The 140,904-nt window shown below is 36.3% G+C and overlaps 1 protein-coding gene across 3 annotated transcripts; it reads right to left on the reverse strand.

Annotated features, from left to right (window-relative positions):
* Positions 1–1,396: 1,396 nt before the first annotated feature.
* Positions 1,397–58,714, reverse strand: CD99 (CD99 molecule (Xg blood group)). 3 transcript variants are annotated; one of them, XM_072614485.1, is made up of 10 exons: positions 58,177–58,714; positions 36,294–36,323; positions 34,823–34,870; positions 30,377–30,421; positions 27,392–27,448; positions 21,949–21,993; positions 19,178–19,213; positions 17,750–17,863; positions 7,389–7,445; positions 1,397–3,698 (listed from the first exon to the last, which is right to left on the reverse strand). In XM_072614485.1, the coding sequence occupies exons 1-10, from the start codon at positions 58,247–58,249 to the stop codon at positions 3,673–3,675; spliced, it is 531 nt and encodes a 176-aa protein (XP_072470586.1). In that variant the 5' UTR covers positions 58,250–58,714; the 3' UTR covers positions 1,397–3,672. The 3 variants fall into 3 exon arrangements, with proteins under 3 accessions (XP_072470586.1, XP_072470588.1, XP_072470587.1); XM_072614487.1 differs by lacking the exons at positions 1,397–3,698; positions 7,389–7,445 and adding exons at positions 11,294–14,069; positions 15,351–15,389; XM_072614486.1 differs by lacking the exons at positions 1,397–3,698; positions 7,389–7,445 and adding an exon at positions 11,294–14,069.
* Positions 58,715–140,904: the final 82,190 nt, after the last annotated feature.

A 140,904-nucleotide genomic window follows, 5' to 3' on the forward strand; every position in this document is an offset into this window, starting at 1 on the left:
AGTTACACTGAAATGAAAAGTATGTTTATAAGTATCATACAAATGCTGTGTGATTATTATGAGACAAATCAATGACAACCACTAATTCATGAAATACGATTTTATGAATGGTTTTATTAAAAAACAAGACAATGCATAGATATGACGGTTTCACAACTGGGAAAAGATGTAATTAAGTTAAAGCCTTGCAGAAATTTGATTTTTTTGCTATCATTCATCCGTAGATAGGTAACACTTTTGTTAGCTAAATGCTGAGGCAAACTGATGCAGAGGATGTTACTTAATGTTAAGACACTGAATTTCAATAAGTTTGATGGTAACAAGTACCTGATAGTACTAAATAACAAATAATCTCATTTGTTTTCCCTGTCTCCCACATTAAAAAATTATGAAGTTGTATAGAATGTGGAAGGAATGATTCAAATGCAAAAAACACACCCTAGAATAATTCTCATCATGAATGCCTTGAAAATGAACTCCCTTCACCTACCCATTCAGTAGCAATTACTCAAAACCAGGCCTAGTGGAAGTGTGTGGGTGATACCAGTCATGTCTTGGTCATAGACAAGCACCTTGGATGGGAGCGTGATTGTAAAAAAGCCAAATATAGCAAGTGACCTAGTAATTGCAAATGTTTATGAATTTAGCAGGAATAATGAATGGGAGGGATCTAGAACCAAGATCCACTTATCCACTGGCTTCACTCTACAGGAGATGATTTTAAATGAAAACAATTCCAAAGATTTAAAACCAAAAAGGAAATCCTAGCTTCACATCCTCTCATAATAGAAAAAGGTTAACTGATTTATCCAACATTATGTAATTAGTAATTAGCAAAGCCAAGAAACATACTTAGGCCTTCTGACTCCATATCCAAGACTCTTTCTACTAAACCATATCACTTCTGACATGTAGGTGGCACAGTAGACAGGACACTGGGCTTGGAATCAGAAAAACTCACTTCCTGATGTGAATTTCTGCCTCAGACACTGATTAGCTGTGTGACGCAGGGCAAGTCACTGAATCCTATTTGTCTCAGTTTCCTCATCTGTAAAATGAATTGCAGAAGGAGATCGCAAACTACTTCAGTATTTTCTCCAAGAAAGCCCCAAATGGGGTCATAAAGAGTCAAACATGACTGAAGTGACTGCACAATAAAGATTACTACCTATAGGTCTGATTGTAATATATTTATATTCACACGAGAAGGATGCATGTGAATTTTATTGGTGATATATGACATGACAGAGCATAAATAACATGAGCTACCAGTGGTTACATTAAATGTAACACATTAGAATCATACTTCATCTGGATGGCATTGTAAGACTATCCCATTATATGGACCCTACCAGAAATATGGTGAAAATAGCAATAATACGCTGAAAAATCCTAATTTTTTTTCCAAATGTAGAAAAGTTTATTGACCTTCACAATTAAAAAAAATAGACCATTAAAATCCTCTGAAACTTTTCATCAGTCATCCTAAAATACATTTAAAACCTTGTTCTGTATGAATAATCCTAGACTGCTACATTTTAAAGTTCATGGGTTTATATTTAGCAAAGGGGAAAAAACCTGAAAATTTCAATTTATTCCAATTTACTGTTAGGTTCAAAGGGGGTTACTGTATGACATTAAGCATATATAAACAGCTTCATCCAATATGCAGCCATTTACATAAAATGACTAACTCATTTTGTAAACTGCATTAATTCATCAAACAATTGTATCTAGGACACACTTTACAATAATTATACACCTAAATAGCATTGCATTCTTATGATCTGGCCCAATTACATTAAGAGAAAAAAGAGAAAAGAGGAGAGAGAAAAAAGGAAAAGAAAGAGGACAATGAAAAGAATAGAGAGAAGGCGGGGAAATAACCTTAAGCACTAAGGATACAAAGAAAGGTAAAACAAAACAAAACAAAAAACAGCCCTCGGCTCAAGGAGAATTTTAACAGGAGAGACAAGATCTAAATAACTAGGTATGTGGAAGATATGTGAGAGGAAGGGGGTGGGGGAGAGAACCAGGAAGGCTTTCCTGCAGAGGATGTAATTTGAGCTCAGTCCTGAAGGAAGCCAAAAAAAAAAAAAAACCAAAACTCCAAACCAGAAAATCCTAAGATTGAAGAAGGTAGACATTTCAGGCATAGGGGAAGGAGGGAGACAGTTCAAAGGCAAAGACGTGGGAGATGGAGTGTTGTATATGGAACAATAATGTTGGACAACACAGGTAGATCATAGAGTGACTGGAGGAGAGTAAAATATAAAAAAACAGAAAGACATGAAGGGAACAGTTTATCAAGAGATTTAAATGCAAAATGGGATTTTATATTTGATCCTGGAGGTAACAAGGAGCCACTAGAATCTATTTTGTGTATGCATATGTGTGTGTGTGTGTGTGTGTGTGTGTGAGAGAGAGAGAGAGAGAGAGAGAGAGAGAAAGACAGACAGACAGACAGACAGAGACAGAGACAGAGACAGAGACAGAAAGATATAGAGAGCCAGAGAGACAGAAATGGTCAGACCTGCTTGTTAGGAAAATCACTTTGGCAGCTGAGCAAAATACAGATTAAAATGGAGACACAAGACAGAGCAGTTAGAAGGCTATTCCAATAGTCTAGGTGAGAGATGATGAAAGCCTGAATTGGAATGGTGGTTATGTGAGTGAGGAGAATATAAATGTGAAGTGGAAAAAAAAGTGGCACTGGTTTGGTTATACATGAAAAATGGGAGAAAGCCATATAGAATGGCAGAGAAACTGCAAGCCTGGATGACTAGGAGGGTGGTAGTATATTCAAAAGTAATAAGAAAAATTTGGAAAGGGGAAATTTGGGGAGGAAAGATAATGAGTTCTGTTTTGGACATACTTAGTTTGAAATGGTCATGAGACATTCAGTTCAAGATGTCCAAAAGACAATTGGTGAATCTGGGATTATGGACTAGGACTGGATACATCCATGTGGAAATCATCAACACAGAAAATATTGAACTCATGGGAGCCAATGAGATCACTAAGGTCCTTATTTTTCTCAAACACCAAAAAAAAGTGAAGTTCAGCATACTAACTTCTGCAATTGTTTTAAATCATCTTCAAAGTTACCCAACTATAGATCATTAAAACTCTTCAAAGTTACCAAACTATAGATAATTAAAACAAAATGGCACATTTTCCTATTTAAGTATTACTTTGATAGCAAAAGATTTAAGAAAATTAATTCTGAAGGAATGAATGTCTTAGAGATGTATCTCACAAATTTATCACTTACTTAGTGATATGTTTAATTGCTACTACGTAATTTTAAAATAATCATGAATGTATGGCAATGGATAGAAGGTAACCATTTTCTGATTTCCTTATTTCTTTATGGAGAGTTGAAAATCATTAAAAACTTAATGGAGTTAAATATAATAAAGGCCACCATATTGGACAAAGGGTTCAATTTCACTTTGAAGAATATTCCTTACTCTTAAAATGGAGACTTTTAAATGATAGTTAATTAGTCACATGTTGTACAGGACAAACCACTTTCCAAGTGGTTTTTAATACCCTATTCACAAACAACCCAGTGAAATTAATTTTCATGTTCTCTAAGGTATTTTGTTTCAGGCAGGTAAGCAGTCTAATCCAATTGTGTTTCTCTTTGTTTTCTCACTCAGAATACGACTATTTCTGTAGAAGGGTTCGTTGCACTAAAAAAAAAAGAAAAGAAATATTTTTATTGGTATCTCCCAAAATGCACAATACACATAACAACTTCACTACATTAATTTTTAAATTCTTTCTTAAAAAATGAAAAGCCTTGATAAATGAATCAAATAGGCAAAAGCAGAAAATGAAAACCAAATGGTCACAAAGACAAGTTTGGCTAATGTCAATATAAGATGAAGTCACACTTCTAGTGTAGAATGGAATGGCAGAGTAGAACATGGATCTTAGGCACTGGAGATGAAAGTCAAAAATTAAATAGTCTCTATGCTTGTGTCATTTTCTTTTTTTCAAGTCTTAAAAGCTTGAATTTTCAGACAGGTAATTGAATTACATCTTAATTCGAGCTACTGCTATTACACTATATTCAACCTCAATCAAGACTGCAAATAAAAATTAAAATGATGTAGTGAATTACCCTTACAATAGAAGAGAATATTAGAGGTTGTCTGTACCTTGAAAATCAAAGAGTCTGGTCTCTACATCCCACTATTTTAAAAATATATAGATGGAAACTTGGGGATTCTAAGTAACTTGTCCAAGGTGAAAGAGCTGGATTTGAACCTAGATATTTTCACTCCTAGTTCAGTCCTGAATGCATTCTTTTATAACGTTGCCACAAATGAGTGCCTGACAAAGGGGAAGTATATTATTTCCCTATAACTCAAAGTAAAAATGAAAATATGGAGCCAAGAAAATCCTCTGTGTGCCAAAAACCATATATAGAAACGATTTCATTGTTTGGTCATTTTTTAGTTGGGTCCGACTCTTTTGTGAACTCATTTGTGGTTTTCTTGACAAAGATACTGGAGTTTTTGCCATTTCCTTCTCCAGCTCATTTTATAGATGAGGAAACTGAGACAAACAGAGTTCAATGACTTGCCCAAGGTCACACAGCTAGCAAATGTCTGAAGATAGATATGAACTTAGGAAGATGAGTCTTCCTGAGTCCAGGGCTGGCATTCTATCTATTGCAGATCATCAACAAAAAAGATAATGGGATCAACTTTAGGAGAAAAAATTCAGGACTTTAAAAAAGTATAAAAGACTTCTATAAAAGGTAGCAGAAGTAAAATTAAAAAGTGACTCATAAGGTAATTACTAGGTAAATTAGAGGTAATCTCAAAGGGAAGGCACTAGCATTGGGGGAGTCCAGGAAAGACATTTTGTATAATTTGAGCTGTCCTGAGGGAAGTATGCTTCCTGATGACAAATACTTAAAACTTTATATATTAAACTGATTTTTTTTTTTTTTGCAAATGGGTCAATTTTAGTATATGAGTTTTAAAACATACATGCTAAAGGCATAGTCATTAATCTTTTTTTTTTATTATAGAGTGCTTTTGTTAGAGAAAAATAGCATGAATGCTTAAATGGAACCTCCATATTTTTAATGAAAGAAAAATGTTAAGCATGAATGAATCTTTATGCACAGTTATACTAAGATGATTAAGGTAGACAGTGACACTTCAGTGTTTTATTTTGTCAAAAATCCACCGAAACTACAGAATATTTCTAAAATAATCTATTTTTGTCTCTTACTGAAACATGCAATGAAATGGGAGCTAAGCAGAGCAGTAGATAGAGCTCCAGGCCTGGAGTCAGGATGAGCTTAGATGTCTAAGTTCAAGTCCTGCCTCAGACACTTACTAGCTGTGTGACCTTGGACAAGTTTGCTCTAGTCTCCTCAACTATAAAATAGGGATAATAATAGCACTGACCTTCAGGGTTGTTGTGAAGATCAAATGAAGTAAGATATGTAAGGCAATTACCATAACATCTGGCAAGTAGTAGATGCTATATAAATGCTAGCTATTACTATCATTACTACTACAACTGCTGTTGCACTTCTCCTCCTCCTACGTCTACCACAACTGCTGCTACAACTATTACTACTGCTATGACAACTTATTAGCAAATTTAGAGCTCTGCACTTAATGTTACAAAAAACTAAGTCATCCAATATCCCAGTGATCAGTTCTCCTATCTGAATCAACTTGTCTCAGAAGCTCCTGTACTTCACTCTCCCCAGAACCTCACCTAGAGGTTCACGGCTGCTAAGAAGTCTTTTTGAACAACTTGATCATTATTGATTAGAAAAATACAAATTAAATCAACCCTGAGATATTATCTTATGCCTATCAGATAGGTGAAAATGTTGGAAGAGGAAAGCAACAAATATTGGAGCGGATATGGAAAAATTGGGACATTAATTCACTGTTAGTGGATCTGCACACTGATCCAACTATTTTGGAGAGCAATCTGGAATTATGCCCAAAGAGTTATTATATTCTGTATACCCTTTGACCTAGCAATACCACTAATTGGTCTACTTCCAAAGATGATGAGGGAAAAAAGGAAAGGAACTTATACGTTCTAAAATATGTATAGCAGCTTTCTTTATGGTGACAAACAAATGGAAATTGTAGGGATGCTCATTATTTGTGTGGCTGAACAAATTGTGGTATATAATTATTATGGAATACTACTGTGCTATAAGAAATGATGAACTTGATGATCTTAAATAGACAGACTTGCATTAAAAAATCGGAGTAAGATGAGCAAAACCAAGAATGTTGTAGCAGCAACATTGTTCTAAGAGCAACTTTGAGTGACTAAGTCTTTTTGACCATTATAGATACCCCAATTAACTACAAAGGACCTTGGAAAGGAAGACATTAAAACAAAAGTATGCATAGAATGATTTATATACATACTTGTGTCTAATGGTAGCTGTCTCTAGTGTAGGGGAAAATGGAAAAAATTATATGAAAACTTTATTATATATTTAAAAGGAAGAGTAAGTTGTACATAATAGACTCACAGTTTCATGTGCAATTGTCTTTTTTTATTCTATTGTGTTAAGGAAATGCTTGCTTTATTTCATAAATTAAAAATAAATAAAATTTTAATAAGAAAAAGCAAAAAGAAAGACTTTGAGAATTATCAGTTCCTTGTAATCAGAGATTGTTTTATTCTTTGCACTTGTGTCCCCAATGCCTAGCCCGGTGCCTATCACACAGCAGGAACTTACTAATGCTTATTGATTGTTTATTGTTTGATTAATGGATATCTTCATAAGAAAATGGCAAATAGAATGCATTTTAGAGGAGCAATCAGTCCATTTGGTAAATTATCTTTTCCAGGATTATTTTTTTAAACTAAATTACACATAAGACCTGAATTCAAAAAATGTGCGTTGACATGAGCTCGCAGTCTCAAGTAGTAGAAAAAGCAATCACTTGGGCTTCGAAGGAACTGCTTTAAATCTCAGCTCTGTTATCACTTGTTTGACCTTGAGTAAATTACTTTACTCAGCCTTTCTGTAAAAAGAGAGAATGATGCTATATGGGCTCTAAGATACCTCTGCTTCTCCAAAATGTATGATTCCTACTTGCAAATAATGTGCAAGTTTCAGAAAGTATAAAGATGAAAAATGATAGTCCCTAACTTCAAGGAGTTTGCAATCTAGTAACGGCATGAGATATATTAGAATTATTTTAAATTACATAAAAGCATAGGAATGGTAAAAAGAAGAGTAGAAAGAAATATATTGAAACTATTTTCTTATCAGAAGACTCAAGATACAGATAATTTCCCAAATGGTGAGCTTTAAAAAGAATAAAAGATTATAGAATACTCAGCAAATTCTCCAAATTTGTCTTTTTTCTTACCAGGTGGTTCTGTGTTGGCTCCATGATGACTTTCCATATTAACATTCTCTGGGTCTTCTGAAAGAATGAACATATGAGGCAGTCAATCAAACTAGTCTCAAAACTCTCTCTCAACCTGAATGTTTGTTTTAGTGCTAATAAAAAAGGTTTCTTTTTGTTATTTGTGAATTTATTTTTAAAGTCTTTTTTTGGTTAAACGAAGTTTAATTTCTTTTCCCACAGGTAAAACTGCTCTGAATGCATATCAACAATTGAAACTACTCAGCAGGTAGAACAAGCTGGATTAATAGTCTAAGTCATATATATACATACATACATATATGTGTATCTATGTATATATGTGTGTATGTATATATACATACATGTATACATATATATATATATGCAGGCATTGTTTCCAAGTATACATAAGGGAGACTAATAAGAGAAGCCAGGCTATTTTGGCATTTGAAGATTTCTGGACTCACACTTTTAGACAGGAATAATGTGAAACACAGAAAACAAAGATCTACTGTACACAAAAGACAATGTTCTCTATAAGCTAAACCAGTTATATGCCTATAATTTGACCTACAGATTCTTTTACTGGTTCAAAAAGAAACCAGTCTAGTCCTTGACTGAATTACAGCAAATTCTTAAGCAGTATCATCCGAACTAAAAAAATTATATTGTCATGGTAGCATGACATAGTGGATAGAACTGGGCTTTGGAGCTAATGTCAACCTGGAAAAACTCAAATCAACTAGGCAATCAGTAAATAAAGTCTAGCATTTAATCAGGGTTGAGGAATTGCAATTTGAGATGACATTTAGATAAGGATGCTCTGGGAGGAAGAGGCATAAGGGAATTCTTATAAGGCATTGTCAGGAAAAAGCAGGAGGGCATAGAGTCTGGATACACAGAACAGCTAAACTGCAGAAAGTAGACAAAGAAAGAAATGTCCTTGGGTTAGCGTTGCCAAGTGTTCCTTGAACAGGGGTGGTGGGAAACTGCTGGACTATGTGCTAGTTTTCTTGGGAACCGTGAGAAGCTGCTAATCATACCAGAGTTTGACACTAGGAAGAATATATGTACTGGTTGTGTGACCCTGGACAGGTCATTTAACGTCTCAAAATCCCCACACAATTCTCTAAGTCGATAGTTTCAGAGAAAGTACCAACCTGTATTTGTGAAGAGAGTGTACTTACTTGGGAGTTCCTTATATCAGTGAAATCATAAGACCAGTCCAGGTCCCTGTCCATATTGTATTTTACATGTACAGACTTCCTTTTTTCAAGAAGCTTATATTACCTGTATAAAGGAACCTATCTTGATGTATTTTTATTACTATATGCACCTAAAATAGCTACCCAATCACATGTCCAGATTGTCTTCACTCCCTATATTCCAGGCTTTACCAGATAACAATTAGGTGAAAATTCAGGAGGGGAACATTCTTGGTATCCATAGGAATAGGGCCTGGGAAATTAGTTCTGGTTTCCCTTTCTTTCCTATTTAAAGTATAGTCTCACCTTCAAACAGAGCTGCTATGGTGGGAAAATATAGGGATATATCCCTTCTCCACCAGGAGTTTTGTTAAATCAAAATCATGAAGAAGTTAAGATGCATATAGAAAAGGTCCCCAAATCTATTTGTTTTACAATTAAATGTACAATTTTCAAAAACTTTGAAGTCATAGGGAAATATATATGTGGATAATTATATATACATACCTAGATACATTAAGTCAATAACAAAATTCTTTCAGAGAAAACTTCAATTGATTATAAACCAGTAGAACTAAATATTTAATGGTTAAAATAATTTAGTAATCCCTCTGCCACAAGATTAAACATTTCCAGGGCATTAATGCAACTCAACCAAAATACAGAGATTATTTATGAAAGAATCATAGACAGAGCTGGAAGACAGACTTTAGTGGCCATGTAAATCCAACCCCTTCATTTCACAGAGGGCTAAACTAAGGTCCAAAGTCCTATAAATTATATGTGTGTCTTTGTGTGTCTGCATGTGTGTATGTATATATATGTATGTATACATACATATATACACACACAGAGACAGACACACATATCACACACACACACACACACACACACACACACACACACACATACACAGCCCTCTGAAATTCCTAGGGAAATTTATGAGGATTACATGTTGAATAGCAGCCTTTATAGAGCCAGACTCCTGCCACTAAAGATAATAAAGGAATAATGGTCACTTCTATCGTGGTTTAATGTTTACCAAGTACTTTCCTTCTGACAAATTTCTGAGACTCATTGTATTATCATCCCCCAATATACAGATGAAGAAATCAATTCAGAGGAGTTATGTGTTTCATTAACTCACCCAGTAATCACTGGAGCTGGGATTTGAATTCAGGTCTCCTGACTTTAAATCTGGTACATTCCACATTACCTTTCACAAACATGTACCACGTGTCCCTAAAATGATGTTTTTTGGGGGTTGAGGCTATTGGGGTCAAGTGACTTGCCTAGGGTCAGACAACTAGTAAGTATTAAGGCCAAATTTGAAGTCAGGTCCTTCTGACTTCAGGGCCAGTGCTCTATCCACTGCACCACCTAGCTGCCCCTAAATTAATTTTTAAAAAAAATCTGTAGGACTCAATACATTTAAATGGGTGAAGGGCTGCAAAAAAAAAAAATGGAAAATGTGGAGGTGAAAGAGGAGAAATATGGAGATTTTCCTTCTGATGATGTATTTGAAGATATAAAGTCCTACAAATTAAATAGAAAATTTAGAGAGAGTGGGCAAGGAAATGAACTAAAAACACTTTCAGAAAAACTCTTGAAGTTTTTCCATTCTAGAGAACAGACTGAGCCACATCCGACAAATGGTAAAAAGCTTTCAATTAAGTTTCTTCCTGATATTAAAAAAAACTCTTTAATACCATAATTCCGCCAATTACTGCAAACCATGGAACTCCAGAATGATAATGACGATGGCTGACATTATATAGCGCTTTAAAGCTTGCAAAGTGCTTTACAAATATTATCTCATTTGATCCTCATGACAATCCAAGGAGGGAGGAACTAGTATTATCTCCATTTTACAGAAGAGGAAACGGAGGCAGACTGTCCTAGAGCTACAGTGCTAGTAAATATCGGAGACAATAACTGACCCAGATATTCCTAAACTAGGTCTCACATTCTACCCACTGTGCCACCTACTGAATCTCAGAATAATCAAAATTGATGACGATTCAAACGGCGAAGGAGAAATGAATGCTAAGCATATTATTCATGACAATTCTACTTATAAGGCGGTAAAAAGAATATGATCAATAAATGTTATCAAACAAGGAGGTGGGCAGACCTATACAGTAAACAAGGGATACAAGCACCCCATTCTGAAAGTTTCAGCAGTACCCAAAAACCTAGAGAGAGGTCTCCAGACTCATGAGCATATGTTTCAGAGAGGCTTTATGGGAAAAAAGTACAAACGGGACACAAAATGAGACAGTGTGAATGAGCTGAAGTGTGTGTGTGTGTGTGTGAAGGAAGTGTTAGTACCAATAAGATCAAAAACACACTGAAGTTTGAAGCATGTAATGATCAAAAATTAGTGTGATGGCATGAAAAGGCATAGGATAGAGCCAAGTGACTTGGCTCCCACTTAGTGGTTGGTAAACTACTTAGGAATTCATCAGTGGTCCAAGGGGTTCATGTTAATGATTCTTTAGTGGAGCCTTATGCAGTATATTGTAAAGAATATTATGAATAGTAATTTAAGTTACCCTGGGGTTTCACAACACATTTTTGTGTGGGAGGGGAGGGAGGAAAGGGGTTTATGGAAAAGTATGTATTGGGAACCATTATACCACATGCATCCAAAAAAACCTAATCTGCAACTTATAGTACGGTTTAACAGTACTCAAAATATGGAAGACAATATAAAATCTTTATTTCATTGCTAATTTGTTAAATGAAAATGCAAGTCAAACTTTTTATTAGCTATATAAGAAAAAAGTTTAACAAGTTCATCGTCAGTAATAAAATTATTTAAAGGAAAATTTCAATTGATTATAAGCTAGTAGAATTAAACATTTAGTGATTAAAATACTTTAGTAACCTTTCACAAGATTAAACGTTCATGGAATATCAATGCACCTCTTAACTAAAATACAAAGATAATTCATGGGATCATGAATGTAGAGCTGGAAGACAGACTTTAGGGGTCATCTAATTCAACTTTCATTTTAAAGAGGGCCAAACTAACGTCCAAAGGGGTAAACCATTAAGTGCAATTCTGTATGCTCACAGACAATGAAAGACTTCAATGCAAACTACTACAAAATTCCAAAAGAAAAATTACATACACAGATGCAAAGCTCAAATAGATTTGTTAAAAAAAAAAAAGGGCAGGAAGTCATTTTTTTTTTTTTTGTTGGCCATGGTGGTTAGCAGCTTTTCAAAAAGCATAAAACTACAGGGCATATAAACAGGAAATTGATTTCTAAGTCTGTGCAGATGTTGGCAACATAGTCCATATCTGAAAGAATTAACCATTATTCAAACATAAGCATGTGGTCTGAACCCAAGACTAGATTAACTGGCCTATAACAAAACTACATCATAGAAAATCCATTTATATTTAAAGGAAAGCTATTAACTCAATTTTAATCCACAAATCATCAGATGAACAGAAATTGTACACTTCTGATTGCTACTATCTATCCTTGTTTTAATCTAGCCTTACAAAAAAAAATCTACAGCAAATAGAATTTAGTTAAAAATATTAAAATTCATGAATTATAACTTTAGGGAAAATGAGAGCATACAGCATTCTAATAGTGCTAATTTTGAAGTGACCAGGGCACAGACAGAATAATGTTATTAAAAGAGGTCTGAAATTAGAGAATATGTTAGAAAAGAATGAGAACTAATTCTGGAATTATAGGAGAATTTTAAAAAACAGCACCTGGAATTTACATAGTGCCTTAAAGTTTCCAAAGCACTTTACCTAACCATTCCTTTCAATCTGTTATCTGACATGACTCTAAGCTGCTGAAAACTGTGTGGAGTTCAAAAATGGCCAACAAAATTAGTATGTGAAATCATCATACTATACAATCTGATTCAAGATCTGTACTGGCACAATAAATGATCTGAGGCACCATTTATCCCTATCTGCTTCACCTTTCCATTGCAATAACCAAAAAATAAAAAAAGACTGTAAGTCACAAACTTTTTAAGTGCTGATTTTTTGAATTTTTTAAAATATAGGCTTGAATATGAAGTACAATAAATCAGTTGAAATTTTTTTTTTTGCATAACTTGTATGTTGGACTTGCCTTTGATTTACCCAGTTAGGATAAATGTTGACCAGCACAACACATTTTGAGAAATCTTAACTTAGGACTTTCAGAAAGAAATTCAAATTCCTGCTAATGATTTGGTTTTGTCAGAAATGAGAAGTCTACCAGGCATATTACTAAATTGTTGCTACAGTGCAAAGATGAAAAAGGGTACAGACAGAATTCTACTCAGGTAACTGTTGCTCACAAACTAATACTGCAAAAAGGTGAAGATCTACATTCAAAGAACACCTTCCCTATTTTCTCTCAGCCTTCATCATAACAAGATATATCTCAGTCCACATCATTATCAAATAATATGCAACTCCAGGGCACCTTCATCTCACCAGGAAAGATAATTATACTTGACTTTGCAGAATATAAAATTTGACAGATGACCTTCATTATCCTTGGAAAAGTAATTCATTCTATGGTATCATTTTGTTTGCTTATTAGGAAGAATTTAAGGAATAGAGGAGAAACCAAGAACAGTGATCGTTTAAGAAAGCTGATAAGAGAAATGTACTCAGATGTCACTAAACATAGACATCAAGCGAAGATCTGGAAAGAAAGTTCTAAGATATTAATGTAATCTGACAAATCCTTTGAAAGACATCCCCATTATAGGTCATGAAATTTGTTACTAAACAAATTAAATGTTCTTCGGAGAACTGGTAAGATCACAGACATAAAATTCACTTCAAGAAGAACAAACCATGTCCAAGAAAAAATTTTAAAACTCACAGTGATAACTGAAGTATAAAGAACTGAAAAAAAGTAGAAAACAACTGGATGAAAGGATCATTCCTTTCAATCATTTTTTTTTTAATGTCTAAGATGCTAAGAAGGAGGGGATAGCTCAGTCTACTAGTCCTGTAGCCAAATTTATTGTCAGTAGTGGGTTTGGTGGAGGTGAAGAGGACTTCACCATGTTTTCTAGGAGTCAGGCTCTTGGCCCCATAAAAGTACAGAGTGTACTGATTTAAAAAATAATCATCATCAAGATGATTTATAAACTAAAAGATGATGGAAAGTAGATTTCTGTCCTCATTCCACAAGTCAGAGGTAAGATCAAACTCTCAGGTTCTTCTTGATCTATTGAACTTCCTATCTGTTGCAGAGAAGAAAAAAATGTATAGATTTCTTAGGAGAATTCTACATTACTTAAGAAATCTACTAGGGGATGAAGGCAATGTCCTTGCAATGCTTATTCTGGTTTTGTGGGATGAGAGGCTTTTCATGGCTAAATAGGGGAGAAGAAAGAGGCCTCTGAGTCTTATTTGAAAAATAATTGTATCTGCTTGATCTTGTAGTCATAACTTGAAAGTTGTTCTTTTCTCATTCCTAGATCTTCTGCTCATCTGAAATGGAAGATTAAAAAAAGAAAAAAAAATTCAAAACTTCTGATATGGTTGCTAAGATTTTCACTTTTTCACAATTCAACAGAAATAGAGCCCATAGCTTAAAAAATTATAATTTGGGGCTTCAAAATGCAGAAAAAATATACATACAGATTATTGTCTAGATGGCATAAAGATAGCTAGAAAATATATAGCAAGAATCAGAAGCTTTTTAGTAAAAACCAACATACACATGCACACAGCAAGAAAAAAAAAAAAGAAAGAAAAAGCCAGCAGCTTTACAGCTAGCAATAGACCTCTGAAATTAGAGTGAGGAACCTTCTGTGGAAACCAAATGGATGACAGGAAGGTCACCAATGAATAGCAAAAATTGGTCATTCCAGACAGTGGGAAAGCAACACCAATGCCAAGTGACAGTAACTTAAACACTTTACAAAAGTCAAGACATGTCAGTATAATCTCAATCAGTCACTAAAAACGAACATTGATGATTTCAGCTACACAGATGCCATTACAGAGATAGCAAACAAAGATAAAAAGGGCAGTATAAAAATATTAGTAGCTAAAACATGCAAAACACATATTCTCTAACCCTATTAAAACTGTACAAGTAACTGATCTTCCAAATTCATTTTAACACATTAGCACAAAGTAATAATTTTTATAAGCTATCAGAGGAAAGTTTGGCACGTTTATATGTGCCCACTGTCATCTTGTGTTGGAAATTATACTACTTCCCCTATGGACTTTTCCTGAGCTATACTTCTTTATTATAAATTTAATCAATTAATACAAAGTTTCATATTCTGTAAGTTATTTTAATATAAACTCTAACAATTCACCTCCTGAATTTATGTGACCATAATGGTGGCAGAGACTAAAACAGCCTGGATAGGAAAATTCTTCTGAAACCATAGAACCATAGATATCGAGGTGGATGCCATCACAGAGGCCACCTAATTCAAATGCCTTCATTTTTCAGATGAAGAAACTGAGACTCAAAGAAGTAATGAGACTTGCCAAAGACCATAAAGGTAGCAAATGTAACCATTCTATCTCCAAGAACTAGAACACAAATCTCCCTTCCCCCACCATAAGAAAAAAAAACAACTATTCAGTAAGGTACTAGTTCTAGGCATCTTAAAATCAGCAGCTCTCAATACCAGGGACAGCGAAAAAGCTAATACTGATTAATTCTATGCATTAGATACCTAGTATATGCAAAGTACTTTGCAAACCTTAAAGCACTATACAAACGTTAGCTATTGTTAATATTATTACCAGTTATTTTTCCTTCATGTTTAAGATGAAATTAGGTTCCTAAGGAAAGATGGATAATAAATATATTTTGTATTACAGATATTAAAACTGAACTAGATTTCATGAGTAATGAAATTCAGACAATATTTTCAATTAAATGCTTTTCAATTTTCACCTTAAAAGGGCAATTTCTAACATTATTATAATAGTTAGCATTTATATTGCATTTTATGGTTTGTAAAACGCTATGTGTGTATGTGTATTTATATGTGTATGTATGTATGTGTATATATGTATGTATTTTTGTGTGTATGTGTATATAGAATATACACGTGTGTATATAGAACATACACATACATATATACATATACATGCACGCACACACACACACACACACACACACATATATATATCTTCATTTCATCTTCACAAAAGTCCTGGAAGTTTAAAGATATTATTATCTTGATTTTACAGATAAGGAAACTGAAGATGGGAGCCTGACTTGCCCAGATCGACACACCTGATTAAGGATCTGAGACAAAATTTGAATTAACGACTTCCTGACTACAAGTCCTTGTATTCTATCTACTACACTACCTAGATAGCCCATCCTTCTTTATGGATAACTCACTGGTAGTTTCTTTTTTAAGGCTTTAGTTAATACAACTAAAAGCATCATTTTTTTTCTCTTTTCAGTCAAACAAGTGGCTCTCCATCAGAACTTCCCCTTCATTCGCCTTCTCCCTGCCCCAGTACAGATGCTACATGAGTTATATAGCTGTATTCCTTTCAATCTCCTCTCCCCACCAAGAAATTCTTTTTTCCAGAGGCTGAAGAAAAAAAACCAAAACTTTATTTCAATTCCAAACAATCTTGTTTCTAATTAAGCATACCCCACTTAGAATCTTAGACACTTTCACAAATTTCTTTGTATTAGAGAATTTCATTAAATGTTCCTACAGTCTTTCAGAGGTTAATATATTACATATGAAAGATAAATATTTTTTTCCTATTTCAGAAACAAATTTTGGATGCTCTGTAATTTTTTTTTCCAAACTAAAGATAGAAAGACATCTACATGTAGTACTGTCCTTTAGTATTGTCTGGAAGTCTTTAAAAAATTAGGGTTTGCGTATGTGTTGTGTGAAGAGGGGAGAACTACTTGAAGAGTTTCTGAGTTATCAATAAAACTTCATGCATTGTCTATAATGAGCCATCAAATTTTCTTATACTAGCAGAATATGCTCAGTGACACAGTTCACTAAAGGGGGAAAAATGACTTCTAGAAAGTAGATACATTTACATTAATCGAATTCCTAATGAACCCAAGCTATCAGCTTACAAAGTTGGGAAGCCTGTTTGCAGTGGAAAATACACAAGACTAGTTTCAGTTTAAACTCAACTACTTAAAATGATCTTTGTGACTCTGAGCAAGTCACTTGACCTCTGAGGTTTGATTTGTTCATCTGTAAAACATGGGGACTCAGATGATCTCCCAATGTTAATATGATGCTGTGTCCACTGTGAGGCAAAGTGATAGATACTTGTTCCAAGAAAGATTATCACCCTAAGGGCACTTGATTTTGAGGCTAAAGAAAGAACTTGTCAGCCTGACTGGCTTTGAAAAACAGCTTAGATGAGTCATACATTAATTGGCTTTACAGGAAATAAAAAGATACTCTGATCCAAAAAAACATTAAAAATGAATCTATAGAAGGACAGAAATTAATTTCATCTCTTTTCTGCAAGAGGGAAGAATACATGAGCATGGAGTATGTCAAAGGAAACAGCTCCCACCAAAGAAAGAACAGAGCCATTTCCTGAATGTGTCAGTCAGTACCTTCATTTGAATACAAGTACCTTAGATGAGTGGTGGTTATTAGGTAGCCCAAAGGACCACCTGAAATTAGTGTTCTTTCATTGCCTTTGAGAAAACAGCACAGAAATTCGAGAAAAGATCTGGGGGAGGCACAGTGCCATTTAGTAAGCTATGATTTCAACTGTACTTTTACATTTTCTCCACAGTGCCCAGCAAATAGTAGGTACTTAAATGCTGGTTGATATTAAAAATAGCTGACATTTTTATAGCACTTTAAGGTTTTCAGAGCATTTTTACATGTTATCTCATTCAATTCTCACAGGAGCCCTGTGATGTGGCTTTTTATGCCCTTTTTATGGGAATGAAGATTAAGAAACTGAGGCTGAAAGAAGTTAAGTTGGTTAAGTGACTTGCCCACAGGTCATAGAGGTAATGAGCAACTGAAGTAAGATTCAAACTCTGGATTCCTGATACCAAGTCCAATCCTCTATGCACTATGCCACCTAGCTGCCATTGGTCAACATTTTTATAGGACAGAAAACAGCCAAGGAAAAGTTTCTTATTTGCAATCAAAACAGTAATATCTAATAATAAACCTTACCATTTCCTTTAAAGCAGAGTTTCTTTTTCTGGTAAGCAATAAAACTGGACACAGCTCCTACTAGTGCTACAACTGCAGCGCTTACAATTCCAGATATTACTCCAGGGGAATCAGCTACAAAAAGAAAAGGAAAAAAATCAACTTATGAAATTCTATTATGAGTTCAAGATTGACCAGAGGAAATAAAGGAAATCTTGATAGACCCAAGTAGGCTGCTACATATTTCCAATGATGACTTGTATACAAGAAATGCCCAAAAGAATGTCATCAAGGAAATATACAATGAGAAAAGGAGAACAGTCAGTCATGGGATAACAAATAATTTAAATGCAGTCCTGCTATCCATGAAATGTAAAAAGAACTAGAGAAAGAACTCCAGCATGTTAGATTCTCAGTGAAACATCTATGGAAAAAGAAACATTAACAAATATTTAGGATGAAGAGGTATACATAGATTATGATCTGTATCAATAATGGGGAGACCTATATTGCCTAGTTTCATTTAAACATTATAACCCATTTTGCAATGAGGATCACTGACTCAGCAGGAGAAAATTTGTCAAGAGACATGTACAAAGAAAAAGCCATTGTTTGAGACAAAAATAAAAAAAAACTTGACTTTATTTTAATTAAGACCATTAAATTTTATACAATGAATTGTAGCTTTAAAAACATTCCAGTCCAAACCATGAATAGTTTAGGAAAGGGGAAAACAAACAGAAGAGAAGTCAAAAAAGGAAATTTAGAAACAACAGAAAGGGCAGGAAGAGAAAGATAGAAACAATAAAAGGAGACAAAAATAGAAAGAAAAAGACAGAAAGAAGACAAAAGAAAAGAGAAAGACAAAAGAAAATAGTGGGAAAATGAAAAAAGAAACAGCAGTCACAGAGGTGATAGGAGGCATTAGTATAAATTATAATACTTTTGTCACACCATTCCATTCATCAAAGCTGCACACATCCTGAGTTTTTCTTTCGTGTGACATCTTAATTAGTTTTCCAGGCATTTTTTAATAGTCTTTTCTCCATTAAAAGCTTGTCCATTTTTATTTTATAATATCAAAGTTTTTAAAATAAAACCACTTTTACATGGGATTCCTAAGATTTTATACTTGTCTAAATAAGTTATGTAAATTTTATAAATTAAATTTTGAGCCCAAACAGGCAAATTTGGACTTTATTTCAGGAGAAACTTATTAACGACTGCAGCTATCCAATGTGCAATGGGATGCCTTGAGAGATGTTGGAGGTCTTAAGTCAAAGGCTGGTTGAACACATCGGGACACACCACAATGTAATGTACTGTTTTATGAAAGGTAGAAAGTAACAAATATTCTCAGGGAGCCTATAAAGTTTGTATCATTTTGCCTGCTTTGTCACAATGTAAGAAGGTATGAACCCACAGATACTCAAAAATAAGCATACATACCAGGTGCATCATCATCATTTCTTCTCTCATCAGAACCTATATAACATTAAAATGCACATTAAAACATGTATATTTTATGTACTTTTGGCAAAAAAATTGAGAAGAAAAAAACTTGTGCAAGATGTTAATCACCTCATAGAAAGTTTAAAATTAGCATATACTTGTAGCCTATCTTCTCCACAAGATGAATGAGTAAATGAAACTATATATCAATGAACAGAATACTAACATACATTTACCAGTCCTTTATAAAGCACTTTCCTTAAAATAGCCCTGGGAAATAGGTGGTACAAATATTATGCCCATTTTAACAATGAAAAAAAATAGGCTCAGAGTTTAAGTGACTTAAACTTAATTACATAGTTAGTTATCTCTAACAGAACTTTGAAAGATTACCTATACAAAATTTGAGAGTTTTAATCTTTAAATTTTTAAAATATTTATTTACCTTAATTTATGAATTTCCATTTTTTATCTTTTGAGTATTACACAGCTTACCTAATAAATTTCTATATTTTTTTCCTCTATGGAAAAACTAATGTGCGTAACTGGATTGGTTATGTGTGTGCATGTGAATACACATATATACACACAAACAAATGTGTTCCAAATTTTCTCCCTTCCTCCAGACTCTCCTCTACCCCTTGAGAAAGCAAGAAATATACTCATTATACATATGAAATCATGCAAAACATCTCCACATGAGCTATGTTGTGGGGGAAATAAAAGAAAGTAGGGAAAACTGTACTTCAATCTGCACTCAGAGATCAGCAGTTCTCTCTCTGGATGTGGACAGAATTTTTCATAATGAGCCTTTCAGAATTGTCATGAATTAATTAATTGTCATTGTATTATTCAGAGTAGCTAAGTTTTTTGCAGGTGATTATCATTACAGTATATTTCTATGTACAATGTTCTCCTAATTCTGTTCACTTAATGCTGCATTAGTTTATGTCTTCTCAGTTTTTTTCTGAAACCATCCCTTTCACTATTTCTTACAGCACATTATTCCACCACAATCATATACTGCAAATTGTTCAGTCATTCCACAATTGAGGGTTATTTCCTTTAATCTTATGGGTATAGAGTATACCTCAAAGTTGTTTGGATGTGACTTAGAAGTTTTTATATGACTACTGATAGCTTTGATTTCTTTTTCTGAAAACAGCTCATATCCATTTTTCAATTGAGAAATGGCTCTTATTTTTTTAAAATAACTTTTGCTTAGTTCACTATACACTTGAGAAATGAAACCTTTTTCAAAGAAAACTGCTATGAAAATGTCTCCCCAGTTTCCTGTTTTCCTTCTAATTTTAACTGAACTGATTTTGTTTATGCAAAAACTTTTTAATTTAATGTAATTAAAATTATCCATTTTACCTTTCATGATCTTTTCTATCTCCTATTTGGTCATAAACTCTTCCCTTTTCCAGAGGTCTGACAGGCAATTTTTTTTCCACGTTCCCCTAATTTGCTTAAAATATCACTCTTTACGTCTAAATTATATATACATTTTGACCTTATCTTGGTATATCTTGGTATATCATCTGTGTGAGATGTTAGTTTATGCCTAGTTCCTGCCAGACTGCTTTCCAGTTTTCCCAGTAGTTTTGTTGAACAGTGAGTTCATGTACCAACAGCTGGGATATTTGGGTTTATCAAACATTAAGTTACTGTGATGATTCACTTCTGTATATTGTGTATCTAATCCATTCTATTGATCTAATCTAATCTACTGATCAACCATATTTCTTATCCATTGCCAGATTGTTTTATGATGATTGCTTTGTATAGCTTGAGTTCAGTCACTGTTAAGACATCTTCCTCTACCTTTTTTTAAAAAAAATTCCCTTGATATTCTTGACTTTTTGTTCTTTCAGATAAATTTTATTATTTTTTTCTAGTTCTATAAAACAATTCTTTGTAGTTTGATAAATTTGGCACTGAATGGGTACATTAATTTAAGCAGTATTATCATTTTTATTAAAATGGCTCAGCCTACCCATGAATACCTAATATTTCTCCTGTTATTTAAATATGACTTTATTTGTTTGAAAAATATTTTATAACCATGTTTATATAATGTCCGTGTGCGTGTTGGTGGACTCCTAACTATTCCATACTGTTTGAAGTTATTTTAAATGGAATTTCTCTTTCTATATCTTCCTGTTGGGTTTTGTTGGTAATTTGTAGAAATGCTGATGATTTATGTGAGTTTATTTTATATCCTGCAATTTTGCTAAAATTTTTAATTGCTGTAACTAGGTTTTTAGTTAATTCTTTAGGGTTCTCTAAGTATGCCATCATATCATTTGTAAAAGAAGATACAATTTTGTTTCCTTGTTGTCTATTCTTATTCCTTCTATTTCTTTTTTCTTTCATCCTATTGTTTGTTCCTGAGGAGAACCCATCCATTTTAAATGTACAATCTTATTCATGGAGATCACACCCTGTTAAACAGTCACTAACCACTGGTGATAGTTACAGGTGAGAATGACAAAGAAGGAAGACAGCGTTAAGCACCTACAAGGTTAGCCTTTCATTCTCAAATCTATTTTACTAGCAAATGTCTGAGCTCTACATGAAGAACAAACTATGAATTACATGTTACCCTCCAAATATCAGACAATATAGCCACACTGAAGGTCAAGAATTATTATTTGTAATTTCCCCACAATGCTTTGCAAAACAAAGAGGTGCTTAGTAAATGCTGACTGACAAAATTTTTAAAAGTCACAAGGAAACATTAAAATAAATAATATTCACGATACCTCCTGAGGGAAAATGCCCATTGAGATCATCATCTGTAATGCTGCCTATAAAGAGGGAAAAATTAGAATCACCAAATTAGATATTTTGTGAACCTGTGCATTATTCTATGTCCTGTAATTCATATAGCCATAAAAGAAAAGTAAGTCTGCAGTAACCCACGTTTTAATTCTTCATTACCCTCTGATAGATATGTCTGTATAAAAAGTCAAAGATCAGCTTAAAAGAAACTCACCTAATAAAGGCTAAGCCACATTAGCGTGTCATGCCAAGGGAGAGACTAGCAGCCCACTGGGAATGATAGACAGGTAGCTAGGCCCAAGCAAGCTGTAGTTAGGTCTGCAGGGGAAGTCAGATCAAAGTTAGTACTAGTGGAATCAATCTCAAAATAATGACATTTTAGTGGTAAATTCAGGATAGGCCATGAGGTTAGAGCCAGATGAATAAATGAAAAGTCAAAGAAACAGAGTATGAAGGAATCAAGCATAAAAGAGAACTTAGGAGAAAGACAGGGGATTCCGAATAAGGAAGGCAGAAAGCATACAGGTCTAGGAGGAGACTGTGCACAGCCCTTGCATTTGGGTATCTCTTCCCTCCCTCCTAATGTGTTAAACAGAAGCCTCATATCACAACCAGGGGCTGTGAGAAGTTGATTGGCATAATGTAACCCTTCTTGGTTACCTCATATGAAAAATGCCTTTCATACCTCATATGAAAAATTGAGGTTTAGACTAGAAGATTTCCGGCTCTAAATCAAAGATTGCTATCATCTTAACACTAAATGCTACATAACTTTCTTTGGTAACCTACATGTGCCAGTATTAGAGTAGGCTAGAGTAAACAAGCCAGTCCAGAATGAAATCTCCACTTACCTTGGGTGAGGGGTAATATTTGACATATTGTTGGGGTCCATATTAAGAGACACTCCAGACCCCCCCATGAACCTTAAGCTAGAGGGATGGAGACAGCCATACCACATGCCAGTTACAGTACCATATAGATAATCAAAGATTTTTCCATTTCTGGAGTTCTTGCTTTTGACTTCTCTCCACAAGATCCTCCAAGTAAAGGCTCTGATGGGTATTGAATTGTTTTATTTCGTTTTCTATATTGCTTTGATTCTTTGTGTCATCTTAACCTTTTGACTTTTTATCTTGATTCATAATTAAAGGAATCTAGGATTTATGATTTTGTTTTCTAAATTCCTTTCCTCATGTTTATTTTTTTTTATTTCCTTTAGTTGGGCAATATGAAGTCCAGGTTTTCTGCTGTGTTTCTGACACTGATGTAATCTTCCAATGCCTTTCTTCAGATAACTGACAGCTCTTACAATTTTGTTCTGTCATGATGATGTTTAATGCTATCATTGGGGAATTTTCCAGTAACACCAACTTTCCTCCAGTGGTTCTCACCACAGCACTGGCTGCTATATATTCTGTTTCAGTGATTATGATTTCAATCCTTCCTTTTTCCTCTCTACTTCCTGAGAGACCATGAGAACTATTTTCTTTCATTATATACCATTGACTTGATTAGAGTATGCATATACCCCTTCATCTTCTTCCTCCCCTCTCCCTTTTTATGTACCCTCACATTGTACAGTTTAATTCCACATGAAAAAGAAAAAAAACAACATCTAACACTGATTAATGTGTAGGCATGGTGCTCTGAAGTTTAGTTCACAGTGTTTTGGCAATTGTTCCACCATGATCATATCTATTTAAATTTTACTTTCTACCCTTTTAGAAAGAAATCTCTTAATCATCACTTTGTTGTTATTTAAACCCTATAAAAGTTATTCTTTCCAGTTTTTTCCTTTTTTTCCGGGGTAATTGCTTTTTTTGTTTGTTCGTTTGTTTTAATGAATGACTTTCATGGTGGCTGTGTTCCACTTCCCTATATTTCTGTTGTTGAAGTATTTTCAAAGAAAGCAACATGCTCATGTATATGTTTTGTAAGAATGCTACAAATGCCTTTTCCATTGGTGACTAGACTTAGAATTGCATCCTTGATGCATTTGTCCTTTGGAAAGTATTTCATTCTCTTCTATGGTCTGCTGGGTGCAATAATAATCAAGTTATTCAAATGTCCTTTTCTTTACACTAATTCCTCCTTTTTTGTTGGCAGAATTTTTGTTTGGCATTGGAAGTCTTAAATTTAACCATTATGTCTTGAATTATCTTAACACAGTGTCGTTCTCTTCTCTTCTACTCTCCCCCCACCACCCTGAGGTGATCTGTGGATTCACTCGATTGGTCCTTTGTTTTCTCTGTTCAGAAGTTCTGAGCAGTTTTCTCGCATTTTGACATTCAGGTTTCTTGACTTGCCATGACCTTCTAGGAGAGTTACAAGCTTTTAAGTTGTCTCCACTCGTCTTGTCTTTAAGATGACCATTTCACTTGTAAAAATATTATGGATATGTCTGTTTTCATGTTATTGTTCATTTTTCTTCCAGACTGTCCTTCTCTTCTATATATTGGCATTTCCAATCATTTTTTCTCCCTTGTTTCTTTGGAGAGACTCACCACCACGGATTCAAGTTTTTCTATTCTACCAATTACTTTTATGGTTTGGGTCATACCTTCTGCTTTCAGAATTCTAAGTCTCTCTTGAATCATTTCTTTCTTGGAAATCAACCGAGTCCTCTGGATCATCAAGTAGTGATTTATTTCCCTTTGCTTTGCAATATTCATTCAGATATTTTGACTCAATAAGTGCTGGAGGACATCTTCCTTTCTGTTATTAATATTTTCCCTGTTGATTTATCTGTTCATGAACCAGGTTTTCAACTGAGTTTTCTTCCTCTTGAGACCTTTGGTCAATTCAATATTTTTCCCCCTTATATTCTCCTACTGCTCAGTTTCTGACTTCTTTTACTTTTATGGCAGATACCTGCAGACTGGACTAAACTGACTCAGACTCCTCCCACATTGGGGAGTTCAGCAGCTTCAGTCCTGGTCCTGAGTAACTTCGGAAGCAACATAACTGGCCTCTGATGGATGACAGTCTCCTTTCATTAGGGTCTAATTTAGTACCAAACACATGCTGGTGTCCTAACGGTAGTTCTCTGGCTAAGCACTGCTGCAGCATAGATAAAGCAAGCTTCCTCTTTTCCATACCACCACCTCCTCTGTGGGGGAAGAGATGGGGCTGCAGTGAGGGATGGCAGAGGTGAATTCTATTACTTGTTACCATAGAATGGTGGAGTGAGGGCAGAGCTGTCAGGGATATGTTAACAGACTGCAGCAGTAACAGGGGAATTGTTGGGTAGATCCCAGAGCATATATATGCCTGTGAGTCTCATTGTACAGCCAGAGTTGAGCGGGTGCTGAGTGACCATGTTAGGAAGAAAAGATTCAATTTTTCTGCTGTTAATTCATCAGGATGTTGACCATATAAAGGACTTGGAGTTTTTGTTTATGGAGACAGCTGCAATAGCTTTTTCTCTTGCAAATAATTCCTATTTTGGAGAGTTCTGAGAGGTTGCAAAGATCAGTGAAAATAAAATGTCTAGTCACATCTACCCCATTCTTTTGACTCTTATACACTTACATCACACTGAGCTGTGCGTTGTTAGCATCCTGCTAACAGTAGATGGTACCACAAAAGCTTAATTTGCTAATGTTTCAGAGTTTCTGAAAGTTCTTCATAGCTACTGCGATAGCACAGTACCCACAAAGTCCCTGCTATATATCCTTGTAGTTGGCATTCACCTACTTTGCTTTTGTTTCCCCCCCTCTCCTCTCTCTTACTCTAAGAACTGTAATCAAACCATTAATATAGGTGCCCCTAAAACGGTCAAATCAATTGATCATCCTATTGTCCAATTAATCATTCTTGTAATTTCCTAGACCATAAATCCTTTGCCTGGTCACCACTCTCCTACATTTTTTTCTCTCTTCAGGGGCACAGTCTAGACTATGTCACTTTTGTATTTTTCCCCAGCACACAAATTTTCTTAATGATTATTAAACTCTTAACAAATGGTTTTCATTCATAATCACTTTAATAAAATCTAGGTAGCCACTATCTGTGAAATCCTTCATCTAACAGTTCAGTAACAAAAAATAAAATAAAGTTAACCTGGTATGACCTGGGCTTTTTTCATTATCTTTTTTTCGTGAAACTTTTCTCTTAAATTTTACTGATACCTTTTGTTTTTATAGCTTTGGCTATAATTCCTCCCCCCTCTTACCTGCAATAATGTGATACGACAAGTCTTGTCCCAAAGGAAAAAGAGTTATGAAAAAGCAGCCAGGACAGAGGCTACAATTGACCCAACTCTGTAACTTCAACAGTAATAACTTGGCATATTTAGAGATCACTTCTAAATACTTCTAAAAAATGACAAGAGTTATGTAGGTTGATAGCTCCTTATCCTTCTTTTGTTACCATCTCAGCAATAAATCCATCTATAATTTTTTAGTCACTTCACTAAATTTTTCTTCCTAAGATATTCTGAAATTTAATCCCTCAGTGTTTTCAAAACTGTTTTGTTTCATCTCTTCTGTGAGCATCTGGTTCAAACTTCCTGACTTATTCCTCTTCAATTTAATTTCTAAATCTCCACATACAATACTGCTCACTGGAGTATTGAGTCCACATGTGGTGGCTCTACCATAACCAACCATAAAAGATTGCCCTGGAATGAATTTGCCAATGTTTCTATTTTCTATTTGTTTCTCTTTAATGTCTTTCTTTCAGTTTCATGTACTTTTGGCAAGAGATATTGGTGCTTAGGTAGAATTATCATCATGGTGGCCTTTTTTTCTTATGTTACTTATCAACAGGGTAAAATGATCAAATGAACTCTGAAAGGTTGTTTCTATTTTCCTTTGGAGGCATAATAAAACCAACTCTGCCAATAATTTTATTTGGCTCTCAAACGATAGCCTATGAATCATTCTTCTATCTAGCTGTCACTTCTTTACTTCTGCTGGTCTGATTGAAAGCAAAAACGTCAACTCTGATGTGGTCCAGTTCCTGCAGGAACAAATCAACTTAGCGATCATTGGACCAAGTTTTAGAAAATCAACAGCTATGATTACAGACTACGTCAAAACTCTGATTCTCATGCCCTCTGAGAACTCCTGTGATTATGACATTGTAAAGCAGGAGGCCAAATAATCCTAAAGGCCATTTATTATACCTTGTTTTGTGGATTTTATAGCCAAAGAATGTCACCTAATGATCAATGCACTGGTAATGAGACTCTCAGTTCTAAACCAAACTTGTCTTCATATAGCAAATGATCGGTTATCAGAACTGTACTAAAACTTTTCTTAATAAGAGTTTCTGGGAATTCAGGGACACCTATGTTCTATGGCAAGGTATTAGAATGAGATATTTCCAATACTAATCAGAAGTCAGTCATTTTTAACTCCAGATATAAAGACCAGATATTGAAAAGTACTTAGTTTATTCAAAGGGGATGAATTGTCTTACCTGTGTCACCATTATGGCCTGGTTTGGGTTTTGGTGGATTAGGCTTCGCAGGATCATCTGCGGAAAAAAAAAAAGGTGAAAGATCTAGCTTTTCAAATTGTAGAGACAGAGAGAGAGTAATTCATGCTAATAAACTGTTTATTCTTTAATTTCCATAAATGCTACAGTTTGCTTGAATTAATGTGAGGGCATAACTTCATTAACTTACTAAATATAGACCATGTATCTCCCTTTACCTACATCCCATGCTCTCTTGCTCAAAACCAGCTATAACATTTCAAAATATTCTCCACAATTGACCTTACCTCAGTTTACCAAGAACATAATAAGTTATACATCTTAAATGCTTGTAGGCTACCTATTTCCCAGACTTTGGGACAATAAGTTTTCATGGCAATGAACTGACTGTAAGTGTAGTCTAAAAGAATCTTCTTTCTCCCTTTAATATGAAAAGAAATTACAATTAGCAGGAGTAGTAGCAAGTGAGGAGGAATACTGGACTTTTGTTTCCTTATCAATTAAGTCAGCGTTGAATTAGATGACCTCTGAGGTCCCTTCTAGTGTTAGAGATATAATTCTATAATCCTTTCCAATTTTATATAAAACTAACACTTACATTATGAATATTCATTTTCTTTTAAAATTTAAATTTGCTCTTAAAAAACATATTTTGGTGGTAAATAGGATATACATTATATCAATGCTTGCATGGATGTGACATTGTGAACAAATATTAAAAATATTAAATACAACATATTTAGACTTGATAAAAGATCTAAAATGATTACGTAGTTGCTTTATATAATTATTTTAAAAATAATATTTGAAAATCATCTTATAGCTCAAAATTAAATTCCAGCTAATGACAACAATAAATAATTAACAAATTCATGACCTTTGCTTTGTTAAAAGCTTCTATTGTTACGAAGTGTATATTAAATGTTTGTATTTTTCCAACAATGTACGAATTTCACAAACTCTGTGTCTTTTAGCAGGAGACATCTTCAGTAAGCATGTTTACCTGTTTTTGCCTCTCTTGTTAAAGTTGGAAAGTTGTTTAGAAAAACAACAATGTGCAGATGAGAAAAGGCAGTTGGGTGGCACAGGGAACAGAGTGCTGTGCCTGGAGTCAGGAAGACTCATCTTCCTGAGCTCAAATATGGGTTCAGAAACTTTTTAGCTGTGTGACCCTGGACAAGTCACTTAACCCTGTTTGCTCTTTTCTTATCTCTAAAAGAAGCTGGAGAAGGAAATGACAAACCACTCTAGTATCTTTGGCAAGAAAACCCCAGATAGGTCACAAAGAGTTGGACACAACTGTAAAATGACTAAACAACAACATATGTGTGTCATGCATGTGTGTGTATACTTTTTTTAAACTGTACCAAAGACAGGTTTTCTCAAAATCTGTGTTCAATATGTCAAGAGACACAGTAAAAGGTCTATTGATCGTTAAGTTCACAGTACAAAAAAGGAATTTTTTAAAAGTCAATGTTCAAAAGTAGTATGCATAGAATAATTTTATACACGCACATACACATACCTATTTGTGTCTAATGGTAGTCTTTTCTAGGTCAGGGTGGGGGGAGGGTGGGAAAAAAGGAAAAAAAATTTACACAATAATTTTGTTGTATATTTGAAAGGAATACTAAGTTGTGCATAGTAAATTTGCAGTTTCATGTGCAATCGTCTTTTTATTATGGAATGTTATATTGTGGAAAAGCTTGTTTTATTATATAAATATGTATTAATGTAATAAAAAAAATAAAAGGAAAAAACCCCCAATGTTTCTGTCAACTGATGCCACCTGGTGGAAGTGAGACAGTGGTTTCTCCCAAACCACATACTGGAATCAGAAACAAGAGGTGATCTTATTAATACCAATCGATCAATAGTCAGCATAAATTTACTGGCTCAAACATACTGAATAAAAGTAAACCATCAGCGATATTTCAGTAACTATAAGAATTTCATCCTAGGAATATAAATTCTGCTATGATCTTATATTATGGAACATGAGGTTTGCAAAAGTCATTTCAAAAACCTGAGAAAAACCACAGTTCATTATACAAAACAACAAAGTTCTGAATCACTCTCTTGTATCATCATCATATTAACAACCCCTTTAATGAGTACCATGTCCAGATAATGTATTGTTTGTTCATAAGTGTGTAAACATATTCTTTTGCCTTTATGTAAGCATGGACTGAAACCTAAATGAGAAGCCATGTGAGTTAGGCTTGTTTGGTATAAAGAAAAGGTAATCAAATATCTAAAATTTAGATAATTTCCTATTTTGGGCAGTTCTTTTAATGTGTTTCAACTTATAACAGTAGATTTCTATGCCCATCAATTGAGGAATGGCTGAACAAGCTGTGGTATATGAATGTAATGGAATGCTACTGTGCTATAAGAAATGAAGAGCAGGAGGATTTCCGAAAATCTTGGAAAGACTTACATGAACTTATACTGAGTGAAGTGAGCAGAACCAGGAGAATATGGTACATAGTAACAGCAACATTGTGCGATGACCAACTTTGATGAATTTTAAGTCTGCCCAGCAATATCCGATGGTCTAAGACAATTTCAAAAGACTCATGATGGAAAATGATATCCACATCCAGAGAAAGAACCATGGAATCTGAATGCAGATCGAAACATACTATTTTCTTTTTTTCCTTCCTTGTGTTTTTTCCCTTTTGTTCTGATTCTTCTTTCACAATATGACTAATATGAAAATATGTTTTATGTGATTGTACGTGCATAGCCTATATCAGACTACTTGCCTTCTCAGGGAGAGAGGAGAAGGAGTGAGGAAGAAAAAAATTGGAACTCAAAATCTTATAAAAGTGAATGCTGAAAACTATCTTTACATGTAATTGGAAAAATAAAATAGTAGTAAGTGAAGAAAAACGATTTCTTTCTAAATGGTATCTCCCTATCTATAGATCTATATATATATCTGCTAACAGAAATGGTACATACCATCTCCTCCAAATGAAAGAGCATCTTCTAAAGACAAGCCACCATCTACAAAGAAATGAAAGAATAGTTAATACAGAGAATACTATCGATACACATAAATAAATGACAAAATCTATGAGATAACTGGACATGAAAATCATTCATTCCATAATATTTTGTTGAAAATTTCTATTAAACAACACCTGTCTTGGGAATTTTTGATAGAATTTCTAACCTTGTTCCTAGTAACACTTGCCATAAGCAGTAGGAGAAAATAAAGGAATAGTTTATAATTCATTTGCTAAATGCTGAGATAAAGCTGTGTATATATGATCTGATAACATGATTAAACAGTTTGTATTGTTTGTCCTAAAATGTAATTATATTGATTTGGTACATTTCACATATTATGTCTTCATTCAAATTCCAAAACATAATTTTTCGGCATTAGCCTTTTCAGAATTAGCCTTCTCAGTCTTTGTCCCTTCAAATTTCCAATAAGTATATGATAACTTAATTACATATTTTAAACTCCTAGCCTTATGACGAACAGGTTTCATACAAGAGGAAACTGCTTTAGAGGCAATACATCATCATAGAAAGAGTGCTGGATTTGTCATCAGTAAGTATAATTTCCACTGTACACTTTCTAGCTTTAACTAGAACAAAGGACTTAACCTCTCTAAACCTCAGGCTCTTTATTTGTAAAATAGGGACATTAGTAGCTCTTCCCTAACAAATTTGTTATGAGGAGCAAATAAGATCATGCATGTAAAGTGATTTCTAAACCTTAAAATATTATATCTCATTATGTAATTATTATAATATATATTATATGAGATATAATATCTCATTATATAATTATTCTTGTCATTTTTATCATCATCATATTTCCTAGTAAAAATTGATGTTATGAATAAATTGTATGATAATCACCAAGTAGGACAAACTGCTGAGAAAAGCAAGACAGACTGACTGAGACCAAGAATAAGGCACCAGTTTACTGATACCATTTTAATACCACACCATTCCTGCACTATCCAAATCAGGCTGTAAAGTGAGATAGAAACATAAAGATTTTTTTTAAAAGACACTAGGAAGAAATAAATAAATTAGCCATTGTTATTAGAACACACTAGAATATGTTAATATCCAAATGATGGTTGTCCCCATCAAAATATTTTTGATGATCCATTTTGGGGCTATAAGAATTAAGAGCTCAAGGAAAGGCCACAGACAAAGTATGTCTGGATTTCAGCAAGTCATCTGTAGTGAGAGCAGTATCTTAAATGTTCTCCCCATGCAAATTAGGTTAATTTTTCCTTAGAAGCTTTAAAAATCATTAGGGAACCAGTGGCTCAGGCTGCTGAAATCAATTGCTCATCACATGAGCACAAAATAGCTATAAGGAACTCCACGTGTTCTGGGAAGGTGGACCATGAAGGGCAACTCAAAAACCAGGGAAATCCATGTTATCTATCTTTCTCCTACTATTTACTAAGTCAATCTCTTCATGCTGCTTTGTCTATGACCCAAGAATGTTTCATTTCATTACAATTGTAAGCATAAATTACCAAGGATAGGGTCAGTACCAGACAAATTATTTCACAATGTATTTATCTATAAACAGTATTTTTTTAATTACATGTAAAAATAGTTTTCAACGTTCATTTTTTATAAGATTTTGAGTTCCAAATTTTTTTTCCTCCCTCCTTCCCTTTTTACCTCCTCCAAGATGGCAATCTGATATAGGTTACACATGTGCAATCATGTTACACATATTTCTATATTAGTCATGTTCTACAATGTATTTATGAAAAAGATGAACAAAATGTGGGCTGGAAGGTCACAGCCACTGCAGTCAATACTGTGCAGATTTGATATTTCAACTTTAAAATTTTGTTTTAAAATTATATAGAATATGCCTATTGGCTTTTCAGTTTGTATTGGAAGTAAGAGTTTGTAAGGTTAATGTAAGTTTAATGGGGGAAGGGAGGAAGAGATAAAGATCTTCCCCACTCATTAATAGGTCTCAGACACCTCTTGTTCATTTCTAATGAGGCACAGGCTCATCAGAGTCCTGTCCTCTAGCCCTGAAAAGAGTATATGTACTCTAAAGTGAGGTTTTGCTTTGGGGCTTACTTTTTGGAAAAAGTTTCATGTGCCAGATGAGACTCTAGGCAGCTGTTTTAAGAAGGTCCCCTGGCTTTGAAAACCCAGATGTTTGTGCTTCTTTCTCTGATAATGATGTATGCACTGTCTATGGTCAGACAGTTGGAAGCTCTGTCTGTTGGGTCTTTCTTTCTGTAATTTCTGCTTGTAATTTCTGTTTGTATTTTCTCTGAAGTTCAGGGTGCTAACTTTTTCCTCTGTACTAAGTGAATGATATATGTGTTTGATTAACGTGATCATTGACTCTCAAAAATTACTTTCCTTTCTAGAAAAGCATATCTAAGAACCTATACAGCAGGCCCTCCTGTGTATGCCAGGGTCCTTGCTGATACAGAGTTTAACACTTATTTAATTGTGGTTTTGTTATACTATTGAAACGTCAAAAAGGCCATGAAGAAGTTTTTACAAATAATAAATGCTTAATAATTGCTTGATGAATGAATGAATGAATTAGCAGTATTACAGTTGGGTGGATTAATAGCTGGATTAATAGCTTTTTCAACAATTCCAAGGATATTCATGAATATAGTTAATGTACCAACTTCCAGCTAGACTCAGCAACATGTCACTCATGAATGTTTTAAGATCTCAGATTTCTTATTAACACACTCTAAAGAGAACTCTGCTTAACAGTCCACTAATGATCAATCAACAAGAGAGGCAGGAAGAGCCCATCAGTATTTTCCATCAACTTTGAACTAGGTCCAAAACTGGGTAAGAGAAGGAAAGAGGGCTTGGTTACACCTAGGAAAATCATTTCAATGATCCCAAGCTTCCCCATGACACAAAAACCCATGCTTTTAAAATAGTTATTCTCTCAATTATACTCTGTACAAGTCATAGAAAACTGTGATCAGAAATCAAAATGGCAAGTGACTGAGAAGCCAAAGGGGAGTATACTCCATTTAATGACCTGTATAAGTAGCTGTATAAATTACATTATCAAGGAAATGTATGATCCCAAACAGGTGAACTTTAGAATCTGACCTGGTAACCACACCCTGACCATCATACATTTTATTAATGCATGGAATTATTAACTCAGATTCAGTTTCAAAATACAGAATAGTCACAACCAGAAAATATACATATACAGAAGTGTGTTATTCAAAAGTAAAATTTGGACAACAACTTTACTACAAGCTTATATGTTAGGAATGTCTACTTAGTCTAATTCCTAGCAGAGGGAGATGAAAAAAGAGAAGGAAAGGGAATTTTATAAAAAAGACCTCTCTCTCTCTCTCTCTCTCTCTCTCTCTCTCCCTCCCTCCCTCCCTCTCTCTCTCGAATAGTAAGGATTTCAGTGGACTCTCATTTTCTGGTGGGCAGGAGAGATTAGAGGTCTTTATTTATTTTTTCCTTTGGAGGGCGGAAGGCAAGGCAATTGGAATTAAGTGATTTGCCCAAGGTAACACAACTAGTAAATGTCAAGTGTCTTGAGGCCAGATGGGAACTCAGGTCCTCCTGACTTCAGGGTCAGTGCTGTATTCACCTATCTATCTCAAGGTCTTTTTTTAAATCTCCTTTCCTTCTCTTTTTTCATCTCTCTCTGCTAGGAATTAGAAAGTCCGCTTGGGAGTCTGTGAAAGCAAAACCGCAGCTATGCTCCTTTCAGAAATGACTGTCTTATATTTTAAGAATTAGTGTTAATTATTCTATTTTAATTAGCCGGTAGTAATGTTTTTATAGACTTGTGTGTTCTCAACAGAGGAATTTCCCCTTACAGTCTCTGTCTTTCATAGGTCTCCATTTATACTGGGTTTATAACTCATTATTGAGGTAAGCACTTCCCCTGCAGTCTATGGACCTTATCATTCTTATTAAATGCCTTTCTCTGTCTCCAGGAAAATTATGACTTTATTTTGCAGGGTTCATCTTCTAGGTTGGGGGGGAGAACCTTCAGCTTTGAGATTCCCCACCCCTGTTTTGGTTCTCTGATGACAAGTTCCTAAATCCCCAGAAGCCTATTCCCCAACAGATTGAGAGTAGAGCACTCTCAATAACAGCTGGAAATACCTCTTCCAAAGTATCCTTCTTCTAGCAGTTTAAATAAATGCCAAATAATATTTAATAGAACAATTCTCTACAACTCTCCTAAAACTCATTAACTAAAACTGGCAATTTCCTGTGACATTTCAAATATGAATCACTAGCATACAGAATAAGCTGTCTATTATTCATAAATTTTCACCCCAACTTCCTCAATGAAGTTCATTTAAAGAAAATAGGTAGAATCCACTGTATGCTTTAATGATAATCTGCTGTATAATTAATAAAGTTAACATTATTACTCACCAGATTGCGGCTTTTTGGTAGCTGGAACTGGTTTCTTTGTAGGTTTTCCTTCAGGACAAATAAATACAAATCAATTAAAAATTATAAAAATAAATGAACATAAATCAAAAGTTAGGTGTGAAACACTATTACCAGAGAACATTAATTTTGGCAAAATATGTTGTTGAGGGCAGTCTGTTCAGTTGCTCCTAAATACACTGTCAAATCAGTTGTTTGTGGACTGAAATTTTAATATAAACAAAATTTGACTGGGTTCTGATCATGCCCTATTAATTTCAATGATCCATAGGAGTTTAAGACAAAAGAAATGAAACTAAGCAAGGAGATTAGAAAGTTATACATTAAGGGTGAACTTGAAGAAAATAAAAACAAAGCAGGTAGAGAGAAAGGGCAAAGAATGAGAGCATTCTGAGAAAATATTACCAACATGACCTGATTTTTCTTTTTTCCCTATTTCTTTTTTGATTCATTTTATGGAAAGTTTTTGCTTTTTTTCATAATTCTTGGGTAATTGAACTGAGCCTAAATTTGCCTCTTTGCAGCTTCTACATATTGACCTTAGAAACCATGTCCCTAAAGCTCTAAAATTATTCCTACAGACTCAAGTTACTGGATCACTATTCAATCACTGCCAGCTCCCAAGGGAAAGGTCAGGGTATATAGATGGGGAGCAGTACTTGAGGTTAAACCAACTCCCAGCTTCCCATTACTCTTTAAAGAACCTTTTCACAGGACACTAAAATCAGAGTTTTGGTAATAAATTAGAAGAGATTGTGCATTGGTCTCTCGGCTCTTTTAGAATAGAAAATAAGGATAGTCTTAGATTTCCTGGGCATTTGGAAACATACTTCACTCCTGTACGATATAATACCTACTAAGCCCAAGTAAAAGGTCTTTTGCTTAGACCATTTTTTTTTCCAGGTCATGTGGACATAGAAATAAAATCCAAGTGTTCTGAAACCATGGTTTGAGCTGAAAGATAGAAAAGAACTAGAGGATTCTACCTCATCTACCTTAAGTACATAATTTTTTATCTTCCTCCCCCAATTTTAACCCTGCACTACCACCACATAGATACAATACCACAGTCATCTCAGACTTTGGGTGAAAGAGAAAAGGGGCAAAGGAAAGGTTGAGAGATGTAAACAGGAAGAAAAAGTCAAATAGTTTTTATGAATGTAAGGAAATAAGAGCTATCAAAAGCAGAACTTGGAACACTGCCCCTCTTATTTCCTTATACCTTAAATAGTACTTGAGACTAATAACTCCACATAGACACTGTGTATATACACTGGTGAAGTATCACTATGGCAAATTACTAAGAGTCCAGCAATTTATTTTAAGGTCATTCATAACTACAAAGGAGCATGGCATATTACATGAAATCAGGCTTACTTTTCTATAAAGAAGAAACTTGGCTTGTATTAGACAGGGCAAACAGCTACAAATGCAGAGGATATCTGTTACTCACCATCAGAAAGGGCATCAGACAAGTCGAAATCTAGGGAAAAAAACATTCATGTTAGACATATGAATTAGGACAACAATTGTAAATCAGTTAATAGGCATTCACAAAGCATGTACTGTATGCCAGGCACTGTGCTAGGTGCCGATGAGATAAATACAATGAATGAAACACTGACTCTGCTTGAGTGGATTATATGATCTACATTTACACAGAGAGATGCAAACTATATACAAAGAAGATACAAGATGATGGAGTGGGGCAGAGGAAGGTGAAGATGATGGGGTGAAGATAAAGCTCTAGGCAGTACTAGAGAAAAGGTTAGAGGAAACTCAGGATTCTAATGGGTCAACTAGGTGGCTCAGTGAATAGAGCTCCAAGCCTGGAGTCAGCAATACAGGAGTTCAAATTCAGCTTCAGACACTTATTAGCTGTGTGACCCTGGACAAGTCAGATAATCCTAATTGCCTCAATTTCCTCATTTGTAAAATAAACTGGAGAAGGAAATGGCAAAACACTCCGTTATCTTTGCCAAGAAAACCCCAAATGAGGTCACAAAGAGTCAGACACAACTGAAATGACTGAACAATAAGAACGATTCCAAGACCAAAGAAGAAAACTGAATTCAAGTATGCTGGTCAGTTAGCAATTAAGAATGGATTTTTTAAAAAAATTCTTAAGTGATTTAAAATTGCTTCATAAGACCAGTAGTGATGAGAAGTAAATAAGATTCTGCATTTACAACAATACCCTTAGTATAGCTGCATAATAAGCTCCCCACAAACAAATCACAAAAATTAAATTTGTCTCGAGACACTTTCCTGATCTCAACAAAGAACAATAAAAAAACCCTACTACCATTATCCTCTTCACATCGCAGGGGTTAGGGGAATGGCTCCCCCATGACCTGGAAAATCTGCATAAAGTTTTTTGGCTCTTTCTTCAAACCAGAGAACTTTGAATTTTTTCTCTCTTATGGGGTCTTTACAGTACCTTTTGTAAAATTGGAATTAAGTACTTGAATCATAGGCTCTGTGTCATCTGCTGACCTTTGCAAGTCATCTACAGCTTCCACAAAATTCCATTTAATTTCTTATGCCAACCAAAGATATATCAAAATTGCAATGGGGAAAGTCATGATGTGGAAGGGATGACTGTATGCAGATGGGTGTTCCAATCTATGCAGCTCTTCTCATACTCATTCTCAGCACAGAGGGTGGATCTCAAGGTCTTGGAGGAAGTGAAATCGTGGTGGCAGGGAAAAGTCAGTTCATCCTATTCAGAAGCTTGACATAACTACCACTAAACTGTCAGCTGTTCTCAGCTTTGAAGCTCCAGCCTCCATACGTTCCCCTTCCACTCTTCCATGGCTTTATCACAGCTGCCAAATCCCAATCCAAGAAATGCTATGGATGAAAAACTTTCTACAAGGCAGATTTTCAAAAGTGGCTCTTAGCAGTTTCAAGGCTATTTGAGGATTCATCCAAAAAAGGAAAATAACATTCCAAAGGTGTTTTTGGACACTTCTTCTAAACACAGGAAGGCTCTATTAGAAATATAAAATGATGATTATTTACTGTATTCATTCATGACTTTGAAGATCGATGAAGGTGTTCTTCAAGGTCCCAAGCCGCTATAATGTGAAATTTAAAGAGCAAGCTCCTCTAATTACAAATTAGTGACCAGTATGGATTTGTCTGTGAGAAAGGGTTGAGAAACTGCGCAACCCATCCCTTCTTTGCAGTTTGCATAATGGGTGTAGAACATTGTATATAATGTTATATAATGCAAATGATGTCAGGCACAACTGATTTGTCAGTTGTTTTTACTGAAATACTTTTCTTTCTTAATTTTTTTTTAAATTATAACATCATTCACTAACAGGGAGAAGGAAAGGGATATATTTTCTAAATAAATATAACAACAAAAAAGCATCATTGTTTCAAAGAAATAAATAGCTAATATAAATCAACTCCAGTCAATCCTCATTTTTATAGATGAAAAAATGAAGGATCAGAGAGGTTAAGTGACTTGCCTAAGGATGTACGGTAGCACAGCAGATCTAAGACTGGAACCCCACTGACACCCAGGTTATCACTCTTTCCACTTCTTGTGATGGCCACTATTTGGTACAAGATATAACTAAAAAAGATGACTTTAGTGTTCCAGGAAATGTGATTTTGTGAATAAGAGTATTATTTCCACTACTTCCACATTTACTTAACAAGATTAAAAAAAATCTAGTCCAAAATGGAGAATAACTGAGTTACAGGAGGTTTCTTTAAGAAATAACACTCATAAGGGCATAGGCTCACAGACCTAGAGTTAGAAGGGATCTTAGAGGTCATTTGTCCAACCTTCCCATTTTACAGACAAGAAAATGGAGGCCCACAGAGGTTAAGGGACTTGCCCTAGGCCACAGAGATAACAGAGAAGTGGGATTTGAACCCAAGATCTCTGATTAAAGGCTCTTTCCCTAGAACTGCACCATAGCAAAATAAGAATTACAATATAGCACTGTTCAGTTTACAAAACTATTTTCTCGAAACAACCTTGTACAATAGCTAAGTTATGAATGACAGTCAGCATTTTACAGATGAGGAAATTGAGGCTCAGTGTGTTTAAATGACTAGCCATTTGCTCCATCTGTGATTTAAATCCAGATCTCTCCACACTCCATTTATCCACTGTACCAAAGCTATCTCTGTCCCAGAGATGATTGCAAACAAATTAAATGGGAGTAAGCAGTATTGTTATTAATAAACCAATATCAGCATAGTGGTTCAACTCAACAAATAATAAAATTTATTAAGTCTTACTCTGCCTAGAATGGTATGTAAGCAATGGGCAAGGTAAAAAGTTTAAAAAGAAAAATATAATATGATCTCTGACCTCATGGACCTTACAATCTTGTGTGAATAAGACATATACACATATAACTTTGATAATAAAAGTTATACAGGAGGGTATTAGAAAGATATAGATCAGTGCTACATGAGGTCCAAGCAAGGGAAGGTCACTATATTAAGTACCAACTATTTAAAAAAGGCAATTAGGTGGTGCAGTGAATAAAGTACTGAGCTTAGAATTAGGAAGGCTCATCTTCATGAGTTCAAATCTGGCCTCAGACACTTATTAGCTATGTGACCTTGGGCAAGTCACTTGACCCTGTGTGCCTGAGTTTCCTCACCTGTAAAATAAGGTGGAGAAGGAAACGGCAAACGACTTCACTATCTTTGCCGAGAAAACTCCAGATGGGGTTAAGCATCTGAAACAACTGAACGATAGTTCTTTATAAGGCACTTTAATAACTTTGGGGGATATAATGATAAAAAGCAACTGCTTTTTAAATCTCTGCACTCAAGGGTTTGCCATGTAAGAGAATGAAAAAGGAACTCAAATGAGATCACAGATTTAGAGCTAGAACTGGCAGGCATCTCAGAGTTCATCTACTTCAACTTCCTTACTTTACAGAGGAGGGCATGGTAACCCAGAAAAGGTAAATGCGTGATTTGCAGAGCCAAGATTTGAACTGATTCAAAGATCTTTCAAATGTTAAATGTGTATGTGTGTATTTACTTCTTTAGCTGTCTCTTAACTTTGCTTGCCCCAACATAGTCCAGATATAGTCCATTTTCCACTTAGAGAATCAATATGATGAATGTTAGAAAAATGTTCCTTTCTGTTTTACCTTAGATCTTTACATTTCATATTTGATATCTTTTGTTTTCTAAGACCTTTATTTCCAAAGATATCTTTCCCCCTCCCCTACCAAGAAAGCCACCCTAAGTAACAAAGAATGAAAAAGGTAAAAAGCAGTTTAAACCAAGTAATATGGCAACCAAGTCTACAGCACATGCAGTACTCCACACCTATAGATCCCACCTTTATAAAGCAGGGAGAGAAGTACGTGTTCTGAAATCTTCTCCTCGGCCAGGTGTGGTTGTCATAATTATAGTATTCAGTTCTTTTTTCTCCCCTATAGTTATCCTTTCTATTTATACTGTTGAATTATTGTGTATTTAAAATATACCCTTCCTTAGGTGAAGAATTTGGTTGCCAAAAAGGACAGAAAAAAATATTTGTGTAGGGAAAATCGATGAAGTCAACTTATAAAGAAACAGTATGTCATATAAAAGGTTGAGGAAAGACACTAACTGTATTGAGGACCTGTGGGAACTGCCCCTTAGACAAATGTACTGAGGGGACCTGTCTGAGCTCAGGGATTGAAGCATTAATAATTCACTGTTATCTATCAGCTGATTTGTAAGACAGCTGCCTGTTTTACAATTATTATTGGGATAAAACTAGGAGGGCTTGAGGCTGTGTTTGTTTGTGATTTTTCAGTCCCATCCAACTCTTCATGACCCTACTTGGGGTTTTCTTGACAAATATGCTGGAGTGGTTTGCCATTTCCTTCTTCAGCTCATTTTACAGATGAGGAAACTGAGGCAAACAGGGATAAGTGACATCCAGGGTGATATGACTAGTGAATGTCTGAGAGTCAAACGTGAACTCAGGCTTTCCCAACTCCAGGCCTGGCACTCTATCCATTGTGCCACCTAGCTGCCCTACAATCCTAATCCAATGCTTTCTCGTGGCTTAGGTAAGAGAATGGGATTCCAAAAGGCTGTTCCAGCACAGCACAGTCTACCAAGTGGGAAAGACTTCAAAAGCACAGAGACTGTTTGTCTATCATATTGGAATGAAAATCTTTCCAAATTTGGATGAGATCCTCAAGAGGTTGGCCACAGAAACTCATGAAGCACCATCCACTAAGGTTTAGAGGGATTGTGATCTTCTTGCTGTATTTATCCTGACCAAGGATCTTTTGAAAATAGAGTATCTATCTCATTAAGACCTTTACAATTTACAAAGCTTCCCCCACTCCTACACAATAACAAAATGAATAATACTAGTATTATAATAATTTCCTCATTTTCTAGATGGGAAAAACTAAGACTCAGAGAAACTAAATGACCTGTCTAATGCATTTACTAGCTAGTAAATACTGGAGATGGCACTCAAAACCAGGTAACCTGATTCCAATTCCAGTGTTCAACCCATTGCTGCAAACTAGGGCAAAGGCTATACATAAAGTTGAGTTCATCTAAAATAGAGACTCCTTTAGAATTTTTAAAATAATTAATAATCCTAAATAATTTATCATTTAAAATATTTAATAACCGTATTTACATTTACCACATATATCTTTGGTCCCTCTGGTTACCTATGGCCTATGACTGCCTTTTTTTGAAGAGACATCTTGGTTTGTCTTCCTCTTACAAGCCAATATATTGCTGGACCATATTTCAGCCTGCTGTCAGTCAAATCATGTGGTAAATGCAAAACTACTTCAGAATTCATCTAAAATGCTTAGTGAAATAAATATTCTAGATTTTGAAAAAATCAAATCCTAAAGCTAAATATCAATGAATCCTACATTATGCCTTAAAATTCTAGTGTAGCTAATTCTGAACTGACTAGAAAACAGAGAGTCATATGTCTTTGAGATTTATCACTTTTCTTCTGCCTTTCTCCCAGGGTTGGGAATAATTCCTTACCTGCCCTTTTCCTTCAAAGGATTTTCATAATTATTCTATCCACATATTTTTGCCAGTTTACTTCCTTTTCTCTCCTTTTGGTTAAAATTTCCTTGATGACACGAATTATGTCTTTTTTAATATACACTCCATACTTGTACATTGTAGGCACTCAAATGATTGATGAACCTATCCAGATGACATCTTCCCTCAGTAAACTAAACATTTCTGGCTATTAGAAAATAAAAGTATTATAGTGAAACATGCATTATGACAGATTGAAAAAACATTATTTCTTCTAAAAAATTCCAATACTTCATAGGATGGAAGTAGCAGCTAGACTTCTGAGTTCCTTGGCATTGGCAGTCATCTTAAACTCTGCATGTCTAAAACCGAACTCATCCTTTCTCTACCTTTCCTCCCTTCTGAACTTCCCTATTACTGATTGAGGCAACACTACTCTCCAAATCACCCAGGCTTGTGACTTTGCTCTTATCCTTGATTCCTCACTGTGATTCACCCCACATAAGTAATAAATTGCCAAATCTTGGCATATCTACTATCAAAGCATCACACATACATATGAAATATGTATACATATACACAAGTATACATATACACACATACTCATAAGTATATATGCATGCATATATGTATGTGTATACATGTATATATATGTATGTATATACGTATCTGCCTCTATCTCTAATTTATCTCTCTCTCTCTCTCTCTCTCTATCTGTCTATCTCTCTATCTAATCTATCTATCTATCTATCCTCTTCTCTCCACTCGTACAGCCTCAACCTGGCTCAGACCCTCATTACCTTTCAGCTAGACAACTGCAAGAGCTTTCTAATTGGTCCTTCTGCCTTATCTCTCCCCACTCAAATCTATTCTCTATCCAGTTGCCAACATGATTTTTCTCTTTTTTTGTCTTTTAAAAAAATTATTTATTTTCAACATTCACTTCCACAAAATTTTGAATTTCAAATTTTCTCCCCATCTTCCTTCTCCCCCTCCCCCAGGACAGGATATATTCTGATTACCCTTTCTTTCAATATGCCCTCCCTTCTATCATTCCCACCCTTTATCCCCTTCCCTTCTATTTTCCTATAGGGCAAGATAAATTTCTATACCCCATTGCCTATATATCTTATTTCCTAGTTTCATGTAAAAACAGTTTTTAAGCTTCATTTTTAAAGCTTTGAGTTCTACCTTCTCTCCCTTCCCCCTTCCCCATCTACCTTCAATGAGAAGGCAAGCCATTCGATAAAGGTTATACATGTGTAATCATGTTGTGGAAGACTAACTATATTTTCCTCTATCCTGTCCCACCCTCTATTTAGTTTATTCTTTCCTTTGACTTATCTCTCTACCACAGTGTTTGCTTTCAATTACCCCTTCCCCCAATCTGCCATCCCTTCTATTATCCCCCCTCTCTCATCCCCTTCCCCCCTGCTTTCCTGTAGGGTAAGATAAACTTCCAGACCCAATTGAGTGTGTATGTTATTCCCTCCTGGAGTCAAATCTGATGAAAAGAAGGCTCACTTACTTCCTTTCATCTTCCTCTTCTTCACCTCCATTGTAAAAGTTCTTGCCTCTTTTATGTGAGATGATTTACTACATTCTACTTCTCTCTTTCTCTTTCTCCTAGTACATTCCTCTCAACCTTTAATTTTCTTTTTAGATATCATCTCTTCATATTCAGCTTGCCCTCTGCCCCCTGTCTTTCTCTCAACATAATTTTTCTAAAGCACAGGTCTGACCAGGTCACCTAACCCTGATCAGTGGGGTCCAATAGATATTTATTACCTCCAAGATCAAATATAAACTCTTTCATCTGGCATTTAAAGCTCTTTATTGCCCAGCCTCTTTCCACACATCTAGTTTTGTGTATATGAAGCCCATGTTCTAGTCTACTTGCAGTTCCTCAAACACAATGCACCATTTCCTGTCTCAATACCACTTTTCTCTCCACTGTGCTATGCTTCTTTTTTTAGCACTTCATAAATAACCAAATATAATCATTATAATTCAATAGCAGTTACCAGCAGTAGGAGGCTAAGACACAGTCAAACATAATATCATCCTTCTAGTCTGTCAACCACTTTTCCCATACCTCCCTGCTTATGATGCTACAACTTCCCCAGAGGGACCTAAATATTGAATGAGAGCCATCATTTTATCCATCCTGCTGCTGTTTTGACACTTCAGTTTGATTGGGTAAATAAGCAAAAAGAAAACTGACATAAGAAAAAAAAAACAACCCAAACACCGGGGGAAAGTCAGGGAGCTAGGAGAGGTGGGTATGATAGCCTTTCTTGAAAAAGAAATAAGGATTAGAGCTAGAAGGTATTTTAAAAGTCATATAGTCCAGCTCCTTTCATTTTACAGATAAGGAAACTGAGACTCTGTGAGGTTAAATGTTTTGCCCACAATCAGAAAGCCAGCCAATAGCAGAGCTGAATTAGAACACAGGTCGTCTGACTTACATCCAAAATCCTTTCTACTGTACGTTTCCTCAAAGAAGAGCACAGGTATCTATTTTGTAACCATTGCATTGAATATTGGTATTCTGAGAGCCTATGAGGGGTAAAAACATTGGAATGCAGTGCATCAAGTGCATGCAGTTTCTGAGACTTTCTGTGCAAACTTCAGGGGTGTGTGCTTGTGTGCATGGGTATGTGTGTGTAAAGAAGATTCTGACAATGACTCACAAAGGGTGGGGCAGCCTTAAACTAACTACTATGACTCATCCCTGACAAGACATTCTCTGCAGCAGTTTCAGAGGATCTGAAAACTACCACTCAGCCATTTTAAGAATTTCAGTGAGTGAAATTTATGGGACTAAACAACATATTGTTTTCAATTTAAGACATTTGTATTTAATTTCTCATATCTGAAGATAAATCAAAACAGTTTGCCAGTTCAGATTTTAAAATACCCTTTTCTCCCTCCTCCCATCCCAATTACTGCTCATTTAAACTGTATATCCACTACCCAGAAAAAAGAAAGACAACAATCAGTAATTGCACATACTGAAATCCTATAGCCATGTTAAAAATCACCACTAGAAAGATCTTTTTTTCTTTTGTGGGAGGGGAGTAGAAGGGTTCTGAAGATTCCACTATAAAATGTCTTCAAAATAAAGAAAAGCTTCCAAGATTGATACTCCAAACTCATATAATCTAAGTGTGCCATTTATACTTATATATATTCTGAACAAAATATAGTTTGCTAATACTCTGTTTCTGGTTACTTTGAATTACCTGAACCACCTTTATATGGTTCAACAGATTAAAATTGTCCTGAAATTTCTAAGAACTACATTTTCTTACCTTTTAAACTAGCCTGATTATACATTTAATAAAAATTTTTACTCATTAGTTTATTATAATCAAATGGGTGAAAATTACTAAAGGGAAATTACGTACTGGATCTGGGAGAAAAGAATCTGGTCCTAGGTAATGCTTGTATTCTGAGAGCAAGATTATAAATTGAAAAGAAAAGCAGAAGAAGATTTAGTGACATCCCTGAAAATGAGAACAGTTAGATCCAGATCTCATTTTAATTTTACCAGTCCAGGGGGCAAATATTAGGAAATAATGTTTCCACGTATACCAATAGCTGCAAAAACATAAAATAGCACTAAGTCTACAGTCACATCCCAAAAGGCCACAATGTGAGGATGTTACTCCATGACAATCTGTGTTGCCTTTTGTGCCTTTGTGGGTATACACACAAGATGTGTGTATATAGTGCTTTGTAGTTACAGACTCCTTACTTCCAGGAGGTCCATAAAGTAGGTGATACTGATATCACAATCCCCATTTTACAGATAATAGTCACAGCAAACAACAATTTAAGAAATTTGCTGCAGGTTACAAAGCCTTGAAAAAACAAACCTGCGAGGCCAATAATGCAAACATTATTATCACCATTTTACATACAAATAAACAAAGACTGGAAGATGTAAGTGACTCTCTATACTACATGCTTGCAACAGAAGAACCCAGAGTTAAATTCAGATCTTTTGAACAGTCCAGTGTTCAATTTGCTATGAGATGCTGCATCTCATAATTATATCACAAAATCAAAATGTACTTCTAACTATCTCTTTTAATAGGGTTTGTGCTTCCTAGGGAGTAAGGAAATAATTGTATAACCTACAGCATTCAACTTAGAACAAGGATTCTTAGCCTGGAGTCCATAAGAATACTGATTTTGGAGGGCCAGTGAACTAGAATGGGAGAAAAAAAGGTCATTTTTATTTTCACTAATTTCTGTGTTCTGGGTTGGGCTTGCCTCGAGCTATTCCTCCAGTAGTACAGGTTTGGTATTGGAACCAAATGAGACACTCATAGGTCTTTCAACAATTAACTAAAGGAAATTTGCTTAGCCACATCAGGAGAAGGTATTCAACAAGAAAAGGCATTGAGAACCCCTAGAATTGATTCAGCTGAGCAAGGCTCTCATCAGGATCTTACTATCCAAGCATCTGACCTCCTCATGGCTGCTCTCTCCTTAAGTGATAGGAAGTGATGTCAACAGTTTGAATTTTTAATCCCTTGAATCAAGATCAAGTCACAAGAAATGTTTTTTTTATTATTTTTTAAGGAAAAACTACTCTAACTTACATGAGGGGTTGGATTAAGATGGTGCTCATAACTGAAATTTAGCATTTCCCCCAATTATTTAAGAACATTACTCTGAGAGAGGTCCATGGGTTTTACCAGATGTTCATAAAGGTCAATGACACACAAAAGGTTATACTGGATGACTTCTAATGATGTCAATCTTTACTCTGATGTTCTCTAAGCTTTGAATTTAAAAAGTAAACAAGTGAAATGTTTTAGCAGTAAATATTTTTTCATTTATAAAGCAAACTAATCAAATCAAATTAAATGATCCCCCTGTGCATCAATAATTGTTTTTTAAAATCCTTTACCTATCCTACAATTTGTCATCTGTCATTTTTTGTTAAAGTAATGGCAAATGTGCAGGAAAAAAGGAAGATGGGCAAGTAGGACAGCTTTAAAAATAACATGTTAAATGTAATATATATATATACATTTTATATGTATTTAAATTATATATACTACATATGTACGTATATACATGTACATGTGTATATAATGCACATTTTAAAAGTAAATGCTATCAATGGAAGATTATAGTTTCATATATGTAATTCTTTTTCTTTTCTTCTTTATACATAAGAATGTTTTCTTTTTGACATTCATTAAATTTATCATTAAAAATTCATTTAAAAACAGAATGTGAGATTAATTCTTAAGACGTTTTTAACCTAACTGAAACAGTGAGATGGCACAGTGGTTGAAGAGTTGGACCTGGAGTTAGGAAAACCAGAATTAAAATCCAGTCTCAGACACTGTGTGACCCTATCTGCCTCAATTTCCTCATTTGTAAAATGGGAATGACAATAGCACTTACTTCCCAGGGAGGTGCTGAGAATAAAATAATATTTGTAAAGCACATCACAAACCTTGTGCTATGTAAATGCCAGCTATTAATATTATTACCCAGTAATAATAACAACAAAATAACTATTGCTATTACTATTATTACCAAGAAGCTTCATGACTTAGCAGATGGAGAGTTGGCTTCCACTTCAAGTAAACCTGAGTTCAAGTCTTTTGAACTCTCAGGGCTTCAGGAAACTCTCAATAACTAGCAGAATACATTATGGTTATATCACAATTAAGATATTTGTTTGTTTTTTTAATCTGGAGGAAGTACTACAAACAACCTTTAGAACAAGTGGAACAAAAGGCATCCTCTGATGAGAAGAGGGAGTAACAGACACCATCCCACAAGCGACAGAAAAGGAGTCAGATATGGGACACCAGTTCCCAGATGTAATGAGCAGAAAATAAGGCCTGCTGCTGGGAAAGCTCCCTTATTTCCTGGACACGCACATGCACACACACACACACATACACACACCCCACAAGTTTCCTATTTTAAAAAAAATATTCTTAATAATTAGGTGCTAAGGCCAGTTATTTCTTCACACCTGACATCTAAGAATCCAGGTTCCTAAAATGAGGGGAGAAGTGGTGATAATGTTACATACAAATAACTGAGATGCTTTTGCTGGGAGAGGGTGTTGGAGGGATATGGACTGAAAAAGGACTTGAAAGTAACACTCACATCAAACTTTCAAAATATTGCTTTGAAGCAGGGAAAAAATTACCTGTCAGATTTATGGATAAAGGAGGAGTTTATGACAAAACAAAGAAAGAGAGAGAGTCATTGGAGGTAAAATGGATAATTCTGACCACATGAACTTAAAGGGGTTTTGCACAAACAAAATCAATGCACCCAAAATTAGAAAGAAAGAAGGAAACTGGGGGAAATTTTATAGGAAATTTCTCTGATAAAGGTCTCATTTCTCAAATCTATGGAGAACTGAGCAAATTTTATAAAAATAAGTTATTCTCTAGTTAATAAATGGTGAAAGGACATGAATAGACAGTTTTCAGAAGTCAGAACTATCACACCATATTAAAAACGTTCAAAATTACTAAAAATCACTAATAATTAGAGAAATGCAAATGAAAAGAACTCTGAGGTACACCTCAACTATCGGATTAGCTAACATGACAGAAATGGAAAATGAAAATTCTGGAGGGAATACGGAAAAATAGGTACACTGATGTACTCTTGGTACAACTGTGAACTAGTCCACCTATTCTGGAAAAATTTTTGTAACTATGCCCTAAAGGCTATAAAACTGTACATACCCTTTGACCCAGCTACTAGATGTGTATCCCAAAGAGATTTTTAAAAAAAGGAAAAGTACCCATTTATACAAAAAATGTTTACAGAAAGTGTTTTTGTGGTGGCAAAAAAAATTGGAAATGGAAGGGATGCCCATCAAGTGGGGAATGACTGAACAAGATGTGGCATGTGATTATAATGAAATACTACTAGGCTATAAGAAATGGTAAAAGGGATAGTTTCAGAAAACCTTCATATGAATTGATGCAAAGTGAAGTGAACAGAACCAGGAGAACACTGTACACAGTATAATCAATATTGTAATGATGATCAACTGTGACTTAGCTACTCTCATCTATACAATGAACCAAGACAATTCCAAAAGACTTAGGATGGAAAATGTTATCCACCTCCAGAGAGTGATCCAATGAACTCTGAGGGCAGATTGAAGCAGATTTTTTCACTTTCTTTATTCTTGCCCTTTTTTGCAACATATCTGATAAAGAAATAGTTTTCATGACTTCACATATATAATGGGCATCATATTGCTTTCCTTCTTAATGGGTGGAGGTGAAACTGCAGGGAGGGAGAGAATTTGAACTCAAATTTTTAAAATGAATGTTAAGGGGAGGATTATCATATTCTAGCTGGAGAAGATTAGGATTTGTTTAATTGAGCCTATTAATTTTTACAGAGGAGGAAATTGATGCTGCAGAGATGGGAACTGACTTGCCCAAGGTCACAGAAGGATGCTACTTACTATTTTATTGGAACTGAGATTAAGCTGAAATGGAATCAAGTAGAGTCCAAATCTCAAACTTCATTTATTTGAGCCTTAAGAGACCTCATAGATCATCTTTCTCAAATCATAATATTATATAGGGGAAGGAAGGACAGAAGCCCTGGCTTAGTTATCAAAACAGAAATTAGCACCTGGGTCTGGACTCCTAGGACAGCACATTTTCGTTTAGGTTGTTGAAATCAGGCCTCTCCTTGGCAAAACAGTGATTTCGTAGCAGCAGTTCTTTTACTCATGACTCAGAACAAGGATCTGGGTAGAGAGGCTCCCATCTCCCAATCTCAGTTCTTTCAGTTACCTCTTGAGCACAGTCAGTCATCCATTCCCAATCTTACTCCCACCACTGGTCAGCAGGAAAGATTTTGAAGTCAGGAGTGGAAAGGTTTAAGGGACAGAAAATAAAAGGTGCCAATGATGGGGGAGGAAGAGAGAGAGATAAAGAGACATTCCTGAGACACCATGGCCCTCCAGCTCCCAGGTTAGTCTTATCCAAGTGAAGTGACTGCTCTTATCACTCCGACCACCCCTACTGAGAATTCGCAGACCCTGAGGTCACATTTCCTTATAGACAAGAGAGTTCAGCCCTGTTTCCCAAAGGGGAAGGGCTCTCCTATCTTAGCCCACCAAAGGAAAGTTTGGGGTTCCTGGGAGAGCAAAATTCAGGGAAATCAGAGATCCCATAGATATAAGAATACAAAAGCATCTATCCACATGGAAATCCACAGCAAGGGCTATGACCCTGGCTCCCTTGCTCAGGCTCTTATCCCTGCTGCTCTCAGAGGAAGCACTGCCCTCCCATGAACAATGGCTAGTTTCTGGGCAGCCTAGCAGCTACTCATATCCCCTTCACAAAAGTAGGAGCCCTGAGAGGCTCACAGATGGGACTATATAGTCCAGACTTCCTCTCCACCTATAAGGGATAATCTCATGTCCAGCCAGTCAGGGTTCTCCCCACAAAAGGTAACTAGATATAAAGGCCCTACTCCTACTATCTTATTGCTTACTTATCCCCATAGCTGGGCACGATGCCACAAACCAGGGGATGTGTCAGAAGTAGCACTTTAAATTTCCCAGCCTGAAGCAAAGCCCTAGTTCAAGTGTGCCCCATAACTCAAATAGCTCAATTTGAGAGAAGGTTATTTTGGTATACTGCTTTTTTTAAGAAATACAGAAAAAACATAATCCTAAACATTGTTCTGTAATAAAAAAGCCCAAAGTCCCTGAACTTCATAAAGCTATCCATGGCATATTCTGAGTACCACCTCCTTTTTAACAGCAGTAATCTCAATAATGCACTCCTGAAAGAGAGCCCAGAGAAAAATGTTAGTAAGAAAAAAACCAAACATCAGGAGGACAATGATTCAGCTGTCTCACCCTGACTTAAGACCCATCCTCAAATGATAAACAACAGACGTTCTTTTGGAATTCTGATCCTAAACAAGCTTTGATACATTGTCTCCTACACCAAGTACAGTAGGCTATGTCTTACCAAACCTATATCTGTACATTTTCAGGAAGACATATATTCTCTTTGGTCCTATATGACTTTTACTTGCATTAGTTAGGTTTTCTAACTAACCTCAACAGAAGTGTTTTCTTGTCATAATTATTTATCATAATTTATCATAATTTTATTTGTCATAATTAACCAACACACTCCACAGAATTTACCTGGAATATGGAATGCCCTCCATCCTTCCCATACATGATCCTAAAATTTCCTGTCTTTCAAGATGCAGCTCAAGTCTTACCTATTCCAAGAAGTTTTCCCCAGTTAAGCAGAACTTCACTGATCTCTTCCCTGTACTTATGGTCAGGATCACAGAGTTTAGCACTTAATTGTTTTCCAGTTGCTTCCTGAGTCCTACTCCTACTAGGCATTCAACACAAATTTGTCATCCCCACACCTACAATATATTTTTAATTTCAAACAAAAGGATGAATAAACTAAATGTCTGTAATGGAATACAATTGTGCCATAAGAAAAGGATAGATTCAGAGAAACTTAGAAAGATTTATATAAACTGATACAGTGAAGTGAGTAGAACCAGGAGAACGCTATAAAGACAACAACTTTAAAAAAACGTAAGATCTCTAATCAATTCCGTAACCAATCACCGTTCCAGAGAACTGATGAAGATCTAGGCTACCCCCCCACCCCCAGACTGAAAGAGAGATTGTTGATTCAAATGTAAAACAAGACATACTCTGTTTTGGACATGGAAACTGTGGGAATCTGTTTTGCTTGACTATACATCCTTTTTACAAGAGTTTTTGTCCTTTCCTCTCTTCTTTGGGGATGTTATTTATTTGGATTATTATACAGTCCTTCACATTTGATTATTTTGTTCTTTGCACTTCCATTGTTGTATTCATTGTGTAAAATGGGTTTTTTTAATACTTCTTCCTTCACTTTGCTGTAATTCATATGTCTTCTCATGTTTCTTTATATTTCATCTTAATCAGGAAATAAAGGAGAGATTTATACTGTCCTTCACATGCCTTATATCAAGTGTTACATTACAATTTTCTGAGCTATTCTTCATAATAGAATTATTTGGTTAAAAAAATTAAGACCCAAGGATTAGGTACCAACATTGTTTTAAATTCCTTACCACTTCATCTTCCAGGCTTGAAAACAATATTCTACTTAAATTCACAGGATAGACTTTAAATACCATCTATTCCAACTCTTAAGAAATTAAGGGACAGAAAGATAGAAGTCACACAGTATGTTAGACTTATAGGAGAGGTGTAACTGGAACTCAGCTCTCTTGACTGATCAGTTTAATGCACTTTCTACGACAGCATGATATCTCCTACTTCCTAGAGGCAGCTGGTAGCACAATGGAGCAAGTTCTGGGTCTGGAAACAGAAAGACCCGAGTTCAAATCTACCCTCAGACATTTACAAGCTGTGTCATCCTGGGCACATTACTTTACCTCTGTATATTACAGTTACCTCAACTATAAAATGAAGATAGTTTACTATGAGGTTGCTGTGAGCAACAAATGAGATATCTTCAAAACTGCCTAGCACACAGTAGGCACTATAAAAAGCGAAAAAGAACATTGGAATTGGAGCAGGAAAACCTGTATTCAAATGCTGACTTTATCACTTTATCACACTTTATGTGACATTAAAAAGCTATTTAAACTCTGGATCTGTTTCCTTAACTAGAAATAAAAAAAACTGGATTTGATGGATAGGAAGTCTTTTCCAGGCTTAAATCTATGATCCCATGACCAACACAAATGATGTCAGTATTTTTATTCATGTTTATATAGTACTTATCTGACAACGATACCATATTATTCCCATTTTACAGAGAAAAAACTGAGGCTGAGAGGTTAAGTGAACCACATGGATCGTAACTGTCAGAATAAGCACTCAAACCTAGATTTCCTGTTTTCATGTCTAACACTCTTTCCATTATATAGTGGACTCTTAAAAGAAGAAATCTCTTCTAGCGACACATTATCATTATCTTCCTTCTTTACACTCACACAACCACCACCCCGGTTCAGAGTCCTTCCCTCTACTCACTAAGCCACCACCCGAATTCAATCGTTCTTTATTTCCTGCCTAAAATATTGCAATAGCTTCCTAACTGATATCCCAACTTAAGATTCCCTCCTCCAGTTTGGCTTCCACATACATAATTGCCAGTGATAGTCCTAAAGCTCAGGTTTAAGAATGTCTCTCCCCATTAAAAAAAATTCCACAGGCTCCCTATTGCCTCTCGGACAAAATTTGAACTCCTTTGTGTGACATTTCAAGTTCTTCACAATCTGGCATCTGCTTACACATTACTCCTTTTCACAGACTTAATTATCCAACCAAATTTGCCTTTTTGCTGTTCTTCACGTTTGACATCCTCATCTCCATTTCTTTTACATAGGCTATCTGCCATGTCTGGAATACACACCTCAAAATCTCTAGCTTCCTCCAAAACTCCGCTTAAGCCTCATTTACTACATAAGTCCTTCCTTTATCATCCTGGCAGCTAGTTCCTTGGGACTTTGTGTTTATTTTCTATCCACACATATATATGTGTTTGTGCATGCACACGTGTGTATTATATACATATGCATCCAAGTTGTCTCCCATTCCCCTTAGAATTTAAGCTTTTTGAGGGAAGGGACTATTCCCTGTTTACCTTTGTATCTTCATTCTCTGGCATAATGCCACATCAGGTGTTTAATAAATGTTTTTTCATCACTTCAACCAAAAACCTTTTGACTGGTAAATATTTAGTGATTGACGCAATCAAAAGGCTATACTTAATACCTTTTTTCTTAAAGGACAGTGATGATAAATTTGCTCTTTACAAGTAATGAAAATATCACTGTCATTCTAAACTTATATATATATATATATACACACATACGTGTCACTTTAAAATTTGCAAAATGCTTTACATTCATTATTTCATTTGGAATTCACAATAACCTCGGAGACAAATACTGTAAGTATTATTATTTCCATTTTTAAAATGAGGAAACAAGTTCAAAGATTAAGAGACTAGCTCACACTGTCAGAGGCAGTATTAGAATACAAGTCTTCCTAATTCCCAGACCAGCATTCTATCCGTTACAATACACATTATGATAATTTTATTACAATATAATCTTGTTGCAATTGATACACTCTTTGTTTGCACTCTTTCCTACGCATTTTGGCTAACAGTAACACATTCAGACAAATGACTGTTCAAACTACAGCAATAAAAACTGGCATTACCATATACAACATTTGGGTTATATTGGCAAGGAGAATTTTTTCCATCTACAACCAGGTTCTGTCTCAATTTTAGTGACTTATTCTCCAATCTAAATTAGAGCCAGTTAGCTATTTTTAATAAGCATCCCCAAAATTATATGTACTTTGCACTTAGAAGAGATAAGGATTAATCAGTTAATGCTTTAAGACAAAGGTATGTTCAAAAGCTATGCCAAAAGATCATTTCTTTTGAGACTACGTGATTGATGGGAGCTGAGATAGCAGAAATCTTAATCTGAGAGAGGAAAAAGGAAGTTACATTTCCTCAACAGTTATATTCTTATATGATTTGTGCAACCACAAGAATTGATGCATGAGTAATACTGAGTGTTTCTAAGGTATACCCAAACACTGACAAGTCATCCCCAACTGAAACCTCGACACTTCTTTACTATCACAAGGTTAGGAAAAATTGGTTTCAATGAATAATACTGCAGTGTGTTATGTACCATAGTGATTAGAATCTGAAAATCTTCTAATAGGTGATACACACACACACACACACACATGCACACACACACATATGAATCATCCTTGTTTCCTTTAAAACCTCCCTCAAACTTTAATCTTTTATCCAAAAAACTTTTGCAATCCCCTTAATAATAATTAATAATAAATAGTAATATGAGGATAATAATCCTCATATTTAATCAAGAAAATTAGGGAATTATGTATGAATGTCTAACAAAATAATTTGGCAGCTAGTCTCCAGGAACTTCCTCCACTTGCTCACTGAGAGGTGTAACCAAAGGCATAAGATTTACTATTCTAAAAGAATTTAGTAGTAAGAGTCTAGAACATTATTAGGATCATAAACAATGAACTGGAAGGGAATTTGGAGGGAAACCATCCTGCCCAATCTCATTTTACAAATGAGGAAACTGGGACCTAGAGAGTAGGAGTAAATGGCAGAACAGGGATTTGAACTCAGGTCTCAAAGAAAATGCTGGGTACCCTTTCTACCCGGCTACTTTGTTAGGTAGTTATTACACTGCCTACAACTTATAAAGAAATTTAAAGCTGTTCATAATAAAAAATCTCTGTGGCAAAAAGGAACACTTTTCCAAAAGTTTGTGGGATATCACCTTGAAAAATGTATAAAGCGACAAAATACTTTTATAGAAAGAGGAATTGATTTTGTAAGTTAAAAAAAAAAAAGTGTATTCATTTTTGTATCACTGATAAAATCCTGTCGGAGCTTATATAAATTTGAGTAAATTTTCTGGGAAGCACAATATTTAAAAATCTCTTCTTCCTTTTTAAAAATGAAATGGCAATTACTTCTGAGTATTTCTCCAGTTTTACCTGACGTAAGACAGACGCTGTTGGAAGATAATATTAAAAACATGACTGGACTTGATTAAAGTAAGGAAAGCTCACAAGAGGGGCCTCAAAGTTGTTTAATTAGTTTTTACTTAGTTAACAGATGTTCTTACATTGCGTAGACAGTCTGGTCTAGTCCAAATGACACAGCATAGAATTTGGGTCACATGTTTATCACCTATTCAGTGATCGACCCTGGATTGACCACCTAGAATTCCAATTTGCAGAAGTTTTTTTGATTTTGCAACCAGTAGTATGCTGGTAAATGTTTAACTGACTCTCTGTGCAGAGGACACAAGACACTTTTAAGTTTAATCCACATTATTATTTTAGCAATCTTAGGTCTACACAACAATAAACAAAGCTAACAATAATAAATCAAGATAGCAATAAATCAAATACTGATTTCTAGGTTTGCTGACTTCTGAATGCTGGTTTGAGCAGACTCTAGTATGCCATAGGCCACCATTCCCAAACTTAAAAAGACCCATACTTAGAAAGTCTACTGTCCCCACTATTCCCTAAAAAAAAAAAACCCAAAACAACAAAAACTTTGTACTACTGCTGCCATGCAATCTACTGTGGCAAAACTTGGAAATCTTTTTTTTTTTTAGAACCAGAATCCATGAATATCTATGATACTCTACTTATCTTTATTCTGGACCATTTGATTCCACATTCCCTGAATCCAGAACTCAGAACAGTACTATTAGTACCATAATCAAGTTGAATTAGTTGCTAAATAGGCTTTTATGAGATAGTGTCAGACCCTATTCACCATTTTAAGTGTTATGGGAAATGTTTCCTATTTTTAAAAAATTTAGAAAATATTTTGGGGCACAATACTCATTGTAACTTGGGAGTTCCCTGAACCTCAGTCCATCTCTACATTTTTGGAGGAATAAGGCTTCAAAAGATCAAAATATTTTACACCTCTCTTCTTTCTTTAACTCTATCTAAAATATCCAACCACTACTGAAGACAGGCGCAAGTGCAGAAATATTACTTCCTTAAATATCTATGTCATGCTGTGATTTTTTTCTTGTGCCTTAGGAAAGGATTCCGCAATTCAACAGTAACATATGCCACCCGATATATGAAACACAAAGAGAGAAAATGGTGAATACTACACTAGTTTTACTTTGCTGCAATAATCACTTCATTTTAGGACCCAAAGCTGACTAGGAAGGAAACTCAAATAAAAGGTGGGGCAGGAAGCCATGAAAAAAAATTCCTGAAGTTCTTGAGCATCTTACTGTCTTCTCTCCTTTCCCCCCAATCTTCATATTTTATAAACACCCAACCTTCAACTTACAATTTCTATCAAAAATGAAACGCACAAAAAATGAGTACCTCACATTCTGTGAATTGTTTTTAAAATCCTCCCTAAGAACATGGTTCCAAGCATGGACCCCCAATGCTTAAATGCCACGTTGCTGGCACGCCAACAAGAAACTGAAGACTTCTCTGGGTCTTCTCCTAGCTTAACTTCATGCAGCAGGCGCACATACTTGAAAGAAACTTGTAAGCCATCTGGATTTTATAAGCCATAAACACTACTTGGAAGCATAGTACTACTTCCAGAGACACAAAGGAAGAGTTGAAAAGTCATCATTTATTACATCCGTGCATGTCTCTCTATATATGTATATACACACACAGACATATGCACATATACATGTAAGTGGATATATGAATTACATACTACATATCTTTTACATGTTCACATATATTACATAAATACATATGCTACCGCCCCCCCTTTTTTAATTAATATCACCTCTATTATTTCTACTTCTCAAAAAACCAGCCACCAGTTCTACCTGCCCCATTCACATAATTAAAGGACATCTTCGGGAAACCAGAAGTTGAATCATTAATATCACCGAGAAGCTAGTCTGTAATGAATCTTCTTGATGCAAACACGTTTAACCTTTTTCTACTTCACCCTGGGATAAAAATATAGTTCTCCTATTGAAAATAATGGTCTTGTTTACTAAAGAGGTCCATTCTCCTTTTTGGAGGATCAAGCTTTTTTGACGGTGAAAAGGTACCCAGCTCTGACTAACGGCCAGGCTCCAATCCAGTGGCTCGCTACTTCCTTTAATAACTGCATTGGCAACCAACCTGACCAGATCTTTGCCAATTACCTTCCCGTTAAACTGGCTGCCCAGAGATTTTCACCTGGAGGGGAAGTTGGGGCTGGAAAACGGCAAAACTAACTGCAGCACGTACAAAATGCTAGCCAGAGGCGTACAAACTACGTAAGGCAAACAAGTTTTCCCAAAATTCCACCTCCCGCCCCCCCTGTTCTCCTTCCCCCATGCTGACGTTTCCTATTCTGTTTAATAAAGGAGGAAAAACAAACCTAGTTTCTGGTCTCCTCTTTCTGAAGACCGCTCCCCAAACTTAAGGTAGAGCCTCGCTGGTATCGAGATCTGCTACCCCAAATGGGAGGAGGGGTTCTGCTCCCGCTTCTTCCCGCCCCCAAGGGTACTCCACTAGCGGGACCCCCTTCGGCCGGTCTGTCCAAGAACCCCCTCCAGCAGAGCTGCTTTGAGAGATCTCTCCAAGAGAAGTGGGGCTGACTGCCCACCCGGCCCGTCTTGAAATCCTTCCCTCCCCATCCTAAAGAGACACTCCGTGACTCCCACACACCCCAACTCTGGCCAACACTGGGGCACGCAGGGCCTCTCACCTTGAGCTAGAGCCTGAGAGCAGACGAGAAGAAGGAGCAGAAGGGGTATTCCCGGCCAGCGCCCCATGGTCATCCTGGCCCTGAAAGTTCACTCCAGCCCTCGGAAGTTTGGCAGAGCTGCCTGTGGCTTCACAGGCTCTTTTCGTCTGCCTTGGTATCCCGGGACCTGTCCTAGAGGAAGGAAAGAGAGGGCTGATCTTTCTCCTGGAGCAAGCAGGGGTACGAGGGTGGAGTAGGGAGGGGCGGCGGGTGCTGAAAATGATAGAAGCACAGCAGTTAAGTTTCCAGTCTGCCAGCCAAGGGGTGGGGCACTACGCCCGCTCTTTGTACGGCTCCCTCCCTGGTAGGGAGAGGACGCACCCAGCCCTCTGCACCAACCAATCAGGACCCTGCGTGGGGCGAAGAAGAGGGGTGGCTATGACCAGCATTTGGTCCGGATCCCCGAGCCGCGCCCTACAAGGCGCCGCCTCTGCAGCAGCGGGTAACCCCAAACACTCCAGTAAAGGAGCCGCAGCCTTCTCTCTCCCGGCTTTCTTCCCTCCGAGCTTCAGTCCAGGGCGAGAAGCACGCCAGAAGGTTCCGACCGTCCGCTGCTTTGAGGGTTGCAGGCTGGAATGTCTTTAAAGGGACTGGGGGGGTGGGGGGAGTGGGGGAAAAGCAAGTCGGCAAAGAGGGGGTGCCCCCCAAAATGTAGGCGACTGTTTAGGGGTTGGTTGGTTTGGACAGAGATTTAATTCATCAGAAACTCCTTTGTGTACCCAAATACACATAAAACTCTTGCTGGGTGAGATGATCTCGGATGGACTCCGATATGGCCCAGAGCCTAACTTTCTCACACTCTAAAACAAGAAACAAGATGTTCCTAACAGAGCCCTGAGTCACTGGCCTCCTCTCCAAAACGGCACTGGCTGTGGAAATGCGAATGAGATTTTTGTTAGGTTTGTTTTCTACTCTCTCCACCTCCACCACCCCATTCTCTAGAAAGAGATCTTGGATTGAAGTTCCTTACCAGATTGATCGACTAGGATTACACAATTTCTTTTCTAGCTCTTGGACTAGAAAATCCCTAATTTGTTAAGATCATCGATGACAGAATGAACAAAAATCCCATCACCTCTTCCAACCCCTAGACCAGAGGTGGGAAACCTGAGACCTTGACTTCGCATGTGGCAGTCTAGGTCTTCAAGTGGGGTCCAAACTTCATGGAATAAATCCCCTTAATAACAGAATTTGTTCTGTAAAACTGGGACTTAGTCAAATGGCCTCACCCAAAGACCTAGAAGGCCACATGTGGCCTCAAGGTCCAAGGTAGACTGAAGTTTCTTTTATTAAAAAAACAAAAACACTCATTGCATTTTCTTTAGAAACAGAATTGAAGGGTTTAACACACCTCATGTACTAATCCTAGATTAAACATTAACTAAAAGTAATTTTTAAAAAATGGTATTCTGAAAAATAACTTTTTCAGCACTTAGTACATAGTGTTCAACAAATATTTAATAATAAAGAATTGACTTGTGGTTTTAAATATGAAATATATCCCTATGTGATAAAGAGAAAATATGGCATAGGGGAGAAAGGAGCTGACTTGGGAGTCAGGAAGATCTGGTTTCAGACACTGTGACACATACTGGCTGTGTGTGACTGGGCAGATCACTTAAACTCTCAATACCTCTAAAGATTATAAACTGCAGAGAAGGTGCCAACTAGAATTGGGAGAAGGACTTGACTCCTTCAGTATTTCCTCTGTCACTGAGAGCAGGAATCTAATTCCTGTAGCTAACTAAACACCTCAGTTTAATTCCCTTTCAATGAAGAACTGCACTGCATTTAAATATTTTTCTCAGAACTCTGAAAACTGAAATGATTTACTGCCAGAAACCTCTTATTCTTTTCCCCTTTACTAAAATTGTAAATTGAAGTAGAGCTTCCATAGTTGAGACTATGCTTTCCAGAAGCAGAGATATTTAATCAACAATGTTTATTATCTATTACTTTAAATGGATTTGACATGCATTGGATCTTTAGTCTTAGAGGAAATATTCTGAAAACTGTTTGATTGTAGTACTATTTTTGGCTCAGAAAATTAATTTGTATAACACTTTGCACACAGTTCAAACTGACTACAAGAGGTCCTGATTTCATAATGTGCAATAAAATTAATTAAAAGAATCTGAAGCAAATACATGTTTGGACATACCCAGTGTGTGTGTGTTTTGTGTGATTATCTAATTTACCCTTAAGAATAAATGGTAAGGAAGGGGTGTCAGAGGAGTGGAATGGTGAGTGCTCTCACTCTCTGCGCTGTTCCTCAGTCATCAGTTCTTTTGGCTTTATGGTTTGGCTCTATAGTTCCCTACTGGGAGTGCTTCATCATCTGACAGGGCAAGTCCCTCACAGATGAATCACACATGACATGAAGCAAGCAGCAAAAAATTCTGCATTATTGACCAGAACCAGGAAAGCCAACTCTAAGCATCTGCCATGAGCAGTGGATGAGGTTGGAGCAGAAGGCAGATGGAGAGACATCTCAATCTGTATTCATTTGTTACAAGTGAAGCATTTAAGTGGAGATAAAGAGAAGTTAGTAACTGCGATGGGGAAAACAAAAAGGAAGAGAAGAACAGTGATATATTTGAAGAAAGTACAAAGAAGAAGAAAATACTTCTGACAAACAACTCCTATTTCAGATTAAAAAAAAAAAAGTAAACAGAATAATTGGTCTTTCCTTAATGTGATGAATACTATCCATTTAAAACCAAAAGTACAGGCAAAATCCAGATGGAGTAAAAGGAAGCAATACAGTTGAGATCCCCTCCCTCCCACCTCAAAAAAAAAAAAAAAAAAGAAGCCTCCTCCAAAGATATCTAGAAAACACCAGACCAAATCCTGATGGAAAAATCCAAGAAAAAGTTACAGTGAATCATTATTCCAGCCCAGATCTGTATAGAGAGATAGTCAAGGGGGTATTCAAACACTGGGAAACAGGTCTGGCCAAAAGCACACCATGCATATATTGCTTCAGCACTTTAGGGAAAGGCTAGACAGAGATCAAAACTCATAGTGGGATGCTTCCAGACCCACAACAGGACTCCATGTGGAAACAGGTGCCAAAAATAGCTTCAGGTCCAGATTAGAGGTTTAGGGCAGACTGCAGAATAGCAACTGTGCCCAGACATGGCAGGGGTTTAAAGGCAGGATTGAGAGAAGGCTCAGAGAAGGAAGTTCAAAAGCAAGGAACAAGCTGCTGATGCTAGGAGCAGAGCAATCTCAGTTCCAGCCTCTAACCCAGACTACATGAGGTATGTGGAGGAATAACCAGGGCAGCAATCATAAACCTAAGGGAAGCCTATTGTTCTTTTTTTCTGAATCATTCGAACTTTCCAGCTGAGTGATAGTAGCTGAATCCAACAGCAGTCTACTGTTTCTCAGACCCAAACCCAAGACAGGGATTTGCTGAGCTTAGACCAGGAAGGCAGCAATCAGTCTTTGCCCTGGATTAGAATACTTTGGGAGCACTGAAAGCTTGAAGTTCTCTAGCCTAAGCTATCCCTGAGATACTGGAATAAAACAATACTCAATATCTAAAAAAAGTTTGTTGTTATTGCTTAGTGGTTTCAGTCATGTCCAACTCTTCTTGACCCCATTTGGGGTTTTCTTGGCAAAGGTACTGGAGTGGTTTGCCATTTCTTTTTCCAGTTTATTTTACAGTTGTGGAGCAAAGGCAAACAGGGTGAAATGACTTGCCCAGGGTAATAGGCTAATAGTTAAGAGGCATCTTGAGGCCAGATTTGAACTCAGGAAGCTAGAACTTCTTGAACCTCAGTTTCAACACTCTATCTACCATGCCACCTAGCTGACCTATCCCAATAATACCTCAATTTAATACCACAACCAGGCCCAGCCCAGATGTTCTCTCCAAAAGTGTGTCAGAGCCAGCTTGGTTCTACCATAAATTCCTTGTCAGAAAGAAGTCTGGAAGAAAAGGTAAAGTACCCCAAAATTCCACCCTTAAAAGCTGTTGTGGTGATGGGAACACTTGAGACCAAAATCCAGAAGTGTGACTCCAAACTATCTACAAACAAAACCTTAAAGAAAAACATAACTTTAGCACAAATTTATCTAAACTTGCTGGAAGAGATGAAGCAAGAGTTGGTGTTTTTTAAGAAGTTTTCTTTTTTTGTATAAATAAAATGAGAGAACTAAAGGAAAAAATGGAAAAAAAATGAGAAGTGTGGAAGAAGGAAATGGAAAGGTAATTAACAGCTTGACACAAGAAATGCAAAAACAACATACTTGAATATTGGAAGGGACCAAATAGAAGCTAACAATTCTATGAAACAACAAGAAATATTAAGACAAAATAAAAAAAAAACTGAGAAAATAGAAAAACAATGCAAGGTATCACATAGCAAAAGCAACTGGCCTGGAAAACAAACGGAAGAGGAAAAAATTAAGGATTATTGGAATTCTTGAAAGACCAAAAAAAAAGAACCTAGACATCATATTAAAAGAAATCGTAAAAGAAAATGGCAAAATATCCTAGAACCAGAGGACAAAATAGGAATAGAAAGAATTCACCAGTCACTTCTGAAAGAAACCTCAAAATGAAAACTCTCAGGAATATAGTAATATATATAATATAATGTATTATAATATTATAGCAAATTATAATGTATTACATATAATAAATATATATTATAATATTATAACAAAATCCAGATATTCTAGGTCAAAGGAAAAATGTTGCAAACAGCCAAAAGGCAAGAATTCTTGGAGTATATATATATATATATATATATATATATATATATATAACATTCCAGCAAACAAAGGATATAAGTTTATAACCATGAATAAATTACCCAGCAAAAATGAGTATGCCCCAATCATAAATATTTATGAACAATGATAAAAAACCTTTTAAATTCAAGAGATGATACATGGGTATCATCAAAGTTCATAGAGGGAGTCTAACTAGAGAGATGGCATGGGAATAACTAGTTCTGTTACGTCCTAATTATCTTAAAAGAAGAATGGAAGGAAAAGACAGAGGAATATACTAGAGGGGTGAGAAAGGAAAAAGATTAAGAAAAGTTATCTGGCATAATTGGGGTGCAAAAAATTATATAAAACAAGGATGAAGTGAGGGAGCAACTGACTCTTAACCTTCACTCCCATCTGAACCGGTCAAGAGAAGGAAGAATATACATAGAGACACACAGAGTTGCATAAAGAAATAAATTTCACATAAGGAAATAAGAAGCAAAGAGGAGAAGGGAGAAAGAAGGATGAGAGGGAGGGCATATTGAGAGGAATTAGATCTAAGGATATGCAAAAATATTAATAGCTCTTTTTGATACTATAAAGAATTGGAATCTAAGGGGGTGTCCATCAAATAGGGAATGATTGTACAAGTTATGAATGTATACTGTTGTGCTAAGAAATTATGAAGGATATGGTTGCAGGGAAACCCAAGAAGATATGTTTGAACTGATGCAGAATGAAATGAACAGAAATAAGAAACCAAATTATACAATGACAAAATAAAGATAAATAATTTTGGAAGACTTAGAAACTCTGATTGACCTAGTGAATAATCAAGTTTCTGAAGAACTAATGATAAAATATGCTACGTAGCCCCTAATTTCTTTTGAATGGACACCCAGTTCTGACTCCACAGCCAATCAGAGTGACTCCTCTTTACAATATGATTGGCAGACCAGAACCAATTACAGAATGTCTGTTCATACTCCAAATTTTTCTGAGGCATTTCTATAACATACCATAACTATCTCAGAAATAGGCTTTCCAACCAAAAAATTATTTCATAGAGCTAGAGAAAAAATAATAGCAAAATTCATCTGGAATAACAAAAGTTCCAGAATATAAAGGAAATTAATGAAAAGAAATGCTAGGGAAGGTGGCCTAGGCATACCAGATCTTAAATTGTATTATAAAGTAGCAATCATCAAAACTACTTAGTACTGGCTAAGAAATAGAATGATGAATCAGTGGAATAGGTTAGGTACACAAAACACAGTAGTGAATGACTATAATAATGTACTGTTTGATAAACCCAAAGACTCCAACATCTGGAATGAGAACTCACTATTTGACAAAAATTACTGGGAAAACTGGAAAATAATATGGCAGAAACTGGGCATAGACCAATATCTTGCACTGTGTACCAAAATAAAGTCAAAATGGGTTCAAGATTTAGATATAAAGGCTGATACTATAAGCAATCTGGGAGAGCAAGGAATAGTTTACCTGTCAGATTTATGGAGAACAGAAGAATTTATGACAAAAAAAGTGAGAGACAACATTCTGAAATGCAAAATGAGTAATTTTGATTACATTAAATTGAAAAGTTTTGTACAAACAAAATCAATTCAACCAAGATTAGGAGGAAAGTAGAAAACTGGGAAAGAATTTTTATAACCAGTGTCTCTGATAAATACACACACACACACACACACACACATTATTTTAGTTATAAAATAACTAAATTAAAAATAAACTAAAATATATAGAGTATTGAGTCAAATTTATAAGAATACAAGTCATTCACTAATTGATAAATGGTCAAAGGATATGAACAGGCAGTTTTCAGAGGAAGAAATCAAAGATATCTATAGTCACATGAAAAAATGCTCTAAATCACTATTGATTTGAGAAATGTGGATCAAAACAACTCTTATGTACCACATTACATCTCTCACCTTGGTTAACATGATAAAGCAGGAAAATTATAAATGCTGGAGAAGATGTAGGAAAATTGGAACACTAATTCATTGTTGGTGGAGTTGTGAACTGATCCAACCATTCTGGAGAGCAATTTGGAACTATGCCCAAAGGGCTATAAAAATGTGCATACCTTTTGATCTAGTAAGCCCACTTCTATTCCAAAGTGATTATAAAAATGGGAAAACGAACCCACATGTTAAAAAAATACTTATAGCAGCTCTTTTTGTGGTGGCAAAGAATTGGAAATTGAGAAGATACCCATCAACTGGGGAATGGCTGAACAAGCTGTGGTATATGAATGTAATGGAATACTATTGTGCTATAAGAAATAATGAGTAAGTGGACTTCAGAAAAACCTGGAAAGACTTATATGAACTGATGCTGAGTGAGGGGAGCAGAACCAGGAGACTATTGCACAGTTGCAGTCATATTGTGTGACGACTAACTTTGATTCACTTGCCTGTTCTCAGCAATGTAAGATTCTAAGACAATTCCAAAAGACTCATGATGGAAAATGCTATTCACATCTAGAGAAAGAATTATGGAATCTGAATGCAGATCGAAGCATACTGTTTTCTCTCTCTCTCTTTTTTGTTTTGTTTCTTCTTTCTTGTGATTCATTCCACTGGTTATAATTCTTCTTTGCAACATGACTAATGTGAAAATATGTTTAATATGAATGTATATAGAAAGCCTATATCAGATTGCCTGCTGTCTTGGGGAGGAGGGAAGGAGACGGGGTGAGGGGGTGGTGGGAAGAGGAGGAGAAAGGGGGAGAAAATTTAGAACTCAAAAACTTGTGGAACTGAATGTTCTAAACTAAAAATAAATAAATAAATACTTTGATTGTTTTAAAAAGAAAGAAAAAAAGAAACAGGCTTTCCAAACTTTTCTATATGGGGAATTGCATTTGTCGAGTATGCTGATATTTTCTCGTAATGGCTGGGCTCTCGGCCAGGTTTCCATTACACACACATTGGTTATGTCTAAAAATATGTCTCATTCTACACCTTTAGTCCATTACCACTTTGCCAGGAGTTAGGAAGCATTATTCATAATTACTTTTCTGGAATCTTAATAGCTCATTAAATTGAGCAGAGTTCTTAAGTCTTTCAAAGTTGTTTTCCTTTACTATGTTATAGTCATTATTACAAGTTTTTCTCCTGCTTCTGTTCACTTCACTCTGCACCAGTTCTTTTGAGTTTTATCAGATTTTTCAGTATCCATTTTCATAATTTCTTAAGGCAAAATAATAGTTCATAATGTTCATATACAATAATCTACTCATCCATTCCACAACTGATAGACTTCTCCTGAGTTTCCTATTCTTTGTCACAACAAAAAATGCTGATATGTGTAAATGCTGTTCCTTTTCTACTTTTTAAAACTCACTTTGGATTATATACTTAGTAGCAGCATTTCTGGGAGAAAGTATATACATATATGCATATATGTATATGTATGTATGTGTATGTGTGTATATGTATGTATATGTGTGTATTAGTCATTTGAGGGAGTTTCAAATTACTTTCCAGAATGGCTGGATCAATTTATAGGGTTACCAAGAGTATATTAATGAGACTGCCCTACCATAACTCTACTAATAATAGCCATTTTCCTTTTTGGTTATCTTTGCAACTAGTTGGTTTGAAATAGAGCCTTGCAGTTTTAGTTTTCTCTTGTTGTTACTGATTTAGGACATTTTATTATGATTTCTGATAGATTGCTGATCTTCTTTTGAAAACTTATTATTTATATTCATTGACCATTTATCTATTGGAGAATGGCTGTTACTCTTAAATATTTGAATCGAATGCCAAAATATCTTAAATATCAGACCTTTGTCAGAAAAATTTGCATCAAGGTTGTCCCCCCCACCCCCACCCCCTAGTTAACTATTTACCTTCTAATTTTAAATACGTTGATTTGGGTTTCTACATAAATTTTTCATCTTTATGGAACCCAAATTTTCTGATTTATCTTCTATGATATCCTTCACTTATCTGGTCAAATGCTTTTATCCACAGTTATAAAAATCACCTTCTTCCCGATTTTTCTAATTTGCTTATTTGACCTTTTTATATATAGTTCCTGTATCTATTAGAGCTTATTATGGTATACTGTGTGAGATTTTAGTCAAAACCTAATTTTGACTAGACTTCTTTCCAGTTTTCCCAGCAGTTTTTAGTGAATTTTGGTACCTATTCTAGCTATTGTAATCTTTAGGTTTATTGAAAACCATGCTGTTATGTCTGTTTGTTTAAGGGTCTTATGTACCTAATCTGTTCCATTGACCAACATTTCTATATTTTATCCACTACAAATAGTTTTTTAAATTTCTTTTTAAAAATTAATCTATTTATTTTTAGTTTTCAATGTTCATTTCCACAAGATTTTGAATTCCAGATTTCTCCTCATCTCTCCCCTCTCACCCATTCCAATATGACATGCATTCTGATTACTCCTTCTCCCAGTCTGCCCTCCCTTCTATCTCTCCCACCTTTATCCCCTTCCCTCTTACTTTCTTGTAGGCCAAAATAGACTTCAATACCATATATACACATACATATATACATATACATATATATAATTTCCCAGTTACATGTAAAAACAATTTTTAGCATTTGTTTTTAAAACTTTGAGCTCCAAATTCTTTTCCTTCTTCCCTCCCACCCACCCTCATTGAGATGGCAAGCAATACAATGTAGGTTATACATGTGTAATTATGCAAAGCACTTCCATAATAGTCTTGTTGTAAAAGACTAACTATATCTCCTTCCATCCTATCCCACCCCCTACTTATTCTATTTTCAACTTTGACCCTACCCCTTTTCAGAAGTGTTTGCTGCCTTCTATCCCCCCTCGCCCCAATCTGCCCTCCCTTGTATCATCCCCTCCTCCCTTATCCACTACCCTCTTACTTTCCTGTAGGGTAAGATACACAATTGAGTCTATATGTTATTCCCTCCTTAAGCTAAATCTGATGAGAGTAAAGTTCACTCATTTCCTCTCACCTCCTCCCTTTTTCCCTCCATTGTAAGACTTTTTTTCTTGCTTCTTTTATGTGAGATAATTTACCCTATACTATCTTTCCCTTTCTCCTTCTCCCAATATATTCCTCTTTCACCCCTTAATTTTAGTTTTTAGATATCATCCTTTCATGTTCAACTCACCCTGCTATCTATCTATCTATCTATCTATCTATCTATCTATCTATCTATCATCTATCAGTCTATCTATCTAATCTATCTATATTTCCTCCAACTACTACAATATTAAGCAAGGTCTCATGAGTTATAAATATCATCTTTCCATGTAGGAATGTAAACAGTTCAACTTTAATAAATCCCTAAAGATTTCTATTTCCAGTGTACCTTTTCATGCTGCTCTTGATTCTGGTACCTGAAAGTCAAATTTTCTATTCAGCTCTAGTCTTTTCAGTAAGAATGTTTGAAAGTGCTCTATGTCATTGAAATTCCATTTTTTCCCCTAAAGTATTACACTCAGTTTTTCTGGGTAAGTGATTCTTGCTTTTAATCCTAGTTCCTCTGACCTCCAGAATGTCATATTCCAAGTCCTTCAATCCTTTAATGTAAAGTTGCCAGATCTTGTGTTATCCTGATTGTATTTCTGCACTACTTAAATTGTTTCTTTCTGGCTGCTTGCAATATTTTTTCCCTGACCTGGGATCTCTGGAACTTGGCTACAATATTCCTAGGAGTTTTCCTTTGGGGCAATCTTTCACAAGGTGATCAGGGGATTTTTTCCATTTCTATTTTACCCTCTGGTTCTAGAATATCAGGGCAGTTTTCCTTGATTGTTTATCTATCTATTTGTTTGTTTGTTTATTTGTCTATTCACCTATTTTATTTATTCATTTATTTACTTATTTGTTTATTTATTTATTCATTCGTTTGTTTGTTTATTGATAATTTCTTGAAAGATGATGTCTAGGCTCTTTTCTTGATCATGGTTTTCAGGTATTTCAATAATTTTTAAGTTATCTCTCCTGCATCTATTTTCCAGGCCAGTGGTTTTTCCAATGATATATTTCACATTGTCTTCTTTTTTTCATTCTTTTGGTTCTGTTTTATAACTTCTTGATTTCTCTTAAAGTCATTAGCTTACATTTGCTCCATTCTAATTTTGAAGTAATTATTTTCTTCAGTGATCTTTTAGACCTCCTTTTCCATCTGGCCAATCTTGCTTTTTAAGGCATTCTTCTCCTCCTTGCCTTTTTGGACCTCTTTTGCTATTTGCATTAGTCTATTTTTAAAAGTGCTTTTTTCTTCAGCATTTTTGGGTCTCCTTTAACAAACAGTTGACTTGTTTTTTTCATTATTTTCTTGGATCACTCTCATTTCTCTTCCCAGTTTTTCCTCTATTTCTCTTACTTGATTTTCAGAATCCTTTTTGAGCTCTTCCATGACCTGAGAGCAATTCATATTTTTCTTTAAGACTTTTCATGTAGGAACTTTGACTTTGTTTTCTTAGCATGGTATGTTTTGATCTCTTTTGTCACCAAAGTAAGATTCTACAGTCTGACTTTTTTTTTCCTCTGCTCATGTTCCCAGACAAATATTTGACTTTCTAACTCTTTGTCACTGTAGGACTCTGCTTCCAGTGGGGGTGTGGTAGGGGTGGGGGTGGGGTTGGGGTGGGGGTGGATGTACTGTCTCAAGCTTCAGGGGTTTATCAGGGGCTCTATCTCTGATCTGTGAGACCAGAGTTCCATAAACTGCTGCTGCTTCTGCTGTTACTACTGCAAGCACCACTGCAGTTGCTGCCTCCTCTTCCTTCTTGGAGTTGGGGCCAGGACCCCAGCCATACCGTGCCCCTCTCCCACTCAGGTTGGACAGAGTTTTCCCACTGACCTTTTATACTATCCTCTTCATTTGCGATAATTGTTTTTTTTTTTTTATCAGATTAGCTAATGATCTTTATTAGTTTTTTGTTTTCAAAACAAGCAGCTTGTGGTTATTTTAATTTAATTTTTTTCAATTTTGTTTATCTTTCCTTTGATTTTCAGAGTTTTAATATTTTATTTAGAAATCGTTTATATTCTGGTTTTCTGGTTTTGTTATTTTTAGCCACATGTTCAATTTGTTCATTAATTCTTTTTCTCTTTTGTTACTGAAAATGGTTGGAGATACACATTTTCCTATATGAATTAACTTCACTAAATTACAAAAATTTTGTTATGTTGTCTGAAAGTTAATTTGTTTTCATTGCTTTATCTATTGTTTTTTTGGCTTATTCTTTGAGATACCAAATTTTGGAATTTAATTATTTAATCTCTATTTGAATCGCTTTCTCAAATGCTCTTTATTATAATTTTATAATGCTCTGGTCAGTAAAGGATATGTTTAATATATGAAACCTTCTGCATTTGTTTATTTAGTCTTTGTGCATTACCTTATTGTTAATTTTTGTAAAGGTACCATGCATAGATGGGATTATACACACATATACATATATACATATAAGTATATATGCGTGTATTTGCATATTATATTCATGCATACTATATGTAACTTAGAAAGATAAATACATTTGAACTACCAGAGAGTCTGAAAGAGGATGAAATTATTACATTCTGATAGGTGGAAAAAGGATGTGTTCCTTAAGATTCCCATAGAATTCAAGGGTCTCTGGGATAGTTAAGTAACAGATAGATTGTCACATATAACATACATACATATGTACATATGTACATACATCATATATTTCTTTGTTTTCATTCAGTAATTACCAGATTTTCTAAAATTCTATTCAAATTTTTACTTCTTTCCTGTTTAATCATTAGATTTTTCTACTTCTAAAAAAGATACATTGTGGTCCCAAAATATTATAGTTTTGTTGTCCATTTCTTGCTGTAATTTGATTAACTTTTCATTAAAGTTTTTAGATATCTTGCTGTTTGATGTATATATGTATATTTCTTATATGTATATATACATATATGTAACATTTCATTTTATCTTCTATGGTACTTTTGAGCATAATATGATTCCCTTATCCCTTTTCACCTTATTCTTTTCACTGTTGCCTTGCCTTAAGTTATGATTGCTCTCTCTGCTCTTTTGAATTCATCTAAGGCATAATACATTTTCTAGTCTCTCATTTTAACTGTGTGAATCTTTCTTTATTTTAGGTGTGATTTATTTAAATAACATATTTCTGGTTTCTGATGTTGAGTCTGTTCTCTGCTACTTTCCCATTTTATAGATGAGTTCTCATTTGTGTTCATGATTTTTCTTATTATCTGTATTTTAGCTACAATCATATCCTCTTCTATTTTCTCCTTCCTCCCTCTTTTTACAAAAAAAGAGAGAAGTAATTAAAGAGAGGAAATCAAAACCACACTATTAAGTTGTAATGAAAGTGGTCTATTCATCCTCCTCTACCCTTCATCAAGGCTAGACTCCATTCTCTTGTTCTTAAATTTTGTTTTTCTCTTTTCAATCTCACTTTTAAAATCTACTTTCCAAAGTTGAGTTGTCTTTTTTTTTTAAATGTGACTATTCCTTTCCTAAGTTTACCCTTCCTCTTAAACATTTCCTGTTCCCCTCCCTTTCTCCACCCATTTCCTCCTTGATATTATGAATTTCAGTGCCAAACTCTATTTGTGTGGTGTGTGTTCACCCTTCCTTTGTTCAGTTCAGATATGAATGAGATTCATGAAATGTCCTTCATCCCAATCCCTTCTTCTATGTTTGGATACTCCTTTAATATCCCAAAGATATAAAAGAGCAAATTATTCCATTTCTTCCTCCTTTCTTGCTTTGTACATTCCTTTGTCCACTTCTTTTCCTTCCTTAAAATCAAGAAAATGGAACAATCCACACCCAGACAATCTGTTTGTTACTTAACTTCTCTGGTAACTGTTGAATTCTGTGGAATTCTTAAGAAATACTTGTCTCTTTTCCTCCAATCACAATGTAAGTATTTTTTACCATCTTTCAGACTCTCCAGTATCTCAAATGTGTTTATCTTTCTAAGTTATTCTTAACCCCTGTATTTACATTTGCTAAGCTAGTTACATTTCAAAGTTTCTGTTAGACTCTGGATGCATTCTTAAGAACTTCACTAATTACACTTGTCAATATCCAACCTCTTTTAAATAATGGAGCTTATCATTAAAACAAAGACTCGGTGATCTTTGTGTACTTTTCTTCTTTTAAAAAACTATTATGTTTTGTCAATTCTATCTCAGCACCAAAGGATCAGAGGAACATGAATCTGCAGGTGGAAAGTACTTTTCATCCTCTCTCTTTCTGCCTCCACCAGGAGCTTATCCCATAAACCATTTCTTCTCTCCCTCATCTTCAAAATTTCCTACCTATTCTATCCTTTCATGTTGTTAACAAATGTGCTCTACTCTTCCTCATCTTAAAAACATCTTCCGCTGACACTCCAGTTCTAGTCCTGTGGTTTTCTCTTTTAGAAACTCCTAGAAAGATTAAGCTGTATTAAAGTTCTCCTTTTCTTCACCTCCGATTGCATCAAACCCTTACAACCTGGCTCTCAATCACACCTCTCCACCAGATAGCTTTCTGAAAGTTTGTCAACTGCTGAATCATATGGCCTTTTCTCAGTCCTCATCCTGTTTGACCTCTCCGTTTTGACACTATCCACCCCTCTCATTACCCAGATGGTTTCGCCTCTCTTTTCTTTAGTGTTACTGACCTCTCCTGGTTTTCCTCCTATCATTCTACTTTCTTAGTGATCATACCCATTCCCACAGGTCTAGTAATTATCTTTATGCAGGTGATTTGAAATATTTATATCTCCAGTCTCATTCTCTCTCTGGAATGACTAAATTCAGGCTTCTATGAAGACTTCCCTTTTTCCCAGACATAAGTGCTCTCTCCTCCCTCAAATTATTTGTATTAATATGTTTTATCTTTATTTTATTACATTATTTTCCCCATCAAACTCATCTCTTTTCTTTTCTTTATATTTTGTTGGGAACATCACTATCCTTTTAGTTCCTCAGATGTACATATTCAATTTCACATATTCTTTATTCTCCCTCAATCCGTATATCTAGTCAGTTACTAAATCTTATCCTATGTCTATAACATGTCTCAAACCTATCCCCTTTTCTATACAACTACCTCCTAACTCAGGCCCTTGCTACCTTTTACCTGTCCTATTACAATGTAATACCCAGTTATCTGGGTAACTCAGCTCATCCTCTTGCTTCCATCCTTCCCATCCCACCCTCCCCACACTTCTCCTCTCCAAAGGAAAATAAATTTGGATGACCAGAGGATACCCAGTTAACTTGGGGTTTACTGGCTATATTTCTTTCTTTCTCTCTTTCTTTCTTTCTTGTCTTTCCCTCTTTCTTTTCTGTCCTTCCAAAAACTTTAAATCCAGTGCACTCTGAAGCTCATAGATTGGGCAACAATATGTACCTGCCCATACTCCACTTAATGGCTATTTTCTGGACCTTCCTAACTTCAGAGTGATTATCAATAGTAACCCAGCTTGAATTACTTATATTTTTTTCTTTTGCTTATTAAAGGGGCCATTCTCTGATTACTTCTTAAAGGGAAATATTCACTGAATGGCTGTCACCTCACTCTAAGTGAGTATCTGAATAGACCTTAGCCAAAAAAAGGCCAAGACCTCCCATTGCATCCTGGGCCATCTCCAGTCATCCTGATGAATATTTAGTCACTGGATCCAGATGGCTCAGGAGGAGAAAGTGAGACTGGTGACCTTGCACAGCCCTCTCTCCCTCAAAACAAAGTCAAGTGCAAGCCATGTTATCATTTCTCTGATGACATGGTCTTCTTCAAAAACGAAGGATGAACACACAAATGCACACACACTATATATATATATATATATATATATATATATATATATATATATATATATATATATATATATATATATATATATATATATATATATATATATATATATATATATATATACTCCTAACTGATCTCTGAGAGGAGATCATTGGGGGGCACTGAAAAGGAATGAAAATGATTTAAGGATCATGAGATAAACAGTTTATTATTCACAGGCATGTAAACACATGTGGCACTGTTGCCCCACAATCCCAAAGACACACAATAATGACAGTAGCTCTGACATATAGTAAGCTGTTGTACCCCAATCCAGAGTCTAGATATGATCTTTGCTCTTGTGTCTGATTGTCACTGTTGAGCAGATTCACAGGGCCTGAGTGACTTTACTTAAAGGTAGTCATGGGGGTGGGAGTGATCTGAAACCCTTTTCACAATCATCAGTCACAAGTTTCCTAACTTTATATAGCTGGATTAGATGAAGTTTGCTAAAATGATAGTTTGCTAACCTTTCATTTCTAACCCTAAATGTAGCTGAATAAGCCAGTTGATGGGTACATAGGAACTTCCCAGAACAGAAGCAGATCATTTAATGGTCAAAAATGCAATCACTTCTGCAACTAAGGCCCAGCAATTGGTCAGTTCTTACAGTCTCCCTATCGCCTATGTCATCTTCCTCATAGTTACCAAAGGGATTTTTCCAAAGCACAGTCTGGACATACTACTCATTTAAATTACAGTAGCTCCTTACTACTGTGGAATCAAATGTGATTACGTCTTTATTGCATTTTTTGAAAAATGTCTACTTTTTGTGTGTTTGATAATGTATATAGTTATTAGAGCAATGGTTTGTATCTGAGAAGAGTGTGTTATCTAATGGATAGAAAGTTGCCCTTGAAACCAGGAAGACATGAGTTCAGATATTGCCTCTGGTCTACTTACTACATGATTGTGGGAAAATACTTCCCTCTCAGTCCTCTGTACAATTCTCAGACTATATATTTTAGAGAAAGTTCTAGCCTTCATTGCAGAGGACTTTCCTAATCTCTGTGTTACCATAAACCAATAAAATCACAGCTCCAGTTCCAATCCCCTGATATATTTATATTAGTCACCTATAAATAAATATTAACATGGTGGGAGGTATGCTTTTATAGGTAAAGGGGCAAGATCAAAAAATGTTTGAAGACCACTGTTGACAAATAATAGCCCAGGCGCTGCTTCAGAAAAACTAAGTCTTAACTGGACTAACTCTCCAGTGTAGCAAGCTGGTATTGTTTATCATTATCTCATCATGTCCCCTCCCCCTAAAGGAGGAGAGTGGGGAGACAGGGAATAACCATTTGTAATCCTCACAACAATGTTTAGCAAGTGCTGTAGGTGATGTCATTATCCCTATTTGGTAGTTGAGGAAACTAAGGCAAACTTTGGTTAAATGACTTGCCCAGGATCCCATAGCTAGTAAGTATCTGAGGCCAGATTTGAACTCAGGTCTTCCTGTCTGCAGGCCTAGGACTTTATCCACTGTGCCACTTAGCTGTATATAAAATAAAACAAGTACTCTCATGCCAGAAACTTCTTGACACCTTCTTGAAGTACCTTCCTCAAGACTATTCCCAGATATGTCATTAGGGCACTGCCAGTATTTTTCCATTCATCCATTATTAGGGGGTATAAAAATTTCCTTTCTTTGAGTAAGTTTAGCATTAGGATAGAATTGAGTCTGTGGTCATGCACATTTGATATAAGTAGGGTCCACAGTTTTCCTCAGAACTTGGGAAGTTGAAGCTGGGGACTAGTCATACAACCACCACATGGCTACTGAGGAACAACTAAAGGCTTGTAGATTTCCACCTGGTCCTTCCTATACCTCAAGAAGAATTCTAAACCTTTTAAGTGTCTTATGTAAGTCATTTCATCTCACTTCATCATCACCTCTATAATTCCCTTCAACATCATTCTCTCTTTTCTATCTCTACAACAACCACCCTCGTTCAGGTCCTTATCTCTTCTTGTCTAGGCTATTGTAATATTTATCAAGCATTTTTCTTCTTCTTACCACTTCCTACCACCCTCTCCACCTACTGGTAAAAATGAAAGATAAAAAATCCTTATATAATATGAGCAGAGTCGAGCAAAACAATTTTTCCATTAATCATGGCAAAAAGTGTTTCTTATTCTACATGTTAGTCAGAGGGAGCTGCTGAGCCTAGACTCAGGAAGTCATCAGGTTAAATCTAACCTCAAATACTTACTAAGCTGTGTGTGTCCCTGTATAACCTCTGTGTGCCTTGGTTTCCTCAGCTGTAAAATAGGGATGATAATAATAGCACCAAGAATAATAAATGACAGTAATACTAGAAATCAGAGGAACTCAAATTCATACAATGAAGTCTTGGTCCTGGATAAAGGAGGGTGCCACAAACTTATTTCCTCTTTCAAAACATGAATATTTAATGTCATTCCTTTCTGAATACATTTAAAAAAAAAAAAAGGCATCCCTCCTTTTTTTTTTTTTTTTTTTTTTGCAAAAGTCAGGGACTAGGATGTGGGATATTGTATATTTTACAGTACAGACTCTGTTGATGTGGCTGTTTTGTTTTGTGTTGTTTTGCTGAACTACTTTCCCCCCTCCCCTATATTTTATATCATTTAGCAGATAATAGATGAGGAGGGACATATTCTGAAATACAGGTGTCAAAAAAAGATAAAAAATATTTCTTTTCTTAAAAAGCAGTTATCCAATTTGATATGCTTAAAAATATTCTCAAAACCAAAACACAAAATCCTATGAAGAAAAATTATTTTAGTGAGCTCTTTACATAGAAGACTAATTATGCAACTGAGAAAAAAAAACATTTCCCGTTATATCTTCATTAAGTGGAAAAGATGACTAAGAAACTATTATAAAATAACGGAACTTTTTTCAGTACCAGTTGTTTGATGCTGTTACTGTGAAACAAAGAATAACAAAAATAGCATTTTGGCTTCACTTTGATTATCAGAATGCAGCTGTTGGGAGACTACAACTTTTTGACATGACTTTAAGGAGGGAATTGTGTCAGACCACAAGGGTGAGCAAAAATGGCTCCAATTCAAGGCAATGAGCTTCAGGTCAGTATTTCTCTTCTGTGGATTGTTTTTGTTTAATGTGAAATCAATAAAATCAGAGTTCAGCACTGGATGGTCTCTCCCTATTGTTATCTGGCACCACCTCCTTTCTTCCCTCCCCTCTGGCTAGAGTGATATTATGAAATTACAAGGTACCATACAGGGCAGCGAATAAACGTTCTTATACCTTCTGAAACTCTCTTACCATGGGGTAAAAAGAATAGGAGGCAAGCAAAGTAGAATTTCTTATTTCAAGAACATATCTTATGCAATTCTTTTTTTTTAAATTTAATTAATTTATTTAACTTTTAACATTCATTTTCACAAAATTTTGGGTTCCAAATTTTCTCCCCTTTTGTCCCCTCCCCCCGCAAACACCAAGCATTCTAACTGCCCCTATGACCAATCTGCTCTCTCTTCTATCATCCCTCTCTGCCCTTGTCTCCATCTTCTCTTTTGTCCTGTAGGGCCAGATAACTTTCTATACCCCTTTACCTGTATTTCTTATTTCCTAGTAGCAAGAACATTACTCAACAGTTGTTCCTAACACTTTGATTTCCAACTTCTTTACCTCCCTCCCTCTCCACCCCTTCCCTTTGGAAGGCAAGCAATTCAATATAGGCCAAATCTGTGAAGTTTTGCAAATGACTTCCATAATAGTTGTGTTGTATAAGACTAGCTATATTTCCCTCCATCCTATCCTGTCCCCCATTACTTCTATTCTCTTTTGATCCTGTCCCTCCCCATGAGTGTCGACCTCAAATTGCTCCCTCCTCCCCATGCCCTCCCTTCCATCATCCCCCCCACCCTGCTTATCCCCTTCTCCCCCACTTTCCTGTATTGTAAGATAGGTTTTCATACCAAAATGAGTGTGCATTTTATTCCTTCCTTTAGTGGAATGTGATGAGAGTAAGCTTCATGTTTTTCTCTCACCTCCTCTCTTTATTCCTCCACTAAAAAGTCTTTTGCTCACTTCTTTTATGAGAGATAATTTGCTCCATTCCATTTCTCCCTTTCTCCTCCCAATATATTTCTCTCTCACTGCTTGATTTCATTTTTTTTTAAGATATGATCCCATCCTCTTCAGTTCACTCTGTGCATTCTGTCTCTATGTGTGTGTGCATGTGCGTGTGTGTGTGTGTAATCCCACCCCGTACCCAGATACTGAAAAGTTTCAAGAGTTACAAATATTGTCTTTCCATGTAGGAATGTAATCAGTTCAACTTTAGTAAGTCCCTTATGACTTCTCTTTGCTGTTCACCTTTTCTTGCTTCTCTTCATTCTTGTGCTTGAAAGTCAAATTTTCTTTTCAGCTCTGGTCTTTTCATCAAGAATGCTTGAAAGTCCTCTATTTCATTGAAAGACCAATTTTTCCCCTGAAGTATTATACTCAATTTTGCTGGGTAGGTGATTCTTGGTTTTAGTCCTAGTTCCTTTGACTTTTGGAATATCCTATTCCATGCCCTTCGATCCCTTAATGTAGAGGCTGCTAGATCTTGTGTTATCCTGATTGTATTTCCACAATACTTGAATTGTTTCTTTCTAGCTGCTTGCAATATTTTCTCCTTGACCTGGGAACTCTGGAATTTGGCCACAATGTTCCTAGGAGTTTCTCTTTTTGGATCTCTTTCACGTGGTGTTCTGTGGATTCCTTGAATATTTATTTTGCCCTCTGGTTCTAGAATCTCAGGGCAGTTTTCCTTGATAATTTCATGAAAGATGATGTCTAGGCTCTTTTTTGGATCCTAGCTTTCAGGTAGTGCCATAATTTTTAAATCGTCTCTCCTGGATCTATTTTCCAGGTCAGTTGTTTCTCCAATGAGATATTTCACATTATCTTCCATTTTTTCATTCTTTTGGTTTTATTTTGTGATTTCTTGGTTTCTCATGAAGTCATTGGCCACCATCTGTTCCATTCTAATTTTGAAAGAACTATTTTCTTCAGTGAGCTTTTGAATCTCCTTTTCCATTTGGCTAATTCTGCTTTTGAAAGCATTCTTCTCCTCATTGGCTTTTTGAACCTCTTTTTGCCAGTTGATTTAGCCTATTTTTCAAGGTGTTATTTTCTTCAGCATTTTTTTGGGTCTCCTTTAGCAGGGTGCTGACCTGCTGTTCATGCTTTGACTGCATGTCTCTCATTTCTCTTCCCAGCTTTTCCTCCACCTCTCTAACTTGATTTTCAAAATCTTTTTTGAGCTCTTCCATGGCCTGAGCCCATTGAGTGGGCTGGGATATAGAATCCTTGATTTCTGTGTCTTTGCCTGATGGTAAGCATTGTTCTTCCTCATCAGAAAGGAAGGGAGGAAATGCCTGTTCACCAAGAAAGTAACCTTCTATAGTCTTATTTTTTTTCCCTTTTCTGGGCATTTTCCCAGCCAGTGACTTGCCTTCTGAATATTCTCTTCATACCCACTTTGCCTCCAGATCCTCCCAGCCAGCACTTGGGGTCTGAGATTCAAATGCTGCTTTCCAGCCTCAGGGCTTTTGGCAGGGACAGGGCTGCTATTCAGTGTGAGATTAAGTTCAGGTGCTCAGGTAGGGGCAGGGCTGCCTCATGGGCTCAGTTCCCTCAGGGGGTTTATGCAGAGACCTTCAACAATGGATCTGGGCTCCTGCCTGCTTGGGGAGCCCAGGTCTGCTCCCACCTCCGCTGCGGCCTCCTGAGGGGGCCTGAGTTATGGGGGCACCCCACTCCCCTCTCAACCTGCCAAAGAGACCCTCTCACCGACCCCCGTCACCTGTGGGTGGAGGGACCCGCGCGGCCGCTGGAGATCCTGTCCCTGAAACCTGCCCAGATCTGTTCCTCTCAGTGCCGCAGCCGCGGCAGGGCTGTGCTTGGCTCCCAGTCCGCAGCGCCCAGTCCACGGCGCAAAGGACCTTTTGCGAGAGGTTTGCAGGTCCTTCTGGAACAGAAATCTCCTTCTCTCCAATGTTCTGCGGCCTCTGGTGCTGCAGAATTCGCAGTGAGTTGCTATTTACAGATGTTCTATGGGTTGTGGGTTCAGAGCTATGTGTATGTGCATCTTTCTACTCCGCCATCTTGGCTCCGCCCCATATCTTATGCAATTCTAACCTTTTTTTATCAACTTTGTTTCTCCCTAACTCCTTATAAATCACAGAATATTTCCTTTCTCCCTCTCTCTGTCTCTCAGTCTCTCTGTCTCTGTGTCTCTCTCTCTCTCTCCATCTCTCTCTGTCTCTCTGTCTCTGTCTCTCTCTCTCCATATATATACATATATATGTGTATTATATATATACATATACACACACATATGTATATATATCTATATCTATATATATATAGATATAGATATAGATATATATACATATGTATCACAAGACCAATAAGTCTTTCTTAATGATGAGGAGTACATTTTGTGGTTAAAAAATTTCAGCCCTAAGAGATATTAATGTAGAAGATACAAGGTCATAAAGACGTTACTGATAACATTCTGATGTAACTAATCACAGTCTCTTAACTCTGATCTATAAGGTGGAGTGGAGAATCAATCCACAAACATGGATAGGACCTACCATATTCTAGGTAATATAGGATAAGGGGCTGGTAATGCTAAATTCTAGAGAATGCAAAGACAAAAACTGAAAAATCCCTTCCATCCAAAAATGTATATTCTGTAGATGGAAACTATACAGAGATAAATGTATATAAAATTTTACAAATCAAATACAAAGTAATTTCAGGGCACAACTTAGTACTGGGAGTGGTCAGAAAAAGTTTCATGTAGATGATAGCTTCTGAGTTGGACTTTAAAGGAAGTTAGAGATTCAGGGTGGGGGTGGGGAGGGGACCTGGACAAAGTCACGGAGATGTGTGAGTACCACACATAAGAAACATCAAGGTCAGCTTTGTGGGAGTATAGAATAAAGAGGAGTAATGTATGACATCTGGAAAGGAAGGTTGGAGCCAGCTTGAGATGATCTTTAAATGTCAGAGAGTTTATATTTGATCCTAGAGGAAATAGAGAGCCACTGAAGTTGGCTGAGAAAAGGAAATATGTTTAGATTGGTACCTTAGGAATATCACTTTGGCAGTTATCTGGAAGGTAACTGGAAAGTGGGAGAGACTTGAGACAGGAAGGCTAATTAGGATGCCCATTGTAGTAATCCAGATGAGAGGTGATGAAGTTCTGAACCAAGGTAATGGCCATGCTAGTGGAGATATGGGGATCAGTGCAGGAAATGTTATGAAGATGCAATCAACAAGACTAGGCACTGATTGGGTATGTGAGGTGAGTGAAGAGTTCAGGATAATCATAGCTGTATAACTGGTATTGCTCATGCAAGAAATAAGAAAATCAGAAGGAAGAGTGGGGCTGGGGCAACAATAATGGCCATATTTGCTTTGGGGATATCCAGTTGGAAATAACCAATTAGCAATTGGTGGTGTGGAGATTGAGCTCAGGTAATGATCTAGCACTAGATAGTGATATCTGGAAGTCATCTATGTAGTTTTGGTAATTGAATTTAAAGAAATTGATGCAATCACTGAGAGAAAATGTAAAGGGAGAAGAGGGGAAGATCTGGGACAGAACCTTGGAGTCCACCCACTCCAGAATATGAGGAATGATCAAGCAAAGGAAACTGAGGAGTGGCCTAACAAGAACAGAACCAAGAGAGAGCTATGTCATCATTGTACCTCCTCTGGGCTACCATATATATTTGCATTCTTAGCTTGGGTTCCACAGGGGACAACTATTTAGGGTACAAGGTATTCTGTGGGTCTGTACTTCTAGCTTTAAGCCCACACTGATTTATTTACCTTTAACAGTCAATCAGAACAGAACATGATGAAATAATAAAAAAATTCATCTGGAAAATCAAAAGATCTAGAATATCAAGAGAAATTATGAAAAGAAGCAGGGATGAAGGGGGAATGGCGCTTTAAGACCTGAAACTGTATTGTAAAGCAGCAGTCATCAAAATCATTTGGTATTGGTTAAAAAGCAGAAAGACAGATCAGTGAAACAGACTAAACAAGAATCAAAAACAGAATTCAATGACATAATGTTTGATAAAGTTGAAAATATAAATTACCTAGGAAAAAATTCATTTGATTAGAGATGGAAAAACTGGAAAGCAGAAATTAGGATTAGACCAATACTTTATAAAACACTCCACAATGCATTCCAAATAGATGCACAATCCTAATATTAATGATCATAGTAGCAAAAAATAGAAGAAAAATAGATCATTTACCTCTCACAATATTGTGTAAATGTATTCTTAAACAAAAGATAAAGACAATTGCAAAAGACAAAACAGATAACTTGAAATTGAAAAACTTTTGCACAGACAATGTACCTAGGAGAAGAAGGGAAGTGGTCAAATTAGGAAAAAGTCTTAGTATCAAATTTCTCTGCTCAGGGTTTGGTATCCAGAATATACAAACTGTGTGTGTGTGTGTGTATGTGTGTGTGTGTGTGTGTGTGTGTGTGTGTGTGTGTGTGTGTGAAAGAGAGAGAGAGAGAGAAAGAAAGAGAGAGAGAAACAGTTATTCTCCAATAGATAAGTGGTCAAAGATATAGACAAATAATTCTCTTAAAAATGTGAGTACTGTGAAGTACTCACAAGAATATGAGAACATATCCAAATCCCTAAGAGAAATGCAAACCAAAACAGTCTAGAGGTTTCACTTCATACCCAGAAAATTGACAAAAATGATAAAAAAAAAAAAGCAGCAACAGTCAGTATTGAAAAGGTTCTGAAAGAGCAGTCTTATAACGGACATTGCTGATGGAGCTGTGAAATGGTACAACCTTTTGGAAAAGTAATCTGGAATTATGCAAATAAAGTTATTAAGATGTCCATACCCTTTGAAACAAAGACTATATTACTAGGGTAATACCACCAAGAAACCATAGATAAGAAATTACAATGTAATCTAAAATACTTATAGCAGCACTTCTTTGTGATAGCTGAGAATTGGAAATAAAGTAGATACTCATCAATGGCTAAACAAATTGTGGTACATGAATATAATGGATATTATTGTGTTATAAAATTTACGTATATATGTATATGTGTATAATACATATATACACATACACACACGTGTGTGCATATATATGGAATGCAAAATATATATTCTAGGTTTTGATAACACATTGGTATGCATTCTGGGCATACATATAGCATATACACATACACACATATGGAATGCATACTGGTAGTCTTTCTCTTCTGATAAATTCTCATGGTCTTCCCCCTACCAAGTATAGAGACTGGGTAGGTCACTCAGGAGATGTCTCTAGGCCTGGTCATTTTTTACAGATCCTTTCATGACTTCCAAGACTGATTGTCTCTTCCCTAAAAGAGATGAATCCCTAGTGAATTTGCTTCTGTCCCTCAGGTCACCAGGAGGATAGATGCTTCTGCAGTCAGGCAAAAGCAAAGTGGCTCGTAATTCCATCAAGTTAATTGAGAACCTTTTCAAAACATCCTTTAGATTACTAAAACCTAGAAATCAGAGCCTATCTAAGCTGGTACAGTAACAAATTCTGAAGAAAAGTCAAGGAGGATAAGACTAAGCTTGAATCAGTAAGATGTAATGGGAAAAAAAAGTGAGGTAGGAGTTAAAACACCTATGTTTCAATCCTGTTGCTAAATAGTCATGTGACTTAGTCAAGTTATTCTATCTTGGACTCTAGTATCCTCATCTATCAAAATGAAAGATTTGTATTAGACAATCTCTGATGTCCTTTCAATCTCTACTATTTTATTACTCTTTCATATTATGCTTGTAAATTTGAAAAGTGATCTGTTTTTAATAAATTATAATTAATTTAATAATTAATTGTAATTAAAAATGTACTATGCTACTCAGCATCATCATTCTCACTTGCTACCATGTCCAAGATGGAGAATGGATTATTGCTACAATTAGAGCTGACATGTATATAGCACTTTCAGGACTGCCAAACACTTTACATAAGAATCTACCCAGTATTGTAACAGAGCTGCCCCAAAGGCTAAATCAGTCTTGCTCAGAAATCATTGGAAGGATAGTATCTGGACCAAGAGTAGAGTCCCACTATGCTCTTCATTGACAAATCTTGTAGTCTAATTTTTAGTGCTGCATTGTAAGAGAGATTTTATCATCTGTAAGAGAGCAGTTAATATTATTAAAAGTCTAAAAACTGCCGAAGAGGAAGGAGTGAAACAACTAGTGAAATATAGTCCAGTAAAGAGGACCTTAGAGAGAACATGATATATGCCTTCAGCTATTTAAAAGGTTGTTAAGTGAAAGAGGAATAGACTTGTTTTATATGTAGTTCCAGAAAGTAGAACTGAAATTAATGGATAGAAGTTTTGGGGAGGCTGATCTAAGCTCATCACAATGAAGAACATTCTAGATATAGCACTCAGAGCACTTCCTTACGACCCCAGAAAAAACACATTAGACATTTAGCCAGACAGAATGTCAATTTAAGTGACAAGAAAAAAAATTCCCCATGAATACATGGTGTGCACTCTTTCATCAGTTTTAGTGCCACCTTAGGGAAAGTCACATGGAGAGAATATGGCCAATGTTTTCCCTGAGATTACCTTCCAGTTTTGGTATGTCTTTTATATGTATATGTGTATGCATATTTATGCACATAGCATATTGTCTCGCCCAAAAGAATGTCAGCTCCTTAAATCAAGGACTATGTTTTTTGCCTTTCTTTGCTTCCTTGGCACTTAGCATAGGTTTTGACATGTGGTAATAAGGGGTTGTTGATTGATTGACCATGGGACACATGCAAGGAATGTATAAAGCCAAGGAATAAGACAAGAACCCATGTGGTTAGTGTGCTGATTTGATGGTAATACATTCATAGGGCATGTGTAGTTGATGCAAATCATTCCTTTGATACTGAATAGCTGCCAAAGTTTTCTCTTGATATCATTGGACATGCTAAATTGAATGTCTCTGCTGTCTCTGAGCATTATGTTATCTCTATTGGGCATCACATCTCTACCCTCATCTGGGAACTATGTTGTCTTTCTGGAGTGTTCAATTGGTTTCATGGTTGCTGAGCTTTCCATACATAGGCTTCAGAACTGTCTCTTGGGCTCCTTGCTTCTGTCTATTAAGAAGTGATGACTAGAAAGTCTCTCTCTGATAAAAGCAGGGTGAAGCTCTTTCATAGTTGTTACTACAAACCTAGCCTAGGAGATAAGCCAGCTAACAAATTGCCAACAATCTATTTGTTAAGTTTTGACTGTCTAATCTGCCTTAGGGTTGCAATTATTTCTTTTAACCGCTACCACTTAATGGAATCCTATGGTCTCAAGGCCTCAACTTGACAGGAAAATAATGTCCATCTCATTCCCAAGATCTATTTGATTGACATGGAAATAAAGTCATAGAAAGAAAAGTTAATCAAAGAATGTCTACTCCCTTAGTCTACATTTTTACCCTTATAAGTCAACAAGATTTTTGAGTTTTGTACTATATTCTGACCAGTGCAAACCCTCATTGTTCCTTATGTAAGAACTACAGCTATCTTCAAAAAAATCAAGTTGTCTTGTGCATTTTAGCAGTGACTGAACAGAGTGATGATGCAGAATATTCCTGCCTATACGTGTCAGACTTCAAGGGTTTAAAGGGAGGGTGAACTCAGAAGGCAGGAAGATGAGGAAGGGACAGAGAGATGTATCACCCAGTACTAGAACAGTGTCAGACACGTAATAGATTCTAATAAATGGTTGTTAAACTGAATTGAATTGTCAATGTCTTCCTGAAAATGTGACATGCAGAACTGGGTAGAATATGGTAGTTGTTCAATGTCATCCAGTTCTTTGTTCAGCTACCATTTAAATCAAGCTCATAATTGTGACAGCATCAAATTATTCTTTGAGGGAGGCAGAGTTTATGCCCTATTTCCTTAAAATGGAAGCAAAGGGAGGTTTTCCTTCCCCTTGAATGGTCACTCCTGTGTACATCCATCTGAGCTACTGAGGACAGAGAGTGGGGAAAAAAAAAACTGAGGTCATTTAATAATATTGTTTAATTATTCATGATGCACATGTAGAAAACCTCCATCCAAGTACTATGCCTGTTCCCGAAGTACTTTCAAGTACTATGTCCTTGAAAGAGAATCAGTATTAACTTTTTTTATATGTCATGGACCCTTTGGCAGTCTGTTGAAACCTATAAAATCCTTCTCAGAACAATGTTTTTAAATGTACAAAGTAAAAGATATGGGGTTACAAAGGTAACCGATTATATTGAAATACAAATATTAAAATGTTTTTTTTTTAAGTACCTCAGGTTAAGGATTCCTGGAGAGGAACATTTCAGGATGACCTTGTGGCATAAGTATCTATTTATACTCTCAGGAGATTGCCATGGACACAGGGTGAGTCCTGATCAATTTTATATGTATTTTTTATGCATATGTTCCCAAACCACACATAGGAGGCAAAAATACATGAGATATGAGACTAGTTTACATGAACAAAACAAATAGATCTGAAGACATGTAAGCTCAGCCCTATGACCCAAAACTAAGATTTAGTATATTAAATGCTGTAGAAATATTGGAAGTATGAGAGTTTGCATGGAATAGTGGATAAAGAATCAGAGTTGGGAAGACCTGGGTTCAAGTCCTGCCTCTGATATATGCTTGGGCAAGTCACTTAACTTCTTAGTGGCACAAGCAATTATATGAGTAGAAATTGCTGAGTAGGTACATATCTACATTAGTAGAGAGAGCCCCCATATCAACAAAATCATTCCTAAGAGTAATCAATCCATTCTCTTTTGTGCCTAAAAGGATGACAAGCAATGTTTACTTCAAGAAGCCAAAAGGAAAGGTACTTCTCCATCTCCATCTTTCGTTGACAGCTTTTATACAGCCTATAAACCTTCTTCATCCAAGGATAAGACTGGCAGCAAACAGTACAGTTACCACTCATGCTCATTTCTGGCACTTTTTCCCACAAATCATGCCTACATCCCTTTTAGGGGCTCTACGTGTGAGATATTACATTAGGGCAATGGAGCTCACAAAATGTTTTTTATACATAGGGGAACACTGAGGCCACCTTTTCTTACATAAAGCTGCATACTGATACTGAAATTAATCCTTCTACAATTTACAATTGGAATCCCTCCCCACCAATGTCATGTCTTCCTTCCTGCACCATTTCCTTCAACAAGCTGAGTGTTTTCAGGATGCTGCCCCTCAAATACATGCTTCCTCTTCTCAAAAAGATGTCAGATTAATTTCTTATAGGCACAAAATAATGAAGAGCAAAATAAACAGAACCAAGAAAACACTGTATACAGTAATAGTAACATTGTTTTAAGAGTAACTTCAAGTGACCAAGTAATTTTGACTATTATAAATATCCAAATTAACCACAAAGGACCTATGAAGGAAGATGCTGTCTTTATCCAGAGAAAGAGCTGGTAAATAGAAGTATGTGTAGTCTGATTTTACATATGTGTGTGCACATGTTTATGTCTAATAGTAGCCTTCTCTAGGGTGGAGGGAAGGAAGGAAAAATAGATTTATATAATAACTTTATTATATATTTAAATGGAATATCAGGTTGTACATAATAGATTTGCAGTTTCGTACGCAATCATTTTTTTCAATTATACTGTATTATGAAAATGCTTCTTTCATCCCATAAATTAAAAATAAAATAAATAAAAAATAAAATCAACGTTCACAGCCAAAACAAAAATTCTTATATATGAAATTCCCAGATATAAACATTGACAAAATAAAAACCTCACCCACCTTTTTGCAAAGATATGTAACATACAATTATTCTTTGTCATCTTTCAATTTTGTGAAACTTTGATAAATTTATTTAAGACCTTCCCCCATTTGGCATAATATATTGATTTAAAACAAATATATGGATGTCATTGGAGGGGGTGGTGCAAAATGGCTCTAGATGTTCTGAAAGCTACCATCCATATAATAACTAAAGCATTTTATTCCTTCCCTGAAATGTATCTAGTCTGTTTCCTTTCCAATCTACTCTCCATGGTACAAATCAATATTCCTAAACAGGAATCTGACCTTGTCATTGCCCTATTCAGAATCTCCAATGGCTCTCTATTCCTCCTAGGATAAAAAACAGAATTCTTAAGTTGCCATTTAAAGCCCTCCATGACCTAGCTCTTGTCTACCTTTTCCTGTCAATATTACTTACTGACTTACAGGTACTTTCCATTCAAAGTTGTGCTAGTCTGCTAGCTAATTCCTATACACATTAATCTGTGTCCCATGTCCATGCCTTTGTGCAGATGGTTCCCCTATGCCTGAATGGGGGGATACTTCCACCTCACTTCTGCCTCATAGAATCCTCAACTTCTTTCTAAGCATAGCTCTGTGCTTCCTCTCATACAACACCTTTCTTGATCTCCCACCTCCCTCTTTTCCCTAGTTTTTAGTATTCTCTAAATCTGAAAATTTCTTTCTATTACTTTACTTATATTTAAGGGTCCACCCAATTACTACCAGTGGAACATAAGCTTCTTGAAAACAGGGACAGTTTTGTTCTCGTCTTTATTCTTTTTTCTGGCCTCGTTAAAGTGGCCATGCTCTGGCTACTTCTTAAACAAGCCTATTCAATGACCAGACATTGCCTCACCCTACGCGAGTACCTGAAAAGGCAAGCCTAAAGGGCCCAAGGTCTCCCAGTGCATCCTGGGCCATTTCCAGTCATCCTGAGGAATATCAGGTCACTGGATTCAGATGACTCTGGAGGAGAAGTGAGGCTAGTGAGCTGCACAGCCCTCCCTCACTCAAAACAAAGTCAAGTGTAAGTCATGTCTTCATTTCTCTGATGGCATGGTCTTCTTCAGCAACGAAGGATGAACATGATCCTTATTACCTACAATAATGCTTTGAGCATAGTAGCTGCTTAATAAAAGCTTAATTGAATCGAATGATTGTCATCCTGTAGAAATGTAATATCAACAATTATCACTATTAAGATTATCAACCCTCTTTAAAAATTTTTATCAAACTATATCATAATGTATGAAATAATAATATTTTTAATTTGTGAACTGGAAGGGATCTTAGAGATCACTAAGTCTATCCCCATTTTACAAATGAAGAAATTGAGTTTCAAAAAGATTAGGTGATTTGTCCACTATGATGATTAGCAAATGACAGAACTGAGACCAGAATGTAGGTCCTCTGACTGCTGGTTTATTCCTCTTCTCATGATGCTACTGGAGCCCTCACCTTCTGCTATGTGGCAAACTAAGTTGTTCCAGGTAGATCATACCTAGACCTAGAGGTCATCTCATCCAACTTCTTTATTTTATGTCTATTTTATTTTAAAGTTTTAATGATGTGCTTTGTTTTTACATATCAAACATTTCCAGATTAACCTCACTGCATGAGAATTCTCCTGCAGCAAAGGAAAATAATCAAAACTAACAAGGTGCCCACCTAAGCAAAATTCCACATTTGTAGCATCCCTCCAACCTCTCTATTTAAAAAAAAAATAGAAATCTATGTTCCTCCCTCTGAGCCTTTGCTTTATTGGGGGAAGGAAGGAAGAGGGGAAAAACAAGTTTTTCCATATAATTCCTTATAATATGTATGCAATGAAACTGTAAAGACAAACATTTTTGAAAAATATTAGAACTATCAGCAATGCAGTGACCATCCACTATTCCGGAGGAAAAAAGATGAAACATATTAACCTTCTCCTGACAGAGATGACAATTTAGGATTCCTAATGAGACATACACACAAATAGGTGTACATGCACATATATATGTGTGTTTGTGTGTGTGTGTGTGTTTGTGTGTATATCTACATATATAGACATAAGCAGATATATATCTATATACATACATATGTACATGATAAATAGGTAGAAAAAAAAGATAGATCAATAGATATTTGCATACAGCCAATGATGGAATTTGTTTTGCTTGACAATCCCTTTATTTTACAGATGAATAGCTGAAGATCAGAGAGATGAAGTAAGTAGCCCAAGATCACATAAAAAGCAAAAGAACATTCTAAGTGTAACCTCTATTGCAAAGCCCATTCATATAGGACTCATTCCTTATTGGTGGAGATGAAGATCCTTCCCTATGGGTCAGGCAGAGTTGTAGAGAGGCAGAAAGCTTCACTTCTCAGCAATCCCTCTTTTGGGACTGGTCAAGCTTCTGGTGTTCTTCCAGCATCAGGTCTGCTTCCAACTTTAAGAGAAAAGATGGAACAGGCCAATGTCTATTTAAGTTGCTGAAGGAAAAGACTGGGAAGACATGAGAGGAGCTGGCAGTCTCCATCATGTCCTCATTATCAGCTTGTAGCCCTAGAGACAAAGGAGTTCCCCCTTGGGTAAGAACTGGAACTTTCTCTTTTAGCTGAACTGAGCTACCTCACTCCCAATCATGGAGCTCTTCACTCTTCATTGTCCTATATACATTCTTCTACATATGCTTTCCCTGATTTCTGTTTTTCCATTATTTGGATAAATAGGTTTCTTTGCTATTTGCTATGTGTGTTCACTGTGGAACTAGTATTATGTGAGTAAGGGAGTAAATTTTGATTATAAAGCTTAGGGTCTCCCATTCCTCCCCCCAAATGACAAAGTCATCAGAAATTACATGGAACCTGATCATATCCCCTATCAGGGATGAGGAACCTGCAGCCTCTAGGAAATATGTGGCCCTTTTGGTTCTCAAATGTGGCCCTTTGACTGAATCCAAACTTCACAGAATAAATAGCCTTAATAAAAGGATTTGTTCTGTAAAACTTGGACTATCAAAAGGCTGCCCCCAAGGACCTAGAAGGCCTCTGTGTCACAGATTTCCCACTTCTGTTGAGTGAACACTATCTAAGAGAACAGACAGATACACTTCTATCCTAATTCCCCTTCTTTCAAAATGGCCCCTCTGGCCCCAACCTCCTTCTTCCTTTCCTAGCAGGAGTAAAAGTATTCTTTGGAGAAGGGGATGAAGGGGATGAAGCTAGGGAAGTCTATTTTTCCTCCTTTTGAACCATACGACAAGCTCCTCTCTAGACATGGGGCCTCTTCTGTTATTGTTGTGATAAACAACTGTAAAAATATGAAAACGAGTTCATCTGTGCCTTTAAAAAATGTCAGGGCTGAGCCAAGATGGTGGAGTAGAAAGACACACGTATGCTAGCTCGAAACCCACAGCCCATAAAATATCTGTAAAAAAGAACTCCCAACAAATTCTGGAATAGCAGAAGCCACAGAACAACAGAGTGGAGGAGATTTCTGTTCCAGAGAGCCCTGAAAATCTCTCACAAAAGGTCCATCTCTCCCTGAACCCAGAACCAAGCCCAGCCCTGCTTTGGATGTGCGGCACCGAGAGGAGCAGATCCGAGCAGGCTTCAGGGACAGAATCTCCAGCAGCCGTGCGGGTCCCTTCACCCACGGGCCCCAAAGATTGGTGAGAGGGTCTTCTAGGCTTGCCAAGAGGGGAGTGGGATGCCCCCATAACTCAGGCCCCCTCAGGAGGCAGCAGCGAAGGCGGGAGCAGACCTGGGCTCCCCAAGCAGGCAGGAGCCCAGATCCATTGTTGAAGGTCTCTGCATAAACCCCCTGAGGGAACTGAGCCCGTGAAGCGGCCCTGCCCCCACCTGAGCACATGCACACACACATAGAGACAGAGTGCACAGAGTGAAATGAAGAGGATGGGATCATATCTTAAAAAAATGAAATCAAGCAGTGAGAGAGAAATATATTGGGAAGAGAAAGGGAGAAATGCAATGGGGCAAATTATCTCTCATAAAAGAGGCAAGCAAAAGACTTTTTAGTGGAGGGAAAAAGATGGGAGGTGAGAGAAAGACATGAAGCTTACTCTCATCACATTCCACTAAAGGAAGGAATAAAATACACACTCATTTTGGTATGAAAACCTATCTTACAATACAGGAAAGTGGGGGAGAAGGGGATAAGCAGGGTGGGGGGGATGATGGAAGGGAGGGCATGGGGAGGAGGGAGCAATTTGAGGTCGACACTCATGGGGAGGGACAGGGTCAAAAGAGAGAATAGAAGTAATGGGGGACAGGATATGATGGAGGGAAATATAGTTAGTCTTATACAACATGACTATTGTGGAAGTCATTTGCAAAACTACACAGATATGGCCTATATTGAATTGCTTGCCTTCCAAAGGGAAGGGATGGGGAGGGAGGGAGGAAGAGAAGTTGGAACTCAAAGTTTTAGGAACTACTGTCGAGTTCTGTTCTTGCTACTAGGAAACAAGAAATACAGGTAAAGGGGTAGAGAAAGTTATTTGGCCCTACAGAACAAAAGAGAAGATGGAGACAAGGGCAGAGAGGGATAATAGAAGAGAGGGCAGATTGGTGATAGGGGCAATTAGAATGATCGGTGTTTTGGGGTGGCGGGAGGGGACAAAAGGGGAGAAAATTTGGAACCCAAAATTTTGTGAAAATGAATGTTAAAAGTTAAATAAAAAATAAATTTAAAAAAAAAAAAGAAAAAGAAATGATTGTTGGGGGTGTAAGCTTAGTTCCATGTGGACAGTCTCAGATGGGTAAAGGTGAGGACTTCTAAACCTTAGAGTTCTTATGAGGCCCCCCAGGAAACAGCAGGGAATTGAGGAGCGAGATCTCGTGTATTTCCGCCTCTTCCCATGAGAACGTGATGGGAGAGAGCATCCCCGCCCTCGAGACTGGCCCGGATCTGGGCACACCTATTGTAATCTAACAGGCACGGTATTCAGGTGCAAACTATGCAGCAGGAGAGCTTAAGTAGGGTCAGGAAAGCCCGAAGGCGCTCTTAGCGCTGAGGGGCCCTTCCAGGACAGAAGGCCCCTTTTCCTCTCTTCGCCCTTCCCTCCCCCCTCTCTCCCCACTTCCACTTCTGCTTTCATTCTCTTACTGTGAGATCTTTGCCTCCTTGGGAGATTTCTCTCTCTCTCCTAAGGAAGAGTTCCCCCTGCACATGTAACCAGGACCCTGAATAAAGCCTAACCCTTGTTCGACTCCGGAAAGTCTCTTCTCTCATACGTTTATCCAGTTTGGCCAGCCGAAGACCTGCGATAGGTTAGGTAAGACTCAGGTAGCCCTCAGGCCTCTAGGCCTGGCAAATGATGAACAGGAAGGCTTCAGAGAGGCCTAGAAAGACTTCTATGAATTGATGCTGAGAGAAAGGAGCAGAACCAGGAGAACTTTGTACACAGCAACAACCACAGTGTGCGAGGAATTGTTCTAGTAGACTTAGTACTTCATTGCAATGCAAGGATTTAAATAATTCCCAATGGTCTCTTAAGGCAAAATGCCTTCCACATCCAGAGAAAGAACTATGGAATTCTATCGCAGAATGTAGCTGATCATTTTCTTTTGTATTATGTTTTGTTTTGTTATATGATTTCTCCCACTCATTTTAATTCTTCTATGCAACATTACTAAGGTGAAAATGTATTTAATAGGAATATATGTGTAGAACCTATATAAAACTGTATGGCATCTCAGGGAGGGAGTGGGGAGGTGGGGGAAGGGAGGAGGGAGGGGAAAAAATCTAAGATATATGAGAGTGATTGTAGAACACTAGAAACAAATAAAAAAAAGAATGGGGAAAAAATAAAGAAAAAGAAAAGAAAAAAGGAAGAAAAAAGTGTCTAACCTTTATTAACTGCTTAGGAGCAAGGGAAGGGAATTCTGGGAAATGTTTGAACAATCACCATTGCTGACAGTTATCATTACTATACCATATAATTTGTATGGAGAAAGTCAACATTCACTGTGATTTATTTCTCAACCAAACTGGACATATTTGACAACTTTTGGAGAGGTGGTAATTCTTACCTACAGTTTGTACACCTACAAGCATAATTGTGCCAAAACAAGGAAGATATCTGTAACGCTTGGGGAAATCATTTTTAGTGTTTGATAGAAAAAAAAAAGAAGTACGCATGAAACAAAATTAGTGCCTGGGCTTTTCTATTAGTGAAAATACATATTTCTCTATTTCTAGATGGAGAATTGTACTGACTCCAGGGAATATGCACAGAAAATGAGATTGGAGGTGACAATTTAGCCCAAGGATTCAGCTATAATATATTCCCTTTTCCTGAAACCTGTAGGACTCACAGTTACAGCATCACCTTTTATTATGCTTGCTCTTTCTACTACGTATATTACAGTCAGCCTTTTTCTGCAGTGACTTTTATGTAAATTCAGTTCTCTAATTTACTTTCATCAGCTCAATTGAAGACTTCTTTCCAATGTTTTTTAACTACTTTCAATTGTGTACAGTTTTAGAATCCGAAATAGTCCTGTTTAGTCTTTTAAAAGCAATGGAATCTAATGTGAAAGTGACTCAGTAAAACTTAAAGAAAGTACATTTTCACCTACATGCTAGCCAGATGAAGCAACAGAATTTATTTTGTCTGTCTGTTGGAATAGAGGCAAAAAAAAAAAAAAATGGACAGCTAAACAGATTAGCACTGGGAAACCCAAATATGCCCAGGATTATAGATAGACCTTCAGAGACTTCAAAGTTGTATAAGGGTGTGCCATACGATCAAAAGGTGTGTTATACAAACAGAAACTGACTTTAGACACTCCTAGTTATTTGGCAAGAATCCATCCATTCATTCATATTTACAGAGCACTCAAGTTATTTGGAAAGGGAAAGAAATAAAAGAGAAGATACAAATGAGGAGGCATAAACATAGGATTCTCAGGAATGGAGAGCTAAATGGAAACTCTAAGAGAATTATTTTAATCCCTCCATTTTACAGGTGAAGAAACTGGGGCCCAAAAAAGTGAAATTCTTTGCCAGACTCACAAAGATAAGCGAGGTAACTAGGATTCAAATACAGTTTCTCTGATCCCAATTCCAAAGTGAGAAGGAAATCATAGGAGAACTTTAATAGTCTGCATGTTATAATCAATTGCTTCTAGAGAAGTGAACAATTTAATACAATAGCAACATTATACAGAGAAAGTTTCAAAACACTTAAGATCACGAATTATTGCAGTAACTAGCCATGATTCCAGAGGACAGATGATGATCATGCTATCCACTTCTGGACAAAGAGGTGATAAACTCACAGTGTTTTAGGCAAAATTAATATGGGAATTTTTTTTTTTGATTTGATCATGGTAGTTCTTACCATGACTATATTTTCTTTCTTCTTTCTTCCTTTTTTCCTTCTTTTCTTCCTCTCTTCATCCCTTCCTTTCTTTCTCTTTTATGCCTTCCTTTCCTACTTTCCTTCTTTCTCTGTTCCTTTCTTTTGTTTTTAGTGGAAGGAGAATGACAAGAGGGGGTAGGGATAAGGTAGCAAAAAAAGAAAAAGAAAAGAAAAAGGGTCTTTGAGGAACCTTTTCTTTAAAAGTAGAAAGAAGACAGGAAAAGGAAGGCCAGAGGATGGGGAAGGCTGGACAAACAGGACAACTTTGAAACTTATGTTGATCTTATATATACTTAAAAAGAAATGCAAGCTGTGCTGAATATTTGTTTCCATATTGTTTCTTCTATTAGACTGTGAACTCCTCTTTTTCTTCAGTTGGTTTTTGCCTTTCTTTGTATTGCCAGCACTTAACACAGTTCCTTGCAGATAGTAGGTGCTTGATACATGCTTATTGTAGTTTGTCAAGACTTACAGTTTCAGAGGCAATGTTCTTTTTCTATCTATTATGTATATGCTCATTCTAGGCAAATGCCCATTCTATTTGTTGTTTAAGTTCAGAGTAAAAATAAAAATCAATTCAAGTAGAAACAAACCCATATGCAAACTGCTGTGCCCAGCATAGTGACTTATACATGATAAACACCTGATAAATGCTTCTGAAATGGTGCATACTCCACAGTCTCTCCAGGACTATCCCCAGGTATTCTGCACACACCCAAACCACTGTTATATTGGGGTTTGTTTAATGAATGGTTGTTGCAAATGAGCAAAAGAGGTAAGCTTGACAGTGTATGAGCCCAAGCAGAGACCTTTGTCCTTTGGCCCAGGGGAGTTGTGGTCCCATTTATCTGAAGGGCCCTGGGAAAGCCTTACCTTGAGGACTCCTTGGATTCCTTTTATTTGATATGGCATTCTCTTGAGGTCGGTATCACCTAGCCTGGACACTTCCCACCCCTAATCCTATCAAAATCCCATTGTCCAGGCTACTGGCCCACTTCCATCAAGATCCTCCCTAGATTTGATCTACATTCTAGACTGACCTCCCCTATCAAGACCATCCCTGGAGCCCCAGACTACTTGGTGACACTTGGATTCTTCACTCAGTCTTTTCTGTATTTAAGTTCCATCTTGCCTCCATGAAGGCACTCAGATTCAATCTAACTCAGACTCAGTGTAGCTTAGATTCTATCTGGCCTGCTTGTCAATACCAGCATCACAAAAGAGTTCAGTTTTTTAAGATTCAACCCAATATGACTAATCTTTCATAAACTTTGTTTTTCTTTGGCTTTGAGAAGGCCTGTGTTGAATTCATTTGAGCAGGACCCAGTATGTTGCTATTTTGGGGTCCCCAGCAACCCAAACCTGAACAAGTTCAAATTTAGTTTAGGATGTCTAATAGGCAATTGGAGATATAAAACCAGAGATCAGGACAGAGGTTAGAGGTGGATAAGTAGATTTGGGAGTCATTAGCTTAGATATAAGAACTAAATCCTTGAAAGCTGACAAGATTGCCAAACGAAATACTAAAGATGAGAGGAGAAAAGGACCTAGGACAGAAATACCATGGTTAGTGGGTGTGATCTGGATGAAGATCCAAAAAAAGAGACTAAGAAGTAGTGACAAGACAAATAGGAGGAGAACCAGGTGACCCGTGTCACAAAAACCTAGACATAAGAGAGTATCAAGGAGGATGATGACCAGGATCGGTGACTTCAGAGAGGTCAAGAAGGAGGAGGACTGAGAAAAGGCCTCTAAATTTAGCAATTAAGAGGTCATTGGTAACTTGGAAGAGAGCAATTTCAGGTGAATGATGAGGTCAGAAGCCAGACTGTAGAGAATCTGGGACATTTGGTTCATTTGTCCTTTTTCTCCCCATTCAAAAAGGTCTCTGTAGTTCCAGGAAGGAGAAAACTTTGTCCTTTCAAGTACTTCCCCTAGTACCATGGGTCAAAAATGCCTAACAAGGGCCATGTGGTACAGACACCAATGGTCTTCCAAATACCCCTAGTTCATTCACCAGAGCTCTTAGACAATCCTTAAATTAAAATCTCTAGGGAGGGTCCAGGCCTAGCCCTGGTCATCACTATCCCTCTCAGATACAAAAGTCATGGAAATTTAGCAAAGAACAATTTTACAGGATTTAACAACTTGCTTACAGCATTTAGCATCTTCAGGACATGATTTTTTTGTAGATGCAGAGCACATTTGCTCTTGTGTTAGTAGCTGAATGCTATAAATACTTCACTTTCTAATCTCTTTAGGGCCCTTCTCAAATTAAGCAGCCATAGCCAGAAACACCACTTCTTGTATCACAGAGGTACACTAGATCTTCCTGGGCTTATCTTCTTCTGCCTCACCCTTTCTCTACTTCAACAAGATGAGTAAAATCCAATCTCAGCCTGGCTCAGGGCAGACTGATGGTTCGGGTTCATAGTGAGGAATAAAGGAAAAACTTGGACCATTTGACAGTTCATAAAGTAGGAGGGGGAAACAAGTTTATTTAGCAATAATATGGAAAATATATCCAGAAAGGCTACAGCATTGATTTAGTTAGGCATAGCTTCTCTGTTCGTACTAGTCACATTAGGCTTCCAGTCAGAAACATGAAGGAAAAGTCCCTGACCCTTTTTGTACTGGTTTTTATACTTAAGTCAATACTCTGAGCTATTTTCCCCCTTGGGTTAATTAAGGTTCAAGAACTATTAAATGCCTTTCAAAAAAAAAAAACAAAAAACTAATCTGGGCTTCATGGTGCAGAGATTTAGGATATTACTTTTATCATAGTCGCTAACTTTATTGTGTGAGCTAAGTTATATTTATTTATTACAAAGAGGGTTTAATCTCAAATGACTGTGATATTAAGTTCAAAAGGTATCAATAAGATGAATTTTTAAGACAGAGAGAAATAAATAGAGAGAGTTCATCAGTAACCTTATAAAGATATTTCAGTTGAGTTGGAAAGTTGGAAGCCCAATTCAAACAGGTTGAAAAATGAGAGGAAGAAGAAAAAAAGTGGAGGCAATGAATGTAGATGGCTTTTTCTGGGAGATTTGCTATGAAATGGAAGAGAAACCTGATGATAACTTAAAGGGATGTCAGGGTCAAATAAAAGTGTTTTTTTTTTATAAAGTATGAGAAAGACTTGTGTATGTTTATAAGCAGTAGGGAGGGAGCCAGGAAACTGTTGGAAAATTGGATGTTAAATGGAGAAAGACAGTGTGATTGACAATGTAAGGTGTTAGAAGTAATGGAAAAGGAAAAAGAGCACAAGTAGAAGGGATGAGTTTGGAATGAAGAACAACTAACTTTTTTCTAGATAGAATAGGACAAATAGACTGAGGGGACAGTCTTGAGGATCTTTGAAGTATAAAATAAGGAAGTAGAAGGGGCTTACAGTAGATGGTCTTTATTTTTTCAATAAGGTAGGAGGCAACGTCTTTTATTGAGTCAGAGGAGAAATGGAGTGGTATATTGAGGAGAGAACAGAACCATTGTTGTGGAATATTTGATAGTCAAAGAAGAGTAAAGGGACTGCCATAGTGAGGATCCAGATCAGATTTGTAATGGGAAGATTTATAAAGGATCTAAATATGTAATCCCATTCCTGGTTCTGCAGCTTCTTCTAACAATATGAGAGTAAGAACAGAGAGCACCGATGATGAAAGAAACACAGGGTTAGACTTTGGCAAGCCATATGCAGTGATAAGATAAGGAAACAAGAGATTCCAGAGTTAGGACAAGGTACTGGTTAACTATAGGATCAAGATTGGTGAGGGAGGAAAGCTGTGATGGATACAATCAGACAGTCTATCCCATTAGTCATGTGAAGTATATACTAGGGTTGTGTTTCCATGGTAAGAAGGAGCTGTCCTATGACTGAAAGCAACCAGAATTAAAAGAATTGTATCCCTTCCTATCAGGGAAAGGTTTGCTAACTTCTGTAATCCATCAGATGATTTGGGAAAGGTACAATTGACTTCTTCAGCTGCTGCAGTTGCTAGAAAACCTCTCCCTGAGAGAGAACTTCTATTGTTTAGTCTTTTTTAGCTGTGTCCAGGTCTTTGCGACCCAGTTTGAGGTTTTCCTGACAAAGATACTGAAGTGATTTGCCATTTCCTTTTCAAGTTCATTTTACAAATGAGGAACTGAGGCAATCAGAATGAAGTGACTTTCCCAGGGTGACATAACTAGTAGGTGTCTGAGGCCATATTTGAACTCATGAAGATGAGTCTTCTGGACTCCAAGCCACTTTGCAAGTCCCAATTGAAATCCAACCTTCTACACGAAGTCTTGCCCTATAACCTCCTGATCCTAGTGCTTTCCCTCAGTTAATTATTTTCTTTTCATCTAGTATCCAGCTTGTATTATACATATTTTTGTTTGCATGTTATCTCCCCCATTGTAAGTTCCTTGAGGACCAGAACTTGCCTCTTTTTTGTATCCCCTGTGATTAGCATGGTGCTTGGTACATAACAGGCACTTAATAAATGTGCACTGACTGATTGATTGATTAATACTGACCTTAAAAGGCAGCCAAATAGCTAACTAAAGGGAATAAAATGTCCTAGCACTAAGCTCAGATTGTCTATTATTTCTGATTTTTTGTTTTTTTGGTATAGGACTCATGAAGATCCTTGATATCCAGCAACTATCTGATTTTCTATTAGAAAATTCCTTCTAATTCCAAACGCTTGATTGTTGTTAGTTTGTATAGTCAAAATCTATTTCAGTGACTCTTCACACACACACACACACACACACACACACACACACACACACACACACACACACACACCATGGGGACATTGGGACACTGAGATCAGTGTAAAATCTGGAGAGCCAGAGTGTGCTTGTGCTCTATTCCAAATCTGCACAACTTGGCAGTAGGTAGGATTCAGAATGAAAATAGGCTAACCTTCTTTGGGCCCGAGATAAGTTTTTAGTGGCTCACTTTCCAAGTAAAGGCATAATTAATGATTAAACTATTTTGCAAATATATCACCTTTTAAAATGGGAAATTTCAATTAATACCAATTAATTACATTTGCTACTCAAGATTTTTATCATGCAACCACATTAATGTTAAAAAATTATTTTGCTAAGCAGTACACATTTTAATACATTTTTCAGGTTTTCTTACTGTTTACATTTAGACAGTGAAATGCTATACTTCTTGTTGGAATCAGTTTATCGTACTCTAGAACCATGTCTAAAATTGATTTCTTTAGAAGTCTGAAAACTAACCTTAGTAGCTGCCTCATTTTCTGGCTTTACTTTTTTGAAAAACCATTGTTCCCTACTGAGGTTTTCAACAATTGGGATGCTTTAATTTGTTTTTCAATGGTGTCCAATTTGCTTAAGTCAGGATGCTTTGATTTGAAATGGTAAAGATGATGGTATTCCTTTGGAATGCCTATTACTTCTTGGCAAACAAGGTACAGTATTTTGTCTCTCATGTAAGTAAATAAATATCTATTTGTCCACTCTGGATTAAGATTCTATGTTCTGAGTCGATCTTCCATTTTTTTAATCACCCATTTAACAAAGTCACCCCAAAAACTGTAATGTTAGAACCAAAAAATTCCCACAGCAACTGCTTACATACAAAAAAACACTGAATTGGAGATAGCACCAGATACTCATGTAACTTGGAGGGTGGCCACACAGCAAGTGAATCCCTCACATTTTTGCCGCTCATCGTGTAGTGGGCATCAGCTGCATTGGTATGTGGCTGCACTCACATTGTCCCTGTTCAATGCTAGTAATGATCAAAAACACAGACTGATGATGCAGGTCATGTGACAAACAGGAGATAGTGCACAGTGGCAACCCACCCACCAAGTTACACGATGGGTACAATAGTGACTAACAGACAATGGGTTAAGTGGGACATGGACAAAGCACTAATTACAACTACATATTTTGTGGGTCACCTAAAATCCTTTGGTTGGCCCAAGGGTCCACTAGACATGATTTTTAGGCCTGTTTTACTCCCACCATCTTCTTTGATGTGAAAATGAAATTAGCGTAAGGACAACATTTAGGCAAAAAAGGAAAGGCCACCTCCCACACATCCTTGGCCTACATTCCTTCCTTGATTATGCATACCTGTCAACAACAAAACCTGATAAGCCTCTTTTGTTGATGAGAGCCCAAGGTCAGCACTGAAGTGTGGCCTCACTAGTGTCGATAAGAAATTGGAAGAAACCAAATGCTTAATAGATTCAACCAACCTTAAAAACAAAACAGCCAACCCAGGGAACTTGGATGGGGATGAGGGCAATATTGAGAAGAGGAAGGTTAGTGACAGTGGTGCCAAAGGAACAAAGTAAACAGAACAAAGAAAAACGCATCAATGAGATGGTTTTTTAATAATGGACAGAAGAGAATAGAAAGAAATTCAAAGGGAGATAGAGAAAAGCAGAACGGCTTTGGAACTAAATTGTTGGGTTTATTCTATACTTTATTTAAAAAAATTAACTTTGTAGAATAGACATTTGTCATTTCATATATAATGCTCTTTTTCCATATAGAAATGTTCCTGTTGACGCTTGTCAAGTTCAGAGTAACCAAAAACTAATACTTAATTAAAAAAAAAATACCAACCCTGAGCTACAAACCCAATTAGGTTTTCTTCCCCCCTTCACATCTCTTTAAAAATTGCTTTTCCTCAGCAATTTTTCCCATTTCCCCATTTCCTGATCCAGAGCAGGCAGGAGTGTTCTGGACTGACTTCTAGTCTTAAGGGCACATACACTCTTTTTACATTTTTAGATCTGTTACTTAATCTTACACATGAGAGTGAGTTTATTATAATTAGTCCAGGAGATTGGAACTGGATCTATGACTTCATTGGCATAGTGAGCTCCTATACAACAAACATCTCTCATTGCAGGTTAAATGCTCTCTATAACTTACAGTCTTAAAGAGTTACCTAGAACTCTGCAAAGTAAAGTGACTTGCCCAGAGGCCCTCAAGGAATAAATGTGGGATATGGGACTTGAACTCAGTTTTTCCAATCTCAACTCTATATCCACTACTATCCCTCAATTAAAATTAAACAATTTTAAAATTCCATCCCAGTTATTAATTTTATTTGACTCAGTTTCTTCTTTTATTCTTTGACTTGACAGAAGTACAACATTAAATTAAAAAGTTGTCCTTCCCCTTCTGAAATTTTTATCCCCTAAATTGCTCAGTGATAGAAAGTTGAATCTTTTGGAGTCTTCCTTTGAACAGTTTTCAATTCATGCTTTAATCTATCTGGCTGTGTTACTCAAAAGCATTTGTTGGTAAATCAACAATGATGTCATTCTTTTTTTTTTTTTAGACTATGTCTTCATAGCATAAAACAGAGTGGACATCTGTCATTTACTCAGTTAATGTAGATAGAATTGAGAGTCAGAACTTTTAATTCTTGCCAAAAATCACATAATCCAATTTGAGGCATTCTAGAATCATTCATTTAGAACTGGAAGAAGTTCTAAATGTCAAGTTCAGGGTAATAAAAAAATAACATTTAAATCTAACCTAGGGGTGGGGAACTTGGACTTCAAGTCCACATGTGGTCCTTTCCTTCACCCCTGATCTAGCCTTTTCATTATTCCTTATAAGGAAACCAAAATCAAGGGAAGCTTAGTGATTTATCCAAAGTCACACTAGTAGAAAGTTGCAGTCAGAATTTAAAACTGGGTCCCCTGACTCAAAGACTAGCACCCTTTACACTGTACAACAGACCATGAAGTGAACGTTCGAACCCAGAATTTAACTTGTTAGCATTTGTTTACCTAATTTAAAATTCATTTTGACTTACTCACTGTGGATTGAGTTATTTGAAAATTAATACATGAGTTTTTATATCTATAGGATTTTCTTGTTAGAACAGAATTATGTGCCTTTGGTTTTAATTAGTGTCAATGGATTTTCATGTTTCTGACAAAGAGATCTTCAGTTGAATAGACTTTGTATGGTTCTCTAGGACTAGCCTACAAGCCCTCTAAATTAAAAGTTCCAGTGGATTCAAGATTGGAGAAATATCCAGAGGACCAGTTGGCAGCTCCCCCACATATCTCAGATTCTTAGACCTAATAATTCCTGATTCCTTTCAATCTTTCACTCCAGCCATATGCTAAATCTGTCACAGACAGTATCGGCCTCTGCAAAAACTGTCATCTTGGGTTTGACTAATAGACAGCTAAGTCATAATGCTGTACACTTGACAGTAGTGGTGATGCTTTGTGTTTGTACTTGTGGTTGTCTTAATATGGGCTCAAGGAGATTCCAAATACCAGTAGTCCAGTGCAAGGAAAATGGAGCTCCAAGACAGTGAAACAAGCCAGCTTGATTAAGGGGTAACATTCATGAAATGAAGGGAAGTCAGAGAAGTTTATGGAAACTGGTCATGTCTTCTGGGCTCTCTGGGGAAGTAGGGCAATCCAGTAGGGTCCTGGAAGGGATGGGGCACTCTCTCCTCCAATTAATTAAGTCTGGTAAGTGTTTAAAGTGTTCTTATCTAGGTCTAGCAGGACTAATCACCATTGAGAGGAAGCAGGGAGCTTAGATCTGGGGTCTGGTACTGATTGATGCTAGTGGGGGAATGGGGAGGAGAGAGAAGAAATTGGAAGCTAGTTGATGTTCAAATTCTGGGCTGATGGGACAAAGGGTTTTGGGTCCTTGTCACTTTTCTTACTCTCACAGGGGTGACCCCCTCTCTGTTAGGGGTTTGTGAGCTTCTCTGGGTCTTCTTTATTTGTCTGATTGGGGAGACTTCAATAGTATTTCTTACCCTCTTCCACCATGGTCACTTTGAATTTTGGATAGTCTGTATTTGAGATGGAGTGTCAATTTATAGTCTTTATTTTAACAATTAATTAGCACATTCAGCTGTTTGAAATCCTACCACTAGACATTTATTCTTTCAGGTAAAGACTGGAATTACTTCTCTTGCAAATATGCCTACCTTGGTCAATGATAACAATTAACACCTTAGCATGAATTTTTTCAGCACAGAGTTGATGAAATATCGGGAAAGGGGGATGTGTCTATATATCCCAGGCATAAAATAGCATGGCTCACATGGAAATTTTGCATGAGAAAATTTGTCATTTCTCCATGACTTGTGTTTTTCCCTCTGTAGTCTTTTCTTGACCTAACTAGCTCCCCACATCCACTCTGCTCCCCCTCTATCTCTCCTATTCTGCTACCTTCAGGGTCTGGATTAGTTGTCCTGGAATTCATTTCAGAGATCTCAATCTAGTCCTATGATCTGGTTGCTTTTGTCAGTTCTTTTGGGGAGTTGATCTATCGCAGGGAGTTCTGTTTACTCTTTTTTAATCTTTCAGATAAGAACTCAAATCAAACCTTTTATTTCTTCACCCACTCTCTTCTCTCAAGGAATGTTAACTACCCCCCAACCATTCTTCTCCCATTTTGTCTCCTGGATTGGACGGGAGTGATTTTTTTCTTTTTTCTTCCTTCCTTCCTTCCTTCCTTCCTTCCTTCCTTCCTTCCTTCCTTCCTTCCTTCCTTCCTTCCTTCCTTCCTTCCTTCCTTCCTTCCTTCCTTCTTTCTCTTTATTGCTTCTCTTTCTTTTCCCTCTCCCCTCCTTCCTTGATGCATTTTTTTCAATGCTACTATAATTTCTAGATATATTCCACCCCTAGCACCTTTCCTTATAACAAAGAAAAACCAGTTAAGCACAATTAGATGAGCAGTGAGCGTGCCTAAAGGCATGTGACACATTCCATATCCACAACATATTCACCTCTCCTTCTTGAAAAGGGAAGTGTGTTGCCTTATCTAGAGCCAAATTTTGTCATCCCATTTAATGAGTCCTTTCACATTTTAATGCTGTTTTCAACAATGTTTTTGTTTTAAGGGCTGTCCTCTTAATTCTTCCTTCTTTAATCTACATTGCCCAAAACAAGTTTTCCCCTATTTCTCTGAAATTTTTGTCCCTCTTCTCTTATGGAACCAATATTTCATTATATCCACATGTTAAATTTTACTCAGCCATCCTCTAATCAATAGGCACCCATCTTTTTTTTCCCTAGGTTGCTGTTATTACCAAAAAAGTGCTCCTATAAATATTTCTGTATGTACAGACCTTTTCCTTCTGTACTTGACTTCTTGGGTGAATGGGCATAGAATTGTTTTTTGTACATTAAATTCAATCACTACAAAAGACCTAAACATATGGGACACTGACATGTGTAAACTGATTGCGGAGAAATAGAGATAAACCCAGAATAAACATCTCTATCAGTGGAAAGAAGATCAATATTCTGAGTTTCGGAGGAGAACCTGAAATATCAATGAGGAGTATAAAGGTACTGGGCACCACTGGAAAGAGAAGGAGACTGCCTAAAGAGGGGTAAGAAAAACTAACATTTACCTAGTGATTTAAATTTGCAAACTATTTTATGCACATTGTATTATTTGAGGTTGTGAGATAAGTATTACATGTATTATTGTCCCTGTTTTACAAACAAAGACTCAAAATTAATGACTTGCCCATGGTCATACAGTTAAGAGATATCAGAGGCTAGAATTGAACCCAGTTATTCCCAACAGACTCCAAGTCTGTTGCAGTCAACAGAACAATATGGCTGCTCTGAGAAAGGCCAAGTATGAAGGCAAACAAAATCAAATACAATCTATCATAATTTTGTGTAGGGATACCTGTTTCATACTCTTCCAGTTTGTCAACATGTAATACCTATCTCAAGGAGATGGAAGAATTAAAAAGAATATTTGTGCAAGGGATTTCTGGGAGCCAAGATGGCAGAGTAAGCAGTGAAGAGTTGTGACTCTCCAATATTCACCTCTAAGCAACCATAAAAGTGCCCCAAAACAAATCCTAGAACAGTAGAACCAGCAAAAAGATGTAGTAAAACAATTTTTTAGCTCAGGCAACTTGAAAGATTGGCAAGAAATGTCTTGGAATCAGAGGACGTAATTAATTAGCACATTCAGCTGCTTGGAAAGAATCCACCAAACACCTCAGAAAAGATATCCCCAAATAAAAACTCCAAGGAACATTATAACTAAATTTCAGAATTATCTGGTCAAGGAAAAAATACTACAAGCAACCAGAAAGAATTCACATATAAGGGTGCCAAAGTCAAAATCACACAGGACCTGGCAACTGCAACATGAAAGGATCAGAGGTCATGGTATTTGATATTCCAAAAGGCAAAGGAGTTAGGACTACTACCAAGAATCACTCACCTGGCAAAATTAAGCACAATACACCAAGAGATAAAATGGTTATTCAATGAAATGGAAGGATTTTAAGCTTTCCTAAGGAGATCAGAACTAAACCAAAAAACTGACCTCTAATATTAAGGCCCAAGAGAAATATAAATAGATAAAAAGGGAAAAGAAAACATGAGGGATTCAGTGGAGTGAAACTGTTTATGGCAAGATGATACTTGTCATTCTTAGAAATTTTACAACTAATAGTATAGCTACAAGGAATATACAAAAATAGAGGGTATGGGTATAAGGTGAATTTGGGGGAATGATATAAAAAAATAATAGATGAGAAAGAGGAGTACAATGGATTCAGAAGGAAGAGATAAGTAGAATGAGGTGAATTATTTCACATAAAGAAGTGTGAAAGACCTATTACAGTGGAAAGGAAGGTAGAGAGTGGGTGATGGGCATTGCTTGAACAGTACTCTCAATAGTATTGGCTCAAAAAGGGAATAATATACACAATTAGTTGAATATGGAAATCCATCTTATCTGACAGGGAAATAGGAGGGGAAGAGATCAAGTAAAGGGGAGGGACTGACAGAAGGGAGGGCAGATCAGGGGAGGTGGTAGGCAGAAGCAAAACACTGGTGGGGAGGGAAAGGGTGAAAGGAGAGAGGACATACAAATGCAAAAATAGGATGGAAGAAAATTCACAGGTAGTAATCATAACTGTGATTGAATAGAATGCAATTGGATTGAATGGAATGAACTCTCCCATAAAAATGGAAGGAGATAGCAGAGTGGATAATTTAGTGTTTGATAAACTCAAAGACCCCAGCTTTTGGGATAAGAACTTACTATTTGACAAAAACTGCTGAGCAAACTGGAAAACAATAGGATGAAAACTAGGTGTAGATCAACGTCTCACACCATACAACAAGATAAGGTCAAAATAGGTGCATGATTTAGACATAAAGGGTAAGACCATAAGCAAACAAGAACAGCAAGGAATGTCAGACCTGTCAAATCTATGGGGAAGGGTAGAATTCATGACCAAACAAGAGATAGAGAACATTACCAAATATAAAATAGATAACTGTGATTATATTAAAAGGCTTTTGAGCAAACAAAACCAATGCAACCAATATTAGAAGGGAAGCAAAAAGCTGGGAAACAATCTTTACAGCAAATGACTGATAAAGGCCTCATTTCTCAAATATATAGAAAACACAGTTAAATTTATAAAAATGCAAACCATTCCCCAAATGATAAATTATCAAAGGATTTGAACAGTTTTCAGATGAAGAAATCAAAGCTATCTATAAGCATATGAAGAGGTGCTCTAAATCACTTTTGAGCAGAGAAATGCAAATTAAAACAACACTAAGGTACCACCTCACAACTATTAGTTTGGCTAATATGACCAAAAAAGGGAAAATGATAAATGTTGGAGAGGATGTGGGAAAATTGGGACACTACTGTACTATTGGTGGAGTTGTGCACCGATTTGACCCTTCTGGAAAGCAATTTGGAACTTTGCCCAAAGGGCAACCAAACTGTGCATACCCTTTAATCCAACAATACCACTACTCAGTCTATACTTAAAAGATGTCCTAAAAAAGGGAAAAGGACCTACATGTGCAAAAATATTTAAAGCAGCTTCTTTTGTGGTGGCAAAATATTGAAAATTGAGGGGATATCCATCAATTGGGGAATAACTGAACAAGCTATGGTACATGAATGTAATGGAATGCTATTGTATAATAAGAAATAAAGAGCTCACAGATTTCTGAGGAACCTGGAAAGACTTGCATGAACTAATACAAAATGAAAGAAGCAGAACCAAGAAAACACTGTACACAGTATCAGCAACATTGTGTGATGATCAACTATGAAAGACTCAATTCTTCTCAGCAAAACAGTGATCCAAGATGAATACAACCGACTCACAAAGGAAAATACTATCCATATCCAGAAAAAGAGTTGATGCACTCTGAATGCAGAATGAAGGATAGTTTTTTTCATTCACTTTATTATTTCTTGTAGTTTTTTTTCTTTTAATCTGCTTCTTTCACAACTATGACTGATATGGAAATATGTTTTACAAGATAGTGCATATATAAACTATGTCAAAATGCCTAGTTTCAGAAGAGGGGAAGGAAAGGAGGGATAGAGAAAAATTTGGAGCCCAAAATCATGTAAAAATCAATGCCAAAATTGTTTTCTTGACATGTAATTGGGGGAAAATAGAACACTATTACAAAAAAAGAGAATATTTGTCCAGCCCTTGCTCAAGACTCATTCTAAGTACTGAATACTCAAAAAAAGAAAAGCAAAGAAACAAAAATATCTTAATAAAAACGTTCTGAAGATTCACACAATACATTCTAAACTATCTTTTCTTTGGGATTAATTGTCCATTTGTACACACACCCTATCACATTCCCTCATTTAGGAACATTTTATTTAATTGAATTCAGCTCCAACTTAAAATGTCTGTCAGACATGGAACAAATAGCCATACCGTTTTGATAAAAACAAGATGATTATCTGCCCTATTTTACTAATGAATGCTTCTATTATTTTCCACCTCTATCAGAGTCCATTCTGAACATGTCTCACAAAGGCTAGCCAAATACTTAACAGTCTCTCACAGTTAAGTATAGTCTTTCTGCTTGATATTCTTTGTCCAAGCCTGTACAGGGATAATTCATGTAATCTGTAGAGCTGGTAGACCCTCTCACCTCTGCTCAATTTCTTTCTTTTCATAGCAGAACTGTAAGCATATCAAAATTTTAAATAAATTGATTGAAAAGTGGTTTGGCTAGCAGAATATTATTTGTGTTTTCAACTTCATTGGAAAAGATGTCAAAATTTCAAAAGTTGACAGTACCCTGAGAAAAGACATCTTAGGAAAATAAGATGTAATATTTTTACATATTTAGTATTATTTGGCAATTATACAATAGAATATTATAAATATACATCTAATTAATATATTATCTATGAATGCATTTTATGTTATATTGATATATACCAATCTATTATCTTTAACACATCTTAACATATTTATATAATATATCTTAATATATTATATAATAAAGATGAATATTACATGCAATAATTGATGGGTAACATATGTTATATATTGTAATGTTAAATGTTATAATATATTTTAGCCTATTGCATAATATGTAATAAATGAAGTTAAATATACTTAATAACACTTGATATGTTGAGATGTATTATAACATATAAATATGTTAGGATGTATCTAAAAGATTGATATATTGATATAATATGGAATTTATTCAAAGGTAATATATAATTAGAAGTATATATTTATTTTTTGTACTGAGTAATAATATATTTAAACTCCATTTTTTTTTTACCCTAAGAAGCCAAAAGAATGTAAGGTCCTTGAGGGCAGGGACTTTTTGTTTTTGCTGTTGTACCTGCAGTGCCTAGCTCAGTTCCTGAAGTATAATGTCAGATGGTTGCTTAATAAATGCTAGTTGACTTCTAAGTCTTCCCAGAAAGCTTGGGTAATGAGTCTGGGGGAGGTCCAGTAATTTGTCCAACAAAGAGCTATGATCCTTCATAGATAAAATCAGGGGGGAAAGCCTGATTAATGTTTATTTTTATGTGGTTTCATCAGTTTGAGGTCTGGCTGAGTCTTTAAGAGTCAAGTCTAGCCCATAATTTGCAGAGCTTATTGAAAAAGAATAGACCACTTAATGAGTAAGAAACAACATATAGGGTACCAGGCTAACAGCCCTTGAGATGCCTTCAACAATAAAATTAAGGAAACAAGTAACAGAATATGAAAATAGTAGGATTCAATGTGAGACAGAGACAAAACTGCAAATTAGGCAAAGTCAAACTTTGGTCCTTCTAATCTCATAGTTGCTAGTTACCTTACAAACTACCTAAAAAAGTAAGGCAAACACATAATATAATTTACAGTAGTGGACAGTAACTAGTAAATGAGAGAAATTGAGAGAAGAATATGTAATCTATGGACACAGTGATGAGGGAAGGCTTCATGGAAAGAGGGGAACTGAATTGGATGTTGAAGGAAGGATAACATTTGAATTGGAAGGAAATAAACAAGAAGGATATTCCAAAAAGGGGATAACATAAAACAGGAAAATAGCAGAAGTTCATCGGGGCCAAGTCTAAACTTATGTGGGACTCAGAGCAAAGCATGACTCGTGCCTCTATATTATTATATTAGTGAGTAAAGTTAGAAGGATCATCAAAGGAAAACTTGAAAGCAAGGAAAGGATGTCATAAAATCATAACACACAACTGAAGTGAGTATTTAGAAGTAAGGAAATACAGTCCTATCTACTTTTACTTCACAGAAGGAAGCAACAGCAAGTTTAGAGGAGCAAAGAGGTCTTTGTAAAGCCAGAAGTCAGTCCTGGATAATCAAGTCTGCGCCAGGATACATGTAATGCTAGAAATAAACTCATGCAATAAATGAGCCAGAGAAAGAAGCAAGAGACAAACAGGCACTGGAATTTAGATAATCAATCAACAAGCATTTCTTAAGCACTTAATATATGTCAGGCATTCTGCTAAGTGCTGAGAATACAAATTAAAAAACATAATAATCCCTTTCAGAGGCAGGGCCAAGATGGTGGAATAAAGACAGATATTTGCTTGGGCTCTCCCTCAAACCTCTTCACATACTTTTAAATAATGACTGTACACAAATTCTAGAGTGGCAGAGCTAACAAAAAGACATAGTGAATTTTCCTGCCCAAGGAACTTAGAAGGTTTGCAGGAAAGGTCTGTTGTTCCAGAGTGAAAGAGAAGACTGTGCAGTACAGGCCTGGCCCTTGGGCCCTAGCAAACCCAGAGCAGGCTTTGGGGCAACTGAATCAGTAGCCACAGTGGTGGTTTTCAGACCACTCAGCCAACAGATATCAAAGACAAATTAGAAAGTCAGCAGGAAATGTCTGTCACATCTGGGTGAGAGCGGAGCACAGTCTAGCACAGCCCTGGACCTAGTAACAAGCCTTGGAAGCCACTGAATCAGCAATGGCAGCAGCTGCTTCTGGAGCTCTCAACCCACAAATGGTAAGGTGATAGAACAACTGGTCAGAAAGGTCTCTTGCTAGTACTGAGGAATCTATTGCTTTGCCCTAACTTGGATCTGGGTCATAGTCCTGGGTGGCAGTCCCAGAGTGAGAAAGAGCACTAGTACAGCAGAACTTGTGGCCATAGTCAAGCAGAGACCCTTTTCACAGTTCCAAGGCAGAAAAGAATGCTTGTGGTCACTCAAAGGCCAGAGCATAGGTCAAGAGAAAACTAAACACCTCTCTTTAGATCGTTCTACCTTGGAAGAATTGAAAACTTACAGACTCCCAGATGTATACCTGAAAAGAGCTGCACAGAATCCCTGAAACTTGGTACAGGTCACCCTTCACCCTGGAAGCAAGTCGTACTTTAACCAAGATTTAAAAATCAGGTAACAGTCTAGGGAAATGAGCAAACAAGAGAAAAAAATACTGACCATAGAAAGTTTCTGTGGGTGACAAGGGAGATCAAACACACATTCAGAAGAAGATAAAGTCAAAGCTCCTACATCCAAAGCCTCCAATAAAAATGTGAATTGGTCTCAACTCATGAAAGAGTTCAAAAAGGATTTTGAAAATCAAGTAAGAGACATAGAGTAAAATTTGAAAAGAGAAATGAGTGTGATGCAAGAAAATCATGAAAATAGAGTCAATAGGTTGGTATAGGAGACACAAAAAATTACTGAGGAAAATAACACCTTAAAAAGCAGACTAGGGTGAATGGCAAAAGAGGTCCAAAGAGCCTGAGGAGAAGAATGCATTAAAAAGCAGAATTGGGCAAATGGAAAAAGAAGCACAAAAATTCAGTGAAGCAAAAAACTTCTTAAAAATAAGATTGGCCAAATAAAAAAGGTGGTACAAAAGCTCACTGAAGAAAATAATTTCTTCAAAAGTAGAATCAAGCAAATGGAAGCTAATGACTTTATGAGAAATTAAAAAACAATAAAATAAAACCCAACGAATGAAAAAAAATAGACCATGTGAAATATCTCATTGAAAAAACCATTGACCTAGGAAATAGATCCAGGAGAGATAATTTTAAAATTATTGGACTACCTGAAAGCCAGAATAAAAAAGAACCTAGACATCATCTTTCAAGGAATTATCAAGGAAAACATGGGGGCAAAATAGAAATTGAAAGAATCCACCTTCTAATAGAGATCCCAAAATGAAAACTCCTAGGAATATTATAACCAAATTCCAGCTTCCCCAGTCAAGGAGAAAATGTTGCAAGCATTAAGAAGAAATAATTCAAGTATCATGGAGCCATAGTCAGGGTAACACAAGATTTAACAGCTTCTTCATCAAAGGATTAGAGGGCTTGGAATATGAGATTCTGGAGGGCAAAAGAGCTAGGATTACCACCAAAAATTCCCTACCTAGCAAAATTGAGTATACTTCTTCAAGGGAATAAATGGATATTCAATGAAATAGAGTTTCAAGCATTCTTGATTAAAAAAGAAAAACCAGAGCTGAATAGAAAATTTGACTTTCAAATGCAATACTCAAGAAAAGTGTAAAAAGGTAAAAAGGAAAGGGAAATTATAAAAGACTTAGTAAGGGACTTAATAAGGTTAAACTGTGTATATTCCTGACGATACTGGTAACTTCTAAGAACTTTTTCATTATTAAGGCAGTTGGATGGAATATATGTAGACAGAGGACAAAGGTGTGAGCTGAATGTGAAAGGATGATATCTAAAAATTAAACTAAATTAAGGGATGGGAGAGGAATGTTCTTGGAGAAATGCAAAGGGAGAAGTAGAATGGGGAAATTATCTCACATAAAAGAGGCAAGAAAATGCTTTTACAGTAGAGGGGAAGACAGCAGAGGTGAAGAGGAGGAGGAGGGAGTGAACCTACCTCTCATCAGAATTGGCTCAAAGAGGGAATAACTTACAAACTCAATTGAATATAAAAATCTATCTTACTCTGTAGGAAAGAAGGGGAAGAATATAAGAGAATGTAGGGTGACAGAAGGGAGGGCAGATTGGAAATGGGGGTGGTCAGAAGAAATACACTTCTGAGAAGAGACAGGGTGAAAGGAAAAAAGACAATAAAATAACTATGGGGAAATAGGATGGAGGGAAGCATTCCTGAAGCAATCATACCTGAAAAAAACTTGAAGCAAATTTCTCTGATGAAGTCTTCATTTCTCAAAAATATGGAGAACTGAATCAAGTTTATAAAAATAAGAGCCATTCCTCAATTGATCAGTGATCAATAGATATGAACAGTTTTTAGATGAAGTCATCAAAGCTATCTAGGGCCATATGAAAAAATGCTCTAACTCACTATTGATTGAAAAAAATACAAATCAGACCTATTAGATTGGTTAATAGGACAGAAAAGGAAAATGATAAATGGTGGAAGGGATGTGGGAAAAATGACACATTAATGCACTGTTGGTGGAGTTGTGAACTGATTCAACCATTCTATAGAACAATTTAGAATTATGCCCAAAGGGCTATAAAACCATACATATCCATTGACCTAACAATACCACTACTAGGTCTGTATCTCAAAAGAGATTTTAAAAAAGGAAAAGGAGTTATATGTACAAAAGTATCTGCAACAGCTCTTTTCTGGCAACAAAGAATTGGAAATTGAGAGGATGAAAATCCATTGATAAATAACTGAACAAATAGTGATATGTGCTTATGATGGAATACCATTGTGCTATAAGAAATGATGAGCAGGATGCTCTCAGAAAAACCTGACTTAAATGAGATGATGCAAAGTGAAATACACTGTGTACAAAGTAACAGCAACATTGTAAGATAATTATCTGTGAATGACTTAGCTATTTTCAGCAGCACAATGATCCAAGACAACTCTAAAGGACTTATGATGAAAAATGTTTTCCATCCCCAGAGAAAGAACTGAATACAGATTGTAACATACCTTTTTATTTTCTTTATTTTTCTTGAGATTTCTTTCTTTGTTTTGTTTTGGGGTTTCTTGTTGATTTATTGGGTCTACATTTTCTTTCACAGCATGATTATTATGGAAATCTGTTGCATACCTATATATGTATAGTCTATATCAAATTGCTTGCCTGCTCAATGAGGTAAGGTTGGAGAGGGAGGAAAGGAGAGAATTTGCAAGTTAAAGTTTTAAAAACAAATCTTAAAAATTATTTTTACATGTAACTGGAGTAGAAAAAAATACTAAATAAATTTAAACAAAACAAAATCCCTCTGCTCAAGGAGCTTACCTTCTAGTGGGGGAAACATTAACAATACAGAGCAGACATAAGTTTGCACTAGAGAAGAAGGTACAAGCAGCTGGAGTGACCAGAAAAGGCTTCCTGCAGGAGATGGTTCTGGAGTTGAATATTAAAGAAAGCCAAAGAGTTTTTCTCAAAGTCAGAGGTGAACAAGGAAAGCATTCCAGGCATGGTGGACAGCCAATACAAAAGTGGATGCTACACATGTCTTGTCCTCACCTCTATATATACTTTATCTAGCTCTATGATGAAGTTTTATATCTATTCACAGAATACTCTTAAGCTTTCCATTTTCCAGAACTTTGTTTTTTTGTTTTCTTACTTCTTTTGATAATAGGAGCATAGGATCAACTAGGTCTGGAAGGAATCCCAAGGTCATCTAGTCCATATCTTTATTTTATAAATGAGGAGCCTAAGGCTGGGGGAGGTCTAATAGCTTGCCCATGGTCCCACAGAGAGCAAGCATCAGAGGTAAAATGAGAATCAATGTCTTTTGCTTTGAAAAACAAGGTGGTCTTTCTATGAGACCATTTCTAGGACTTTTGTTTCTGACTCAATCTTCTTGCTCTAGCATAAGGGGATTGTAAAGGGGATTTTTGAGACATATGTTGGACCTAGCCAGGGATTCTTAACTTGAATATCTGTAAACTTGGTTTTTAAAAGTATTTTGATAACTATATTTCAATATAATTAATTTCTTTTGAAATCTCACTTGTTGTATTTTATAAATCCCGTGTATTTGATTTCATTTTTGTATTTGCATTTAAGAACATTATTCTAGAAAGGGGTCCATAGGCTTTATCAGACTGCCAAAAAGGTCACAGTTTAAGAACTCCTGATCTAGGAGATCTTTGATTTTCTTCCACTTCTCACATTCTGTGATTCTTTTACTCTTTCTTTCTATTTTATCCCATCTTCTTTCCTCCTCCACCCTCCAGCAATCTCCCATGTTCTCCTCACTTGAGCTGCTGTCTTATCTGTTTTTTCCTTATCTATCTCTTCTTCTACTCTCCTTTTTTTAGCTTCTTTCTTTTTCTCATCTCTCCATTCATTTTCACTACAACCCATTTCTTTTTGGATCTTTTCTTATTTCTCTTTCTCTCAATCTCTTTCTATTGATTGAAGAAATACAAATTAAATTTTTTTAATTTTTGTTTTTAACCCATCTGAATTATTTTCTTTTTATATGTTAAGAGAAAATTACCTAGAAGAGTAGCCTAACCATCATATTTAGCTTTGTCAGATTCCTTTAGTTTAAGCATTCAATGTTGCCAATTTGCAACTTTAGAAAATAAGCAAGTTCTTTCTTCTAGGCCATTTGGTAAAGTAGTGAGTTATCTCTTTAATTCTTATTCAGTTTTATCACTGGTTATATTTTTATTGAAAAATATATACAACAAATAGAAAACAAGTTTTATGAAGTTCTTTTTTTTTTTACACTTTGCCTTTCATACCTAGTCTAACAAGAATCAAAATATTCTTTGAAAATGGTCAGATTGTAGACAATATTTTTTAAAAACAGGGCAGGCTTTCCTTGAGTTACATTCTTCCTTAGAAAAAGAATGGTAATAATCGACAGTCAACAAGCCCTCATGGCAGCTGGGTTGGGAGGTAGCCTCAGACTTAGAAACTATCATCCCATAAACAATGTGGGAGTCTGATGGCTGAACAGGAGAAGATTGAAGGACCTTCCACTGTTGAGGGATGCCAAGCACAATGGCTGTGACTGCAAAGGAGAAGGAGCTAGCATATACCTGGTGAGTGCAGGAGCAGTATCTATTGGCTGTGGGCACTTGCAGGACAGCAGAGTCCCAGGTTTCAGTTCTAGGGCAGAGAGGACAGCTGTAGTTTGCAACCACCCAAGGATCACAGGGAACAAAATCATTTGTGGGACAGTGTGGCTAGGGGCCTTAGTCATTACTTAGGAGTGGAGAAGAGAGGCCCAGGAGAGACCTCAAAAACAATAGAAGGACCTGAGACTTAGGGCATCATTCCCCATACCTCGGAACTATAGCAATTATATTACTAACTGCTAAAAATAAAATAAAAAAAAGAAACAAAAAAGAATAAGCAGAGGAGAAAGAACCCAACCATAGATAGTAACTATGTGGATAGAGAAGATCTGGGTTCATATTCAGAGGAAGATAATATAAAATAAAAAGCTACTCCTTTTTCAATGAGAAACATCAAATGGTCTCAAGTACAAAAAGAGTTATGTGAGTAACTTAAAAAGGACTTTAAAAGTCAAATAAGAGAAATCAGCGAAAAATTAGGAAAACTTAAGAGCAATCCCAAAAAACTGAGAAAATTATGAAAAGAAAATCAGTCAACTTGAAGTAGAGAATCAAAAACTTAAGAAAAAATAATTTCTTTAAAACTTGAATTGGACAAAGAAAAGTTAATGACATTCTAAAACATGAAGAAATAATAAAACAAAATCAAAAGAATGAAAAAATTGAAGAGAATGTGAAACATCTCATAAGAAAAACAACTAATCTGTAGAATAGATAAAAGAGAAATAATATAAAAATGGTTAGTCTACCTAAAAATTATGATAAAATAAAGTATTTTCATACATTATTACAAGAAATTATTGAAGAAAAAACTGCTTCAAAGTTCTGCAACAAGAAGGCAAAGAAGCAATAGAAAAAATCCACTGATTACCACCTGAAAGAGATGCCAAGAGGAAAATTCACAGGAATATCATAGCCAAGCTTCAAAGTTCCCTGATCCAGGAGAAAATATTGGAAGCAACAAGAAAAAAACAGTTTAAAGATCATAAAACTACAATAAAAATTACATAATACCTAGCAGCTACTGCATTAAAGGATTATAGGTCTTGAGATACTATATTTTGTAGAGCAAAAGAGCTGGGGTTATGACCAAAGATAATTTACCCAGCAAAGTTAAAATCCTGAGTGAAAAAAAATAGACATTTAATGAACTGAAAGTCTTTCTGGTTTTTGTACAACAACAGCACAACTTACAGGAAAATTTGACATATAACATCCAGGAGAAATACAATGTAAACATTAAAGACCAGCTATAAGGGACTCAATAAGGTTTATTTCTTACATGTGAAAATATTATAAATTCTTATGACTGTCATCATTATTTAAGTAGTCTGGAAGAAAGTCTTGGGCTGAGCTGTTTATAATAAGGTGACTCAAAAAATAAAACTGTAAAGAAAGATAAAAAGAAGTAATTATCTCATACAAATGAAGCATAAAAGGAAAAAATAATACAGAAAAAGCTAGTAATGGGGATGGTGGGTAGTGCTTGAACATTATTTTCATTGGGAATGAGTTAAAGAAGGAATAATGTATATATCTAGGAATGTATAAAAGTCTTCTAAATACAGAAAGAAATGATTGAGCAAGGGGATAGGGAGGGGGAGAGGATAATGGAGGGATTCTTGGAGGGGTGGGTAGGTTGAGAAATAAGAGGGCAAGGTAGTAGGTACAAGTAAAGCAGAGGAGTGAGGAGGGGTAGGAATAGGGAAGGAAGAATAGTGAGGACAAATAGGAAGGAGGAAAAAACCACAAGTAATTATAGTTTAGAACATGAATGGAATGAATTTATCCATAAAATGGAAATCAACAACAGATTAAAATTTTGAGTTTGATAGTATGTTGCTTTCAGGAAACACTATAAAAATGGGAGATATACACAAAGATAAAATAAAGGTCAGGAATGGAATTTATAATGTAAAAAATGATCTCAGGCAAAATTAAAGTGAAAATAGATTTACTCAAAAGAGAAAAATAGGGAAACTAAACTATGTATCAGCAATATTATTTAATATTGTTTTGAAATAACTAGCCAGTATAAAATACCTGAAAGTATACCTGCCAACACACACAGGAATTATATGAACATAAACATAAAATACTTTTTATAAAAATAAAGTCAGATCTAATTAATTTATTGTAAAGCCAATATAATAAAAATGACAATTTTACCTAACTAATCTATATATTCAGTGTCATTCCAATTAAATTACTAAAAATTTATCTTAATGAGTTAGAAAAAATAATTACAAAGTTCATATGGAAGAACAAAAGGTCAGGGACTCCAAAGAAACAGAGGGAAAAAGATGTAAAGGAAGTAGATTCAGTAGTATCAAACTTTAAACTATATTATAAAGTGAGAGCATTGCTGAAGTATAAAATGAATAATTTTGATAATTTATGTAGCCAAAAATAGAAGGAACAAAGAAAATGAGGGGAAAAAAGCTTTCATAGGCAGTCTCTCAGATAGGATTTAATTGGGTTGAAATATTGTTATGGTATAAGAAATGATGAGCTGGTTGATTAAGAAAAAGCATGGGAAGGCTTCAACTTATGAAGGAAGATGCTATCCACCTTTAGAGAAACAGATGATAAGGAGAAGTAAGAAAGTGCCATCTTACATATATGTGCACAAGCATATATGTGTATATGTATATGTATGCTTATAGATATCTATCTATACATATATGTATCCAGCTTAATTATAGCTTTCTTTAGGGCAGAGGTAGGGAGTTGGGAGAGGGAGGAGAAAAATCAAGTAAAGAGCATACAGAAGAGAACAAAAGAAAACCTACAAAAAAACAAAGAAAAGGTGGGCAACTTTGAAGATAATGTGCAGTATTTATTACATAGGTTTTCTTGAAACGGAAATGTATTAGTTTATTTTTAATCTTCTCTTATGTTCTTGTGTATATATGGCAATGGTTTTTTTTTCTTTTCTCATTTTTATTTGTTTAAAACAAATAATAAAATTTACAAAAGAAAAGAATGGTGATTGGGTAAATTGTGCAATCAATCTATAGTGATCAACATAGTACCCAATTACTTGGTACTTGAAGTTTTATTATAGGCTCTCTCACTGAATATAGTGTTATATCTATATGGACAGATTCTTCAGATGATTAAATATTAAACCAAACTGCTCTTCTAAAAATTGTATGACTTCTAATTAAATAAAAGAAAGACCATTTGTTCTCATTTTTTCCCTCAGAGAAACTTTCACAAGATGTTTTTGAGCTATTTATTCTAACTGTAGTATTTGCATGCTTTCCTGAATGGTTCTGTGTGTTTACATTCGTGTGTAGGCAGAGCTAGACTTAGGAAAAACCTGTGAAGTAGGTGTAGCAAGAATGTATGAGAAAGTCCTGAGAATCTAAGCACAACAATAGATGGAGACCTTGACTCTCCTTGAGGCATCTCTTTCTGTGAAGGAGTAGAGATAGGTGATGGAGGGAGACTCATGCCAGCATATGCCAAGAGTGCATCATGGACAAGATTAAAGAGGCATTTTATTTCCCAGAATTCTAGGGAGTAAGGGAACATTGCAGGAAAAGCATCAGCTAGAAATTGCTAGAGTAACAAGATGGCACTAGGAGAGGAAGAAAGTAGAAAATAGCACCTCGCTTCAGAGATGAGAGATTCTTCATCACAGAACTGACTTTGGGCTCACTAATTTAAGGATCATTCAGGCCAAAAGAAGAGACAGAGTGCTAGTTTAGAGATCTTTTAACTGAAAGACTGGCTGAATGAATATAGTGTACTTAGAATGCCATGGAAAAAGTTCCCAGAATTCACAGAAGTCATATGATCCCAGGAATAAAGAAAAAGAGAAGTCATGTATGAGAAACATGGCTACAATGAATTTAGTATTGAATTTACCAATTGTCATTGTGAGTTTTTCTCATAGACAATACAGTAATTCCCTAAGAAAGGAAAGGAAGAATAAATAAAGGAATCAAGAAAGAAGGAAGAGAATGGCACTCACCAGAACAGAAGTCACTATTCACTATTTCATTGGCTAAAGAGGTTTCAGATCATTGAGAAGGCAAGAAATAAATCAATTATACATGTGAAATGACTATATTAGCCATGTTTCCAAAAAACAAGAAAAATAAAGTGAAAAAAATGATACTTCAATTTGCACTGGGAGTTCATCACTTCTCTCTAAGGAAGTGGATAGCATATTTCATCATGAATCCTTTGGAATTGTCTTGTAGCACTGCATTGATCAGAGTAGCTAAGTCTTCCACAGCTGATCAGTGTTATAGAATTACTGTTATGGTGTGCAATAAATGATCTCCTGGTTCTGCTCACTTCACTCTGTATTAATTCATACAGATGTTCTCAGGTTTTTCCAAAATTATCCTACTCATAATTTATTATAATAATTTTTAAAAAGAATTATTGGTGGTGGTGGTGGTAGTGGTGATCATTCATTCTTGAAGGGGACCAATGACATCATGAGAGTTGAGTCTTGATTGGTGCATGAGTTGGATATGAGAGGAGCAGAGCCTCACAAAGTCACCAGCCTCAATCTCTCCTCATTGAAGTCCAGTGGCAAGACAAAGGTCAAGATGACTGGCAAGGGCCCAGGATGCAGAGGGTGACTTGGACTTTCTAAAGCAAGCTCTTTCCCAGGTCTCAGTTTCATTGGTGGGGTGGCTATTACTGGGAATGTGAACTCACTGAAAAGTTCACAATGACCCAACTATAAGTCTCTGCTTTTACTAAGTTATTAAATAAAGTTATAGCAGCTTTTTTAATGGTCCTTAACTTGGTATATGGAGACCGAAATAAAGTTTAATGATACAAAGTACCTAAAAAACATTCAATTAGTCATTTCAATGGTATTTTCAAACTTTTCTTAATCAAGTTTTAGACTAAGTAAGAACTAAAAGCAACATAAAAGACATTTAAGGGCAATAACATTAGCTGACCTGGTATACTTGGGAGAGGGAATAATTCATGCCAACTTCTGGGAGCTGAGAAAAACTTCAGGAAGAATGAAATGCCACTTGGGAATACCATGATAAGAAACATCAATAGGGAATGAAATTGCATAAAAGCAGGTTTTGGCTTAATACGAGAAAACAATTAGAGTTACCTAAAGGTAAATGGACTGTCCAAAGAAGTAATGAATTCCTCCTCAGTGGAGGTGTTCAAACAAAGACTGGATGGCCCCTTGTAATGAAGGTGTGCTGTAGAAAGGATCCTTGTTCAGCTGCAGGTTAACCTAGGTAGCTTCTGAAGTTCCTTGAGATACTTGTTTGAGGAGAATATTAGAAGTAGGGAACTACAGGAATAGTAATGGAGCCAGATGACATGAATGATGGGCAATGATTCTGTGCATATGGTCAGTGGAACTGAGGATGAAAGTACCAACTAACAACACTGGCAAATCCCTGCTGGAGCCCTACCCAAGAGAAAAATTGTGAGGGAAATTAAAAACGTCTTTTTGGTGGAATTCCTTAATGGCAGATATTTGTTATTTTCTAGGAACTCCCATGTGTTCTTTAGTGTTTTCAGACCTGTCAATAGCTGGTTATTCTTTGAGTCTATGAAATATGTGCTAGAAAAGAGATATAGTAACACTGGTGGGATCAGATGAAAAATTCTTCTTTTGAGCCTTTTACTCTCTGTGGAATCTGGCTTAGTGGAAATGTGTGGGTCAATTTCTCCCACCCTCTTTATTTTCAGAGCCAGCCTTCAGTAAAACTGTCAAGTGGGCAAAGTGTCTCAGCTGTCAGCTGCCTGCCTAAGACTTCCCACTGCATGGAGTGGTGCTTCTTAAAGGCCCAGGCTGATAGGTGATTTGCAAAGTTTTTGATGTTATATCACTGCAGATAAAATAAAATTTATGGATAATTCTAATATGAGGTGTCCTAAAAGTCTTACTTTCAAACTTTAACTTCTGCATATAGTTGGTCAAGTACAGTATTCATAAAACAAAAAGAACTTATCCATTACATTCATGACCTAACGTCAAAACAATTCAATGTCACATAATGAATTTGCAAAGACAACTAAAGGCTATCTTTTTAGAAGGAAACTGCATGTTCAAGTCTCACAATTTTCTCATAATGTTTCCAACTTACGTGTATATCTGGATTCCTCAAGGCAGAGAATACTGTACAACGAATAGAAAATGTTTGAAAACCATTGTCATAGGATTTTCCCACTAGACATACTCCAGACCTTGACTTTTTTCTCCAATCAAATTTTACCAATCAGTATCCCATTCCTTCAGGTTTCTGCTAGGTAACCCTTCAGGCTCTTGATCTACTTCAGTTTATTAATAGTTGATAGTCTCAAAAAATCTTATCCAGACCAAAGACAAACACTTTACAGGATTCTTTGGTACATAACCTTAACTTGAAGGATTGAGAAATGTAGGCATTACAGAGAAATTCAGTGTGGGAAGATTAAAGATCAAAGAATTATAGGATCAATCCCCATGGATTTAGAGCTGGAAAATACCTCAGAAATCTTCTAATCTATCTCCTTCATTTTACAAATAAGGAAACTGAGTGCCAAAGAATGAAAGTTCAATAACTAAGCAGAGCTATAATGCAAATAAAGGTCTTCTGATTCTTTCCCTCTAATATGATGATTTTTGTGTCCCTTAATGTCTCTTAAAATTACACCTTGTTGACTGCTTTCTACTCCGTAAGGCCAACACTGACTTCAGGTAAGTTTCAGTCAAAGGCTAGCCCATTGCATGACAACTATGCATCAGGCAGAGTTACAACGTGGTAAGGGGGTGGAGAAACTATATGTATCTCCTGGGTTGCTTTTTACCTAAAGGCACTTATCCTCAAGATAAAGAACACTTTCAATTTGTCTCATGTCTCAGCTTGAGGCAACTTGACTGAGGCAATGCCCAATTGCTTCCAAATGAAAGATTAGAGCCTAAGATGGCTTCTGTAGTTTTGAGAGACTGAAGCTACTAAAGTCAAGTATAAAGTCATTTAATGTTCAATAAATGTCAGGTAATAAGTTTGCCTTGCAACAAGCAGACACCCAATGAAATTCAAGTTGCAGAAATGTGTCTTTACCTGTGATTTAAAACTGATGCGCAATCCTGAGGAGGCAAACTTGGACACTTGAAGTCACTACTCTGAAATACCTCTGCTTTCCCTCATTTATGTACTCAGTAGACATTATATTCATTGGCACTTGTTGATAGTTAACTTTGCTAAGTATTTTGAAGTTATTTTATGTGTATTGTGGGGGGTACATATTGTTTTCTTTAATGAAATCAGCAAGTTACTTGGAGGACAATGACTGTGTCACATACTAACTGTCCCTCCAGTTTAGTCTTGGCTTGTAGCCTTTTCAAGTTAAATAGTCCCATAACTGACTTTGAGGCTATCTTTGTCCTCATTGAAGGACAAAATTGACAACATTGCTGAAAACATCATAATAAAAAACATGGAAGCAAGAACAGAGCCCTGTTTCACTCCACTGGTGACTGAGAAGTCACAAGATATCATGCATTATCCAGAATCCACACAAGTATGACATCAACAAACTGGAATACAGTACTAATGAATTTCTCTGGTCGACCAAATTTTGCCATGATCTTCCACAAGCTTTCATGACTGAGAATATCAAAGGTGCTTGTTAGATTAATAAATGTTGTATACAGACCTCTGTTCTACTCTTGGCATTTTCCTGGAAATACTGGGCAGCAAATACCATATCAACTATTCCTCTCCCCTTTCTGAAGTCACACTGTCTTTCAGGTAGATGATCATCTTCCAAGTGAAGGATCAGCCTATTAAGAAGGATTCTGGCAAGAATCTCACCAGCAATGACTAAGAAAGACACCCCTTTGTGATTGTCATACGAAAATCTATTTCCTTTACCTTTGTAGAGATGGACAATGGAGCCATCCTTGAACTCCTGGGGGATAACCTCCTCTTGCCATATAACCTGGAAAATTTCAGTCAGCTTTTGTACGAGTAATGGGCCCCTTCGCCCTTGTAAATCTCAGGTGGAGCGGCATCAGCACCAGGCCACATGAAAGGATCCTAATGGCCCTCAAAACCTCTTCTTCAGGTGAACCTTCAGCTAGGGAGGGATTGACTTCAACCTGAGGTAAATGGTCAATGGCTTCAGCACTGATTGATAGCAGTCTGTTGAGAACATTATGGAAATGTTTGCCCTATTTCTCCAGGATCATGTCCTTATTACTAATCCATGTGGCCCCATTATGCTGAGTAATTGAGATGCACCCTCAGTCTTTGGCTCATAAATAACCTTTAGGACATCATAAAAGTGCTTTGGGTTGTTACTTTCAGCATAGAATTGAATTTCATCTGCCTTTTTTTCCTGAGTCAAGAATCCTGCATATCTCTAAGCTTCAATTGCACTTTCCTTTTGATGGAATTAAATGCTGCTTTCTTAAAGATGGACAAACTATTCTGTTGGTAAATTCTGTGGAAATTTCACTTTTTGATTAGATACTCCTGAATTTCCCCATCATTTTCATCAAACCAATCTTGATGGATGCAAGTGTTCTAGCCCAGCAGAGTAGATGTGCTGCTGTATGCCAAATCTCTGAAAATTGCCCACTCCTTTTCTGTTTCACCATTGCCAGTTGTGTGTAGGCTTAGCTTTCCCTCCAAGTTAACAACAAACTGTTCACACACAGAGAAGTGTTCTAGTCTCTTTCCTCTTTCCTTAGGGCCCCCACTTTTGTTGACTGCTAATGTTTAGCTTAGAGAGGAGAGAGTGGTCCAGCAGTATGCACTAGATATCTCCTCAAACTCACCTTCTATTTCTTCTTAGAATGACATTGTCTATTAAATGCCCCTGTTTGCTACAAGGGTACATCTATGGAGTTTTATTGCACGTAGATAAACTCAAGACAGTGTTAGTGATCAGAAGATCATGAGATGCACAATTCTTTAACAGTAAGTAATTGTTGCTGTTACAGTTTCTGAATCCATTCCTCCAAAAGATTCCTTTCCACCTTTGCTAGTCTGTGCCTTCACTGGCATTAAAGTCACCCAGAATTACGAGCTTGTCATCTTTCAATACATTGATGATGAGGGTCTCCATTTCTTCATAAAATTTTCCTTTGACCTCATCAGGGCTTGTCATGGAGGAAGCATATACACTGATGATGGTGGCATGGTAATTTTCTGAAAATGGCAATAGCATTGTCATGAGACTGTCATTTACTCCTTTTGGGAGGAATACAAGCTTTTGACTAGATTAGTTTTGATTGTGAAACCTACATCAGCTTCTCAGCATTGCCCATCACTGCAGGCACTCCAGAAAAATGTGTATCCAGTTCTGACTTCAGTAAACTGGCCTTCATTTACCAGCCTTGTTTCACTTGAGGCTGTGATTTGGATTGGATAGCTTCTGAGTTCACTTGCAACTAGATTTGTTCATCTTTCAGGTCAATTGAATTTCATGCTGTCCATAAGCATGTGTATAATCCATGTACAAATGGTGAGTAGAATCAACTCTGCAAAAGGTTTTGTACATTTCTTTTGTGTGTTTTAACTGCAGATTGGGATCCTCACTTGCTGCAGTAAATAAGCCAAGGTTTGGTGAAGCAGGCAATTTTTAGGGCATTTTTTTCCTGGTTCCTTCTTCATGTCAAAAGGTGAGTAGTGCAGTCCTTTAAAAAGACTGCTCAGACACACAGGGGGTTGCCAAATCCCACCGTGCTTCAGTCCAGTGAGAAGATAACCCTATGCCCTGGGCCACCTGCATCCAGGGTTGTGACAACAGCTCCCAATGTATCTAAACCTGCTATCTCATCACTCATCTGTCATCACAAGACTTTGAGGTAAGTAAAAATGGTAAAATGGTATAGGTGATGTTTTTTGATTTGCATATACATTGCATTTAAGTGAGGCATAGTTGCACAAAATTGTTAACTTCTCTCTCTTCCAGAGTCATTGGAGTGGGCAAGACACAAGTCAAGATTATTGGCTATGGCTCAGGATACAGTGGATGACCTTGGCATTTTTATATTGAAACAAGCTTTAATCACTCCAAAACACTGGCTTCAGCTGCCTTCATGCCCACTGGAGCAAATTGTTCTCATTTGCCCATTCCACCGAAGAAGTCTTCATAAGCTTGGGTGTAATGGCGATCGAATTAGGATCTTTTGTTGTTTTTGTTCTACTAAAAGTGTCTCTGATTGAATAATGCCATTGAGAAGGCTCTCACCCCACCCCTGCCCATTAACATTGTGGGAAGCTTGATTTGGGGAGTTGTTTTACAGGAGGGTCTCAAGTACCTTTTGTTTTCTCTATTGAGGCACTGGGTCATAGGGTTATACCCTCTGGCTCTAAAAAGTGTATAAATACTCTGAGGGTGAGATTTTACTTTGGGGGGTTAAGTTTTTGGAAAAAGATTTGTGTGGCAGGTGAGACTCTGGAAAGCTGCTAAGCAGTTTGAGTTATCACATATCTACATTTGTCAAGTTTCTTTTGTGAAAGAATTCTATAAACCTAATCAATTACAAAAGGTAAGCCTAGCTAGAAACTGTGGCTTGGTTGGTTTGGGGATCAAATATATGGCATATGTGTTAAAGGATGAGATTTAAGAACAAATGTTCCACCCTTCCCTCTTTGGTGAAGATGTATGTATGTTAAGGGTCAGGTAGTTTGGAAGTGTTGTCTATTGATTTTTGATTTCTCTGAAATTTTGACTTTAATTTTCTCTGATAACCTGTGCTTGATTGAAGTGATTGTTAACCTGTCAAAAGTTGCCTTTCCTTTTATGAATGCAGATCTAAGAACTTGTGATAGCAGGTCGCCTTGTGTGTGTTGGGGTGCTTACTATTACTTTGGGGTAGACAGTACCCTAACTCATTGACAGGTTTGAGGTCCCTTAGTTACCATCAGCCTGGTTTAGCCTGCCTACTAAGAAGGCTTATTGGAGTGTAACTGCTATGCATGCTACAGCTTCATGAAGCCACAGGTAAGAGCTGGGTGAATCAGGTGGATACCAAAGGTAGATGAGCAGCCCTGAAAAGGGCTCACAGCCCTCACACCAGGGTGCTAGTACTCTCTAAACACTCCTATACCCATGCATTAGGCTCTTGCTAAAGGTTTGTTGTTAAGTTGAGATTGCATGGAATTGAGTTTCTTTTCTTTTGTAAACCTACCCTCTTCTGCAACACCTACTACCATGCTATGTATGACACTCTGTAGGACCTTCTTACTCTGCGACTCTTTATCAGAGCTTCAGAACAGAGACTGGCAGATGAGAACATTATCTTAAAGCTTTTGGTTCTGGAACAAGGCCTGACCATTCTGCCCCAGGAGATGGGACTTTGTTCAAATCAGAACAACAGGGAAGGCATGAGAAAGGGAGCTCGCAGAAGTCTTAGTCATGTGCTTTAAGAGAGAGTAATGTCTTCTTAAGATCCTGCCCTTCTCCCAAGAAAGAGACATAGAGAAGGGGAAATGGATGACTATTGAGGTTCTGACTTGTGGTGGTTTTCCAAACTTATCTTGTCTTCTTTTTCACATTTTTTTCCTTTCTTCAGACTTGCCTATGTTGGAGGTTCACACCAGCTTCATCTTTGCCTTTCACAATTCTTATGTACCATCACGGTTTGACTCAGGAATCACCTCCTACTTGAAATTGACCTTTTTTCCTTCTTTCTTTTCTCAACTCTTCTTAGAGTGTTTTGTATGAATGACTCTTTTTTTGTCCCCATCATCCCCTACCCAAGCTGCTTGAGGTCAGGAACTGTATGATTTTGCTTTTCCAGGACCTAGCAAGACATTGTCTTGCAGACAATATGAACTTACCAAATCTTTGTTGAATTGAGTAGTGTGGTGTGTAATGACCCTGAAGACCTGTATTTCTGTGTAACAGAAAAGATGCCATTGGAGCACCAGTTTTTGACTCAGCAGAGGATGGACCTTAGTTAAAGAAGATATACAACCAGAATGTTCTGGTTCCTTTCCATGTGCAATACCCTACCCTACCTCTAAAATAAAAACAAAACACCTCTTGTATTGGAAGCTGTGTCATTAGGATTAGTCACTGCTCTTTTGGTCCACAGGGTGTGTGGGAAAATAGAGGGAAAAGTATCCTCTTCCCATATCAGGCAGCTCTTACAGCTCTCTACACTTGGAAATGAGAGTACATGCTGGTGTTCTCTTCACTCAACACAGGTGACTGACTGAACTGCATTCCTGAAATAGACTTTTCTAATGTTGTTTCTTCCCTTTCCCCAAAGTCTTGTAATTTTAATATACTTAGTTAATTTGCACATGTTGTATTCCTGCTAGAATGTGAACTCATTGAGGACAATGATTATTTTTTCCTGTCTTTGCATCCCCAGCCATCACAAGGCCATTAATAAATATCTTTTGATTGACTGATTGATCCATTGAAATACTGAGGGGTGATATTTATATGGCAGTAACATTCTATAGTGGATAGAGAACAAGATTTGGTTTGACGAAGCCCTGGTTTCAGTCTCCCTATTAATTAAGAAACCAATGGTACAGTTTCTAGAAAAAAACCCAGAGTTGATACCTTTGATAGATGTTTTCTATAGTCCATGTTATTCTTTCCTTTCACTACTTGGTCAAACTCAATTTCTGTTAACTTTCAGAAGTTGATCATATCTTAGTCCCGAATAAAAGGATTTAAGACATAGCAGTTATCAGAGGAAGCAAAATTTTGTTTTAGGTACCAGAATCCTATAGTGCAGAAAATAAGCCTGCTCTTTATATCCCAACTTTGGGGCACATCCCTATACACAGAATTTCTAGTTTTATATTATATAAGGAAGCTTAATGAAAGAAGATCAGATTTAATCAGAAGACCTAACTTTGCTTCTTGGCTCACCTGACTGTATAACTAGGTAAGTCTCTTAAACTCTCTGAGCTTGTGTGTTAGTGAAGAGCATTGCATTTGGCGTCAGATCTGGGTTTACTGCAGTTTACTAGTTGTGTGACGTTGGGTCTCAACTCTAATTGATTCAATTGTAGAACAAGCTCCAGCATGTCCTACCAGATCAGAAAAGGTTTTCAAATACCAGGCTGAGATCAAAAGGCCATCTAAGTAGGTGAGGAGAGCCTCATCATCGTTCTGGCTACACAGAGATGAATTTTTTAGCCAGTGTAACTCTAGATGACCCTCCCTTAAGCCACAGAAGGGTGATAAATCATAAAAGTGTAGAATCTACTTTGTTTTCAGGAAATCTTTAATCTTTGAACTCCCCTTTTGAATCTCAGCTTCTTCATTTATAAAATGAGGAGGTTGGGCTATCATAAGTTCCCAAAGTAAATAATACTGCCCCCTGGGGAATTTTGGAATAATCCAAGAGGACAGTAGTAGCCTTGGTTCAATGTGGGGGAAGTAGAGAAGAGGGGGCTTTGAATAAAAATAAGGGAGCAGTGGAAGCATAAGGAAAGAAGAGAAGAGAATTTTGAAAAATCATTTGTACATGTTTCATCTGTTATGTAACAGAGTGAAAGTCATAGTGGTTACATTATTTCCAAATAAACACACAAATGGAAGTTATAACTTGATATATAACAAGTTACAACATTGCAAGTTATAACAGTGGTCAAGTCCACCAAGAAGTCTTAACAAGCTAGTATTGGTAGGCGAGCATGTCCTGTGTTGTCTGGAAGTCCAGCACGCATTGGTAGGAATATGTGCATGTAGTGACTTATTTACCATATGATGTTATATGGTTACACGATGCAATATTGTGTCATCAAAATTTCAATGTGGGAAAAAACTCACATATTTAAAATAAATCATTAAATTTAAGATGTCATTTAAAAATATATTTTATATTTGTTTAAAATTATGCAAATTAAAAAAAACATTTAAAGGTTAAAGAAAGTAGATTTTGGGGAGGGGCTGAGTAATTTTTTTAAAAAGGGGGCAGTAGGCCAAATAAGTTTGGGAACCTCTGGGGGTCAAATGATCTCTAAAGCCCCTACTAACTCTAAGTCCTATAATCCTCTTTTGTAAATTGAGGGTAGAAATATTTGCACTACCTTTCTCACAAGGCTGTTGAAAAGAAAATGCTTTGTAAACCTTACAGCCCATTATAAAACTATGTGATCTATTATTACCTTAGTTTCAGTTATTTTTCAAATAAACAAACTACAGTCCAAGACAGCCTTGTACCTACATCACCCCCAGGCTCTCCATATTATTCTCTCCTTTCCTGTCTAAGCCTACCAGACCCCTTGTAAAAAGAACCCTAAAGCAAGGATAGCTCTTATCTTGAGAATGGAGTGTATGGACTTAGGAAAGATATGTTCCTTTTTCTCTAGGGTTTCTCAGTCTTCCAAAAGTAGGACCTACAGTAAGGCAAGGCCAGGGATTTGAGACTTAAGTTGGCATTTTAGGACTTTGGAATCTGAATCCAGCCTCCAGTTTGTATTCCAAAGTTCAGCGTTTTGGTGTACATTACAATGTTCTTTGTCTCATGTTTAAATCTTGTCTCTCTAACAAAAGTATCAACTCCCAGCAAAACAAATTTTCCTAACTAGGCTCAAAAGTCAAGTAGTAAATGATCTGTAAGCACCAAAAGGGAGTGGGGATATTGTTACTAAAATAATCCTTTGAGTAGGCTAAGAATTATTTTGTGGAATTAAATACTTACTATTTAATCTATTTTTCTAATTGGGATTTTCACAGGATCATTGAATTAATATGTTTAGAGTTGGAGAGGATATTAGAGGTCATTGAGTTTAGTCCCCCCATTGTATAGCTGGGTTAGCAGTTTGAATTTATGGAATAAACTCTGGATGAAGAATAGGAGGAATTGGGTTTTATTCTCCCTCTGATGTTGATTGACTTTGGGTAAGTCACTTAAAACTCTTTCAGACTAGTTTCTTTAAGAGTAAATTGAGATGGTTGGGTTAGATGGCCTGAAAGATCTTTTCAGATATAACCCTATGAATCATGCAAGAAATTGAAGCCCAAGGTTAAGTAGGTAGTGATGATTGAGGTTTGGAATTCAGGGCCTCTGTATTCATACGTAGTATTCTTTCCACTAGTTTTGGGGGTTTTTTAAAATTTTACTTTCATAGTATTTTAAACCACATACATCTTTATTTTTTTGTGTATTTTAGGAAAGAGAAAGAAAAAAATCCATTTCCAGTCACTGGACAGAACTCATCCCAGTTCAGGGTCAAGATAGCTCTCTCTTAGCCTAATAATTCACATTATTACACACTAATAATAGTAATAATTGCAATTTTTTGAATAATGTATAGTGAGAGTCAGAGGCCTGGTTTTTGTAGCATTGCTAAAGAAAGGCCCACAGAGTTAAGCAATTTAATTACCATAGTGCACCCATCAGAACAGAAATGCAAATCAGGCAGGTTCTGTATTTTACCATATAATCATTGCAGATTTTATGCCAATTTTTTTTTTTTTTGCAAAAAAGTGAAGGTGTGATCACTATGTGAAGCTTTAAAGTTTGCTGGTGTTACTTAAAAATTATTTATTACTAAACCGTCTTTGGTGCAAGATTAGGATGCACAGAATACTAGTGAATATACATTAAAGTTGGGAAGATGTTAAGTCTTACCATACCATGTGACTTACGCATGGCAGCTTTGCCTGCCCACCCGTTCCCCTTGTACCTATGAGTCTTCCTTGGATTGAGTGACAATACCATTAGTGTTGCAGCACTCTAAAAGAACCACACAAATTGGCTTTTGGAAATATACTGACAATGTGTGTGTGCTGAGAATTCCAGGCTCATGTTTTGCAATGCACAAGGGATAGATGCATATACATATGCCATTGGTTAATACATTGCTGTTCTGTTTATCTTTTTAAGCAGCATACAAACAGAATTATGCCATGAAACTATTATGCGATGAAAGGTATAAACTAATTTTTGGGCTAAAAAGACAAGGTGTGATTATGTGGTGAAATATATGAGTCCAAATGTGAGAAGATTGAGCTCAGTTCTTCTATATGTTTAGGGGGGGAATTCTTAACCACCAATCCATCCATTTGGCAGCTTTCATCAGTCCAGCTTCTACTCTGCAACCCAGGCAGGACAGAGTCCTTTGTCAAAAAATTTCAGTACTGCTGTTGCCACTCTTTCTGGAGCTGTCATAACACCCTGTACTTGGGATGGATTGACACAGAGATGGATCCTACCACAGAACACTGGATTTCACACAACAAACAGCAGGGAGGAAAGACTGGGGGTAGAGGCAGGTTTAAAAGAATAATCAATGGTTGAAAAATGTGGATTCAATGAAGCCAGACTGGCACCACTCCATCACAATGCATTCTGTAAATCCTCTTTATGTGTACAACACTAACAGGGGCTGCCAGCTCAGCTTTCTGCACAATTCATCCTACCAATGACCAGTCAGAGAAAAAAGAATGGTAGGTTGTCTGTAAGCATCAGAAGGCCTGACTCAGAGCTGGAAACAAAAAGATCTCTGGCAATTTGTTCCAGAGAACATGTGGGTAACTTCTTTGGCTGGCCATCAGTCTAGCATGTGCAACTGTCATCAGAACTGTGGGACAATAATAGATAGGGACAGAGTGTCCAAAGAGGTCTAGCTACATTGATAATAGAGATTATATAAATTAATTTGGAAAATAGGATGTAAAAGAATGTGAGTTGGGAGAAAGTATCTTTGATCTCCCAATTGCATCCTGTCTGACTCCTACTCAAGAAATTGACTCCTACCCACATGCAAACAAACAAGTCTGTGTAATAAAAAGGATACCATTCACAGTGAGACATAAGGGCATTGCAAAGGAAGAGGAATGAAGTGGAAATTTTAAGCAGTTTGTGAGTGTTTAGATGTTGAGAGGGAGTATCAAATATAAATAGGTTATCAAAAATGTACATTGGTTGTTTATAAGGTCATAGCATTACTATGCTTCTATTTAGGGCATGGATACAGTATTTCTATGTGACTTGTACACTATGAAATCCCAGGGAGGAAATGGGCAGGATACGAAAGGGGCAAGACCAGAGGGAACCTTTACCTTGGATTCTCTGGGACAAGTTTACTGACTTTCCACATACTGTGCAGGCATGCCAAACATGTGGAAGCTGGCCACTCCATTCTTAATGTAGCTGAAACATAGCTCCCAGGAAAATGCAGTTGGCAGGTTTATTTTCTGATTCAATTAAGAGTAAACTTGTACTGGGCTGATATGAAAGACTGCTCTTCCTTTCATCTCCAAGGACACATGAAGAGGAGACTCAGCTTTAGTAGAAACAAAAATATAATTGGTTGTATGACCTTTAGAAAAATAATAACACTAATCAGCAAAAGTTTAAAAAAATGAAAGATTACCAAATGTTGACTTTAAAGTTGGTATGAAATGAAAGCCAAGGACTTTGATAGGAAATATTTTGTTAGGAATTACATTCTTTTTAGGAATAATGGAAAAATATTACTAATGATAATAACCTTTTTAAAGCCCAACCCATTTTTCATAAGATGAAGTGATAAGGGGGATGGGGTGAGTGAGGGTAGCAAGGACAACAGTGAGGACACTTATATGCACTCAAACTGTTTTTTGTGTTTGTCCTTTGTTGCCAAAGACCATGCCCTCAGAGAAATGATGATATGACTTGCATTTGACTTTTTTGTTTTGAGTGAGGGAGGGCTGTGCATGTCACCAGCTTCACTTCTCCTCCAGAGCCATCTGAATCCAGTGACCAGATATTCATCAGGATGACTGAAGATGACCCAGGATGAGGCAATTGGGGTTAGGTGACTTGCCCAAGGTCACACAGCTAGTGAATGTCAAGTGTCTAAGGTGAGATTGTCATGATAGCTTTGAAGGCCTTAAGCCTAGCAGGAGCCCTAAAGTGCTGTCCAGAGTATAGTTCAATAAATAGAGTTAATACACAGTTTAGTATAGTATAACTGCTCCTAAGAGTCAAACAAATAGAGCAGCAAAGGATTACGGGCTAGCCTCTCTTCAAAGGGTAAGGGGAAAGACAATAAGCCAACTAAAAGTCAAAAGTTTCAAGTGATGTGAGTCAAAGCAGTTCAAAGGACAAGGTAATTTAAAATAAGTCAAAAAATTTACCACAGAAACCTGAGAAGCAACAAGAACAAAAAAGGGGAAATGGAGAAGATTCACATGGAACATTTCTCGTTTTTCATGTGTTTGTACCCAATTCAAACAGTTGAACAGAACACATGAGATTAAACAGAAAACAAAAGGCTCATGCACCATTAACTCAAAGAGTGAAACAGTGGTTACATCTAGAGAAGTAACTGAAATTTCAGCTTCTCTGTAAAAGTGGATGGGGGAAGGTCAGAAAAGATCCATAATTATTGGCTCAAATATTTCAAAGTGGCAAAAGTACTGCTAGAATACATTTCACTAGCTTCCTTTCCTAAGCAAACCTGATCCCACCTTTTTGATGCAAGCCTGATGCTAGGTCTCAACATGAGAGAAATGCTTTGTTTTATATTCTTCTCTTATCCCCCTACTAAACTCTTGTTATAATTCTATATTTGAGAAGCACAAATTCAGTGCTAAATGTATCAGGTGAATCACTTCTAAGCTTGAATCTCAAGATCATATTGAACCAATGCACAAAGACAATATTTATAAAAATGTTTATCTTCTCTAGGCAAGATTCATCAAACATAAAGCTATCAAGGGGATAGTTATGACTAAAGATGTTAAGAGATCTAATATCTTCCCAAAATCTGAATGAGAAGAACATGTCTAGGGCAAGTAAAAGTTCACATTGCCAATGTATCATTTCGGAATGGATAAATGCACCATAATACATTTGTACCTTCTCTAGTAAAAATCCATGTAATATTAACAAAACACAGAGTCCATTGTCCTAAGGTAGCCTTGGAAAGATTAATGCTTCCTCATCAAAAACAAGGAAGAGGAGTTATACATCAGAAGTTTACTGTTTCAAGGACTGACATATGATAAATCCCTATACTACAAACACAGACCTGACAATAGCCTTGAAATCTCAACCAATAAATCTTAACAGAACTGGACAATTATCACAGACTGAACTTTTGCCCACAATCACTCAGAAATACTACTGATCTATAAAAATAAAAAATAACATTTTTATTATGTTTCAATACCAATATTCGAAATCTCCAAGTTGCATAGAATGAAAAGCTTTCAAGACATGGCAATCTAAAAGTCAAAAATCATGTGAAATAAGATGAGGTCCATATCATACCCATCAGCCTATCTGCTCATAGAGTTGTTTAAAGGATGATTTTATTGAGCATCCTAGTATTTATATTTAATTTTTTAGAAATGGTTATTTTTACCTACCTGTGCAAGATTTCAATTAACATTAAATACAAAAGAATCATAGCAGAACAGTGACTTTTTCCAGAAATTTTTCTATCTGAACTCCATGAAACAAGACAGTTATTTTTCAATAATAATAATAATAATAACACATTTGTATAGTGTTTTAATTTCAATTCAACAAGCATAAGTGCCTTTTATATACAGGGCAAGGTGCTATTTCTTCATAGCAATCCAATGTGAACAACAGAGCATATAGCTCTACTTGCAAACTTTGTCTACAGAAAAATTCCCCCATCTTTCCTTTCATTTTCCCCTATTGTATCTTTTCCTCTTCTCCTCTTTCCTTTTTTTAACAAAATCTCCAAAACATAGCAAAACTCTTCACGCATCTTCTGTCTCAATTACCTGCATCTATGACCTATTGCAATATGACTATTGTAAGACGAACAAATAGTCTCAGAATGTAAATATTTCATATTTAAAAAGTCCCTTCTGATTGTTTATTTCTTTACCTGTTCATTTTTCTCTTGACTCCAGTATTTGAATTTCAAATTTCCTTTTCAGCTTCTGGTTTGGCTGTTTGCTCATTTTTCCCCAATCAGGAATACTTGAAAATTCTTTATTTTATTAAATATCCATTTTTTTTGTCTTCTAGATTATATTCAGTTTTGCTGAGCAAGATATTCTTGGTTGTGAACCTTTATTTTCTGTCTTTTTAAATATCTCATTACATGTTCTTTGCTCCATCATAGTAATACCTACTAAAACTTGTGTCATCCTGTTGGTGGTACCTTGATATTTGAGAGTTTTTTTTCTTTCTGGGTAATTGAATTATTTTTCATTTTATCTGAATTTTGGCAATAATATTCCTGGAAATTTTCACTTGAGGGTTTCTTTCAAGAGGTGATAGATGGGTTCTTTACATTTTTACATTTCCCTTTGGTTCTCATAAGTCTGATGATATATGAGTGTGATTAAATACTATTTAAGAAATAGTACTATACTGGTCTTGCCACTAGGAAATAAGAAATACAGGTAAAGGGGTATAGAAACTTATCTGGCCCTACAGGACAAAAGAGAAGATGGAGACAAGGGTAGAGAGGGATGATAGAAGAGAGAGCAGATTGGTGATAGGAGCAATTAGAATGCTCAGTGTTTTGGAGTGGGGGGAGGGGACAAAAGGGGAGAAAATATGGAACCCAAAATTTTGTTAAAATGAACATTAAAAGTTAAATAAATAAAAAAAGAAATAGTACTATATTACAGTGCTACAGCACTTTAGTGCTATATATCTAGCACTAATAGTGCTATAAGAAGTCATTTGAGAAGACATCGAAAGACTTCTGTGAACTAATGCAGAGTGAAGTGAGCAAAACCAGAAGAATAATTTATAACATTAGTATCATAAAAGTGAACAACTTTGAAAACTTTTATAAGCTAATGAAGAATGAAATGAATAGAACCAGGAGAACAACTTATAGGTTAACAGCAACACTGTAAAGACAAATTACTTTAATAGTTGTAATAACAATGATTGTTGCAATGAATATTTATAATTTCAGAGGAGAACTGATGAAACACACTATACACTTTCTGACAAATAGGGGATAAATTGAGGGTACATAATTATATCTATCTATGTCTATATATCTATACAAACATAAAATTACATATTAAACATAATATTTGTGTATGCATGTATATGTACATACATACATAAAAGAGAGAAGGGGAGTACTTGCTATAGAGGGGAAATGTTGCATTCACTTTTAGATGAGGTGATTGTGTTATTAATTGTTCTTAATTGTTTTATTTTGTTAAAAGAGAGCACACATGGAGAGATATGATCTGGAAATGTTTGTAACGTAAAACCAAAATACACCAAACTTTGAAAAAAGAGAATGGCAGTGTAAACATTGTTAGTTCCCTCAATGAAAACCAAAGAAGTAAAGTGACTTACTCAAGGTCACACAACTAGCAAATGAGAATTAGAACTTGAAGCTAGATCTCTCAACTACTTTTCTACTCCACCATACTACCATGGAAAAAATAAGAAACTGATATTTTTCCTTACTCATTTTGAGTAATTGCCAAGGTTACTCTAGGTGCTACTTTTTCTCAGACCAGAAAAGCACTCACCTTGGAAATGATCTTTAGAAATCATCATGACTCTGATAATTGAACCCAGATCTCAAAATGTGGAAAATGATTTGTTCCATATACTAATTCTCATCACCATCCATTGGTTGAGAAGCAAAGATATGGTAAGTGTTAAGGTCAGGAGAGTTGTTCCGAAGCAGCAATTTTTCTTTGAATTTGTCCCTTTCCATTAGGAAATCTATGTGCTAATGATGACAATGATAATAGCCACAGCAGGCATATATTTAGAGCCTTGAGGTTTTCAAAGTACTTTTCTACAACCCTGTGAGGCCAATATTATCATCAGATAGGGTTCTTGGGTGTTTGTGCTTGGATCCCAATTCCAAGATCACATCTCTCTCTTGCCTCAAAACACTATCCCTGACAGTTTTCTCCCCAGCCCAAGTACACTATGCCTAGCAATGACTCATGAGTGGGTCCCAGTAAAACAATCTTTCCCCATCACAAGAACAAATTGACCTCTGAAGAAATTCTCTTCTAAAAACAGAAGTATTTTTTAACCTCAGAATTATCATGTGTTGATTTCCAAAGTTAGCGTATTCAGTCCCAGAGATCAAGCTATAGACTTCAACTTCCCAAACTATCTTGCTACAGATGTAACAGACCAAAAATACACTCCTGAGAAACCCCTTTCCCTGGTTTCCAATGGTGAATGACACCTGTTATCATGATTGTACATTATCACCTAATTAGCATATCTGCCAGATAATCCTCCACTTTTCCTATATAAGCTTTAGCATCATTAAGTGGCAAGCTCCTTAGGGAGCTCTGCTCACCATATTGGCATTACAATAAACCTTTGCCACCTTGACTTAAAGAATGCTTGAGTCCATGAATTCATTCCAAATGACCCTACCCAGTATTCCAGTCTTGGGGGGGGGGGGGTCCCTGAACTCCTTAAATCAAATCATCATCCTCATTTTACTGATGAGGAAACTAAGACTGACACATTAAATGATTTTACCATGTCTTATATATCTAATAAGTATCTGAAGTTGAATTTGAACTCAAGTCTTCCTAATTCCAATTCCAGTGCTAGATTCACTGTCCTACTTAGGTAGCTAGGGGACTTACAGGTTCACACACCAAAAGAGTCTTATTGAGTTAGAATTTGATTGTGGGTATGATTAGTGTTTGACATAACCCACTATCATGAATACTAATAGGGCTAGAATTGACTCTGTTGTTGTTCAGGCATTTCAGTCGAGCTCAGTTTTTCATGCCTTCATTTGAGCTTTGTTGTGTTGTTATTTTTTGCAAAGATATTGGAGTGGTTTGCCATTTCCTTCTCCTGCTTATTTTACAGATGAGGAAACTAAGGCAAACAAGGTTAAGTGACTTGTCCAGGGTCATACAGCTAGTAAAAGAATGGATTGAATCTGAATCTTCATCAATCTACTCCTCGAGACGGAGTACTCTGAAGAAGTATAACAGATGGAAATTGTGTTAAAATTGCAATACGGATGATTTGACTTCTAATTTGACCTCAGGCATTTATTAACTATGACACTCTGTAAAAGTCTTTTAACCATTCTGTACCTTAGCTTCCTTATTAGTAAAATGATGGAGGTTGGAGTCTTGACTTCTATGGTCCTTTCCTGCTCTAAACTTATATTCTATAAAACTAAAAATGATAAAGTTCTATGACTTCAATTCAACAAATATCTATTAAATGCCTGTGATGTACAAAGCACTTTGCTTAGCACCAGGCCCATGAAAACAAAAATGAAATAATCCTTTCTCTTAAGGAACTTATATTCTACTCAGGGATATAAGAAGGACATGGAAAAATATAGTTCAAGGTAAACTGAGAGAGAGAACACTAACTGTAGGATAAAGGAAGACTTTCAGGAAGTAGGTGGCATCTAAACTGAATTTTAAAGGGATACAAGGATGCTGAGAGGCACTGTGAGATATAGTTTATGTCAACATACAGAACTAAGGGGCAGTGCTCCTGGGGAAAATTCAGTTAGATGGGAAACTTAGAAGAGAGGCTGTCCTAGGTAGTTAAAGTTGTACTAGGAAAGAGAGTAATCCAGATGGCAGGTATGACAGGTTGGGGGTACAAGTGATCTTTGAAGGCAGATTCCAAGAGATGAGCAGAGAACTATGAAGTATAAGAATGGTCCTTTGAGAAAGGACCAGAATTCTGCCAAAGAGAAGAAATGAGTTCCTACCCCTAAATATCAGTATGTTGGCATGAAATATGGTAGGTGTTAAGGGCAGGAGAGTTGCTCCTAAAGTGGAAATTTTTCCTTGAATTATCCCTTTCCTAGTGATTTGTGTGACTACCCTAGCTGTGGTTAGAAGTCTAGTTTGGCTGAAGTACAGGTTGTAAAAGGGGAGAATATTAAAAATAGGCTGAATAGGCAGACCTCTTGAGAAGAAGAATCTATACAACTTTCATGGTACTGTAAACTATTCCAATGTTTAACAGGGCTCCCAAAGAGAGTTAGAAAACATTCCTTAATCTAGAACATCAAGGTATGAGGGAGCAGAAAGTAATATATTGCACACTACAATTTTAAATGTGGCTACTTTTATTTGTTTAAAAGAAAAAGAGAAAGGAAATAATGAGAAAAAAAGAAGGAAAAGGAAAATAAAAGAAACCAAATACTTAAAAGGAAGAGACTTCTCTGAAATTCTTTTGTACTACTCTGATTATGTTCATGATCATTGATGTTTCTCTTGGTTTCTCAGAATAATCCTTTCCTAATAGAGAGTTTGAAGATGCTTCTCTGTACATGAAGAGACATCATAACCTATAGCACAAAAACAGGAAATCAGAAAGAATGTTGCAAGTATGCCAGCTTCACTAGCTGCATTATGCATGCTCAATATTGCTTTTCCAGACATGAAGAGGAAATAACAACCTTTCTTTGTAAACATACATCTCAGAAGGCTATATATCATGGGTGAAAGCACAGAAAACAGGTTATTAGGTGTGATATTCTTGATGAATTAAAATGATTAATACTTAATGTCAGCTGTTTAACTTAGTTTAGAATCAATAGGACCTCAAAATTGAGACAGTCTTTACAAATCATGTTAGAACATGAGGCATTTATGCCTGCTAGTACATTCACTAGTAGCAGCCATATAGCCCCTGACTGAAGATAATCAGTGCTAGGAATTATCCTATCTTTTGAGAAAGCCCCATAACATTTGGGAATTGC

This window comes from Notamacropus eugenii, chromosome 5 (assembly GCF_028372415.1).
Source record: "Notamacropus eugenii isolate mMacEug1 chromosome 5, mMacEug1.pri_v2, whole genome shotgun sequence".
Taxonomy (NCBI): Eukaryota; Metazoa; Chordata; class Mammalia; order Diprotodontia; family Macropodidae; genus Notamacropus; species Notamacropus eugenii.

Excerpts from the sequence above, each read along its gene's own strand:
- CD99 (XM_072614485.1), bottom strand. The coding sequence starts at position 58,249 with ATGACCATGGGGCGCTGGCCGGGAATACCCCTTCTGCTCCTTCTTCTC. Across the intron at positions 36,324-58,176 it reads CTCTCAGGCTCTAGCTCAAG|ATTTCGACTTGTCTGATGCC; the intron begins GTGAGAGGCCCT and ends TTTTTTCCCTAG. Across the intron at positions 27,449-30,376 it reads TCTTTCATTTGGAGGAGATG|ATGATCCTGCGAAGCCTAAT; the intron begins GTATGTACCATT and ends TTTTTTCCGCAG.